This window comes from Parasteatoda tepidariorum, chromosome 2 (assembly GCF_982258835.1).
Source record: "Parasteatoda tepidariorum strain Cologne lab strain chromosome 2, Ptep-v5.0, whole genome shotgun sequence".
NCBI classification, from domain to species: Eukaryota; Metazoa; Arthropoda; class Arachnida; order Araneae; family Theridiidae; genus Parasteatoda; species Parasteatoda tepidariorum.
This window is the reverse complement of record NC_141756.1, coordinates 23,423,998-23,568,176: the sequence shown is the minus strand read 5'-3', so window position 1 is coordinate 23,568,176 and position 144,179 is coordinate 23,423,998. Positions and strand designations below refer to the sequence as shown.

At 32.5% G+C, this 144,179-nt stretch overlaps 5 protein-coding genes and 7 long non-coding RNA genes across 29 annotated transcripts in view; 5 read left to right on the top strand and 7 right to left on the bottom strand.

Annotated features, from left to right (window-relative positions):
* Nucleotides 1-9,562, bottom strand: part of LOC139424952 (zinc finger and BTB domain-containing protein 41-like) — a 56,951-nt gene extending 47,389 nt beyond the window's left edge. Inside the window, exons 1-3 of one of the 4 annotated variants that reach the window (XR_015431304.1) lie at nt 6,001-9,562; nt 4,377-4,477; nt 1-1,759 (exon numbers count right to left, since the gene is read on the bottom strand). The exon at nt 1-1,759 is cut by the window's left edge and continues 3,314 nt beyond it. The gene's annotated coding sequence lies outside the window, so the exon portion shown is untranslated. The other 3 variants (XR_015431305.1, XR_015431306.1, XM_087157007.1) reach the window with 3 other exon arrangements.
* A 9,590-nt stretch (nt 9,563-19,152) lies between these two features.
* Nucleotides 19,153-24,991, bottom strand: LOC139424970 (uncharacterized). 9 transcript variants are annotated; one of them, XM_087156998.1, is made up of 18 exons: nt 23,530-24,988; nt 23,350-23,449; nt 23,118-23,269; nt 22,938-23,037; nt 22,706-22,857; nt 22,526-22,625; nt 22,294-22,445; nt 22,114-22,213; nt 21,883-22,034; nt 21,703-21,802; nt 21,469-21,620; nt 21,289-21,388; nt 21,058-21,209; nt 20,878-20,977; nt 20,647-20,798; nt 20,467-20,566; nt 20,232-20,383; nt 19,153-20,151 (listed from the first exon to the last, which is right to left on the bottom strand). In XM_087156998.1, the coding sequence occupies exon 1, from the start codon at nt 24,817-24,819 to the stop codon at nt 23,635-23,637; it is 1,185 nt and encodes a 394-aa protein (XP_087013124.1). In that variant the 5' UTR covers nt 24,820-24,988; the 3' UTR covers nt 19,153-20,151; nt 20,232-20,383; nt 20,467-20,566; nt 20,647-20,798; nt 20,878-20,977; nt 21,058-21,209; nt 21,289-21,388; nt 21,469-21,620; nt 21,703-21,802; nt 21,883-22,034; nt 22,114-22,213; nt 22,294-22,445; nt 22,526-22,625; nt 22,706-22,857; nt 22,938-23,037; nt 23,118-23,269; nt 23,350-23,449; nt 23,530-23,634. The 9 variants fall into 9 exon arrangements, with proteins under 9 accessions (XP_087013124.1, XP_087013127.1, XP_087013129.1 ...); XM_087157001.1 differs by having other exon boundaries at nt 21,703-21,786; XM_087157003.1 differs by having other exon boundaries at nt 21,703-21,783.
* Nucleotides 24,992-46,482: 21,491 nt separating this feature from the next.
* LOC107438493 (uncharacterized) lies at nt 46,483-50,589 on the bottom strand. The gene is made up of 2 exons (XR_001583379.4): nt 49,842-50,589; nt 46,483-46,923 (listed from the first exon to the last, which is right to left on the bottom strand). It is a non-coding gene; the product is annotated as an uncharacterized LOC107438493 (long non-coding RNA).
* A 4,447-nt stretch (nt 50,590-55,036) lies between these two features.
* LOC147814850 (uncharacterized) lies at nt 55,037-60,217 on the bottom strand. The gene is made up of 2 exons (XR_015431302.1): nt 60,161-60,217; nt 55,037-55,416 (listed from the first exon to the last, which is right to left on the bottom strand). It is a non-coding gene; the product is annotated as an uncharacterized LOC147814850 (long non-coding RNA).
* A 4,656-nt stretch (nt 60,218-64,873) lies between these two features.
* LOC107438494 (uncharacterized) lies at nt 64,874-69,535 on the bottom strand. Its single transcript, XR_015430748.1, has 2 exons — nt 69,340-69,535; nt 64,874-65,251 (listed from the first exon to the last, which is right to left on the bottom strand). It is a non-coding gene; the product is annotated as an uncharacterized LOC107438494 (long non-coding RNA).
* Nucleotides 69,536-71,686: 2,151 nt separating this feature from the next.
* LOC107438495 (uncharacterized) lies at nt 71,687-75,122 on the top strand. The gene is made up of 2 exons (XR_011636099.2): nt 71,687-71,988; nt 74,532-75,122. It is a non-coding gene; the product is annotated as an uncharacterized LOC107438495 (long non-coding RNA).
* A 1,401-nt stretch (nt 75,123-76,523) lies between these two features.
* Nucleotides 76,524-77,015, bottom strand: LOC147814849 (uncharacterized). The gene has a single exon (XM_087156509.1). It carries the CDS (start codon nt 77,013-77,015, stop codon nt 76,524-76,526), a length of 492 nt encoding a protein of 163 aa, XP_087012635.1.
* A 6,219-nt stretch (nt 77,016-83,234) lies between these two features.
* On the top strand, nt 83,235-87,017 carry LOC107438496 (uncharacterized). The gene is made up of 2 exons (XR_001583381.4): nt 83,235-83,412; nt 85,842-87,017. It is a non-coding gene; the product is annotated as an uncharacterized LOC107438496 (long non-coding RNA).
* A 1,807-nt stretch (nt 87,018-88,824) lies between these two features.
* LOC107438498 (uncharacterized) lies at nt 88,825-100,194 on the top strand. Its single transcript, XR_001583383.3, has 3 exons — nt 88,825-88,996; nt 92,478-93,137; nt 99,625-100,194. It is a non-coding gene; the product is annotated as an uncharacterized LOC107438498 (long non-coding RNA).
* A 3,178-nt stretch (nt 100,195-103,372) lies between these two features.
* Nucleotides 103,373-109,446, top strand: LOC107438499 (uncharacterized). Its single transcript, XR_001583384.4, has 2 exons — nt 103,373-104,073; nt 108,820-109,446. It is a non-coding gene; the product is annotated as an uncharacterized LOC107438499 (long non-coding RNA).
* Nucleotides 109,447-113,086: 3,640 nt separating this feature from the next.
* LOC107438500 (uncharacterized) lies at nt 113,087-138,114 on the bottom strand. 4 transcript variants are annotated; one of them, XM_043054113.3, is made up of 9 exons: nt 137,984-138,114; nt 135,585-135,726; nt 131,704-131,859; nt 127,352-127,447; nt 124,044-124,139; nt 120,866-120,967; nt 118,183-118,284; nt 115,213-115,337; nt 113,087-113,674 (listed from the first exon to the last, which is right to left on the bottom strand). In XM_043054113.3, the coding sequence occupies exons 2-8, from the start codon at nt 135,652-135,654 to the stop codon at nt 115,243-115,245; spliced, it is 717 nt and encodes a 238-aa protein (XP_042910047.2). In that variant the 5' UTR covers nt 135,655-135,726; nt 137,984-138,114; the 3' UTR covers nt 113,087-113,674; nt 115,213-115,242. The 4 variants fall into 4 exon arrangements, with proteins under 4 accessions (XP_042910047.2, XP_042910048.2, XP_042910050.2 ...); XM_043054114.3 differs by having other exon boundaries at nt 137,678-137,986; XM_043054116.3 differs by lacking the exon at nt 118,183-118,284.
* Nucleotides 138,115-144,067: 5,953 nt separating this feature from the next.
* LOC107438501 (homeotic protein female sterile) overlaps nt 144,068-144,179 on the top strand; it is a 13,022-nt gene continuing 12,910 nt past the window's right edge. Inside the window, exon 1 of one of the 4 annotated variants that reach the window (XM_071177268.2) lies at nt 144,068-144,179. This exon is cut by the window's right edge and continues 70 nt beyond it. The gene's annotated coding sequence lies outside the window, so the exon portion shown is untranslated. The other 3 variants (XM_071177270.2, XM_087156996.1, XM_087156995.1) reach the window with 3 other exon arrangements.

Sequence of the window (144,179 nt, the reverse complement as noted above, 5' to 3'; positions counted from 1 at the left end):
AAAGTATTATTTATAATTAATTTTCAATGTTTAACAAAACATTGTCTATAAACTGTAAATATAAAATATTAACTTTGTCCAGTTTTGAAATGATATTTAATGATATAAGATGCTTTGTGAAAAGATTCCTAATGTTTTCTTGAGTACATTCATTCTAAAATTGACTTTTTCTAATTCTCTAGAAAATCACTTAACACACTTTTCTTTATGAGTTTTTCAATTGGCATTTTATATCATTCAATTTCAAACAAAAATAAATTATAAAGAAATCTTTATTTTCCCATAACAAAACTTACTACTAAAACATTAGTTAGAAGAATAGATTCATAGAAAACATTAGTTCGCTAAAATAGCTAAAACAATGTATCTAACTAAAAGTGGAACCGTAAAATAAAAGAGGGATACTTAATGAATTATTTCCTTTCATGATTGTTATTAAAAAAACCATGTTAATATTTTAAAAAATGAATGCATATTTTTTTTAAAAAAAACTTGTGGCAGCAAAATATATATATATTTTTTTTTGCAAGCGAATTGCATAAGATAAACTAGTATTTTACATTGAAAAAACTATAAGTTAATAATCACTGCAGAAAATTGTCATAAAAGGTAATCCCTTTTATTACCTGACTTATGGTTTCCATACAATAGTGCCAGGGAGTACATCTAATTTGCTATTTTTATTTTAAAGCAAAATTACATGTTCTTCAGATTTGTAAGACTGCCAACCAAAAATATATAGAGATGATGCCAATTTTTAAAAATTCAAAATTTTTCCATAAATAAAACTCATCATTTTTTAATAACTTAAATGAGCAGAAATTAAAAGCAGAAAAATGTTGCTGATTGTTAGAAGTATTTTGGAAAATGTAATTTTAGTTAAGAGCTTATATATTTATAACATTCAAAATGGACAGATATATTTCAGTCCTATGCTATTAAAAGTGAAAGTCTAAAAACCAATGGATACTTTGAAAAAAAAAATTTAAAATTCTAATTGTATGTAACATTGCTGTGTAAATACATATTTCTTTAAAATATTCTTTTAATTAAATAATTTAAAAGAGTTAAAATTAACATCCTAGCAAAAACCACATCCCTTTATGAATCAAAGTTATTAATTAATATAAAAATTTATTTATATTCATCACTAAAACGAATAATTTCCTGCTCTCATAGGATTACCTTATTTTTAATAAAAGGTTTATTATGAGTAGCTTGACGAAGTGCAATGAAAAGAATGGTAAGTATTTTTAATTATTATTATTTTACACACTTTGCATTTACTTTCTAGATTACCATTTAGACAGATATTTGAAAATATTTTTGACGATATCTTAGTTTTTTTTCCAGATGAATAATATAACTAGTTCATTCAACTCATTTTAAATTACAAGAGTGAATATAAAAAGATACATAATAAAACGAAAGAATTAATTTGATACTTCTATTTACAATAGTTCAAACTTAAATATACATATAGAAACTGTAACAAATGTAACATTACTTCAAGAATTTTAAATTCTCAATACCTATCTAATTTATCAACTAGATATCAATTCTGAATGTTGAGTAAATAAGTGATTCTTATAACACTGGCGGTATCTAAATTTTTGAGAACATATATCACATTTAAATGGCTTTTCACCAGTATGAATAAGATTGTGTCTTTTTAAGTTAGAAAATTTATTGGTTTTATAAGAGCAATGCACACAAGTATATCTTCTGAATTCATATTTAGTTCTGAAAAAAGGCCAACCTGCAAAAGAATATTTAAAACGTTTATAAAAAGTATACAACATCTATAATATCTGTTTTTCAGTTAGTTCAAAACACATTAAGAGGGCACTATACCAAGGAAGAAATTTCTCATGGTAAATTCTATTTAACCTTCATTGGTATTTTAAAGATTTAAAGAAAATTGAGTTCAGGCAAATCTAGAGTAAGCAATGAAGCTTCAAATGCTAAAAATATTTTTTCAAGATGAAAACAATCAATTACAGGGTTACTTCTCCAACTCTCTCTTGCCATAATTTGTGTATCGACATTTTGAATAAAAAAATTTTTTTTTCAGCACATGAAACTTCAAGGTTTACTCCAGATTTACATGAACTTTCTTTCCTTAGGTTACTTATGAAGTAGAAAAATAATTCATCATGAAGAGTATCTCCCACAGTATAGCATCCTCTTAAATACTCAGAGTAAACAAATGAAAATTTCATATAAGGTATAATGTATCAACAACTTCATCAATTTAATCATAAAAACATGGTTAAATTGAAAGAAGGCTGAAATTAAAATTCACTTCTAGACAATTATTTCACATTAAATACATGGCAAATGAATATGACGCGTTAATGTATTACACATACAATATAAGATAAAGCTTTTGAAATACTGTATATAAGTATTTACATATATGATGATACGACGTGAGTAAATGATAAAAATGCCATATGTTAGAATAAAAAATAAAAGACAATGTAGTAATACATTTTTTAGCATTGAATTAAAGTATGTGATATATATTTTTTCTTTTTTTGGAAGTAAAAAATGCTTTTTTTTTTATTTCAGTTAACTTTGTTACAATAGATTGAGTCTGACTGTTCTACATTTATGAAGAGAATAAAGTTATTAATGATGATAGAAGTTTATACAAAACAAATATTTTCATCTATAAGTTAAAAGTTAGGTTACATTAAGTGAGTAAATTCTATTAAAACATTATCAATAAGGAAATAACAAATATTTACACAGTACTATAATCAAAGAAGTTCAATATTGGAATTTATAAATATACTGATGGCTAAAAATGTTTTATAGCTAACTATACTCTGATAATGAATTTTTATTTTGAATTCAGAACCTCAGCTTCTACACATAAAGAAAATTACTTGGTTGAAAAAACGAAGGACTTGAGAAAGCTTTTCTTTAAAAAAAATTACATTTATAACTAAACAGTAATAATAGATAGCAAATGACTATAATCAATTCATATGATTTTAAAAAATCATAACACTTTTATAAAACGTTTTCTATCATTCTAAAACTAAAATGTATCTAAGATTTCACAGCTCACTTTTTAAGAGGGTTGTAGTACAAGTTAGTTTTTTCAAGTAATATTGGATTAACAGATCAGGTCAATAAATTAATAGAATATGCAGTATATATGCATGTGAAAACATTTAATACCTGTGAATCTTAACCATTCATATAGCTTTAAATATGATTGCAAAAAACATTGAAAAATTATATCACAATGTAAGTAGGTTTCCTCTATTTGTTTATATGACCTTATTTATTTGTTTATATCATATTTCGATTTAAAATTAACATCCCTATAAATTAATTTTCAAAATAAAATGAATAAAATAAAATCTAACTAAACTGAATGATGAGAAGATTCTGGTGTCATTTTAAACAAGGAAGAAAAAGGGCATTTTAAAACAGATTTCATCGGTAAATAGAATGAGCACTTATCTGCACAATAAATGAGTTATAACTCAGGACTAGATTTTGAGGACAATAACAATTTCCGACTTTTCTTTTGAGGACAATCACAATTTCAGTGGCTACCCCCCTTTTTTAAAAAAAAAAAATAATAATTTAATTTTGATGCAATTTTGAAATATTTTTTCAATTTTAGAATGTTTTTTTTTTTAAAATCTAGGACATTTTGGAAAACTTTTGCAGTACTAACTCAATTTTTTCAATTTTAGAATGTTTTTTTTTAAAATCTAGGACATTTTGGAAAACTTTTGCAGTACTAACTCATTCTTACAATTTTCATGCATTTTAACTGAGTTTAATGCATCACAGTCCCCAAGAAAAAGATAATCATTGAAAGGAGGTATTGATTAAGATTAAAATCCAGAAATAACTTCTGCTGTTGTTGTTGACGTATGCCTGTTTAGGCAGAGGGGGTGCGATTGTTCTTGTTTTAATATAATGACGTTTAAAATAACTTCTAAATAAATTAATAGAATATGTTCAAAAATATATTCTAAATGAGTGTTATAACAAACAACTGACAGTTAAAGTAAATGAGTGGAAAAAATAACAGCACTTCCATCAATTAATTTTAAGTTCTTAAACTAAAATGTATTAAAAATAAATTAAAGGATTCCATGACTTAATGACAAATGACTTTTCAACAAAGAAAACAACTTGAATTTTTCAGAACAAAATTCACAGGTAAATGGGTTACTAGAATGTATTCTTAAGTGTGCATGTAAATTATGCCTGTGATTGAACCGTTTTTGACAGAAAGAGCACTCAAATGATCTAGTTTGAGTATGAATTAGTTCATGACTTCTTAAATGAGCAACTTTGTCAGTTCTATAAGTACATAGTTGACACGTGTATTTCTTTAATACATTTTTTTCTACACTAGGAAGATAAAATTGAGTCAAGCCAGGCAAGAGAACTGAGGTGGAGGAGTCAAAGTCATTATTACAGGACGTTACAGACACATCTCCTGCAAATATAAAATGAAAACTCTAACTTAATCATAAACAAATATGCATTTTTTCATCAGTATAATTTGCTTTAAAAGGGCTTTCCCCCAAATCCCAATAATGTAGATCAGTTAATGGGAAAAATATTTGTTTTTACTTTAATAAAAACATGCTATTGCAGAGTAGAAACTAAGAAAATATATTTAATAGTCTTAAGAACTAGCTTAGCTCATCACTTAAGGTTAAGGAAGCATGTAAGACAGTGGGAAAGAAAAAAGATGGCTGAAGAAACAGTAGAAAGAAGAGAAAGAGCTTTGTTTTCTAAGAATTATTCAAGGAGAATGATGAAACACTGGTTTAGCTGGAAGATGTGCAGATGCTCTCTTCTTCAAAATGACTTGTTTTACTTCCAGTTATTGAAGAAAAAGAAGATTTGTGAATGAACAGTAGAAAGTCAAGAATAGGCTTTGCTTTCTTAGAATTATTCACAAGGTTGATAAAAATCTGGCTTAGCTTTAATTTTCACAAAAATAAAGATGGCTTGCATCATTCCCAGTAAGTGACAGTATAGCAATTAAACATAAAAACAGGATTGAAAAATAATTTAAATCTTAAAGCATTAAATTTAAAAAAAAGTTATGAAAGTATAATAGTGATAAAAATAAGATAATGAACTTGTACAGCAAGGTATCGAAAAGAGTGCAAAACTAGTCACTTGCTATCCCAAACTCCGACACAATAAAACTGATTACTAAGAAATGCCATTTTATATACAACTGTGGTTTGCATTACTGGGAGTTTTTAATTAAATAAAAGTTTTAAAAATAGATAAAATAGCAGATGATCTTCAATTAGTTGATCTTTACGTACAAATTTCGAATAAATACTTTAACATTACATACAAGTATTTACATGTATTTAAAATAAAGACACTAATTGATATCAATAACAAAATAAAATCTGCAGGGTATGGTATTTCTTAAAACATATTTTTAATATTTTAAAAGTGCATATAAAAGTAATTTTTATTTCATTGCAAATCAAGATTTAAAGGTATGTGTCACTACATTTAATAATTTATATTTGGTATAATACATAAATATTATGTACATAATTGCAAAATTAACTGTTAAGAATTTTTTTTTTTTTTAATTATTATCTGCAGAACCATAACATAAGGAAAAATATAGTTACTTGATAGTTTTTATCCATGTCATGCCAAAAAACCAAACCCTGCACAATAAATAAATATTTACAAAGAGTTAAATAACCTACGCTTAATTTTTTAAAATTATTGAATATTTTCATGTTAAAAAAACTGTAATAGGTAAATAATACAATAAAAATATAACATGTGTAATATGCATAAATGCAAGATAAAATACACAACAAATTCATCAGATTTAACACCTTTATGATAAAATTTCTACTTCCCATCTTTTAAGTCTGAAAAAAGAAAAGTTTATAATTATATTTTTCTTAAAAAAATAATTATGTAATATATGACTAGTTAGTATTACAAGAAACTTTGCAGAAAACTCACTAAGCATAAAAACTTCTTCGTAACAAAATCTCTCTCTTAATAGGTCAATATTTACTTCTAATTCCCAGCATAAACATCTAACAATTTACATCAACTGATTTTATTATTCAAATATATAATGTTAAAACATTCATTAAAAGACTTCAGTCACTAATTTAATTAAATCAGAAAAGAAAGTAATAAACATAAAAGAAAATATTTACACACAAAGAGTATTAATTTGTACAATAAATAAGTATCAACATAAGTTCAAAAATTGGTCATGGGGATTGTCCATGTCAGCATTTGTTTCCATCAACTATAATCATCAGGGTTCTTATAACTTGCAAAAAATAAGAAATAAATACATAGAGAATTGTCCATTGGTGGCAAAAAATTGGTCCCTTCAATGATGTTTCGAGTGCAACTGTTCGCTTTCTGCCAAAATTGGTTTAATTATTTGACGCAGATACCAATAAATAAATCTTATCAAGGACCATTTGTGACTTTTCTTTAATGCATCTTTCTTTAGCCAAAAAAATATATTAAGATACTGACAATATATTTCAGTATTAGTACCTGTTCAAGTCATCTACAATTCCCCAACAGATTTGCACAAAGTTAAAAAGAAAAATATATGCAGTGGTTTGCCCAGGGGTTGTTTCTTTTTTCTTCTGCTTTATTTTAGTTTCTCACAAACTGACAATAAGACAAAAAATAACAAATGGAAATTTAAGAAAAAATTCAGGTGCTAATTTTATAATTTGAAGAAAATTATTTAAGTTGAAGGATGAATTTATAGACATATAAAAATGCAGGAAGAATATTTTCATTTCAAATAAAAAGTATAAATGGGTCATTTTCTACGAATAGACTATTTTCAAGTAGTTAAAACACTAAAAAAAAAAACATATTTATTAATTATTAGAAATTTAGAATTTTTTGTCATAAGGTACTTGACAAGAAAAACAAAGCAGTCATATTTAATATTAAAAAAGAAAGAAAAAACTTAAATTATTATAAAATTTTTATTAAGGCGAAAGAATTGATAATAAGATGCAAAAATAATACTTTTAGTCATAAACATGTTTAAAATAAGAATTTTAGTTTACGTCAGCCTTTCATCGCTGTAAAAAATAACAGAGCGAAATAAGAATATCTTTTTTAAATAGTCTTTAAAAATATTTAAATCAATCCTGCACAAAAGTTTCATTTTCTCACAATGAGAGAATGATAAAAGTGTGGGGAAAACTATTTGCTTTTTAAGTTTATACCCAATAACAAAATAACAATAAATATTCTAAAACTATCCCATAAAAAGAAATAAACATATTTATCAATACATTTTAGGAAAATAAATTTATAAATTACAAAATACCATACTTTCACAATGAGAGAATAAGTGAGGAAATGAGAAAATAATCATTATTTGCTTTTGAAGTTCATAAGATTTCTGTATCGTGATCTGTGGCAGAATAATCGGCAAGTCTTGGTAATTTCCGGGCAGCGGCCCGCGAGCATCACAGAAAGGGAAGAACTTGAAAGGTATAACTCGTAACCAACCCCTGGCAAACATCTACAAGTTTTTTTTTAAAAAATTCGTAAGTTTAAAATCTATTTGGCACCTTGGCGATAGTAGTTGGCGCGACAGATCACAATACGGAAATATCCCCAAGTTTATTCCCATATGTAAAATATTTATCTTATTCGAGGACAAAACACTTATTTATACATTTTTAGAAATTAACTTTAAAAATTTAAGGAAGGGAATGAACTTTATCTAATTTGCTTTCTAACTTTACCACAGCTCATTCTAGGCAGAAAAAAGGGCAGGGTGCAAAAGTTTAAAAAGAAGGGCATTATTATTCTAAAAAGGCAATAATTTCTTTCCATGTTCTTTACACGTTCTATTAAAAAACATTGTCAATTTTTTTTTTACTTTACTAAAAGTAGCAAAGCAATCTTATTAATTACTAATTTTTATTAATAAATTAACATATATATATCGAGTTTATGAGCTAATTAGCTTAGTAATTTATTTAAAATGCATGCACATATTAATAAATAATAAATTTACGTTTTTTAGTGTTTGTAGTTATGATTTAATTAAAATGATTAATAATAATTATGATCTAATGATAGTGAAGTAACTGCAAACTTTCAAAGACAAGTGCAACAAAGGGGTGTAATGGCTATTTTTCCTTTCTCATATAAATCTACGTATTGACAGCAATGAAAAACTAAATAAAAAGAGTTGAAAATAACAAAAGTTTAAGAAATCCATTGTAGATTTTGGGGAAAAAATAAAGAACGGTTGAGTATAAAGGGCAAAAAGTGTATGGAATCTATTACATCAGGGCACTAATTTACTTCAGAGGCAACAGGGTGGATTCTTTTGACTAAAAGGGCAGCAGGGTGCTGCACCCTGTTCACCCTGCCTAAAATGAGCTCTGACTTTACAATTAATAATTATTTTTACACACTTAAGAACATCTGATCATCCATTCTATTGAAATTATGTTTTTCAGTTTTATCAGAACATGTTCGTAAAACATAGACACTGTTTCTACCCAAATGATGCAATCAGTCTGAATTGCTAAACAGGTGAAATGAATTACCAGTGTTTCGCTAAAAAAATACACATTTAAAGATTAAAAACTTAATTTCATTTCAAAGAAACAACGATAAAAGTGTTAAGGTTAAAAGAAAAAAGTTGAACAAGAAAAGCATAGGTATTTCACTGAGAAATGCTTTTTGTATTTGTATAGGTGTTAAAAGTTGCCAGTGAAGGAATGCGATGTCATAGGTTAAAAAATACAAAAATATTTATTTCAAAACTACTTCAAACTTATGAAATAAGTTAATAAAGACATATTCAAACTATAGATTAAACAAAAAACTCATTTTTCTAAATAAAAAACTGAACTATCCTTTATTTACATCATTTTAGCCCATTCTCAGAGAATCACCTAAATAGTTAAAATCTATAATTCACATAAATAAATTATTGAATAAGTTCAAACATTAAAACCCATATTTTATGCAGATAAACATCGAAGACATTTAGCAACCGATGCATACATTACATATAGTTTAAATGAATTATAAAAAGTAAGAAGAAATTTCAAAGTAAAAAATGTCACTAGAAAATATTTTTGTCGGAAAAAGAGAAATTGTTCTTGCATGCACTGAAAAGACTTTTTAATATGAATCTATAAAAGCGTTGTAGTTTTAAACACTTGCCGGAAAAAAAACAACAATGAATAAATATGAGTCTTTATCACTTTACAGACAACACAACCGAAACAAACACAACTAACAGACAGGCCGCAAGATTTACGATTACGATGATTAGAGCGTGTACGATTATTGAAAAAAAGAAGAACTATGAGCTAAACGTTTTATTACTCTTAGCAAGCTATAAGCATGTAACTTATTGTATTATGAGCTCAAAAAATATTCAACTACAACAAAAAACAGATGAAGTGGCATTGATTGTACACAAACAATCAATTGCGGATGCCTGGGTGGCGAGGTTGTCATAGACTTAACATAGGGAAGTTTAAAAATAAAGTGTTTTTAACTTATATTCTGAATTTATTTAGAATATTACATATATTTTTCAAAGGATAGTGTACTAAACTTTAAATTGTGATGCCGTTTTAATTGAAAATTTCCTTTTAATTGCTGCAATTTGAGGATTTATATTTGATCACTCTGTTTACATATTTCGTGTGATTTGTAATGTTATGACAAAACTTGATTAGAAATAAATGTATAAAATATCTGCATTAAAATGAATAATATTATTTAATATTTAGTGTTTTATTTATGTGTGTATGTTTTTATTTATTTTAAAGCTGATATATATTAAACACAGTTTTGAGTACATCATAGTCAATCTTATTAATTCATGTTACTTTTCTTAATAGTATTTTTATTCTGAATGGAACTTCTGACTTTTATTTTTTTTAGAAAACTTGTCTTCTGAACTTTGAATTGGCATAGATTTATGATTCATTTATTCCATTTTTATTTAGTAAATTGTAGGTTCCAGTAGAATCACCATATTTTTAATGTTGTTTACTTCTTACATGTTATTTATATTGTTGTTGCTACTCTAACATACTTACTATGCATGCATCAAAATGATGTACATATATTAAAATTAATATCATTACTAAAGATCTTGTATTTTGTTTATGTTTTTTAAGTCATTAAAGCAGAGTTAATACAAAAATATTTTTTGTGCATGAGTGTCTCACAAAAGAAAATTTTAAATTAAAAAAAATCTTGTTCTGATCCTATTTAAGAGTATTTGCATTAGTGTTTAGAGCTTTTCTTAGTTAAATAATGGCTAATTGTATGAGAATAAGTTTTTACTCACATTAAAATGTAAATCAAATACATAAATTATAGAAAGTATATGCAATGTTCTGTCACACATTTAATATTAAAAGTTATTGAATCACATGTATTTATTTAGCAAATTTTATTGCAAATATAATACTGAGGAGTGATCTTCCTCCTCGATATTTAATACTAAAAAATAATTTATTTATAAATTTTAATTAATTAATTAAATAATTTATTTATAAATTTTTTTTTGTGTGTGATCAATCATTTGCATTATTTGTTATTCTTTCTCCTTCTAATTAAGCAAAATAAACAATTTTGTTTAAACTTTTCTTGAAACGTGAAGGATATTTCTTAGTAAGTAAAACTAAACAGCATTTGAATTATTTAAGAAGAATATAACTAAAACTCTCTTATGTTTTTAATTCAAAACTGTTGAAACTCAGAAAAATACAATTGGAATTAACATACTTAATAGACATATGAATTAAACTAAATATATTTTGCTTTATGTAATGGCAAAATTAAAATGGAAGTCGATTGTTAGCCTGACAGCAATGAGCAATTCAAAGGTGTTTGAATAAGACATCACCGATAAATATTCACTATGATGACTATTAAGCTGTGTACATAGAAATTTCTTTTTTTAAATTTTCCATTCTTAGAAAGTCTTTAAGCGGCGATTGAATAAATTTGCAAAACATAGTAGTAAACTTGGCATTTAGTGATAATCGATGTACTCTTATTTATTTCATTTAATGCCCAGGTCAATTGCATTAGAAATCATCATTATTGATACAGGTTCAATTCTAACAAAATAATATATAAGTCATCTCTGATAGAGTTAGCTATATAGGAAAAAAATTCAGGTAAAGAAGAGTTAAATACTATATAGAATATATAATACAATAAGTTTTACATTATTTCACTGATATCAACAGGGTGCTCTACAAATGGGGAGCTGAAATTTGTAAGTAAAATAGACACTATATTCTTAGAAGAGCAAATAACAGGTATGCATTTAGCATGTGATTAGCACATGCACGAGGCATGCCTCTTACATGTAGTTATTAAACAGTCACTCGTATATGTAAAACATTTGAATATAATGTTGGTTAATGAACTCACCGCTAAGCCTCATGGTCCTGAGATAGAGTAGCGGATTCATAAATTATAGTTTTTAAAGAAATATTTATCACCCAATACAAACTATAAGAAAAACTGCAAGAAATATTAAATTTTCACATGCTTATGTCAAAGCTGAGATAAGTTTTTACCTGAAATTATATGCATTGAAATAAGATAAGTGGCAATGAATTAAAAAAAGAAAAAAAATAACTTAACACATTATCTAAAAACAAGAAGAAAAAAATAAAGCATTTACGCAGGATATTTATTATATATTTTTCTCAAACCTCTTCTTTTTGTACTTCATGGATATTGAACTAATTATTTAAATAATAATTTTCGAAGAAAAATTATTATTTCAACATAATTGGGTTATAAAATATTATATAGCTTAAATTCTGAATGCAGGAATAGAAATTATTTTACAATAAACCTTTAATTATTAAATAAATTTCTTTACATTTTTGTTTTCCCCCCCTTTATTTACAATTGATGCATTATACTGACTGGAAAGCATATAAATCCTAGACTAAATTCAATGTTGTTTAATAGACAGTTTAGGACAAACATGCATAATGACTAGTAATTTTTAAGAAAATTTAAAGAAAACAAATCAATACAAACATACGCACCTTCATACTATGCTATCACCGTGTTGTGGAGTACCTTAAAGTCAGACTTAATTTTGAAAGAAGTCTTCATGAGTGTCCTTAAGGATTGATGCGGCTTAGAAGGGGCAATAGGCGGAAAGATACTTGATATTAAATAAGAAACAAGTTTCCTCACTAAAGCCCCACTGAGCCATTCTGCATCCTTTGAAGATCCAATTGAATAATATTTTTCATTTCATCATGTCTTGCTTTAAATAATTCCATCTGCTTCTTCACAATTTCTTTTGAATTGTTTTCTCCATACGAAGTTACATCCTAAATTGAAAGGAAACAAGTGTGAGGGAGAATTATGAAACAGGCATTATACAAAACCAACTGAATAATGTTTGAAGTAAAAAATGAACAACTATTTCTGATATGAATCATAACAAACATTATCTTTAAGGGGAGAGCCTACTAACCTAAGAATAAGAATTTTCTTTTTATAAATATAATCGAAATCTAACTAAAACTTTTGAAAAATTTGATACATAGAATAAATTAATTCTACTCTTAATAGACAAAATAATTAAATAATAATGTGTATTTGAGAAAATATCAGCAAAATCCTTATTGGAAGCTCTGCCACCCAGAAGTTCATTAATAAAAACAAGTCAATTTTAATGTACATTAAAAAATTTTTGTTTATTATTTTGCTCTGTTTATGAAACAAGCATTATATTTTATCTTAAGTAAAAAATCAAAAACAATTTTTAATATGAATCATAACATATTATCGTTAGAGAGAGCACGCTCAACCACATAATAAAAGACTTCTTTCACAAATATTAACAAAACCTAATTAAAACATTTGAAAATATTTGATATATATGTTTAGAATAAATTAATTCTACTCTTAATAAGCAAAATAATTAAATAATAATGAGTATTTGTGAAAATAACATCTAAATCCTCATATTCGAAGCTCTGCCACCCAGAAGCTCAACCACACAATACAAGACTTCTTTCACAAATTTTATCAAAACCTGATTAAAACATTTTAAGAAGCTTAGAACATTTAAGGAAAATAACTAAGTCTACAGTTAAAAAACTAAATAATAATGTGTGTTATTAAAAATATCAAAAAAATCCGTTCACTCAAAGCTGCCACCTGGAAGTTTATTTACAAAAACAAAGCAATTTAAACACTGTAACAAATTTTTTTATCCGTAATTTGCCTTATTCGTTATACAGGCATTATGCTTAATTAATATCTAATGCAAAAAACCAGAACTGTTTCTCATATGAATCAAAACAAACATCTCTAAGGAGAGAGCACACTCTCACCCGCAGAACAAAAGACTTTTTTAAACAATTATCAAAACCTAACTAAATTATTTTAATAGATTTAAGACATTTCAAAAAATAAATAAATTCTACTGTTAATAAACAAAAGAATTAAATAATAATGTGTATTAGCAAAAATATCAGAAAAATCCATTCATTCAAAGCTCTGCCACCCAGAAGCAATTTAACAAAAACAAAGCAATTTAAACACACTGAAACATTCTCTTTATCATTATTTGAACCTATCTATAATACAGGCATTATACTTAATTAAAATCTGACGTAAAAAAACAACAACTATTTCTAATTTGATTCAAAAGAAACACTATTTTTAATGAGAAAGCACTCACCCACAGAACGTACGATTTTCTTTACACAATTATCAAAACCTTACTAAAATATATTATTATTATTGGGACATGCATAAAAATAAATTAATTCTACTTTTAGTAGATATAAGAATAAAATAATAACGTGTATTCCTAAAAATGTCAGCAAGATATTAAAGTTTCAATTCTGCCACCCAGAAGATAATAATCATAAAACAAAGCTATTTCATCATATTTTAAAAAAAAATTGACAATTATTCTGACTTATTTATGAAGCAGACATCACAGTTAATCTAATTTACTAAGATCTAAACAAAAAACATCAACAATAATATACAGTATGTATCATAATAAACAACATCTGCAAAATGAAACAGAACTTACTCACCACCCATAAAAATTTGAATTTTTTTCGTATAAAGACTGTCATAACTTAGCCAAAACTTACTACAAAGTTTATTAGAACTGTATTCTACACGAAAATCGACCGTTAATACTTCAATAATTTAAGGAAAATATAAAATTTGCTAATTTATTACAAAATGACATCAAAATCCCATAGACTCATATTAGAGTGCTCGCCACCCAATTGATCGTAAACAAAGATAGTGCCGTCACGCGCCCGTGCCCCGTAGAACAGAACTCTTTTCCTATGGCAACACTAGTGTCTCAATGTAGAGTCGATTGGAAAACGGCTCTCTATGGAAATCCTATGTTAAGAGCTTACGCATGCGCTCTGGCTTGTAAATTTTGGCGACAAAAGCTTGGCTTTTAAAATAGGGAGTGAGGGAAAGATATGGAAAACATGTGAAATTACAGATTCCTTTAATTTTTGGCTCCCTTTGTTGTTCTATGTTAGCCCTAACAGATTCTCTTCAATTTCGGCTCATCGTTGTCTTAACTAATTTCGCTTTCGTTCTTAGTATTAAATATATCTTAATAGTATTAAAATTTAAAAGTATTATAGAAGGAAATTACTAAATAATCAATAGTAATAAATTTTCTTATCTCTATATTTATTATGGATTTTTCGGATCCCACTGTCTTGCAAGTGTTTGTGTTTTTTAAATTTTTAAAATACACATCCACCAGCTATCAAGTACTAAATTGTTTTCCCCCTTATTTCTTATATATTTTTTTTAATTCATTATTTTCTATTTAGTTGCTATTTATTACACGCTAATTATTTATCTTGGAGTGATGTTTGCAATGTAATCTTGTCTGAAGAATGTTTAATCTAGATTTAAAAAATGATATCCAACAGCTGCGAACATTAAATTGTTTTCGACTTATGTTAGTAATTTTTTAAGTTCATCATTTTCTATTTAATTATTATATGTTATTTATTTATCATGTGGATCAGTGTTGCCAGATTGGGCTACTTTTAAAAGTCCCCGCTACTGAAAATTGAATTTTCGCTACTTGCTACTTTTTGGGCTACTTATTATTTTTCGAACGCTACAAATGCGCTACTTTTTTTCCTTACTGAAATATATATATATTTTTTAATTTTTTCCCTTCCCATTATAAAATGATTCTGAAAGTTTGCAGCTTCTTTACCATTTTTAAAAAGGACATTTTTGTTGTTGTTGTTGAAAACGTTCTCGCTTCAGTTTTGGATTCTTGATATATTTCACTGATGGAGTCTATAATCTTTCCATGTTTATGTTTCAAATCGTAGACTCGGGAAATTGCAAAGATATATATGGAAAAATGCACGGAGAGTATGATGGGGAAAATGTTTTTTAACTCCAACTATTATTAATCGTTTATCTTCTGGAGAAAAAAAATCACGTTACTCGCTTTGAAACTCAAAAAAATTAAATCCAAAGTCTTTTACCTGATGAATGAAAATAGTTGTTGTGAATGACAATGAGTTTCCAAAAAATATCGTACTGTTAAATGCTTTTTAGTGAATTCATTTCACTTTTGTAAATCACGATCTATTCACAGTTGCACGAAAAATAGGAAAATTTTTATATCTCTCTAGAGCAGGGATGGGCAAACTCCGGTCCGCGGATATAATTTTAATTTGCCGATCAGTGGCAATATACATAAACAACATACATCCATTTTCTTGTCAACTATTTAAAATTATTTCTGTTTTTCCTTTTTTAACAAAGTACTGATGACCTTTTTACTTTCTCTATTTTTGCTCTACAAAACATAAATTGATGGAAATAGTTAGCACAGACGGCTTCAATTGGTAAAATGTTGAAAGCAGAAGTTCTTCATAGAATAGTCTTAGATTGGCTCTAACTAGCGTTTGTCTTTCTTGAGGAATCTAATATAGGTAAATTGTACTTGACATTTGGCAGACTACACATTTCAAGATCCAACGAGCGGACAATCTAACAATCATCTGGAGCAGTTGTTTCTAAATATGCCAAAGTTTTACAAGTTACCAAAAGCTAGTTTCCAAAATTTAATATTTCATGCCCAGAAAATCAGCTCTATGTTTGCTTAATCTTATATATGTGAACAAGAGTTTTCAACTTTGAACCTTAGAAATAATCATTTCAGAAGTGGACTAACAGAAAAGCATTTAGCCTTGTTCCGTAAAATAGGCACATCTCGCTTCGAACCTTAATATAAGGAACTTTTAAAAACGAAATCGCAATTTCATTCATCTCACTAAATATTTAAATTAAAACTTGTATATCGCTTTTTTTTAAAATTTTGAAAGTTTTATTTGTCCCACCAAACATTTTTTTTCTCGATTTTTGGCCCTCGACCAAAAAAGTTTGCCCATCCCTGCTCTAGAGCTTAGATTTGCCCGCTGTAATTGATGAAATTATTTTTTTTTAAAGGAAGCTATAATATGTATTGCTATGGTTACAGTTATTATTTTTCACCTCATTTTGCCAAATATGCAATAAATAAATGAAACAAATAAAAATTAAGTTTTGGATAGTTATCATATTAAAATAAAATTCGTATTACCAAACGCAAATGATAATCAGAATTGGCATCAAGGAGAACGACATGAAGAAATATTTCATAGAAGGCCAAGGCCCACCCAATGATGACGATGAAATGCAAAAGATGGATTTTGTTTTTAAAACAAAAATATATACTATGAAATTTCAAATAATAATTAACTATAACAATGAAATTATGAATAAAAATGACTAAGTTAATTGAAACATAATGCACTTAGGGATCAGGAAAACTGAATAACGACAATTTTTTTAATTCGAAAATGTCAACATTTTAAACCTTTCGAAACATTTATAGTAATTGCAAAATAACTAGGAAAGATAATTACTTTAAATGATAAACACGGTAATGTATATGCTGCGTGTTATAAAAGGAGTTTAGAAAATTATTAAAGCTACTACAGTCAGGGATGAGAGTAGTCAGAGAGTAAAAAAGAGGAAATCCAAGAATATATATAGATATATATATATATATAAATCGCACTTTTTTTGTCAAATTTTTGTTTAAACTTGTAATACATGTGATTATAAATCCCGAATGAGGCTTTTAAATCACGTGAATATGAAACTCTACATCGAACTTAAAAAATGCGAAAATACAAATCATGATGCGTAATTTTTAGATCAAGATGCATAATTTTAAAATCGCGCGATATTACAACCGCAAAAACGAATCACGACATTGGATTTTAAGCTCGCGTAGCTACATAGGGTTTTAAAAGCTCGTAAATACAAATCGCGATATTGGTTTTTTAAATCTCGTAAATAAGAATCGCAATGTACAATATATAAATGGCCTGAATAAGAATCGCAACGTTCCACTTTTAAATCAGGTAAAAACGAAAATCGATGTTTGATAATAAAATCGCGATTTTAAAAATGCAAAACACGATATTAGATTTTTAAATCTCGTAAATACGAGTCATAATGTGCGATATTTAAAAAGCGTAAATAAGAATTGCAATGCACAACTTTTAAATCAGGTAAATACGAAAATCGATGATTGATATTAAAATCGCGTGAATAAAAATCGAGATATTTGCAGAGTCTGGACTTGGGATTTCTAAAAGGCTTGTTTGAATTGTTTTTTGTTTACACAATAAATAAAAATTTACAAGATTAATTGAATGAGCAAATAAATATTTTCACCACAAATCCACCTCTATTTTTTCCCGCTTTTTTTGTTTGCTTTCTCTCCAGAATACAAGAAGCAGCGGCGTCTAAATTACGAAAATACGAGCTATCCCGCCGACGGATAAAAAATACGGAAAATCTTATTTTCTGTGCGTGAAATCGGAGAAAATAGCTAATATAAGTAAACATGCGGAAGGATTAGCAGCTAGGACGTAGTTTGAATTTTCTGTTTTTCTTTGAAAATCGTAAATAAATATAATAATTTGACTTCAACGACTGAACTTTTTTTTTAAAAAAACGGGATATTTATAAATAAATAAAAAATAAAAAAAACGAAACTTTTAAAGAATCTGAGTTTTTGATAAAAAGGCTGAAATTCGAGAGACAAAAGCGAAAAAAATCTCATCCCTGTATAAAGATCAACCAGTTTTATCCCAAGGAAATGATTTTTAGAGAAACTTCAGAGGGAGGAATGAGGACTTCAATAATTTCGCTCCGCGGAAAATTTAATTCCTCATAAAATATTTTAACTTGAGCAAAAAAAAAATTTCAGCGGAAATTAGCGGGAAAAATGGAAAAATCTGAGAAAAAGCGGAAATCCGCGAAAGAATCTCATCCCTGTACAGTGAAACTATCGTAAACTGATCAGAAACTAATAATAATTACTTTTTGCTCTCACTGATAATAAAAGCCAAAAAAAGTGGGGGTGTAACATCAGACCTATTCTTAGTAATAATGTTAAAATTCAATATCACTGAAACTTTTTATGCCAAAGTAAAAGAATAGGCCTGAATAAGGTCCTCTTAGTTAGTTCCCATTTATGAAATGATTTTCTATACAAATGCATCATTTCATTAATGGGAGCTTTAAACCCCTCCACCACGATAAGGTGGGACCTTTTTGGAGGGGCCCCCCACCTGAAATACATGAATATTAATCTACAATAAATTACAGAAAAAAACATAACTTAATAAACAAATCAAACACAAGGTCCGGCTATTAATTTCCAGGACTGATGTAACTGTAGGAGAACGAAAAGCCGGAAGATGGCGCTAATGATTGCATATTGAAGAGTGTTTGTCAGACTATGAATTTCAATGAACAAGGTTCGAGTAAGAGATCACGAGTTCGAAAAACCTCTGAAAGAGGGAGTTCGAACATTTAAAAATAATTCAAAGACAGAATTTGCATAGTATTAATTTTGAGTGTGTAAGTACCCTCATTATGCAAGTGTTACTTCGTGTATATATATAACAAATCAAGATTGGATTTGGAGTTTTGTTTCGTTTGATTTTCATGACTGTATGTTATTGAATTCGTTACCTCATGTTATGGAGAGGATTGTTTTCCTTTATGATGTTTAAGTTAAGTTATGACTTTTCCTGCTTAATAAATTTTCTTGTTAGTTGAAAGTTGACTTTTTCATTATGCTTACTAAGCAATTTCCACAAAGCACTAAACTCTGCCAGCAGTGTTTTCTTGCGCATGTGCAGCGCAATCGGCACCATACTGAAGTAAGTGGTTCTCGTGGAAAGGCGCATTAAAACGTAGCTCTTAAATTCCTGTTGTCGAAGTGAAAATGGAGCAAGAATAAACATTAAATGTTGCTTCAAATTGGGCAAGACAGCTGCGGAAACCTACAAATTGTTAAAACAAGTTTACGGCGCGGAAGCATTATGTCGCTCAAGAACTTTTGAATGGTTTAAACGATTTCAGGACAGAGCGAAAGCGTGGAAGATGATCCACACACAAGTCGGTCGCAGTTGTTACGCACGCCGGAAGCAATTGAAAAAGTTCGCTTCCGAACATTGCACTACCTGGAAGGCGATTCTTAGCCCTGCATGGTGTCGTTGAGATGCAGCATCCACCATACTCTCAAGACCTAGCACCCGCAGACTGTTTTCTAAGCTGAAAAATTTGCTGAAGGGGACAAGATTTAAAGATGTCGAAGCCATCAAGAAGATTGTTACGCCACTATTAAAGAGCATTCCAAAAGAGGACTTTAAAACTTCTTTCCGAAATTTGTACAGCCGAGCACAGACGTGCATTACGGCTGGTGGGGATTACTTCAAATAATATTAAATGGCTATGTGTTTAATTTTATTTTCTTCTGAGTTATTCCATGAGTCCTGGAAATTAATAGCCGGACCTTGTATTAATGGATGTTAAAAATTTTTTTAAAAATTTGTTGCGAATTAGGTAACTTCTCACCCGAATTATGGTAAACACTACTTCCTGTGACGGGTCAAGGCTGTTCGTCTCCTGTCATATCCAGGTGAAGGCTAATTCATATGGCTCCTGAAGAAGGCGCTTACAGGCGACCTGAAGTACTGCTGGGTGAGGAGAAATCTGAAAGAAAACACAGACTGTAGAAAATGCTAAGGCTGTTCCCGCACACGATGAAGAGCAAGAGAAAGAAAGCTACTTACATTTGAACGAAAGTGCCGAGGTGATATCTCGGGTAACTGGGTAAGACTTCAAACGGGTGCTTCAGAACAAACTTTTTTCCACAATAGCAATTCTAACTTTGGAACATCCTCTCACCACCTGGAACAGTGCTGCTGCTGGTTTGGTGCTTAATCTGAAAAAAAAAAAAACATACAGTAATGAGTAAACAGCAAAAGCAACTCTCATCCTCGCCTTAAGCGACAGACCGCTACTCACTTTGGCAGGTCGAGGAAGGCGCTGGTCTCCTACAGGCGTTCCGAAAACCAGATTCCTACGAGGTCGTGCTGACCTGAAGTACTGCTGGGCGAGGAGAAATCTGGAAGAAAACACAGATTGTTGAAAATGCTAAGGCTGTTCCAGCACACGATGAAGAGCAAGAGAAAGAAAGCTACTTACATTTGAACGAAAGTGCCGAGGTGATATCTCGGGTAACTGGGTAAGACTTCAAATGGGTGCTTCAGAACAAACTTTTTTCCACAATAGCAATTCTAACTTTGGAACATCCTCTCGCCACCTGGAACAGTGCTGCTGCTGGTTTGGTGCTTAACCTGAAAAAAAAACATACAGTAATGAGTAAACAGCAAAAGCAACTCTCATCCTCGCCTTAAGCGACAGACCGCTACTCACTTTGGCAGGTCGAGGAAGGCGCTTGTCTCCTACAGGCGTTCCGAAAACCAGATTCCCACGAGGTCGTGCTGACCTGAAGTACTGCTGGGTGAGGAGAAATCTGAAAGAAAACACAGATTGTAGAAAATGCTAAGGCTGTTCCCGCACACGATGAAGAGCAAGAGAAAGAAAGCTACTTACATTTGAACGAAAGTGCCGAGGTGATATCTCGGGTAACTGGGTAAGACTTCAAATGGATGCTTCAGAACAAACTTTTTTCCACAATAGCAATTCTAACTTTGGAACATCCTCTCGCCACCTGGAACAGTGCTGCTGCTGGTTTGGTGCTTAACCTGGAAAAAAACCATACAGTAATGAGTAAACAGCAAAAGCAACTCTCATCCTCGCTTTAAGCGACAGACCGCTACTCACTTTGGCAGGTCGAGGAAGGCGCTTGTCTCCTACAGGCGTTCCGAAAACCAGATTCCTACGAGGTCGTGCTGACCTGAAGTACTGCTGGGTGAGGAGAAATCTGGAAGAAAACACAGATTGTAGAAAATGCTAAGGCTGTTCCCGTACACGATGAAGAGCAAGAGAAAGAAAGCTATTTACATTTGAACGAAAGTGCCGAGGTGATATCTCGGGTAACTGGGTAAGACTTCAAACGGGTGCTTCAGATCAAACTTTTTCCCACAATAGCAATTCTAACTTTGGAACATCCTCTCGCCACCTGGAACAGTGCTGCTGCTGGTTTGGTGCTTAATCTGAAAAAAAAAAAACATACAGTAAGGAGTAAACAGCAAAAGCAACTCTCATCCTCGCCTTAAGCGACAGACCGCTACTCACTTTTGCAGGTCGAGGAAGGCGCTTGTCTTCTACAGGCGTTCCGAAAACCAGATTCCTACGAGGTCGTGCTGACCTGAAGTACTGCTGGGTGAGGAGAAATCTGAAAGAAAACACAGATTGTAGAAAATGCTAAGGCTGTTCCCGCACACGATGAAGAGCAAGAGAAAGAAAGCTACTTACATTTGAACGAAAGTGCCGAGGTGATATCTCGGGTAACTGGGTAAGACTTCAAACGGGTGCTTCAGAACAAACTTTTTTCCACAATAGCAATTCTAACTTTGGAACATCCTCTCGCCACCTGGAACAGTGCTGCTGCTGGTTTGGTGCTTAACCTGAAAAAAAAACATACAGTAATGAGTAAACAGCAAAAGCAACTCTCATCCTCGCCTTAAGCGACAGACCGCTACTCACTTTGGCAGGTCGAGGAAGGCGCTTGTCTCCTACAGGCGTTCCGAAAACCAGATTCCCACGAGGTCGTGCTGACCTGAAGTACTGCTGGGTGAGGAGAAATCTGAAAGAAAACACAGATTGTAGAAAATGCTAAGGCTGTTCCCGCACACGATGAAGAGCAAGAGAAAGAAAGCTACTTACATTTGAACGAAAGTGCCGAGGTGATATCTCGGGTAACTGGGTAAGACTTCAAACGGGTGCTTCAGAACAAACTTTTTTCCACAATAGCAATTCTAACTTTGGAACATCCTCTCGCCACCTGGAACAGTGCTGCTGCTGGTTTGGTGCTTAACCTGAAAAAAAAAACATACAGTAATGAGTAAACAGCAAAAGCAACTCTCATCCTCGCCTTAAGCGACAGACCGCTACTCACTTTGGCAGGTCGAGGAAGGCGCTTGTCTCCTACAGGCGTTCCGAAAACCAGATTCCCACGAGGTCGTGCTGACCTGAAGTACTGCTGGGTGAGGAGAAATCTGAAAGAAAACACAGATTGTAGAAAATGCTAAGGCTGTTCCCGCACACGATGAAGAGCAAGAGAAAGAAAGCTACTTACATTTGAACGAAAGTGCCGAGGTGATATCTCGGGTAACTGGGTAAGACTTCAAATGGGTGCTTCAGAACAAACTTTTTTCCACAATAGCAATTCTAACTTTGGAACATCCTCTCGCCACCTGGAACAGTGCTGCTGCTGGTTTGGTGCTTAACCTGGAAAAAAAAACATACAGTAATGAGTAAACAGCAAAAGCAACTCTCATCCTCGCCTTAAGCGACAGACCGCTACTCACTTTGGCAGGTCGAGGAAGGCGCTTGTCTCCTACAGGCGTTCCGAAAACCAGATTCCCACGAGGTCGTGCTGACCTGAAGTACTGCTGGGTGAGGAGAAATCTGAAAGAAAACACAGATTGTAGAAAATGCTAAGGCTGTTCCCGCACACGATGAAGAGCAAGAGAAAGAAAGCTACTTACATTTGAACGAAAGTGCCGAGGTGATATCTCGGGTAACTGGGTAAGACTTCAAATGGGTGCTTCAGAACAAACTTTTTTCCACAATAGCAATTCTAACTTTGGAACATCCTCTCGCCACCTGGAACAGTGCTGCTGCTGGTTTGGTGCTTAACCTGGAAAAAAAAACATACAGTAATGAGTAAACAGCAAAAGCAAATCTCATCCTCGCTTTAAGCGACAGACCGCTACTCACTTCGGCAGGTCGAGGAAGGCGCTTGTCTCCTACAGGCGTTCCGAAAACCAGATTCCTACGAGGTCGTGCTGACCTGAAGTACTGCTGGGTGAGGAGAAATCTGGAAGAAAACACAGATTGTAGAAAATGCTAAGGCTGTTCCCGCACACGATGAAGAGCAAGAGAAAGAAAGCTACTTACATTTGAACGAAAGTGCCGAGGTGATATCTCGGGTAACTGGGTAAGACTTTAGGCTAAAACTTTGAACAGATGCTTCAGAACTTCATATCGCCATTCACTTCATTCTTATTCATCAGTTGGCGCAATCACTTTTTTTTTTTTTGAGGGATACAATTTACGCTGTGGACTTATTCTTTTCAACCCGGAAACCCTATTATCATCAGTAGATAATACTCTTCCCTCAGACCTTAATGCAGCTAGCCTTGCTTGAATTCGCTCACCTTGCTCAATCAATATGCTCAACTCGTCATGAGATGTGCTTGGATCAGCACACTTGGCAGCTAAATTAGAAAATATATTCTGAGCCTTGATTCTCAAATCATCAGAATTAGAATTTTTTTTCTCTTCTTCTTTTGGCTTGTAAATAAGCACTTGTCCTTCTTCCCTCAATTTATGCACGTGCATCTGTACAGATACATTTTCATTTACGTCTAAAATTACATCCTCATCCACTCTAAAGTCTCGACAAATATTGTGCAAGTCTTTGTTGTTGGTGAGGCTAAGGCGCTTGGTTGGAGAAAAAGCCTGACGAATATCATACAATAGCCTTGATTTTGGCACGCCACTGCTCATTTGAGAAGCCAAGAGCACTTTCTGTTCTTTTGAAATTGGCACACGACCCACTTCACAACTGTGTCCAATATGAGAGGCTTGATAGAAAACTGTTATTATTGTTCCAGTATCAGTTTTCTGTTTCTTTACAGTCATATGGGCTGGGCAAGTAACGCCTATTTTATTAGAGCCTAAAGATTTGACTCGTCGACTTCTCTCTTTTTTCTCATCATATGCCCCGCTTCGATGACAGTAATATGAATTTGTTATGGATTCATCAGTAAGAGTTCTGTCACCACATTTCTTGATGTAGCTACTAAGGGTGCTGCTTTCTATTTCATTCTTCCATTTAAAAAAATCTTCTTCTTTGCTGAAGACAAGAGTTTGCTTCTCTAATCTAAAATCCTGATGGCGAACTTCTATGTGTTCAATAAGACACTTGATGAATCGGAAACCTTCATCACACAAACCACATTTTAATGAGGATTTGAATGCCTTTTTATCACTACTGTGCAGTTCTTCCCTGTGATTTGATAACTCAGTATCAAATTTAAAATAGAGTTTGCAGTGTGCACAAAAGTGCACAAATTTTTTCAAATCCGAAAGTTCCACATCTTGATGTGAATTTCGCAAATGTCTGTAGAAATTCTTTTTTTGAGAAAAACTTGTTTCGCAGAAACAACATGGTATTTGATCCATATTCACAACTTAAAAAAATTAAATAACTAACAATTTTATAAATAATTAAATTAAATAATTTCAATAAGTTTGAAACGTGCAACAAGTTACACAGAACGAATCAAACTAATTCATTGCATTCACTTCACTGCAAGTAGCTTAACTTTATTAAAAAATAATTGAAAGGGTTCGAGAGTATTTGTTTAAAAATAGCTTAAAGGTTACAAGCTTATTTCCTTAAATCCACAAATCAAAAACTTCAACTTCAACTTGCATGGCTTGCCAAGATTCCAGGCGGGTTGACACGATCAAAGTACTTTGATCAAAGTATGCGCGCGCAATCAAAGTAAGCAAAAGTAAGTCATAAAAGTAAATAAAACAAAAATGGGAACCGCGAAATTTTAGGGAAAAGGGAAAATGCGAAGGGGAAAAAAAGTCACGCACTGTTGTTGAGAGTATGATATATCAAATGAATAATCTCGGCCTCTGTGTTTTTAAAATTCATTCGAATTTTAAAATTATTTAATGAGGTTTAAAAAATTAAATCATATTTTATTAGACATTGATATAAGTAGTTTAACCAACCCTGTGATTATATTAATGAAAAGAGGAAAATTATTGTTTTTGAAATTAAATCAATATATAAAAAGTTCCCTGTATTTGTAATTGTCTCTCACTTTGATGTGACGTAATTTACTTTGAAGGGTGTTCAACTTTAATTTCTACTTTGATTCAAACAGCGATAATTGTGCCAATTGTGGGTATCGGTAATTGATTGTTATCCATGACGTATTTGCTTAAGAGGATTCTAAAAATGATAAGGGTCAATTTAAAAGATGCGTTAAATACAATTTTTCCAGTTTCGTGGGGTGCATAGAGTTGATATAGTAGGTAGAGGAACCAAGTCCGCTTTATTCCTTCCGCAAAGACACGCCACAGATAGCAAGCAAAGAGTTACAATCACGTGATGGAAAGAGTGCAATACTTGGCGCAGTATCACAAATGTTGGCGCGCTAAGTTTTTAAACAGCTTTATTTTGATATTACCGATGCTCAAATAATCGGAGCATTTGAAAGAGTGAAAAAAAATATTTTCGTTAATCATATTTCTTTAATATTATTAAATGGGTTTTTAAAACATGAGGAGTTTTTTTTCTCTTAACAAATAATTTTTAATTAAAGTACTGCCTTTATTTAAAAAAATTCAGTAGTTCTCGTCTGTACCCTTAACACTGTTCCTTAAAATTTATTCATTATATAAAAATAAAAAACGATATTCTGCATCACTTATATTTATTACTATATTCAGAATTTTTTTTTTAAATGTTTTTATTGCAAAGACCTATTTTTAAAAAAAATTACTAATATATATTGTAATAACTATTGTTATTTTTTTAAAAAAAAATAATAACTTCGATACAAAAATCAGGATTTTTTTTAAATCTACCAGGGCTTAAAATGTGAATTTGAAAATGTTGCCCTTCTTTTTTAATGAAACACAAGTTCGTTTAAAAAATTAATTTAATCTTTACGTTTTAAAAGTTTTATCAGTGTTAGATAAAACAAATTGTAAAATTAAACAGATTGTCTGAAAAAAGTTCGATGCTTAGAAATAACGTTAATGTTGCAACACTTTTATCATTTTTATTTATGCTCACCAAGAGACTGCTCGAGAGGTAATATCAAATTTCGGGGAAAATAAAACCCGTTTTTAGTAGAACAGATTAGTTAGAAAACATATTTTTGATTAAATTTAATTACGTTTAGAATTTTATTTATATATTGAATACATTAAATTATTTATACAATAAAGATTATTTGCATTATTAATTTAGAATTTTGACTTCTTTTTTTCCTGACACTTAAAATAGATATTTTCAAAAATAAACTGCTGTTGCATTTTAACTTTATACTCAACAATTTGTCTAAATATGAAATAAAATATTTATTCTAATATAAAAGTTTTCAGCTCCGAATAGAGAAAAATATAAGATTAAAAGCATTAAACTAATCAAAGAAAATAATAAAAGAGTTTAATTAGAAATTTTACTTTGTATTTCATGTACAATCTAATTCCATAAATTACTAGGAAGTTTAAATTGTACACACAAAGAGACTAGTAGAAAAGCTTTCGAAATTTAAACAAAAAATACTTAAATAAAAGAGAAAGCAATTAGAATTTTTACTTTGTACTAAATGTAGATTGAAACTAATGACGAACTTATAATTAAAATATCTTACTTTTATTTGTGATAGAAATTGCAATTTATGCAACTTTTTATGAGGTAAATTTATGCAACTATTATAGGTCAATGTATATTTAATAATTTTTATGCAGAAAACCAGTATCTTAAAAAGTAGCAGTTAAAAATATTTTACTTTACAAATAAAAGAACCATAATCATTTTATGGACATTAAGAAAATTACAATGCCCATCCATAAAAAATGTAATTTTCTTAAAAATAGTAAGTGCATTTAAAACTATATCTTTTAGCCAGCTGCAAATTAAATATATACAATCTAGATAAAGGTAAAAACAGTTGAAATTTTACAAGAAAGGTTCACGATGCTAAATCTTTGCACCACAGCCAGCTGTTAGCCTTGGCCGTCTGAGCAGTTTATTCCATACCAATGCATAACATGCGCTAATTTACTGCACTAATTTACTCCTATACAACTTATCCACTTCTATGTTATGTTTTCTAAATTTGTTGCACTAAATCAAACTAATTCTACGCTTTAATATACTAGTAAAATAAAGTATTTCCAACAAAGCAACTATTTTTAAATAAAAAGAAGATAAACAAGTACTTAATGATTATATTAAATATACCTTAATTTATTTTCTAAATAGTACATAATTTGTATTCATTTTATGTATAGTAACAGAATTATATAATTTTATTAAAAATTAACACTAAAACTACTATACACTATTTTATATTTAAATGCTAAAAATATTTCATAGAATTTAATTATTCATCAAACATATAAGAATATACAAATAATTTGGTTTTTAAGCATTCCTATGTAATTTAAAAAACACAACTTCTTATGTACCATATTTTTTGTTTAAATATATATATTTAAAGGAAACATTTTAGAACAAGATAAATATTGGGTTTTAGTAATCAAGAGGTAAAAGATATACAAAATCTTCAGAATATACAGAAATGATATCGACATTTAAAGAGAACTAAAACAAAACCGAAAGTTTACTCAACTGTTCCTTGGCGCTAAAGTATCTCGCCAAGGAAGCCAACAAAGCTTTGCAGCTATTTCAGCTAAAAATAGAATATATATTGAAATATACTTAAACATTCTAAGTTTAAAGTTTAAGAAACAATAAAAACTTATGTTAAATGCAAAAAAAGTGAGCAAAAACGAGCGTAATTGATTATTAAAGCAAATAAAACATGATTATCAGAGCATGACTGAGTATCGGAAAAATTTTAAAATCAATTTTAAAATAGAAAAAGTGAAAAAAAATGTCGCCCTTTCTTGTAAAAAGTTATCGGACAGTCCCTAGAAAACTTCTCCGTGCAGCAAATTGCTCAGGACTTTTGTACCATTCTTATTTCTGAATTAAAAAGACAGACAGTTAATTGCATCAGACGATCGCAATGCTAAACGAATGGACGGGAATCGAAGCGGTCTCAGTGAACGGCAAGTTTGGGCTACAGTCACGTGACTTTATCTTGTCCACGGGTCGGGGGTTATTCTACTCTCTCTACCCAGTATTTCAACTCTATGGTGGGGTGAGGAAGCTCGATCCTAACTTTGCGTTCGCGGTTACAATCAAGTTAATCACAGAGAAAATTCAAAATAATTATTTCTCAAGCCCATTCTCACTGTATGAAAAATAGCAGGTGAATTTGGAGGGTCACATAAAGCGAAATTTTGAATATTGTGCTAGCGACCTCTGAGGAACCATTTTCATTACATTCTGTACAATACTTGTGCTAGTAGTCCCGCTGTGAACTGATCGTAAAGACACAGTTTCCAGTAGAATACCTCAATCAAGCATCACTGGCTGCGGTCATCAAACGAGTGGAGTGACCACTTTGAGCAACCTGCGTAGGGACCCAGGGCGAGCGGTATTGGTCCTCGTTAAACTGTTCTACCGTAAAGTGCTCGACTTCTCGAGCAGATCGTCGGGCTACTAAGGCAGGGGAGCCATCCCCTCTGGGGAGGATCAAAATTTCGATGGTATGTCTACGGATCATTCTCAGGAATGTTTCCCAGACCGTCGCCAGTAGCCCATTGTGCAGCTGTTGTGCGATGTAAATAAAGCACCCAAGTGATGGTAGCTTTCCATATTTCTTTCTTATTTAGTTTCTGATGCGGGCTTCACACTTTGAATGCAAAGGGCACAGGAGTCGAATTATCTTTTGTTGGTATTAGCATGTGTATTTTTCCATCTGTATGTCCTTTCTTTCACCAATAAATGGTCTACCTAGTATATTTCTATATAGACTATTATAGTTCTTTCGCTTTACTTTGAAATATGTCTTAAATAAAAAGACAAATACACATTTTTAAATCACTATGTATGCAAAAATTTGAATGTCAAAACCAGTTTGATTGCTTTTGAAGCACTAAAGGAGTTTCCATTAATCTTCTTATACCTTTACTGGATTAATTATTCAAATTAATTGGGTTAAAATAGTTTTAAATATTTAAAAAATCATTTTCATTTTAAAAAAAATTTGAAAAGTCGGAAAACAAAGATATATATTACATTTTTTCATTGTTTTTGTTTTCCGGCTTTTTAATTTATTCTTTTTAATAAAAATGTTTTTTTTTTACGTATTAAATTTTTTTTTGTTTCATAGCTTCTTTTTACATGAATTTTTCTCTCTGTATTTTTGATGCAATTTATTAATTCTATGTACTAGCAATTTTTGTGTAGCAAATAAAGCTATTATTTTTTCTAAATTTTCTTTATTATTCTCGTAATCTTTTTTGTTTTTTATTGTGTTATAGGGGAGAGGGGGGCACATGAGAACAAATTTTTTTATTTCTTCACTTTTCGAAAAATATCATCAATTTTTCGTAGTAAAAAAGTCCATATGTTTAAATAGTATTTTCTTTGTCTTGTGGAATTTTTTGAGATTTTTCAATAAAATATTTCTTTACTTTATAATATTTTAGAAAAATGACTTCAATTGTTCACATGTGCCCCTACTGGGGGCACATGTGAACAGGCCTGGGGCACATATGAACAAGATTAAAAACACAAAGCAATCATCATATTTCAAAGAAAAAAAATCTTTAATATAACAGATATAGATACGCATTATACTGAGGGGGTTGTAGCTTACTATGTGAATTTAAATTGCACAACAATACTGTCAATAAGAAAAAAATTTTTCAGCTGTACAATAATTTATCCGTAATTGGGTTTTTCGCAACTTCACGTTCCACGGGTGTTGTAATGGGCCTTTTTCTTTCTTCTTTAATACTCTTTCATGCTTTTTTTTCATTTTTTCTATCTTTTCATTTGTAGCTTTAACAATTCTATTTTCTCAGGTGTATCAGTTAATATGCGTGATCAACCATTTAATAAAAAAATATTTTTTTAAGGAAAAATTAATAAATTAATTATGGAAAATTAAATAATGATAATTTTAAATGCATACATATTTTTTAAACTTATAATATCATGAGGATAATAATCTTAATACTATGTAGGGGCACTTGTGAACTGTTCACATCTGCCCCAGATGTTTTGTTCACAAGTGCCCCCATCATCCTTCTTAAACCTAACTTGAAAAATAAAGAACTTTCAATTGAGTAAAAAAAAAGAATAATTGTCATAAACTTACCTGAATGTTCATATAATGATCTGCAATAGTTAATTTCAGTTTATTAGTTGATTTATATTATGCTTTCACTTGGAGAAGCGAGCGATTATAATATATGCAACACCAGCTGATACAAAGAAATTGTCAGAATAGACCAACAAAATGTCTCATTGTTCTGAAAGTTTTTCAGAGAGGTAGGACTAGTACTGCCATCAATTGAAAATTTTTCGAGATTTTTTATTTCAAATCATATTGGTAAAACATACCATGTTCACATGTGCCCCCCTCTCCCCTATATATATACCACTTGTTACCATCATTAAAGAATGTTAATTTACTCAAACAAATTTTTCAATTTGTATTCCTTATGCAAGCTATTATTTTGTAATAATTATTATCAAACTCCTTATAAAAAAGCTTATGCTATATCATGCTCTTTTAAAGCCAAATTTTTTAACAACTGATATTGTAAATAGATATAGGGGTAAAAAAAAAATTTTTTTTTAGAAAAATAAACTATACATAAATAAACCTTAACTTTTCATCATTCTTCTCTGACATCCCTCGTCATATATCAAAAGTAAAACCTGGTCCTACTGGTAATCCATTGGACTTGTTGATTTTAAATTATGAATTGAAATAGTTAAAACGAAAAGACTGTTTCAATAAATGTAAATAAATTTGGATTTCAGTGATATTTGATGAGAAACTTTAGCAAGTTGAGAAAAAGCTTCCAGAAAGTTCTAGAAACATTACTTGATATTCAATAACTTTAGGCATTTGCTATTTGATTCCTACATCGTTTATTATTGTTATTTATAGGGTAACTTTTACATCAAGAAAAGTATTGATTTCTATAAATTTTGCATGCTGAAGTCTTGTACATCTAATACAGAAAAATATACTATTTATAAAATTTATTATTACAACTCCACTGAAATCCAATTTTATTTTTTTGCAACATACAAGTAATAGTTCTTAGTTTAAAAAATTTTATTGGCAAAAACATCATTGGATTACAAATCATTTGAAATGGGAAAGAACAATATATTGAATGAAATAATTTTTATAGTAAATTAAACTTATTAGTTTAAGGAAATAATTTTAATGGAATACACTGAAACTATGAATGAAGAAATTTATAAGCTCTCACCCATAAACTATTTTGACTAATTTCTAGTACTTAAAAAGAAGAGAATAAGAACAAAAAGATTGAAGAAAACTGTCACAAAGATTTATAAATATTTTATGTAACATGCAAATACATTATGCAGTATCAACATTAAAATTTTACAATATAAAACAATTAGAAGAAGTTTAAATTTAAAGAAAGAGTCTTGAACTGTTTAATAATAAAAATATAATTTGAATTTTAATCTACAAAGAATATATAATAGCAAATTTCCTCAGATTTAATGTTTAGAAAATATATTTAAAAACTTTTGTATAACAGTTTTGAATAGGTCATAGTAAAATGTTATTAACCCAATAAAAGATCCAGTACAAGAATTTTTTTTTTTTTTTTTAAATTGCTACCACAATAACCCCCAAAAGTTTTCAGAACAAAAATAAGTAATACATAATTAAGATTATAAAAGTCCTGATAAGATTAAGATTAATTAAGGTAATTTAAGTAAATTAAAATAAAAAGTTATAAATGATTATGAAAGCTCCCTAAGGTCAAAACATTTTTCTCTGAACACTTTCACTACTGCTCTTTCTAATTCTGCTTATTGTTTTTAGAAAATGACAGCTTGTAATTATTTCCGGCTGTGATATAATACAGGTTATTTTAAATGCAGAAGAGGAGATGAAGAATAAATTCTGTCAACCTGTAAGAGATAAAAAATACATTATTCAAAAAAATAAATAAATAAATAAAAGGTTCATAAATCTTTTCTTTACAATTGATTTAATTTTTTTATACTGCTACATTACATTATTATCATTCGATTTTTTTGTGTCTTCTACGGAATTAGTGATTAACATTTGCTACGCCATCAACTTCTCCTAATACAATCAACTAATAATATAAAATTTTTTCCGAATACAATTTCGACTACTCCCCCTTAAAATTTTCACAAAATTCTAACAAAACTTCAAACATAAAAAAATTCTGAATTTTTTAATATATTTCAGTAAAATTGTTTAAAAGTAATAGTAGTAGTGTTTCAAAATGGTCTACACCACATAAAATTAAACTGTCTTTATTGAATATTCATTTAGAAAAAATAATAAATAAATTTAAACTATACTCACAATACACAAAGTTACTACTTTACTAAATTCGAAAAGAAATAACTTCCTACTACTCAAAAATAAACTGCCTATTAATGAGCACTTGAATTGTGTTGACTGTTACTTCCAATTTGTATATTTTTGAGGAGAATGAAGTATTTGTATATTTTGAACAATCAAGTAACAAAATTAGTATCAACTCTTCATTAATATTAAAACAATATTTATAAAATGCATAAATTAGAAGTTTCAATTTACTTTGACAAAACTTGAATTTGATGAGCACAATGAGACATAGGCTATATATGTGGTATTTCATGAGGATTGCTCTTAATATATCTTTTCAAATCCTTATCAAAAAATTAGTATTAGCGAATTAGTATTCAAGGAAGGAAAAAATAAACACAGAAAAATGACAAATCACTTTTCTGGAAGAAAAAAGAAATATACAACAAGACACATTTGACTGTATAAAAAACACATCTTCAAGTTTCAACACCCAATTAAACCTGTTTTGATGTTAATACCATCTACATTTTTTAAATGTAAATAGTCAGATTTCAATAGTGCATATGGTTTCCCCATACTTTTATACTAATTGTAACATGCACACTTTTTGTTTTCCTTTTAGATAAGGATTATAAAAATACATATCAAAAGCGGTGTTTAGAGAACACACTGTATATTATATATTAAGTATTGTATCTATGTTCGTAAACCTAGCACATTTTAATCAAATTATTTAAGATTTTGCATATTGTATGTTTCCAGAAAGAGAAAAAGAAATTTTTTTTTGCTCTTTCTTAGAGCAAATAATGTACTTTGAACAATAAAAAATAATTTACTATTCTACTACATAAGTTAATAGTAATAAAAGCAAGTCCATAGGATTTCAATTTAATAACTGTAGCATAGCATAAAGCATCACGAACAGTCCAAAATGAAGTTGACTAAAGAAATATTAAACATTTTTATTCAACAACAAAACTTTCTATAGTTCATCAAGATAACTCATGAAAATAACTTTTAATTATTATACATGGAAATAAGATATTCTCTGTCTGAAACAATTTTAGTGTCAAGTAAGTTAGAGTGTATGTGGTCAAATAAAACATAAGACATTTGGCAAAAAAGATAAAGTCAAACAAACAGACATTTTAAAACTCTCAAGCAAATTTGTATGAAGATCAAACCAATGTAAAAAGATCTTAATATTAAGCTAGAGATGCACAAAAATTTAAAATAACTGAATTTCAATATAGAATTAACAACTAATCTAATTCCTAAATGAGACATATGGATCTCCATGTTTTTTAAATTCCACACTTGTCATGACACAAAATTTTCTCTATAAGCAATTTTTTCTTTAATTAAATATAGACAGAAAGTAACCAAAAACAACAATTACTTATATAAAATTTTGACAGAAAATAATCAGTATTAATATCTACACAGTAATAAAAGTTAAGCAATCAATTATACTATAAAATGATAGAGCTGAAAAAATGTTCAACTAAATATTTTATAAACTTTAATAAAAATTATTAATGCACAAACAGATCGGGAATAAATGAACTATTAGGCATGGAATACATATTTTGTGTTTATTCTGATTATTCAGTTCAGAAATACTTCTAATAATCTATTACCTACACAAAGATATCATATATACATGAGTATAACGTATATTAGTATGTGATATAATTAGTAGTATTTAAAATAGAAAACGTAATATTCATTATAAAAGCACATATAGTAGATTATAAATGAAGAAATTCTCACTTACCCGATAATATAGAGAAGTTTTCAAATCCTATTAGTACGTCCAAATTTCTTGAAAGAAACATTCAAAATAAACATATTCCCTCTAAACAAAAACAACTTCTTCTAAATCGTTACATTTCCCCCAAAAAATTTCCCTACTGGTGGATGCGCGCGCTTACTTTGATCAAAGTACTTTGATCGTGTCAACCCACCTTCCAACTCCAAAATTTGACGCCAAACTTTCATCGCCAAAAACCTTACATGGCGCATGCGTGGGCTGATAACAATAGGAGCCGTTTTCCAGTCGACTCTACATTGAGAAACTACTTATGGCAACACTTCACATGCTTTCCCGTAGCGTGTGGAAAGTCATAGAGGAAGGAAGTACGTTAGTTTCTCTCCTGATTTTCACATAGATTAAAATCTTTTAACTTGAAAAACTATATGGAACTGAAAACTACATTATACATAGTTCTGAAGAAAAGTATCATAGAAATTTTAAAAAATATTTTTATTAAATAAAAAGAAAAAATATTAAAAAAAGGGAAATTATCGTAGTACATTCCTATACAACTGAAAAGAGGAGGAGAGGGAAGGGAAAAGGGCTAAAGGCATTAAACCGGTCTCTCCCCAGATGGCGTATTCGAGTGTTGCGATCGCGAATAAATTTGAAATCGATTTGAAGGAATTATAAATTTAGATGAAGAAATTATGCCATTTTTATTTCATAATATATTACTGGGAAAATGTACGCAGTGTTTTTCTAAAATTGGCGACTGAAATGGGCAACAATTGTTGCCTCTTAAGCAGGGCCCGACTTAGCCTAATTGGGACTTGGGGCAAAAACTTATTTGGGGCCCCCCGCAGCTTCACTACTTCAGTAACCGATTTTTATGGAGGTATTTAAATTTTCACCTCATTTGTACATATATAGCAAGAAAATTGACTAAAATCTTAAAAAAGCTATTAAATCCCCCCCCCCTCCAGTGGTCAGACGAAATATCGTTTCGTCCATTTTATTGATTTTCGGACAATTCTATGTCCATCATGCCGGGATGTTTCCCAGACTATCGCCAATATCTCATTGTGAAGCTCTAGTGCAACGTTAATGAACAATAACGGCCATGCCAAATGCTGTTTTCTAATTGTTAACTTTGTCATCTAGCTGCAAAAAAATTTATATGCTTGCTGATATTAGGGCAGAATTCAACTAAATTTTTGCAATTACGATGGCTCAATTAAGTCAATCAGAGATCTGTATTTTGATAAACACATCCCATTTTGCGATATGTAAGAATACAGTCTTTTGATTGGCCAAATTTGACCATCATAATTGCGAAATTTACCTAAATTCTGCACTAGAAAGCTACGGATTTACGAAACATAGATTGCATTCATACGATAGATTGACGAGGAAGCTAACATAAACCTGATGAATTTTACCCTTTACGGGTCGCATTCATTTCATCGACAATCACTTCATCGACAGGCCATTTCATCGACACCACTTCCTCGACAGGCCGTTTCATCGACTAGGTCATTTCGTCGACAGGCCATTTCCTCGACAGGGTTGTTTCGTCGACAGGCCATTTCGTCGACAGGGTCATTTCGTCGACAAGTCATTTCGTCGACAGGGTCATTTCATCGACAGGGTCATTTCGTCGACAAGTCATTTCGTCGACATGGTCATTTCGTCGACAGGGTCATTTCGTCGACAGGGTCATTTCATCGACAGGGTCATTTCGCCGACAGGGTCATTTCGTCGACAAGTCATTTCGTCGACATGGTCATTTCATCGACAAGTCATTTCGTCGACAGGGTCATTTCTTCGGCAATTGATTTCGTCGACAAGTGATTTCGTCGACAGGGTCTTTTCATTGATAGGGCCTTTTCTTCGGCAATTGATTTCGTCGACAAGTGATTTCGTCGACAAGGTCTTTTCATTGACAGGGTCATTTCGTCGACAGGGTCATTTCATCGACAGAGTCATTTCGTCGACAGGGTCATTTCTTCGACAGTGTCATTTCGTCGACAAGTCATTTCGTCGACATGGTCATTTCGTCGACAAGTGATTTCGTCGACAGGGTCTTTTCATTGACAGGGCCTTTTCGGCAATTGATTTCGTCGACAAGTGATTTCGTCGACAAGGTCTTTTCATTGACAGGGTCATTTCCTCGTCAGGGTCATTTCGTCGACAGGGTCATTTCGTCGACAAGTTATTTAGTCGACAGGGTCATTTCGTCGACAAGTCATTTCGTCGACAGGGTCTTTTCATTGACAGGATCATTTCGTCGACAGGGTCATTTCGTCCAAAAATCATTTCATCGACAAATCATTTCGTTGACAAGTCATTTCCTCGACAGGGTCATTTCGTCGACAAGTCATTTCGCCGACATGATCGTTTCCTCGACAGGGTCATTTCATCGACAAATCATTTCGTCGACAGGGTAGTTTTGTCGACTGGGTCATTTCGTCGACAGGGTCATTTCGTTGACAAGTCATTTAGTCGACAGGGTCATTTCGTCGACAAGTCATTTCGTCGACAGAGTCTTTTCATTGACAGGATCATTTCGTCGACAGGGTCATTTCGTTCAAAAATCATTTCATCGACAAATCATTTCGTCGACAGGGTCATTTCGTTGACAAGTCATTTCGTCGACAGGGTCATTTCGTCGACAAGTCATTTCGTCGACATGATCGTTTCCTCGACAGGGTCACTTCGTCGACAGGGTCATTTCGTCGATAGGGTCATTTCGTCGACAAGTCATTTCGTTGACAGGGTCATTTCGTCGACAAGTCATTTCGTCGACAGGGTCATTTCGTCGACAAGTCATTTCGTCGACATGATCGTTTCGTCGACAGGGTCATTTCGTCGACAAATCATTTCGTCGACAGGGTAGTTTTGTCGACTGGGTCATTTCGTCGACAAGTCATTTAGTCGACAGGGTCATTTCGTCGACAAGTCATTTCGTCGACAGGGTCTTTTCATTGACGGGATCGTTTCGTCGACAGGGTCATTTCGTCCAAAAATCATTTCATTGACAAATCATTTCGTCGACAGGGTCATTTCGTTGACAAGTCATTTCGTCGACAGGGTCATTTCGTCGACAAGTCATTTCGTCGACAGGGTCATTTCGTCGACAAGTCATTTCGTCGACAGGGTCATTTCGTCCAAAAATCATTTCATTGACAAATCATTTCGTCGACAGGGTCATTTCGTCGACAAGTCATTTCGTCGACAGGGTCATTTCGTCCAAAAATCATTTCATTGACAAATCATTTCGTCGACAGGGTCATTTCGTTGACAAGTCATTTCGTCGACAGGGTCATTTCGTCGACAAGTCATTTCGTCGACAGGGTCATTTCGTCTACAGGGTCATTTCGTCGACAATCACTTCATCGACAGGCCATTTCATCGATTAGGTCATTTCGTCGACATGCCGTTTCCTCGACAGGGTTGTTTCGTCGACATATTTTCTCTTTAAAAAAAAGATCGATATAGTAAAAAAGCAAACTAAGTTGTATGAGTGGCTATTACGAAGGTTGGCGAGCGAAGTGAGTAAGGGGCTGAACTTCCTAGTATTATAAAAATCTAGGGAAAAAATGCATGTGGGGAAAAATAAAATGAAAATCCAACTTGGAAAACATATTGGGAAATAATGTTGATGAAATCTGTTGTTCTAATCCTCTTCCTCATGTCTTTGTCAACTATGCTGCTGAAGAGGGAAGTTTCTGACAATATATAAAATTTAAATGAAATATTATTTGAAACAAAAATCTTGTTCTCGCATTTCCAGTTTATTTTATTTCTTATTTAATTAATTATTTATAACGTTTTGGCGTTTAATAGTTTAATATGTATTTTATCCTATATGTTCCCTAAACATTTATAAGTTCTTTTACCTTATAAAATAAACTTCGTTAATGTAAAAAAAAAAAAAAAAAAAAAAAAAAAAAAAAACTTACAATTACTCCACATTCTCGGTATGCGATGCAATCGAAATGATATAAAAAATGGTTCTAAATCAGAGGTGGGGAGGAAACCTGTCTAATTGGTTTTTATGATCTAAAACATTTGGGGAAAAACGCAATTTATTACGATATAACAAATAAATTGACTTTTGAGTTTATAATTGAGGAGAGTTATCCATATGCATCTGATTTTATTCTCATTTAATGTTTTATTAAAATAAGTTCAGCAAACTTGTTTTTTTACTCAAATATTAAAATGTTTTTCTTTTCGACTTGCCAGAGAATAAAAATTTATTTAAATTAATAAAATTTGCGGTGAGAGTATATATTTTAAAGGCGAGCAATAAGTCCTTTAGAAAGTGTAATCGGAAATGGAAATGTTTTTAAATATCATGTTTGATATATGTTCTGAAAAAGAAACGTGAATTTTTGTTACCAAAACGAAAAAAGTGGAATTTTGAATGTTGATAGAACATTTTGTGAAATTTTGCCCTTGTGGTTTTCGCTATGTGTGAAAATTTTCATAATTATTTTTTCTCATTTAGTCTACTGAACAAATTTGATATTTTAAATATATATGCATTTCTTATTTTCATTTTTTCTGCATTTTAGTTTTGAGCCTCCTGGCTTGTTCAGTTGTTGTTGTTGCTGTTAATTTACGTAGCACTAGAGCTGCACAATGGACTGTAGGCGACGGTCTGGGAAACATCCCGGAGGATGATCCGAAGACATGCCATCACAATTTTGATCCTCTGCGGAGGGGATGGCACCCCCGCTTCGGTAGCCCGACGACCTACGCGCGAAGTAGAGCACTTTACGGTAGCACAGTTTAACGAGGACCCATACCTCACACCCTCGGTCCCTACGCAGACTGATCCAAGTGGTCACCCACCCGCACACTGACCGCAGTCAGTGATGCTTGACTTCGGTGATCTGCTGGGAACCGTGTCTTAACGATCAGTCCACTGCGGGATTGGCTTGTTCAAGCAGAAAATAATCAAAATTTTGATTGGCGATAAGTCGTGCTAATAGTTGTCAGTAAGCGTTTGAAAATTGTGTTTTCATCCTGTGCGGAAAATCAGTTAAAAATTTATACTATTAAAAAATTGGTCAAATTTTAATTGCAAGATTTTCTTTTTCTTTTTCGTAAAGTAAGAGTTATTGATTCTTACGTTTAAATTCCAGGCTTGACTTTTTGTTAATTTTCTTCTAAACAAAATGTGTCTAATTTAAATCCTACAAATAAAAAATGAATTAATTCATCATTTACTTACTACTATTATTATTCCTATTAAATTATACTATTTTTATTTAATTATAATAATAGTATAATTCAAAAATAGTATAATTTGATAATATTAGATTATAATTGAATAATTAATACTATTATTAAATCCACTATTAATAGAAAAAACACATTTTGTGAAGAGCAAACACTAACACGCTTGCAACATTACGCCCGTGCTTCTAAACATTTTTGGTAAGGTGAGTAGCACTTTAAATATTGTGGGAATCTACAACCGCCTCGGTATATACCTAAACATCAAGTTCGTGTTCCTATTGTTCTTCGAAATCTTTAATAGTAGTAACGAAACTAAGACTCAGTTCGATTGTTCGAATAAGCATATTCCTGTCCTAATGTTAACGATGCTGAACAAAAAGTTTAAAATTGCAATTAAAGTGAACATTAAGAAATTACTTTTCCATCATAAAAAACCTAAAAAAAATTTTTCTGTTGTTGTTGTTCATTTACGTCGCACTAGAGCTGCACAATGGGCTATTGGCGATGGTCTGGGAAACATCCCTCAGGATGATCCGAAGACATGCCATCACAATTTTAATCCTCTGCAGAGGGGATGGCACCCTCGCTTCAGTAGCCCGACGACCTGCAAGCGAAGTCGAGCATTTTACGGGGACCGATATCACACACCCTCGGTCCCTATGCAGACTAATCCAAGTGGTCACCCACCCGCACACTGACCGCAGCCAGTGATGCTTGACTTCGGTGATCTGCTGGGAACCGTGTCTTAACGATCAGTCCACTGCGGGACGAATTTTTTTTCTACTTATGCAAATATAATAATTAGGTCCATGATTATTTTCATTTCTGTGAGAATTCGACTGAAGTCTATGTTTTTGTTAAAATTTATGTAAAAATGTTCAAAATTTTTACAGCAATAAATTTAGCTTTCCCCTGCTTGAAATAGTGTCTAAATTTTCATTGTAATATATTTTTATTACTTTTAATTCTAAAAATATATTTTATTAATTTGATTTGATATTAAAAACAATTTGATTGTTAACGTCACACTATATTAACTAGTGACCACGGTCCGGATATCATGCTTGGTAATGTTCTGAAGACAATCCTTACCTATCTTGAAAATAAGTGTCGAGCTATTACGATTTAGATATAGAAATGTAGATTTCGATACATCAACCGTTTAAACGCTTCTCAACTACCTATTAATTAATTTAAAAAGCGAACTTCTTTTAGTGCAATTGGAACAATAAACAGCCATAAAGAATTTTACTTTAGTATAAGATTAAATAAGTGCATTTTTCTTATTAATAATAGAAATATTTAGATTAAATCTCTAAAATAGTTTCAGAATTACGCATGACACTATCAACGAAATGACCCTGTCGACGAAGTAACTTGTCGAAGAAATGACCCTGTCGAAGAAATGACTTGTCGACGAAATGACTTGTCGACGAAATGACTTGTCGACGAAATGACCCTGTCGACGAAATGACCCTGTCGAGGAAATGATCCTGTCAATGAAAAGACCCTGTCGACGAAATCAATTGCCGAAGATATGACCCTGTCGACGAAATCACTTGTCGACGAAATGACCCTGTCGACGAAATGACCCTGTCGACGAAATGACCCTGTCGATGAAATGACCCTGTCGACGAAATGACTTGTCGACGAAATGACCCTGTCGATGAAATGACCCTGTCGACGAAATGACCCTGTCGACGAAATGACCCTGTCGACGAAATGACTTGTCGACGAAATGACCCTGTCGACAAAATGACCCTGTCGACGAAATGACCCTGTCGACGAAATGACTTGTCGACGAAATGACCCTGTCGACGAAATGGCCTGTCGACGAAACAACCCTGTCGAGGAAACGGCCTGTCGACGAAATGACCTAGTCGATGAAATGGCCTGTCGATGAAGTGGTGTCGATGAAATGGCCTGTCGATGAAGTGATTGTCGATGAAATGAACCAGACCCGAATTTTACACCGTATATACTGATATTTTGTAAAAGTTCATTAAAGAAGGAAACATAAAATGAACTTTCTACTCGATTAGGGGGCCCCTCTGACGTGGGGGCCGGGGCAACTGCCCCGTATGCCCCTGTCTTAGTCAGGCTCTGCTCTTAAGTGGCTCATAATAGAAACCTCTACCTATGACAACAGTTCGCATGCTCTCAATATTAGCGTGAGGATAATCATAAGAGAAGAAAATGCATTAGTTTCTGTATCAATTTTCAAGCAAATAAAAAAAAAATTAAGTTAGGATACTATATTGAATTAAAAACTGTGTCAAACATAGTTCTAAAAAAAGCGTTATGGAAATTTTAGAAAATATTTTTGATAATAAAATGCGAAAAATATTATGGCAGGGAGAAATTTTGTAGAACATTCCTATACAACTGAGCAGAGGGAAGAGGGAGAGTGAAAACACAGAGCGTATTCTTCCCACAGAGCGTATTCGAATGTTGCGAACGTGAATAAACATTTTTAATGATAAAATTCAGTATTTTAAAATAAAAGCAAAAAAAAAAATATGCATATAAAAGAACAACAATTAAACAATATTTTTAAAACAATCATATACAAAAATTCACTTGTTTAGAACTGATTTTTGAGCCCAGAGCAGGCCAGGGCAGTTTCAAATAGTTTTATCTAACGGAAACGGAATCTGTCTGATGCTTGTTTTTTTTTCAATTATTTACTATCAATGTTTTTAAATCTGAGTTGAGATCTTCGCTGTTTTCTAATGCCGCCTGTCTTTTTGAAGGTTAATAGCTTCTTTTTGGTCCTAATCTTTTGATCGAAATAAGTGATCTAGATACATTATTTGATTTTATTTCATGATTTATTGTTTGACTTTATGTCTATTACTATGTCAGATTATTTATACCTATTATGAAATTTTTAAATAATTCGCATTCACCTTATTTTCTTGAACAGCACCAAAAAGTTTGCGTTGTCTAAATTTAATTTACTTTATATCAATCTAAAAATTAAAAAAAAAGATAATAATAAATAAATGAAGTTTACTGGTAGAGTTATTAGAGATTACAAGTTAAAGATTTATTGGTAGACTTAAGTGTAAAAAATGTTCTACGTTTGATTTTTGTCAAAGTTTTGGAGATCACGAATAGATTTCCACCTTTCTCAAAAATACCCAAAGTAGAGGTTGTTACGTTATAGAACCTCCTTCCTGGTATCGGAGATGGTCTGACCAAGAGGTAAACATTTTTACTGAAAACGAAGCAGTTCAGAGACCAGGCCCCATTCTAGTTGCGTATGTTCGCCAGTTTCCAGTACCATATTTCTGAGTTTTCATAAAATAAAAGTCGTGCTACATGGTTTTGATAGAGACTGCTAACTTATGCATTTTATTAAAATCTTAAGAAGTTCTATTATTGTAAACTTTTCCTGGACTAATTTTTTTTTTAAAAAATTAAAACACACTAATTTTTACCTTGCATTATAATCTTAAACTCGATCAACAGGAGTTCTAGAAAAGAATGATTTTTGATTTTATCTTAAAAGACTTTCTAGGCTAAATAAGATATCTTAATTTTGGGTTTATATTACAAGTCTACTAAGGTTTTTAGTAGAAGTAATAATATGCGTTTGATCAATTGTACTGTGGGCAAAAAAAAGGAAAGAGAACACGAAACACCCTGAATAACTTTTGATCTAGTGATCGAATCTTCACGTACTAGGACTCAATCTTAATGGTTTATTATGTTAACTTCGGAATGCTAATAGTTACTACAGACTATATCTTAAAAACACGAAGTCGAGCAATGAAACATGCTTTCTATGAATAAACCTTGGCGAGTATCCTTTGGCCAAGGAATAAACATACCTTTTTTTGTCGAATTTGGATTTCTGATCCTCAAAATGTGAGGGATAGCCAGAATTTGGGAAATATGGTCTCAGAAGTTGAGTCAGTAGAGTGGTTGAAAATTTCGATTCCACAATGTTAATTTTATTGTTTCACAATATCATATATTCGTTTGTTTCACAGTATATCGTATATTTTACAATATATCTCGGGAACTTTTGAAGCGAATTAAAAATTTAGTCTGCATTTATAAAATTTGTTCATCAAAGATAAAGCTATGCTAAAAATAATTTTAATAGTTATTTTTATTATTTTAGATAATAGTAAAAAAAAAAGGAATTGTAAGGTAAGTTTTTATATAATCTTAAACGAAATAATTTTATGAAGCAAAATACAAATTTTAACGAAATAGGATGAATAGTTTCAGAGAAATCGAATTTTAAGCTTGTGTTTCTCAAAAATTATTCCACCATTTTTGTTCGAATTTTGTGTTTTGTTACAAATATAAAAATTTTCTTTTAAATCATGTAAAACATTCTATAGCTTAAAATTCAAATCCTTTTGTGACTATTATTTAAAAAAAAATAATAAATAATTTAAAATTATTTTTTTTTATAAGAAATTATCTTTGGATAACTGAACTTTATGATTGTGTGTAAAAGCTTTTCAATTCGCTAAAAAGTTCTCGAGACATGACGAAATACGCAAAAGGTAAAATTAACATTGAGGGGTCCAAACTTTCGACCTCGTTCCTGACAAAACTATTAGAGCCATATCTCTCAGCTTGTAGTTACCCTCTGTATTTTAGAGTCAGAAACCTAAATCTGTCGGAAAAAGGTACGTTTACTCAGAGAAACTACGTTTTTATGTTGAACTTTTAGGTTGCTTTTCGTAGGCTGAGTTGTCACATGAAATGCTTTTTTGCGAATAATATGCTATTTTCATAACTGATTAGAGTTTCATACAGTTACTTATGACTGTTTGGATAAGTTTTGCCCATCTAAACCAGAGCTGAAAATGACGCAGTGCTTATTCTTAAAGTGACGCAAAAACGGCATTGTGGAGAAAGCCGCAGTTTTGTAACAATAAAAGCGTTAGTTGTCTAATTTTATATTTAACAACTTACTCCAATGCTGCATTATCTGGGCTCACTAAATTTTGCAAAATAAGAGAATAAGGTAATGAATATAATTTTCATCTGAGTGGAAAAATGCCGAAAAATTGGAGACTTACAAAAAAGTTTAATAACTTTTAAAAAATTTATGTTATCTGTCCAAAGCCCAGATAATTCTTCACGGCGATATGCCGATATGATTCATATATTTTAAAATAATCACTTTGCTTACACTGTGGCCTTTTCTTTCTTTATATTTTTCCTTGGTGATAGAGCTTCGAAGAACCTTGTTTAAGCCATTAGGATTGAATATCCCAGTACGTGAAGATCCGGTGGCCAGATCAAGTTACTCAGAGTGTTCAGTTTATTTATTTATTATTTATTTCGTGCCCTATCATAATTTTCACAATGCAACCTATATTACTGACTGTTGGCAAGCAACAGAGATTAGGATCTGCTAGTATCTAATAAATAAAGGACTTTATCGGTAAAACCAAAGTGAAAGTTTGATACAAAAGTTTACGCTGAGTCTTTCACTCGAAGTTTTTTTTCTGGAAAGTGCATAAAAGTTAAAAATTTATTATGTTTTTATACTAAACTCAGTATTACTCTTCATTAACTCATCCAAAAATTGGAATTCTAGAAAATCTTTTTACTTTTAAAATTTCGAAACACTCATTCAATGAAAAGGAACAAAAATATTGCATTAAAACGTTGAGTGTGGTCTACCCCTTAATTTTTTTATAAAGTTGTTTCCTGGGAATTTATATGACCTATATATTGTAATTCTACGGTGAAAAAGTGACAACTAAGCAAACATCAAGGTTTTTAGTTGCAATGAAATTTTGTGACAAATATTTGAAGTTTTTTCCTTAAATTCATATATCTGATAAAGCTAATAATAATTCGTAATGTGTTTTTGCTTTGCTTATAGGGAATTCATTAAGTTTATTTTTGTGAAGAAAACATGTATTGAAAAAAAATTAGTTAAAAATATTTCAAAGTATTAGACACATGAAATACACCTGGACTCAAATTACTTTTCAGATATTTTCTCCACCTGATCCACGTTGCTAATTTTAAGCCATTTTATTGAAATTTTCCCCTTACTAATATGTTTATAGACTACTTTAGATACTACATCAAGATTATATTTTGAACTTTTGAATCTTAATTCTGTTGCTTGCACTACTCTTGGGAACAATTTTGTAAATTTCTATAGTAAATTTTTTAGTGAAAATACAAACTCCAAACAATAGTAACTTTACTTAAACAAAATTCCATTGAAATTGTTGAAATTAGTGGAAATATCCAAGATGAATTAATACTATCTTACTATAGCGTAGCAACCGGAAAGATAATTTTAGACCACCGCTATTTCAAAAGGTTTCACTACTAATACATTTGTTTATGCTACAGGCTTCTCTAATTTCGAAAATTTTTGCATTTTATGTAATAATAAAAACCACTTTATTTTCAGAAAATATTGAACACCCTAATCCAACCTAATTTAGGTCCCGCAGTTTACTGATCATGAAGACACTGTTTCCAGCAGATAACCGAAGTCGAGCATCACTGATGGCTGAGGCCAGTTTGCTAATTACAAAAAAATATCAAGGAAACACACATTGAAAATTGTACCTAAAACCCAAAATGACGAAGGTGGTGGCCTCTTAATACTAAAAACAAATCTAAAGAATTAAAATGTTTATTACACAAATCCGATGATAAAATTGTAAAACGAAATACAATTTAAAACATGATTTAAAAGTCCACAATGTCTTTCGGCTTTATGAAGGAATACTCCGTTCCAACTCTATTTCATTCCATTTTCTTCATTGACTGATATGTAAGTGATATCATTCGCCAAGACTTCTGGACCAATACTTTCGTCGCTTTCTCCGTTTTTCAACGCATGGTAAGTCAAACTGGAACCCAAGACTACAGATGTACACGCTAAGAGATTATAAGCCACCTTTTCAGTAGGATTTGTTACATGGTATCCAACAGATCCCAGGAGAATGCCGACCCCACACAAGCAAGTGCCAGTTACACATTTAAAATACCCTTTCCATCCTACGTTGTCCATAGCTTGCCTAAGTGAGGTATTACTTTGTCACAAATCGTCAGAATCTAAAATGAAAAACTAAAGTTTGTTAAAAGTATTTTTATGTAGTTAAGTATACAATGTGACTCTTAAGATGTGTATGAGAATATGAGATTTCTCCTATTTCGCTGCACAAAACACGTGCTTTAAAACAAGCATGGTTATAGGTACCTTATCTATTCCTTGCAGGTGTGGTGAAAATATTCTTTTTATTCATGTAAAGAAGTGTTAAGATGCTTGCCCTTAAATAAAATGAAAATTTTCTGTTCTTATATAGCTCAACTTAAGTTTTGAAAAATATTGCATTATGATTTTAGTCAGAAATTTCGTTACTTATATTATAAATTTTTTATAGGATGCGAAGTGTTTGCCTTTGCTAAATAAATTCTGATAATTAAATAATTGGTTTATCAATCCTCATTTATTTCTTCTTGAAAGATTTGATACTTATAATAGGTTAAGGAAACAAAATAAGATTATAGAGACTGTTTTGCATAAAAATAAATCTAAAGATCCAGAGAAAGTGAATAAATTATGAGGATGCTTCCAAAGCCTCACAAAATTTCAATATAACGGTAAGTCGATATTATAAATGTCCATTCAGAATAGACAAATAATTTTCCAACGCCTTCGATTGATTCTAATTATAAATGTGAAAATCTAGAAAAAATTGTTTTTTACTTAATGGTGGGGATATTTATCATGGAATTGCCTAAAGCGGCAGCTATAAGATAAAGAACACATTGATAAAATTTGAATCCAGACTAGGCCCGAAACACTGGAAACACGATTATTTGTCGATGGATAGAAAAAGCTGCGTTTTGTCAAAGCTAAATGCAATAAGCTTCGTTAAAGGAAAATTTTAAATCTTTTTCAAATTCTTGTAAAAAATAAAAAATAAATAAACACACTAAAATTCTAATATTTTAAGCCTGCAAAATATAAAAATACAAGGAAAATATACAGAATTTTTTAAAAAGAATAGTGACTGAAAACATCCAAAAGGAGTTTCCTAGAACTATCTTTATTACACAAACAGGTTTTGATATTCCGCGTTCTACCTTTTTCAGCAATGATTCGACGCAGTTAGCCTTTTTCTTTCTTTCAAACTTATTTCATACCCCCCCCCCCAGTATAAATTTTATTCGCCTTCATTTTGAAAACAAGTGCTAAAATTATACATTAAGGGTGGTAAACATGAAACAATCTAAATATACATAAATGCACACCCTATTTACATGATTTTAAAATTTACCTGATTAACAATGTTAGTGAATTAATAATCAGCCATATCTCAAAAAAAATTAATATATTAACATTTAATATTTATTTAATGAGAGTCAGGAATATACATTGCTAGAAAATTTCTTAAATAAAAAATGCAATTTATAATTTATTTTTATGAAATTGAGATGCAACAGCATCTAGAATACATTTTGGGCACATCCTGTTAATAATTATAATTGATGTCTTCCAATCTTCAGGAGATATATCAAAAGCGTATACATTGAATGATTAATGTGGTCATCAGAGGCGTGGTGGCTCAGCAGATAGAGAGCTCGCCTCCAAACGTGGTAACCCAGTATCAAGTCAAGTAGTCAATACGAATGTCGCACCCTGCTCGCATCGACCACAGTAATGACGTAAAATGTTCTCAGTGATAGACGAATTATGGATTAGCAGTCAGCCTCACTGTGGTAGATTTTCGCGATTTTCCACTCCATGTAACGCTAATGCGGGTTAGTTCCATCAAAAAGTCCCCCACTTAGCAAATTTCTTCCAATACTTTCTTTCAAGTTCAGTGCTTTCTGAATGGGATTCAAACTACGGAAATTCAAACTGGGATTTAAACTACGGAAGGGATTCAGGGCTATGGAATTCAGCATTCAAACCAAAATTGGATCGGCTGTTCAACAATGGATTTAAAATCTGCACATCAAAAATTAAACAAATTATTTAACCATCATGCTGAGTCATAAGATCCATTTAAAAGTTTTCGGAAAAAAAAACTTATTTCTATTTTACGCTAATGCTTCGTTTAATACGCAAAATTTAACTCTTAGCAACTATCGCAAAATGGCTCGACTATATTTGAAATAAATCTTACGAGAATACTATACATCGTATTAAAAACTCTTTACGTTAATTTCTCTTTCATCTGCATAAATAATTCAAACTTTAGAGTATACTAAAAGAGAATTCAGGTAAATTTAAATTATGAAGATTCAAATATTGATTTTTTTTCACAAAAGATCAAAGTATCACACACAAATTCTGGAAGAATTATTCAAGATTATAAAGTCTGGAAGTAACGCACCCACGCGCACTCACACATACATTTATATATTAAAAAAAGTTTTTTTTTAGCGTTTGTAGTTTGTGAGAGGCAAAAATATTCCTCGTTTTCCCCGTCGATCGAACAAAAGAAACGAATAAATGTAAATTTGAAAATAAAAAGTTCTTATGTAAATACCAGTCTGAAGTTTTTATACAATCTGGAGATTTTACATTCAAATTAATTTTTTTACAATAACAAGGCCGATTTTTATGTTTTTAGCTCGAAACAGATTCAATTTAATAATTTTAAGAATTATAAGGAACATGAGTTATTTTGAAACTTATTTTAATACGCATGTTAGGCACTAAAGCTTATCAAATTGCTTAAATCTAAAAGTAAAGTTTTTAAATAAAGGACTTTAAATTACTTAAATCGTAATAATCAAAAATTACATAGATTTGAATGTAAAAAAAAAATCACATTTAATAGCAACGGGAAAATATTTCTCTTCACTTAAATAAGCAAAAATGTCAAATTTGAAATCTCAAGCAAAAATACTTCAATACAAATTAGTTGTACTAAGAAATGCAAATAATTTTAATTAAAAATATATTTTAAAATTTCGAATGCTGAAATCTATCGGAAAAATGCATAATTATACATTACCAAATCAATGTTTTCGACTGTTTAGTAGATTGCTCGGAAAAAAGAAATCACGGCGAAGTGATGAAAGCAATAGTTGAGTTGAGTTGGATGAAGTAGAATAGTTGAGTTAAGTTCAGTTAGATGAAGAAGAGGATTCTTGAGTTGGAAGAAGAAGAGGTTCGTTCGCTCGTTCATTGTAGTGGAACTGGGCGTCTGAGGCCTTACGGCCCTTTTCTCATTCATCCTGAAATTAGACTAAGAAACATACATGACAAAAATAAGGTTTGGGGAGCAAAATGGAGTTCTTGAGAAAAAAATAAATGGCACTGTTCCTCTATTAGGTTGTCCCGCAGTGGACTGATCGTTAAGACACGGTTCCCAGCAGATCACCGAAGTCAAGCATCACTGGCTACGGTCAGTGTGTGGGTGGGTGACCACTTGGATCAGTCTGTGTAGGGATCGAGGGTGTGCGGTATTGGTCCTCGTTAAACTGTGCTACCGTAAAGTGCTCGACTTCGCGTGCAGGTCGTCGGGCTACCGAAGCAGGGGTGCCATCCCCTCCGCAGAGGATCAAAATTGTGATGGCATGTCTTCGGATCATCCTCCGGGATGTTTCCCAGACCGTCGCCAATAGCCCATTGTGCAGCTCTAGTGCGACGTAAATTAACAACAACAACAACTTTTTGGTAATAAAAAAATTGCGAGTGATAAAAAAGTACATGAAAAAAGGCAAAATTAAAGTTCAATGGGAAAATAAACACTAATGAATATTTACAGTATTTACAGTTTGGGAATACATACAAAAGGGGGGGGGGTGCGAGTTAAATGAACTTGAGGATGTGTGTATATGTGTAAGTAAGTTCCCAGCAGATCACCGAAGTCAAGCATCACTGGCTACGGTCAGTGTGCGGGTGGGTGACCACTTGGATCAGTCTGCGTAGGGACCGAGGGTGTGCAGTATTGGTCCTCGTTAGACTGTGCTACCGTAAAGTGCTCGACTTCGCGTGCAGGTCGTCGGGCTACCGAAGCAGGGGTGCCATCCCCTCCGCAGAGGATCAAAATTGCGATGGCATGTCTTCGGATCATCCTCCGGGATGTTTCCCAGACCGTCGCCAATAGCCCATTGTGCAGCTCTAGTGCGACGTAAATTAACAACAACAACAACTTTTAGGTAATAATAAAATTGCGAGTGATAAAAAAGTACATGAAAAAAGGCAAAATTAAAGTTCAATGGGAAAATAAACACTAATGAATATTTACAGTATTTACAGTTTGGGAATATATACAAAAGGGGGGGGGCGAATTAAAGGAACTTGAGGATGTGTGTATATGTGTAAGTAAGTGTGGCTCTGTTAAAGTAGAGACTTGGCGGTCCTGGTAATTACCACTCGTGTTAGGTTGCTCTTTACACTTAAGTTACAGGGATTAGCTTACCCCTGATCAGATCCTAAGGGGTTAGGAAGAAGAAGAGGATATGTGCTCTTCGCTTTTCTCTTCTGTGCTGTAGAGAGAGTTTGGTTGAGGGTGATGAGTTGAGTTGACGGAGAAGTGAAGATACAAGATGATCATGGTGAAGAAGCTTTAAACTAATTCAATGCAAAATTTGTAGCTTTAAACTAATTCAAAGTAGAATTTTGAGGGGCCTCCCTGGCCGAGCGGTATCGCCGGTGCAAACGCTCTGTTAAGCGTGGAGGTAGCGGGTTCGAATCCCGCCGTAACCCTGGATGTATTCTTTTTGATGTCTTTCTCTGAATTGTTCTATCTGTATTTTCTACTTGACAATGACTTATAAGCCTATATTGAGCACACAAGTCAGCAAATGTATGTAATTTCAATAAAAAATAGAATTTTGCAGTTCCAATACACTTTTGAAGAGGTTGAATTGATGATAATGAAGAAGTGACGATAACAAATGATCGCGAAGGACTGAGTTTGCAGTTTTCTGAGACTTCAAAACCAAAATTAGGCGGTTCCAACACTTTAGGAGATACTCACATTCGTTAGAGGAAAACTCTTAACGGAAACACTTTCTTCCCCTGGCGATCAAGGAGGCTAACACCAATGAAATTAAAAAATTGTATTTACGAACATGTGAGATTTATAGGTTAGGGACAAGATAACTCACAGTCATTCCCGGAATCAGGGGCGTGATGATTGGCTTCTTGCGTTGCTTGGTAATATTTCACCTAATCTTGCAGTCCCGAAGTGAACTGATCGTAAAGACACAGGTTTTCAGTCGAACACCGCAGTCAAATATCACTGGCTGCAGTCAGTAGGCGGGTGTGTGACCACTTTGACCAGTCTGAGTAGGGACCGAGGGTGCGTGGTATCGATCCTGGACAAACTGTTCTACCGTAAAATGCTCGACTTCGGACGCAGGTCGTCGTACTACCAAAGCAGGGGATTTCTGCAGATTATCAAAATTGCGATGGCATGTCTTCGGATTATCCTCAGGGATGTTTCCCAGACCGTAGCCAATAGCCCATTGTGCAGCTCTAGTGCGAGCTGTCAACCTACCTTATCTTGCAAAAGGATGTTCCTTACTTCAAGTATGGTGTGAATTTGGCAAGCGTAATTCGTAAGCGTAAGCGTGAATTAAGCAATTCGTAAAGACACAGGTTTTCAGTCGAACACCGCAGTCAAATATCACTGGCTGCAGTCAGTAAGCGGGTGTGTGACCACTTTGACCAGTCTGAGTAGGGACCGAGGGTGCGCGGTATCGATCCTCGACAAACTGTTCTACCGTAAACCGCTCAACTTCGAGCGCATAGCGTCGGACTACCAAAGCAGGGGATTTCTGCAGATTATCAAAATTGCGATGGCATGTCTTCGGATTATCCTCAGGGATGTTTCCCAGACCATAGCCAATAGCCCATTGTGCAGCTCTAGTGCGAGCTGTCAACCTACCTTATCTTGCAAAAGGATGTTCCTTACTTCAGGTATAGTGTGAATTTGGCAAGCCCTATTTATGATTTTCGATGTTAAAATGCTGCTTTCAGTCACCTGTTTTCAGTCTTCGAGTATTTGGGGACGTTAAGCAGCATAGTATATGACGGTCAAGAGACTCTCCACCTTAGTACTCTCGCCGTTCTGCCAAAAGCTTTATAGCGTGAAGGTAGCGGGTTCGATTCCTATAGTAACCCTGCTTCTGGATGCATCTTTGTGATGTCCTTCGTACTATGTACTTGTATTATGCTAACTCTTCTTCAACTTTATAAGAGCTTATTAAACATGCTTTGCAATTAGCATAAAAGTCTGCATATATCTTTTGAAATATAACTGATTAAATATTGCGTGGCTTTTGGGGGGCTTCTTGGCCGAGTGGTATTACCGTTCCGCCAAATTTTTTGTGGTGGGAAAAAGGTAGGTTCGAATAGCATCCTAACCATGCATATATCTTTGTGATGTCTTTCTTTAACATGCAATATCTCTTCTTCCACTTGACATAGTTTAAAAAGTCGCTCTATGTATTGAGAATACAAGCCCACATATATATACCATATCTTAACCAATCGACTCAATTTTCAAATTATAAAAATTATAATGCTTTTACTACAACTACTCAGGCAAGAGATTACAGCTGTTAATGTACTTCCCGACTGAGACAGAAAAGGTCTTAGGTCGATGTCTTGAACTCACTATAAAGTCTCAGCTTTTGTGCACCTTAGTGAAAAAAGCTAAACTAGTATACACATTAATTCATTGGTCGTGAGTTTGAGTCTGAGTTAGATGAAAGTTCGGTTTCTATTTCCGATTTTCTGTAGTTATTAAATTCGTTCTACAGTGATTTCTGATATTTCGGATTGTAAAAAGAAGGTGGCAAGTTTGTACCCTTCGCACTTTCGTTACGCGCATCGGATTTAGCATGCATCCAAGCGACGCCCTGTGTGTACGAGAGCTGTAGTTACCCGGCGTCTGTGTTATACCGTCTGAAAACTGGTCCAATCTGCTTCAAGTGGCTAATATTCCACTGACCTAAATTGGATTAATATCACCAAAAGTATATTTGGAATGCGCTTAATATGTTTTCTAAGCCAGAAGGACATTTTCCTTTGATTTTTATATGGGTGGGAAAAATCCTTAGCAGAAAGTGCGTAGTCTACAAAAAACGAAGAATTTAAGTATGAGTGTAAAAACTAATGCGGTTTTCTATGTCGACCCTTTTTTTAAAATTGATCATACTGAACTAATTTAGATACTTTTCAATTTTCTCAAATAGCATTATTTATAAATTTTTTTATCTTATAACTGGCGTTGAACATCCTATCCAATTCGAGTTTACGACTATCAAAGTTAGAGCTCATAGCTTTGCAATTTTGAACCCAATCTAGAGGACAAGGAAACTTTGAGATCAAGTATTGAGACGAACTTGCCTTAGTGGGGAACTTTTTTATGCAACTAACCAGCATTTGTCGTTACATGGTGAGGAAAACCTCATACGGTTAACCCTATGGCAAGGGGACTAACTCTTGATCCAGCTACCACTGAAGCTATTTCACGTCAGTACTTTGTTCAGTGCGAGCCGGGCGCAGAATTCATATTAATCAGCCATAGCTTTGATTCGAAGCTGGGTCAACTCATTGGAAGGAGGGGTGGGGGATATATCTTCTGAGTCATCACATACTTGAAAAACGTAAAAGCTTATAAGTGAATAGTATAACAGCTTAAATAGAAAAATAAAAGGACTCGAGTAAATTCTGAGTACAAACTCCGGACTTTTGTCAAGATCTGAAATTTTAGACTCCAACCACAAAATTATAAAATTCCTTTGATCAAAAATATTTTCTAATCAAAAATTTCTGCATTCATTCAAAAGTTTTCCTGAAACATAATTTATTTCTTTTTCAGTTTAAAAATTTAACGAATATTAAGGATAGAAAAATTTGTGAAACTTGAAGCATAATTTTTTTTTTATGCTCCTCAACTGTTCATATTTGAAAGATGATAAACAAATTGGACAAATAGTTTTTGCACTGTATTTCAAGGGAATGGAAATGATATGTAATGTTATAGTAATTTATAAGCTTTATTTTTTGCCATGGCTGATTCAACTGATCTTTTAAATTTAGATTTTGAGATTGCTTAATATGGTTAGTGTTATTAAGAAGAGAGTTATGGTACGAGTTTACTGTAGTTAAACTAAATTTTTTTACGAATTTTTTTTTGTGGTCAATGCATTTTCTATGCAATTTAAATCTTAGAAAGAAAAAAACACGTAGCTTATAATTTCATTTATTAAAACGAACGCTGGAATTAGAAAATACCAAACTAAAATCATAAATATTGTTTATGAACAAGAATCGGTTGAGTCATAATCCATTGTTTGCATCAACTTCAGGGTCTTTAGTATCTCAAGTTTTATCTCTCTGTCTTGCATACGCTTATGACATTTTGCAAAGTGATCTTCAAACACCAAGAAAACGACAGCAAGGACGCAAAAGAAACTTGCCAAGTAAGACCATACTGCTATCTCAGGATCAGACGTCCAAAGGATTTGACCGTAGTAGAAAGTAAGTGCAGCCAACCCAAAATGGAAGGCACAAAGAGCACATCGTTCGTCACGTGGCTTATCCTGTGTTCGTTTGTAATCCATAACCTGAAAAGAAAAAAACCATCACTAATTTCAAGAATAAAGAGTATGGTATTTTCACTTATGTCGCACTAGAGTTGCACAATGGGCTATTGGCGATGGTCTGGGAAACATTTCAGAGGATGATCCGGAGACAACATACATACGTCACAACCGACTGTACAGGGAGGTACCCACACCATCCATCCATAGATCGTAATTTTTATCTGAACCAGAGCATGCTCAATCTCCGATCCAGTACCTCCAAAGGTATTGATTTGTTATGGAACTTTAAGCACTGGGTGACCTCGACAGATTTAGTGTACACCAGACACCGTTTTGTGCATTGGAGTTTTTTGCCGGTAGGGATTGAATTCACGAGCTCTCGGACATGGGCTCAACGTCCTGCTAGCCTGGCTATCCGGCAAGGGAATAAATGATTGATGGCATACATTTCAAAAGTTGTTATACCCAGTCAAATTCAAACGGTGACAGTCCCTCAGTGGATTGATTGTAATTTACTGTTCCCTGTAGACCTCTTTGATCAGCATGCAAAGGAGGCCGATGTTGCGAAGTATAGGTCCTCGTTAAACTGTTCTGCTGTAAAGTGCACACTTCACGCAGATCGTTGGGCTACTAAAACAGGGGAGCCAACAGTGGTTTAAAATTGATGACAGGTCTTTGGATCAACCCCAGAAATACTAGATCCTAGAGCATCAACTCTATTGCGAACGAAATTTTTCCAGACAAATTCTGTTTCACATCCACTGTTTTGAAATTTAATGCTTAGAGAAAAATAAGTCCCGTTAAACCTATAATAATCCACTAACTTCCATATGCGGAAAAAAGGTTTTCAAAATGTAAACAAATTACTAACCCGCTGTGCAATTCTGAGTTTTTGCCACAGTTTGTTTGCATTCTGATACTTTTAAATATTTTTCTGCATTTGAAACTTCAAGGTATACTTTAAGTTTACCAGAACTCAATATTTTCATACTTTAAATCTTTATTTATGAAGGTATAGGCGTATTTGCCTTGAAGGGATTATCTTGTCTTAAGTGTGCTTTTTTACAGTTCTTTCACAGAAGGAAAAAAAGCCCCCGTTTAAGTGCCCTGTACTTGACATTAAGCAGCAATTTTATAAAATTGTAGGTTAAATATATCGTATTACCCTAAAGAATTGTCAGGGGTTTAAGAATCATGAAAAATCACAAATAAAAGAATCATCAATTTGGAGAGATACTTTCCCCCTAAAAGAAAATCCTTAATAATCAACGAATAATTATAGATTTTTGAAATGTTTTAAAAGCCCATAACATTGCACATGTAGTAACTGCTATGTTTAAAAAAATGCATTTCCACAACATTAGATTTTTTTCACATTGGTCTTATTTTTAGAATTAGCATTGTTGCCTTAGCTAAAGATAGGAAAAACTTGACCTAACAAACATGAATAACTCTTAGAAATCTCAAAACATTAAAAAAAAGAGCTTATTATTCGTTAAAAAGCATTGTTTCAAGTAACTGCGGAGTTTTCAAAAAATAGAATTAAAGGTAGTATAATCCAAGAATATAATGACCTTATAAGGAAGCATACCATTCGATTTTTTGGTCAAAACTATGTACTAATCACTTAACCACAGTCAAATACCTAGTTTCCTTTTTTTTTGGATTACTTTTAACGGCTAGGCGAAGAATACCATCTAATTTTGATCCTGAAAAGTTGTAAACGGTCAATGAAGTGGTATCCCAGCTTCAAAATTCTACACCACAAGCAACGTGCATCTTGCAGAGTATACACGCCGCCTGCGTTGTCGTCTGCCAAGATCGAACTCACAACCTCCCGATTTCTACAGGCACTGAAAAACTGATTTAGATCTTTTTTAAGGAAAACACATTTCAATAGTTCATTGAGTGACAGGGAATAGTGGAGATTTGGTCTCCATAATTCCATGACGAACGGCATGATTGCAGCAATGTGGTTGACATTGCGCGCAGTCGGCTTTACTTCTTGATAAATTGGTGCCCATCGATCTGAAATTGGAATTATGTTTTTATTATGAAGAGAATTAAGCAGAGTATATTAAGCCCTTAACATACGCATTTTCCAAGGGAAAGAAAATTATTTTTATGAATAAATAATAATTATAGCATGCAATCCTATATAAATGATAAATATAAATTAAAACAATTCCCTTTCTTAGCCTTCATAGTTATTTTCAATTCTTGATCATATTAGAGTGCGAAAATTACAGCTGCATAAAATACGACCCAGCTCGAAATATGTAGAGTGTGCACAGTTTGGCCTGTTAAGCATGCTCTGAAAAACTCGAGAGCAAACGTTAAGGCTGTTCTTTAATAACTTTTTTTTTTATAAGGAACTCTTTTTAGCTAATAACATGCTGTGTTTAGAATTTTTATTGGCCTGTAACAGTTATTCACAGCTGTTAAGTTAGTCACAGGCGTTAGGTTCGAACTTCAGCTAATTAAGAAAAATTTCTAATATGAAAATGTCAGTAAAAAATACGTTTTGTCTTCAGGTGCTTCATTTTTATAATTTTTGCAAAAAAATTTTATGAAATTGCTAAGACCCCCATATTGTTGTACAGTGTAAAGAATTTCATCAGTGTAGAAAAATTTCGCCAAATTCACGATTTTTAAGAAGTTCAAAAATTTGTAAGCAGTTGAGCTATTTGTAAATTTTAAAACTTAAATCAGATTTGTCCTGCAAGCAAGTAGATATGCTGTGTAACTATTTAAATTCTTAGCCTTTGTTTCGCTTCATTCGAGTAATCCAATAATCATTTGTACGATTCAATATATTCAAAACAAAAACTCCGATTAAATAAATATTAATATAAAGCAAGATTATTTATGAAGATTGCAAACTAATAAAATCACGATAATTAGATTATATGCTTGATGTTATTTTTAAAATGTAATAATCGGCAGAAGATTTATTTTTCATCGTTGTATCAAAAGAAATAACATTATCGGTATACTGCTCGACGAAACTGCGCAATTGTAAATAAAATAATCACCATTTTGAGTTATGAATAAATTACAAAACACGTAAATAACATGTTGACACACTGTCAAGTGGTTATTTAAAAGAATTGCAAACGTGGTCAAATAACATAAGGTTCTCAAAAACACATACAGCTCTGAATCAAATTATTAAGTGTGCAGGATATTTACTTAATGACAGCCCTTAAAATTTTTAGAATTCTTGTCAAAAATGAAGTCTAATAAGCATGCACATTAGGAGGACGGAAAAAAAATACCGGAAAAAGTACCATTAATTATATAAATGTAACGACTGATTCTATTAGGAACGTTGAATCCGAATTTAATGCAATTACTCTTTGGTTCAGTGGAGGTAATTCGCTATAACTATTCGAAAGCAATTAGATAATTTTCAAAAATATATAAAAATATGAAGTTTACAGAAAAGAACCATTCGATTTTACAAATTGATTTGGACTCTTCATACGTTTTAAAATTGCACTAAATTTCACTTATTGTACTGTAATCACTAATTATATTGTAAATTTACATTTCTTTTATTAAAATGAAAAGCTTTCCTCTTTTTTAATATTTTTAACTCAAACGATTGAATATTGACTACTGATTTATAAAAATATATATATTATAAAATTGTATTTTCAGTTCAAAATAGAGTATAAAAAGTTTGATTTAGTGAACTTCAAATTACTTTTGTATCTTAATTTTTTAATAGCCTAATTTTTATCAAATAATTATTTAATTGCATTAAATTCTGATTCAACGGCCCCAATTAAAGCGGACTAAATAGTTAATGAGGTGCTTTTTTCAGTATGCATTTTTTTTTCAGTGCTCTTTTTTCCGATGCTTTGGTTTTAGTAATACACACAGTAGCCTTCACGGGTCAATATGTAACCGAAAAAAGGTACAAAAATACGGTGATGAAATAAAAAGAACATGAATATCAGTCCACTTGCCTAGTGAAACTTAGAGTTTTGAGTAATTGTTTTAAACGCGCAGTCGAACTTGTCTCGCGCAGTCAAGCTCATTGAAAATTTTTTCACCACGCCTTCTTCAGATTTTGGTAGCTCTTAAATATTAAATTGCGGCCTTCAACGTGGTTAACATTTTTGACAAAAAGTTTAAAAATATGCATTAAGGGCTCTCACTACGGAACACCTTGTGGAATTGTAGTGTTGTATTACATGATTATATCTAGAGATGGATGAAATTCGTGAACTGATATACATACAAAAATATTTTTTTGGAAAGAGCTAATAAAAAAGCTTTTAAAGCATTTTAGAATTATTTTGTTTTCATAATAATTACTAAAAAAACATTTAAGGTATCTCTCAATCATACCACATTTGCTATCTTACAGATCAACTCATAATAGACAAATGATGAAAAACAAATATTTCTAAAAGAATAAACTATTTGTTAAAAAAAACGAGATTTTTACTAATAGTTTATTCTATTTGTTAAAGAAAAGATTTGTAAAAAAGGGAAAAACACTGGAAAATGTAAAATCCATGTTACATATTCGAATATTAATTTAACTATTTTAATAATATTAACTTCAATTTTTTTAAAAGAAATATTCGTCTTAAAAACAAAATTTCAATCTAATTCATCTTTCATAAATTGATTTACTAGAAACATATAAGCATAAACGTTATCGAGATAACAAATAATTCAATTTTCAATAGTAAATTGACACTCACTCCAATAATTTATAAGAAAAGCAGAAAGAAAAAAAAAACCATACCAATGCAGCTAAAACTTTTCACAATCAGAGAAAGTGCCAACTGATTAACATCAGGCTAGTAACGTGTTAAATTTATGGAAAATATTGTTGCCGGTTTCTTAAACCAATTTGCATTATGGAATACTGGCAAGCAAATAATAATATCAAACAAAGTGCACCAAATCTTTTTAATTACTGAGTTTAACCTGTTTCTTTGAAACTGATATAACTTTTCAAAAATTTTACGAACGAGGGCGAACTTATTTATTAAAAACTAGGTATGGGGAAAGCCATTGCAGTTATTCTTGTTTCAACTAAGGTTTGTTTAACGGTACAACATGCATTTACAGGCATGTGTGCTCAATTAAGGCTTATAAACCTTTGTCAAGTGGAAGAACATATAGTATAATATAGAGAAGGATAGTACAAAGATACATTCAGGGTAGCAGCAGGATTCGAACTAGCTACCTCCCCTCTTCGCACAATTCAACTAAGGGTATGCAATTTATTCAATAGTTGCCACTTGGTGTTTTCACTGACTTATGACACTTACATGCGGCCCTCTTGAGTGAGACTCAAAGAGACGTAATAAGCTGGCAAAATTTTAGAAGGAAGACACGAAACTTCGCTGAATGAAAGTAAATACTTTGTTTAAGTCGCACTAGAGCTGTATAATGGGCTGTTGGCCTGGATTTGATGGATGGGTTTGCCTGGGAAACATCCCTAGAGGTCATCCGAAGCCATGCCATCGCACTTTTCGATCCTCTGCTGAGAGGATCTCATTCGTTCCCTTTCTTCACGGATATTGCATGCATTTGGTGAGTCTTAGCAGATTCGAGGATTGATCCCAGGGTCCAAAGACCGGAATCAAAATCTCTAACCACTAAGATACTACGGCCCTCATTGAATGAAAGCTACAGTCTTTTTATATGAAACAAACGGAAGCCTGGTGGTTTCAGATTAGATTTCAATCATGACGCTGAATATCGGATTTTCATGTTTTAGAGGCTTCCTCCTCCAATATGAGGTCCCGCAGTGGATTGATCGTTTAGACACTGTTCCCAGAAGATCACCGAAATCAAGCATCACTGGCTGCGGTCAGTGTACGGGTGGGATACTACTGGGATTAGTCTGCGTAGGGACCAAGAGTGTGCGGTTTTGGTCCTCGTTTAACTGTTCTACCGTAAAGTTCTCGACTTCGCGTGCAGGTCGTCAGGCTACCGAAGCGGGGGTGCCATCCCGCTGCAAATGATCAAAAATTGTGATGGCATGTCTTCGGATCATCCTCAGGGAAGTTTCCCAGACGGTCGCCAATAGCCCATTGTGCAGCTCTAGTGCGACGGGAATGAACTGCAACTACGACCTCCAATATGAGCTATATTTTCTTTAATTTAATAATAACTTAAAAGCCATAGAGAGAGAGTAGTAGTAATAGTTTATTTACATCGTACTAAGCTGCACAATGAGTTATTGACTTCGGTCTGAGTAACATCCGTGAAGATGATCGGAAGATATGAAGTTGTAGTTGTAGTTCATTTACGTCGCACTAGAGCTGCACAATGGGCTATTGCAGCTCTATGGAGGGGAGAGCTCCCCCCCTTATAGCCAAAGGGTCTACGTGCGAAGTCGAGTCACTTTGAACAGAGGACTGACACTGCTCAACCTTGGTTACTTCGCAGACTGATTAAAGTATTCACCCACCCTCACACTGACCGCAGCCATTGATGCTTGATTCCGCTCACACTGACCGCTTGATTAACAATCAAGCATCTCGTGTCTTAATGGACAACGCGATACACAATTGTTAAGACACGATATGAAGGGAATCATGCCTTAACAATTAGTCCACTGCAGGATCAGTAAAAACCGAGATAGAATGAATTACATAAGTTAAAGTTCACATAGATCAGTTTTAGTGCTTTTGGTGCTCTGAAGCATGAAGGTAGTGCGTTTGAACCCACCAAAATTTCCTACGTATCTTCATGCTCTCTTCCTCTTTTTCGGCTAAATGTTTTTACACTCTAAAAACAACCCAACAACTTTAAAGTCACTTTATTTAATTTTATCTCCAATGTTGAACTGTTATCACGTGAATAAACATACCGAAAAATTCATGTGCAATTAAAAAAAAGAAAGACTTCGAACAACTTTTTATATGAAATTCAGAATTTCATGTACTAGGACTTAGTCTTAATGGAGGTTTGAGAGGTAAACTTAAATATGCTAATCCCTTAATTATTTAAGTTATGAAATCAGACACAAAACATTACTGAATAAACATTCCTTTTTTTCTATTGATTTGAATTTTGGACCCTCAAAATATAGGGGGTAGCCGGAATCTGAAAAATATCGTCCCAATAGATTGGTCAAGATAGCGGTCCAAACTATTATGACCATTTACAGCTAATTTAACTTTCACCATTTCTCGGGAATTTTTCATGTGAATCGAAAACTTTTTGCACACAATTATAGAATTCGCTTAGCCGAAGGTATGCAAGAAATAACTTTTAATAATTATTTGTTATTTTTATTATTTTACTTAATTGCAGTCGAAAGAGATTTGAATCGTAATACATACAAATTTTTACGCAGTTCAAAGAATGCAATATTAAAAAGTAAAACGCATAATTTGAACGAAAGCGGTCGAATAGTGAGTGCTTGAAGAATCGAATTTTAAATAAGTTGTATTTTTAAAAGTCGATTTCCCTTGAGCATTTTCCCTCGTGAAATCACTTTCTTAATAATTATGTAAAAATTTGCGAACCTTACAATTCAAAACCTTTTCAATCATTGTTGAATAAAGGATAAAATATAATTATTATTTCTGCATGCATTATATTTGGACAAACAAATTTTATAATTCTGTTCAAAAATATTTTGATTCGCTTAAAAGTTCCCGGAATATTGTATAACATGCAAAAATAAAAATTAACAAAAAGAGGTCAAAGATTCGGACCGCTTTCTTGATCGAACTATCGGGATCATATTTACCAGATTACTGCTACACCGTATATTATCAGAGTCAGATATCCGAATCTGTCGGAAAAAAGGTATGCTTTTGTGTCTGATTTCGTAACTTCAAAATATCGTATGAACTAAATGATCAGCATATTTGAGATCACCCCTCAAGTCATTAAGATCGGGTCCTAGTGCTGGAATATCCGTTCATTAGTTCAAAAATTATTCAGGGGGATTCATCTTTCACACTGTACATTAAGGGTGTGCAAATTAGTATTGAAGTGAGAAAAAACAGATAAAGCTATCGTAATCAGACAAGCCACAATGGAAGAAAGAGCGGGTGTGTAGAGCATACGAACCAGGTTGATTGAAGGTTGAAACTTTGTGTTTCTAATAATCATCGAACAACCTTTTTTTCTTCCTCAATCAAACAGGTTTTGTTATTTGATACGACAATTTTTCTAAAAATGTCAATTGTCTGATTCTGATAGCGCTGTTATGTTTCCTTCGATTTTTTTATTAACTTGCAACACTCGATTTGTGCCCTTCATTTCTGATTTTAAAAGTATACATTAAGGATGGTCTTTACGGAACACCCTGTGCGTAGCTAGAGAGTTAAAACGCCAACCTTCATCTATCATACTCTATCTCAAAATTGAATCAAGTTATCATGTCTTATATACTAGTGAATGGATGTTTAATAATCGTGGTGGTAGTTACGCCACAATACTCCCAGGCCAGAATTTTATCAGGGATAGAATTAGATGTACGGATACCCCTAGTTGCTGTATTTGCGAAAGCCCAGGATAGCTAGATTAAGGGCACTGGATTTTGAGCTTTAGCCATGAAAGCTGTATTAAGTTCATGGTTATGCATAAGGAATCTCCTGCTTTGCTATTAGCAGTCGAGTGTGTGCAGAAATCCGTTGTGTGTAAATGAGACTGAGAAGCAACAGCGCGAGGAGTTCGATGACGCAGCCACAAATAGCAAGACAATTATTCAATGTGAACCATACATCGAAGTAGTCGTCATATCACCTTCGCAGGTCATCCATGTGGGAAAAGATCATTAATCAATGCCAACCTTCATCTATCAAGAGGTAATTCAAGATTGAATCAAGTCAGCATGTCTTATATACTAGTGAACTGATGTTAAATAATCGTAGTGGTAGTTACCACATACTAACATGACTGGCGGTGAAAATTTTTTAATGAGTTTTTGAAACTTAATGTGCAGTCTAGACTAAGTCCTTTTTGTAACCAGCTGTAAGTGACCGAATCATTAGAAAAATTCAAATTACTGTTAAATCGATTGTAAAATTAAATTTTAATTTTTTGCCTTTTTATTATTTTTTTATTATTGTTAATATTATTTTATTCTGCTTCATGTTTTTCATTACAGCTTCCAACTGCTTTATTCATGAATTATAACGCTAAGACTTAACTAGATATCTAACGTAAGTATTTTGCTTCTTATTTGCGGCAATACAAGTAAGAGTTTGGATGCTTTCTCAAGAATATTTCGGCAATTAGCACTTTTAGAATCTTTTTAAGACGTATACTCAGCCCTATCTCTGCAGAGAATTGAGATTGATTCATTGTAACTTCGTTAAGCTGAGTTATACGACCCACGGGATGCTAAATCTCTCTGTTACCTATGAGACCATCGATTACAACCATGTTAAGATCGATTAAAGTCAGTTGAAATGATACAACTATTAACATAAAAACTGAAGCCATTCTTCTCGGCAATATCCATAATTTGAAACAAAAAATGTAAACAAAGATATTAAATTTATTTCATAGGAAGCTAAATTAAAGATAAATGCATTAAAGGAATGATTTAAAACTGCAGCGTGATGAAATTTAGTTTCTGGATCTAAAACAACAGCAATGAAACAAAGTTTTTCATACATATATCATAAGTGCTCAACTGCTCAACTTTCATCATCAATATTTCTACAGCTCCTCCAAGTCAAAAATGATTCTATCATTATGTAGCCACCACCAAATATATAGGAATAGATCTCGACGCTGGATAGGGTAAATGGTGTAGGAGGTTGGCGAAAGCAGTTTCGTATGGCAGAAATTAAGCCTAAAGAAAAGACTACAGCAGCCACCGTTCCACTTCTGATAGCTTTTTTGCGTTCCATGACTGCAAAGATAGAAAATCATTAAAAAAATAGGATTATATAAAAGTTAGTAATATTTCAGATCTACACTTAATTTTTTTTTATTTATTTGACAAAAAATGCATTTTTCAAAAAAAAAAAATCACTTTTGTTATTAAATTGTTAACTTTTAATACTCATTCCTGAATGTCGTATCATTCATGCGTTTAAAATTCTTAACTAGATAGTTCAATTATAAACAATCTACAGAATAAACAAGTAGTCGCGCTCTTAACAAGGTTTTTCGAAACTCTTTCGCCTAGGAAAGTGAAACAAAACGTAGTTCAAGTGCCTTACACTTGAAACAAAGATAAAATTTCAAATCTTATTGCCATCTTGACGTGAAGGTCATTTGGGTATTAGAATGGCTAAACATACATTTTTAAAAGCTACTAATTTTTTTAAAAATCGCCAATTTGGCAACATTTTTCCACCTGGATGAAAATTATGAAAATCATTGCCTTATTCATATTTTTTGCAGTACTGGAGTAAATTTTTAAGTATTAAGAGGAAATTAGACCACAAACGTTTTACATTTTCACAAAACAGTGGTTTTTTTTTCCATTCTGATGTTTTGCGCCATTTTCAGAATAAGCATTGAGAGTGCTAGCTAAAGATAGGTTCAACTTGACTCAACAGTCATGAGTGACTGCTGCAAATTCACATAAGGTACGAAAATGGTATATTATTCACAGAAAGAACGTCATTTCCTGCGACTTCGTATGTTTAACACGTTTGCGGCCGAACTTGCGACAGAGCGTGATGGTCATTAGAACAGCATTCTTAACACGCTTTCGTGCCAGTGCACTGTGGGCCAGAAAACCATGATCTTTGGCCGAAAGTCAAAAATTAAATTTTCGACTGAAATATTTGTAGGCAGTTTTAATATAGCTCAAACTAAGTATTTATAATCATTCCAAACATTATAGCATACTGTTTGGACCGACGAGAGTACAATGTAATGAAAAATATGTTTAAAAAATTTTTTTCGCTTTACGTAACTTTTAAATTTTTACTTCAGAAATATATATAGGAATTTCACCTTACTGCTACATTATTATCAGAGTAATTAGTCTGAAATTATAGTACAATTTTTCAATTTGTTGGATTAGTTAATGCTCTTGACAAACTTATAGTTAATATCTTATCATTTGACATTTTACAATGTTTGAATGACTTTCGAAACTTAGTTCCAAAAAGTTCTACGAGGTAATTAGCTAAACTTTTTTTTGTTGTCTTCTTTGATGTTTTTTCTTCCGAAAAAACCTGCCCCATTTTGCCCGTATTGCAAAGGTGAACTAAATATACCGAAATACAAAAATTAGGCTTTTTTTTCATGTTTTCGCATTAGTTTGTAATATTACTTCGGAAATATAATCTGGTTTTCATTTTTAATATAAAATTACGAAAATTATTATATTTTCATATTCCATATTTAATTATTTAAACGTACTATATTATTTTTCTTATTTTTGCTCGCCATATTTCAGCAGCCATTTTTTTGGGGGGGTATTTTTAGTGTTTTTCAAAATTTCAACTATGAATTCAATTTACCTGCACATAAAAACCTCCAAATTTTGAAACAAATTTTATCGAAATACTAATTTTGGCCACGAATGCTTGGATGCTGGCCCACTGTGCAGTGAGTGATAGTTATTAAAAAAACATCGCTTGGTCGCTGCATGTCTCTCTCCAGTGCGTGATAGTTACAAGAACAGCAACCCTATTGTATAAATTTGAAATAAAAAAGAATCCAAAAAGAATATACGATATCTTTCTAATCACTAGTGAGGAAGGAGAAATGAAAAGCATCAAAATATGATTGATTGAAGAAGGAAGCAGACACAGGTAGACATAGTAACATTAAAACACCAAATATTACCTGGCGATCGCACTGATTTTAGTATTTATTAGATTCGACAGAATTTGATAGCATTTTTGTTTTTCTTAGCTTAATTATTAATATGAATTTGACACTCATACTTATGTAGATTTTTTTTGACATGAGTCAAAGGCAAAAATAGATTGTTTAAGCGAATTTATTAACCGATATATTGATTAACCGATTGCAATTTACAGAAGCAATTTCTCGCTTTCGGACTCATTTCTCTGTTTGATGTGCATAATATCTGAAATTTTATACTGCTGTTTCATTTTATAATGTTACAATATTTTTAATTAAATTTTCAATAAATGAATGAAAATGTTGTTGTTGTAGTTACTTTGCGTCGCACTAGAGCTGCACAATGGGCTATTGGTGACGGTCTGGGTAACATCCCTGAGGATGATCCGAAGACAAGCCATCACAATTTTGATCCTCTGAAGAGGGGATGACACCCCTGATTCGGTAGCCCTACGATCTGCACGCGAAGTCGAGCACTTTACGGTAGAACAGTTTAACGAGGACCAATACCGCACACCCTCGGTCCCTACGCAGACTGATCCGAATGAAAATGTACAAAAGTTTAAAAATAAAATTAATTCTTATCTCCAGTAAGCTACTTTCTTTTGAAATAACTTTCTCATCATTTCGTTATTTAAACCACCAAATAAACATGTTATTGATTAATTTTGATGGTAAACAACCTTGACTATCAACAATGCTACGTTTTTTGTTAGTTTAAGAAATATCGGTCTGAATTATATAAATTCCTTACATTATTTTTCAGTCTAATAATCAACTTTCCAGGCTACTGAAATATTATCCATACTTTGACTCTGCTGCAGATTGTGGAATATTAATGGTGTTTTAGCCAAGAAAATAAAAGATTCAAAGAAAAAAACCTTTCAGATTTTTTGACGGTTAATATTTTATAAGTTTTTGATAAAAGGAAATTTTATCTGTCATCGATAGGATAACACTCTCTACAAGATTCCTTTTTTAACATGTTCCACGATTTATTTTTTAAAAATTTAGTTATGAAATATAAAAATTGTTGATTGTTTACAACTTATTATAAATATCTTTTACGAGGAGTTCTGAAAAATTTTGACAATTTTGAAAAAAAAAAAAACAAACTAGCATAAGTTTTTTCTTCTTTCCAAAACCGAATTTAATTTTACATGAAAGAGCATTTTAAACTTATTTTTCAACATTGTTACCACTATTGTTCCAACATAGTGTTTTTAACATTTATCATAGTGGGAAACCAAACTCATACCGACTTCAAAGAGAGATGCTACCAGTGAGAATAGTCATTGCCGTCACCGCTGTTAAGGCAATATACTCAAACACCACAGCCGTAGTTCAAGAACTAGTGATAATCGAACAGTGCGAGGTCAGGTCTGTATGATGGGTCATCGAACGGCTCCCAACCCAAACTATGGAATAGATTTTGAAGGACACCAACAAAATAGGATGTGCGTTGTCCTATGCTTTAACTGAGTAATCCGAGATACGGTAGCTTAGGGGACAGAGCATTCGCCTCCCATTAAGGTTTCCTTAGTTCGAATCCCAACTGTGGCTGGTTAATACGACCACAGTGATTGATGACGTAAAATATCTTCAGTGGTAGACGGATCATAGGTTAGAAACCCTTTACAGTTGGACTAGCCGGAGTTTCGTGGTTTTCCCTTCTATGTAACACAAAACCGGGTTAGTTTCATCAAAAAGTAAAGCCCGCCAAGAGCGCTAATTGATCCCAAATGCTTGATCCAGGTATGCTCTTGTCTTCTGGGTCGAGTTCAAAATTACAAGGATACGGGTTTAACTTTGAGAGTCGTAAACTCAAAAAATTGGGTTGATGGTTCAGCGCCGGCTTTAAAATAAAATAACTGCTCATTCCACATCTTTTATTTTTTATCTGACGCAAAGCTTCACAGCATCGTATTGCATTGATTAACCGTTTTCAGTAGTTTTCAGACGGTGGCTTCCGCAGTCGTCTTAAACATTTCGAATGCTTGTAATAACACATGCAAATTCTACACAATTTGTTCATAATGGTGCAAGTACACGAACAATCAACCAGAGTTTATATTGATACATATTTCACAGTTATGTTGTTTAATGATTAAATAAAAATGCTTGATAAAAATTTAAAATCAAATAAATGTCATTTAATGCTGAACTCACCTATAAAAAGTTCTATAGATTAGAAATCCATCTAAATTAGCAAACAATAATCCATGCCTCATAGACAAAAATGATCGAGTTTATGGCGATGTTTTTACTTCACTTAATTCGTTTCTGGCTGCTTATTTTCACCTGGCCCACTTAACAGAACTTGCTCCTGCGTAACCGTGTTGTTGTTCATTTGCGTCGCACTAGAGCTGCACAATGGGCTATTGGCGACGGTCTGGGAAACATCCCTTAGGATGATCCGAAGACATGCCATCACAATTTTGATCCTCTGCAGAGGGGATGGCACCCCCGCTTCGGTAGCCCAACGACCTGCACGCGAAGTCGAGCACTTTACGGTAGCACAGTTTAACGAGGACCAATACCGCACACCCTCGGTCCCTACGCAGAATGATCCAAGGGGTCACCCACCCGCACACTGACCGCAGCCAGTGATGCTTGACTTCGGTGATCTGCTGGGAACCGTGTCTTAGTGATCAGTCCACTGCTGGACAACCGGGGAGTGATGTTTTTCCGAAATTGTTCTGAAGCATGCAGATAACGATTTCGAATCTCACCGTAATCCATCTTTGCGCTGTCTTTCTCTAATTTGTGTTCACTGTTCCTCAATTTGATAAGTGTTTGAAAGACATTTTCTGCAGTGTGCATATGTGAATAAAAAAATTAATAAACAGAAAAAATTGTGACCAAGGGGTATCAATCCTCCGCTAAAAGACCCGAAACGTAAGTAGGTAGGACTGCACGCGAAGCTGAACACTTTACGTTAGAACAGTTTAACGAGGACCGATGCCGCGTGCCTTCGGTTTCTGCGCAGGCTGATCAAAGTGGTCACTCACCCGCTTACTGACCACAGCCCCCTAAATGCATTAGCAATAATAGTATAAAAAGGGATCTTAAAATTGATGACATCAACGTCTATATAAAAAATTTAAACCAAAATTTCTACGATGAAGCAAAAACCTGTACCACCAGCAATTTTAACTCACTCCTAGATATTGAATTAATTGACGACAACACTAAATTTAGCCCAATCACTGCCTTTTTCCTTAGGGATATGACGTAGTACTAAAACACGAAATACACTCTCGATTTTTGGTGCTAAGCACCACCTCTTCCCCCCATCTCCATTCCACCTCACTACTCCTCATCATCGAATTACTACTACAGATGAATCGGTTAATGCCGCTTCGCGGCAGCGCACCGAGATTTATATGATTTCTACCATTCTGACCACAGCCAGTGATACTTGATTTCGTTGTTCTACTGGGAACCGTGTTCCTAGTAGAACGAGTTCCGTCCACTGCGGAACCCTAAAACGTAGAGATAGCGGTTTTGTTTTCAGCTATAAATCTGACTATATCTTTGAACTGTTCTTCTTTAATTTGTGCTATCTGTTCTGAATACTTAATTTTTGCCTGTTTTATTTGCTGTAAACTTGTGTCAATTTTATAAGCCACTTTTTCGATGCTGCAAACCGTCCCAGGTACTTAGAATCAAGATCAGAATTTTTGTACATTGAGCGTATGTTTGAGAATTAATAAAAATATTTTTCAACTTGATAGATAGCTCGGTTTAACTTTGAGCTCCGATGAAGTTGACCTTATTTCAATTTAGAACTCGTAAGTTCTTCGTTTTGTAGGCTTCAGATGCTTTAGTGATTTTGAGGCATAAACCTGTGAGCTTTTTCTATCTCATCTATCCGTCTGGACAAGAGAGGAAAATCCAGATCAGTAACAGAGAAGTCTGCAGGTTCTTGCTCTCAAGTCATTGACAAGCAAGCGATTTAGAGCTTAATTGAAGTAGAACTAACCTACAATTTTGGTTCTATTTGCTGTATTTATGTGTGAGAGCTTGTATTTTACTTGTTATTAATGCTTCGGTAAATTCAAAACAGGAAACTTACGAAGGCTTCCTTATGTGACACAATATGTCATTGTTACGTAACATCTAGCAGAAATAAATTTCGTGTAGCATAATCAATTTATAAAATGTTTTGGGAAATGAAGTAAGCAAAAAATGGAGCCGAAACTTTTCTCCTTATCAATTGAATTCGTTCCTTATAATTAGTTAATTATCTTACGGACGGTCCAGCAGTGGACTGATCGTTAAGACACGGTTCCCAGCAGATCACCGAAGTCAAGCATCACTGGCTGCGGTCAGTGTGTGGGTGGGTGACCACTTGGATCAGTCTGCGTAGGGACCGAAGATGTGCGGTATTGGTCCTCGTTAAACTATTCAACCTTAAAGTGCTCAACTTCACGTGCGGGGTCGTCGGGCTACCGAAGTGGGGGTGCCATCCCCTCCGCAGAGGATCAAAATTGCGATGGTATGTCTTCGGATCATCCTCAGGGATGTTTCCCAGACCGTCGCCAATAGCCCATCATGCAGCTCTAGTGTGACGTAAGTGAACTACAACAACAACAATCTTACGGACGACAGCGAGTATTAACTTCTTGGTGTACAGCGTTGTCATTAATTATATTATAACGCTCATCATTTGATGAAGATTTTTCAGTTGTAATTTATACTTTTGCTCGAAAGTAGCATTAAGTTTCCAGTTGAAAGATCAAGTTTGGATGAGATCCTCCTACTTTACTGCAATTTCGATCGGTGGAGTTTATATCTAAAAATGTTTTCAATCTTGTAAGTATGTTCAGAAACTTATAAGAACTAGGTATCGTATGTTGTTAATTCTACTGTAACTTAGTAAAGAAATATTTACAATTAATATAGTTTCATATTATATGAAATTGTTTTTAAATAAGTTTGACTTAAAAGTTTTCTATACATTACACTACCAAATTAATATGCTTTTAAATAAAATGAATCTTGATAATTGGTTTACTGAAATATGATTACTATTCTGTACATAAAATAAATTAGTAAGAAGATAAAATATTAGTAAGAACTTTTATGCTTTGTTATTTATGGTTAAATTATTGACATACACATATGATTCAGTTACAGTAATATTATATTCATTATTTCTGTAACCGGATAGCTATGCATTTTTGGAAAGAAGAACTTAGTGGAAGAGCATGCTAAATCACATTTTAATATAAAATTGTAATTTTAATATGTATTTAATCAGTAAGAAATTATTAATAGAACATCAGTTTTCCTTGAAACCTACTTAAAAACTTAATGTTCTTTTCAAATGTGGGGCATAATGCTTTGAGATTTTCGAAATTTGAATATTAAATATAATTTACGCTGTTCTTCCACTTTTTCGAGAATACTAAATAATTATTTTTATCTTTTAAAAATATACTCGATTGCTAACCAATCATTCAAGTCTAGAATGTTTCACCCCAATGCTGCTAATTTCAAAATGGATGGAAGAAGGAACTTCGTCTCTAGCACTCAAATATAAACATATGATACTGTTATTCCACTAAGATTTTCGAATAAAACACTTGGTGGAAGAACACGCAAAATTATTTTTAATTTTAGAGATAATAATTTTTAAATAACTACAATCACCAGAGAATATTTTATAAAGTGTTTTTTATTAAAAAATTGGTTTTTTTCTTAATTCAGTGTTTTTAATTATGTGTACTTGAATATTTTGAAATATCATTTAACTTGTTCATCTATTGAGTTAGTTTTCTGAAGCGTTGAGTGAAAGAACATGATAAATTACATTTTAGTTTAAATTCCAAATAATCAACTTTAGCATGTATAGAATTTCCAGGATATATAATTTATATAACACCTTTCTTCATTGAAAATCTCGTTTGAATCCTAAGATAAATTAATCTTAAACTTTTAATGTTTTTAACTTTGTAAATTCAAATCTTTTAGTATGACATCTACCATGTTCTTTTCTTAAAATCTTAACAAGAATGTTTTAAATGATAATATGCGAAAAGAAAGAGAAATTTTGAGCATAAAATGCAGTTTTGATTAGGTGTTAAGATAGAACGTAATGGAAAAATTGTTTCCTAAACTGGCAGTTTTGACATATTTTATGAAGTTAATGTTATTAAAGTTACTGAAATGTCAACTTTTTAAGTTTATAAAATTCTGAAAATGTACTTTTTAATGATTTCCCAAAAAGTTAATCTTAAAAAATAAATTTCACAATTTGTCTTCTGAAGAAAATAAACAACAAAAAACCCTGCTTTGATGAAAAATGTTGCCTAATTTCGCCATTCTTAATTGCTGTAAAAGTCATTGTAATGGAAATGTTTTTTAATTTATTGTTCAGAAAAATGTAAAATTGCTCTCTATACTATTGACAAGTACCCTTAAATATTTTTCGTTAAGGAACTTTGACAGCCTTTCGTATTTTATAAACTGATTTAATTTTGTAAAAAATAATGCAGTCATAGAAAGGTTTAAATAAAATTTTTAAAATGCTTGAAAATTTAAAAATATATACAAGTAACTTTTATAATTAATAGGGTTCTTCGTACAAATGAGTGAATGTATGAGGTTTTTCTTGTAAATAAATGAATGCATAAAGTTCTTACTACTGAATGAAGGCATTTTTTTACATACAAATCTTGAGTTCTTTTTACAAATGAATGAATGAGGTCCTCCTTGCAAATGAATGTATGTGGTCCCCCTTGCGAATCAATGTATGAGGTCCTCCTTACAAATGAATGAAAACAATTCTTACAAATCATTATGTGATATATGATCCCAGGATGTTCATCTCAACTTTGACCCCAAGAGTTTCTTAGCTATTGTTCTTTTCTATTTTCCCTTTTTTCTTCTAGACTCAGTTTATTACACCATGTAAGCTGATGTTATAAATGGCTGACAAAATGTTGATGAAATTAAATTTTAGAATCAACCAACTATACTTATGGTAGTATTTCAAATTGCATCTTGGTTTGTATATGGATTAGATACAAAAATTGCCCTGAAATCTTGAACCAGACGCAAGTACGGCAACAGCTTTAAGCGATTATAAAAGAATTGACTCGTACCTATCCTGTAAATACTCCCTAGAAGTTCATATCTAATAATCATTGAATTTTATATAAAAACACGCTTCATTATCTTTTTAATTTCGCGTAACCCCATTTGTCGAACTTTCCTTGGTGCTAATCTTATAACACTCAAACTCTGTCGCACTTAGGTAAATAGGTTACTGCTTCCAACCATTTTAGTTTGATTGTTGTGCCATATTGCTAATTTTAATGTTTACTTATTGAGCTTCTTACTCTATTTCATAGGTCTGATCTGATACTGCCTATTTGTTGCAAATTCAATAACTTTGCTCCTCTTGCGTTTATGCTGGCTTTCTTCCTAGCTCTATCTGTCGGTCAAGTCAGATCCTGTGGAGAAGAACGCTTTAGAATCATCCTCTTGATTCAATCACTTGTACCACTACTTAGTCTAATCAACGCAGCCATGGCTGATCAGAGTCTTGTATCAAAGGCTTACATCATTTTCTTCATCATTAGTCAGGCACCTTCTGCTTATAAGAACTGGGCATTTGCGAACAGATTTCTCTTCCACTTTGTGCACCTTTCCTGTTTTTTTCTAGTGCAAGATCATTTGGTGGACAGCAAGTGGTTTTCAGATCAAGACTCGTTGATGATCAAAAGTGTTTTTAACCGGACACTTTCTAGTTAAACAGGAAGCTTTTCTTGTTAAACTGTGAAATTTAGTGAAATTCATAATATATGTAAATCGTGTTATTAACCTTTTTTAATAGATTTAATTGAATTTTTATCATTATATTAAGAAATGTTACTTCCTTAAATTGAGTATTGCAAAGATTTTTGGCTATAAAGTGGTTTTATTAAAAGCTGTTCTTGGGATGATTCGTACCATTTCTTATGTATGTGGTTTAAAGCAAACTAGAGTGCTGTACCTCCTGCGCGCTGCTGCTTATTAACCTACAAATTGCGTTGCGCTTTTATCAGGACTACGACTAGTCAAAAATATTGGTTTGAAAAGAAATTTCCGCAAGATCCATAATAGATTGATTATTGACGAAAAGTTTTTTGTTTAATAGGATATGTAATTATGAAAATTAATGCAAGACAGCCCACCGTTAGTAAATGTCTACACGAGGTTAAAAAAAAGCTAAGTATGTGATAAATAAATTAGTAAAAAAAACATTAATTTTTGATAAGTGTTCTTTCTAAAATTTACGATGATTCTAGATGCATATAATTATGCATTTGCTATCTTTATCGAAACAGATTTATATATGATAGTAATTTCATATGATCATAACTTCATACCTCATTCGATCTTCATATTCACATATGCATGAATATAAAATATTATATATTTAGAAATATATTGAAAAAGAAATTTAGTAAATTGGACAAATTCTTTTAGCCAAATTTGTCACACTATGAATAAGATGCTACAAGATTTCGATTCTAAACGTTTTACTTCCCTAAGAAATGAGATTTGGCACCACAATCAAGGTAACTGCGATATACCAGGAACCGAAAAAGGGATCATATTTGCCCTTTAATTACGTGTCGTGAAAAATGAAGAGGCTGCAAAATGTCTTTAGTAATTTGTTTCTGTCTAATAGTTTGTGTAATGAAAAACTGCATAATTTAGGCGTGATATCCATCAGAAATAACAAATTAAAATGCTAAAAGAATAAAATGAGTTTCACACTAAAAGTTTTCCGTCAAATCTCGTTTTTCTTCACGTTTTTTTATTTCGTAATTTATAATTTTCTCAAAAACTTCAATGGGATACTTACAAGTAACCTAGTGTCGTTTTCTCTATCTTGATTAGTTGTTGAAACCTGACATTTGTTTACGTTAGCAACTGTTCTTTCCATTCAATTTCGAACAAGCAAGGTTGCCAAATCTCTATTTTTTAAGTAACCCCATATTCCATATTCTTTTACAAAGATTCTTTCTCAAAAATTTCAATTCGGTTAATATATATTTCTTAACACAAGGACAGACATGTGTAAATTCGTGTAGTAAGTATGGATCAGAAGGTGAATTAACTTATCAATAATCACGAATTCACATAACAAACAAACTTAACAAGTTTTATTATTAAATATAACAGATGTGTAAAAAAATGGCAAGAAAAAGAACGATAATGTTTTTCTTATTAAAAAGCAAGCGCGTGGCTAGATAATGATTGCACGCGACAACTGGTAAATGGTTTCAGCGCAGTGTAAGTATTTAACGATAGGTGGCGGTCGCCACACCATCTCCCCTTCTGGAAAAAAATAATTAAAGTTCAAATTCCTCAGTTAGCCTTTTTGGGAAGTGTACTACTCGTCCAAAACGAGTCTTTTTTATGGCAGCAGGAATTCGATCATTTTCAGTTGGTCGTAAAACAGGAGCATTATGTACCAATTTGGAAGGAATATCTGGCGGTTCTGCTAAATCAGAACTATCTGAGAGTAAATGAGCTGGTTTTACTCTATCAATTGACACTACACAGTTTTTACCTTTTATTCTGATAGTGAAAGTTTTGTCGTTACGACTGTAAACTTCATAGGGTCCAGTGTAGGATGTATGAAGAGTTGGTTTTACTGCATCAACTCGTAAGAAAACATGTATGCAAGCAACCAAGTCTTTGAAAACAAAAACGTGTCTTTTGTCGTGAGAAGAGGTCGGAACTGGCTTAAGATCTTGCAGGTGACGATTCAATTTTTGCAAAAACATATTATCGACCTTCTCTATTTCCGAAGAGGTAAAAAATTGTCCCGGAAGACGCATTCTCTCCATAAACCAACTCAGCTGGAGAACATCCCAAATCCTCTCTATACACAGAGCGCAATCCAAGTAACACAGCAGGTAAAGCAAAAGTCCAGTGGATTGAGGTATGACACATAATGGACTGCTTAAGAACCCTATGCCACCTTTCTATCATTCCGTTCGCTTGAGGATGATATGACGTTGTATACGAAAGACGTATACCAAAGTTTTTTGCTTAAGTACGAAATAGTTCACTTCTGAACTGAGATCCTCTATCAGTTGTTATACCTTCAGGAATCCCATATCTAGCAAACCAATGAGTGTAAAGAGCTTGAGCAACTGTCTCGGCTTGTATATTTGTCAACGGTATTGCCTCAGTCCATCTCGTGTACCTATCGATACATGTGAGACAATATGAAAACCCTTGTGAAGAAGGCATAGGTCCAACTAAATCAATGTTTATATGGCTAAATCTTTTGCTTGGAACAATAAATTCTTGCAGCGGCGAGTGAACATGGCGAGAAATCTTTGCTTTTTGACATGCTATGCATGATTTGGCTAGTTTTGCGATTTCTCTTTTCATGTTTGGCCAAATAAAACGATCAGTAATTAGCTTCACAGTAGTTTTAACACCAGTATGAGCAAGGTTATGCAGGGCATCAAATACTTGGGTACGAAATTTTTCAGGAATAAATGGACGAATGAATTTAGTGGACGTATCACAGAATATGAAATTTTCACTGTTGGGTATTGGAAGTTGTTGAAGTTTAAGGCTAGAATTTGTATCAGATAAAATTTGTTGCAATTCGGGATCATTTTTTTGAGAATGAGCGATTTCATCGAAGTTCAATGATTGAGGGAACTTAATGCTATTGATTCTTGAAAAGGCATCTGCAACAGGATTTTGTGATCCGTCAATATGTCGAATGTCACTTGTAAATTGAGCAATGAAATTTAGATGGTTAATTTGTCGAGGTGAGAGTTTGTCATATTTTTGATTCAAGGCATGAGTTAAAGCTTTATGATCAGTGAAAACAATGAAGTTTACTCCTTCTAATATGTATCGGAAATATTTAATAGCTGCAAAAATGGCTAAAAGTTCTCGATCATATGTGCTGTACTTTTGCTCTGTCACGCTAAGTTTACGAGAGAAAAAACCAAGAGGCTCCCAACTATTGTCACTGGTTATTTGCTGAATAGATGCTCCAATGGCTTTATCAGAAGCATCACACATTAGTGCAAGTGTTGCTTTAGAATCAGGATGGGCAAGAAAAGTTACATTTTTTAGCTCTTCTTTGCACTGAGTAAAAGCATTGTCTGACTCTTCTGACCATACTAAAGGAGTCTTGTCATTTTTCTTTGTGACACCCAATATTCCATTTAAAACAAATTGTTTTTCAGCAGCTCGAGGAAGAAATCGTCTGTAAAAGTTAATAATGCCAAGGAATCTACGAAGTTCATTAACAGTTGAAGGTTTGGGAAAATTCTCAATTATTTGAATTTTTTCAGGAAGTGGAGTTATACCTTTTTGGTCAATGAAGTGACCCAAAAATTTAACTTTATCAGTAGCAAACACGCATTTGGATAAATTTACCTTTAAATTATGTGCCTTCAACCTACGGAGTACTTCATCTAGATGTAACAAATGCTCTTCAATAGAGGATGAGGCGATGAGTATGTCATCAATGTATACAAAACAGAAGTTTAAACCCTGAAGGATGTGATCAAGGAGTCTCTGCATGGTCTGGGCGGCATTTCTTAACCCAAAGGTCATGTAGTTAAATTCAAATAAACCGAAGGGAGTTATGATAGCGGTTTTCTTTATATCGTCTTTATGCATTGGCACTTGATGGAATGCTTTTTTTAAATCCAAAGTGGAAAAGACAGTTTTTCCATACAAATTCGAGGAAAAGTCATGTAAGTGACGTATGGGATAATTATCCGGTACTGTCTTTGCATTTAATGCCCGAAAATCCCCACAAGGTCTCCAAGATCCATCTGATTTTTTAACTAAATGTAGAGGACTACTCCAACAACTATTAGAAGGGCTGCAAATCCCTTTCTGGACCAAAACAGAAAATTCAGCTTTAGCTGCTTCTAGCTTGTCAGCAGATAATCGTCTAGCCTTAGCTGCCACAGGAGGTCCTTTAGTCTCAATAACATGAGTGGTATCGTGAGTTTGAGTTTGGTTTGGCGTATATTCAATATCATCAAATACGGTATTGTATTTTTTGATGACGCTATCAAGTTCAAAAGAAGATTTTAAAGTAGTTATACTAGGTAAACTGTCTGTACTTATTTTACCTCTAGTGGAAACTGATGTTAATCTGTCAATCAAACATTTTCGCTTTAAATCGACAAGTATATCGTAATTTGACAAAAAATCTGCACCCAAAATAGGTCTGGAAACATCAACTACCGTAAAAGTCCATTTGAAAAGACGACGTAAACCTAAGTCAACAGTTAAAGAACGTTTTCCATACACAGGAATTTTGGATCCATTAGCAGCTACTAAATTTAAAATTGACTCTTGTTTTTTGCGTTCTGCAACAGATGGTGGTAGGACGGATATATCTGCACCTGTATCTACAAGAAATTTAAGACCTAATGTCTTCTCACAGATGATTAAGCGGCATTTATTTTCTTCGCCATAAACGCCTGCCACCAGCGACGCCTGGCATCCTAGTTTTCCGGCTTAAAACTACAAGGAGGAATGCATTTGTTTGCCCTGTCTCTAAACCGAAAATGATACCAACACATCCGTGTTTTGCAGTTAGAGCGATCACGACGTTTGTATTCATCTCTGTTTTGGCTACGACTACGAAATCTCAATACTTTATCTAGTTTTTTACTCAGTTCATTAATTTGAGTTTGCATGGTAATTATAGTGTCAGATAAACGAACAATTTTGTTTTCAGACTGCAGTGTCGATTTTACCGTAGCAGAGTGAATTTCATTTGAATGTGACACATCGGCAATTTTATCGGCCATCATTGCTAGTTTATTTAATTCGTCAGACGAAGTACTAAGTATAGCTTGCATCTGTGTTGGCAGTCTTTGCAGCCATAACGATCTCAAAAATTTGTCATCCACACTATCGCCAGCTAAATCATGCATTTGGCGAAGCAATGCAGATGGGCGTTTATCGCCTAAATCGATATCTTGAAGGAGTTTTTTAAGTCGTCTCTCTTCCGAATCACTAAATACTTCAATTAGTCTATTTTTTAATGTTTTATACATATCATTAACTGGAGGTGAAGTAATTATATCACTTACTTGCGCCAAGATTTCAGTTTCGATTGATGCAACGACAATATGGTACTTTGTACTGTCTTGTGTTATTCCACTAGTAATGAATTGCGATTCGACTTGCGAAAACCAGATGATAGGATTATCTTTCCAAAATTGTGGACATTTTACGGCAACTCGAGCCAATTCAGTAGTGCCAGTTTCACTTTCATTCGTGTTCGGCATAATTCACAGTTCGTTGTCACCAATATAAATTCTCTGTCCGGGTCACCAGTGTAAATTCGTGTAGTAAGTAGTAAGTATGGATCAGAAGGTGAATTAACTTATCAATAATCACGAATTCACATAACAAACAAACTTAACAAGTTTTATTATTAAATATAACAGATGTGTAAAAAAATGGCAAGAAAAAGAACGATAATGTTTTTCTTATTAAAAAGCAAGCGCGTGGCTAGATAATGATTGCACGCGACAACTGGTAAATGGTTTCAGCGCAGTGTAAGTATTTAACGATAGGTGGCGGTCGCCACACATGAAGCTATGCAGAACATAAACAGATTAATTTTGCATCGAAAATGTCGGGTATACAAAGCAAAAATATATCATGGTTACAATAAAATACATAAACAAATAATAAATCTGAGTTAGGTAAAAGACATAGACGAAAAAGAGTTATATTTCAATAAAGTCAATGTGCGATATGGCGCTGAATTTAATTAACTTCACGTTAATTAACATTCTAACTTGTGTGGAGAAACTAAGCGCAGCTCTAACGCGCCATTTCGCTTAAAACCTATCAGTTGCCGCTGACGTCATAGGTCACATGTGTGGGTATCTGTTGTCGTAGATAAGTACCCAATTGTGAGGTATAGTTCGTTCACCAGAAGTTGAGACTTGGCTCCACCTCCTGGGACGCAGAGTTCATTTCAGCGCGGGAGTTAGAAGAGAAACATCTCCGTTGTTGAAATTGAGACAACCCTTAATTTGCGCCAAACACAAAAAGTGAATTATTTTTCAGTCATTACTTTGCTTTATCATCTGCTATTATACCTTTTGTCACACTTGCTAATTAAATGTAGTTTAAATTTAAAAACTGTTGTTCTCCCAGCGAAATGGCTCATAAAGGACAAACTATTCACTCAAAAGAAAGAAATATCATAAGAAATGGTGCAAAATATAATCAAATTTATGAAATATTTATTGTTAAAAAAATGCACATAAAGTTTGCCAAATAAATATTTTTGCCAAACGATCGCCAAATAGCAACATTGTTCAAGTTTGCTCACAACCTTCTCCCAAAAATAGCGAAATAGTATCGTCGCATACCACGTGATGAAGGCGGAGCCAAGTGCCAACTCCTGGTGAACGAGCTATAGTATGCAGATATCAAAAACCACCGCATCAAGCATCGGGGTATCAGAGATTGAGATGCATCGTCTTTACGTTAAACAACTATGTAATAGCGGGTTCGATTCCGGCCGAAACCCATATTACAACGGTTTTGTTCTTTATTAATTTCGTTCATAAATTAAAAAATTTCTTTGTATGCACATCTAATAATTATAAAATTTAAGAACAAGCAGCATAATTGTTTGAAGGATATTACGGATTTGGTTAAAATGGTGTCATTTGCAAAAAAACGAACATGATGCATCAGACAAACGGTTTCAGACGGGTATTGCGAGAAAATATCAGAAGTTATGGTGGAAATTAAACTCACTACCTTCAGACCTATTAGCTGTTTTAGCAAGGTCACGAAGGTATGTGTATAACAAATAATTAGCCATTTGTAGGCCATTTGCTTTCTAGTACCTGTTTCCTAATGACTTTGGGGCATAAATCTGTGACCACTTTTATCATTAGCCCTGTAATAGTACGGCATAACCACTGAATGTCAAGGGGCCTCCTTGGCCAAGCGGTATCAACCGCCAAACGCTCTGCAGTAAAGGGGTAGTGTGTTCGAATCCCGTAAAACCCTGGACGGATCTTCGTCCTGCCATTTTCTAAATTGTCCTATCTGTCTTTCTACTTGACAAAGGCTTATGAACCGCATTTATAAAATGGATCACAAAAGCCTGCACGTCTGCGTTCTAATAAGTAAAGAAATAAAGGGTTCTTTGGTTCCTCTATTTGCGTAACAATTGAGCTACCCAATGAACTATTGGCGACGATCTAGGAAGTATCCTTGAAGATGATCCAAACACAACATACATACTTCACATCCCTTTTTTTTTTACAAAGAGGACACATTCACACACCATCCATCCGTCTGCAGATCGTGATTTTGGTGTGAACCAAAGCATGATCAATCTCCTATCCAGTATATCCAAAGGTATTGATTTGTTATGGGAACTTGGAGGACCTTGCGACCCCACAGATTTATCGCGCACAAGTCGCCATATTGTCTTCGGTCGGTGGGGATTGAACTCACGATCTCTCGGACATTTGACCCACTCCCAACCTGCCAGGCTATATCCTCCCAAGAAAAAAAATTAGGGGCTTCACTGGCAGAGCATTATCACCCACCAAACACTGTGCGAAGCTTAGAAGTAGTGGGTTTGAATCCCGCGGTCATCCTGGATGCTGTCCTTCTGTGTATTGTGTTATCCGTCCTACTTGATCAGGTTTATTAGCCTTATATGAAAAAACAAGCCAATGCATGTTGTTGCTGTTGCTGTTGTTGTTAATTTACGTCGCACTAGAGCTGCACAATGGGCTATTGGCGACGGTCTGGGAAACATCCCGGAGGATGATACGAAGACATGCCATCGCAATTTTGATCCTCCGCAGAGGGTATGGCACCCCCGCTTCGGTAGTCCGACGACCTGCGCGCGAAGTCGAGCACTTTACGGTAGCACAGTTTAACGAGGACCAATACCGCATACCCTCGGTCCCTACGCAGACTGATCCAAGTGGTCACCCACCCGCACACTGACCGTAGCCAGTGATGCTTGACTTCGGTGATCTGCTGGGAACCGTGTCTTAATGATCAGTCTACTGCGAGACCCAATGCATGTTGTACCAATAAATAAAAAATAAATTCGTCTCAATATTGATGTGGCGCATTTTTGATGCGAACTGACAGAAACGGTCTGTTTTTGCCTGAAGTTTTTGTTTTTAAATTTGAGATCTACAAAGACTAAAATTGCAGTATCTAATGTAATAAAATGTAAGTAATTTTCCGTCTCTGATATAAATAAATCAATTCTTAAAAAAATCCTTTTAATACTTTCCTTACCACCTTTTTAACAAAAAATATTCTTTTTTGAAATATAATTGAAAAAGTTTTTTAATAAAAGTATTATGCTCTTGGTTAGTTAAAGTTTTTTATGTACTCAAGTGTTTACTAAGTAATTAACTGAAAGATTTTGCTAGCGGAAATATATTTTATATTGAATAAATAAATCAATAAGCAAATATATCGATCTATGAAAAATGTGAAGCTTTTTCTTTATGCATATAATATTTCCCAAAATTTGCTGTTTTATTCTGTTCGAATCAGAAAGATAAGGTTTTGTTATGGAAATTTCATGAAAAATTGTAATTGAATATTTTAAAAGAAGAACATATTATGAGACATATTAGTAAATTTAAAAAACCCTGTCAGAAATTATATTGATCTATCATGTGATTATTCACAAAATGATCGAGAAAAACAAATTAAGCCCGTACACTTAATTAAAACAAAATGTTAAATATTTCAAAATTACACTTAATATGATGTTTGTTCATTCAGCAATATTAATTCACTTGGCTTCATTTAATTTTATAAGAACTGTTGAAAAGCTGACCCAATGTTAAGGTTTGTGAATACCAGTGTTCAACTCCGTAGCCTTCTAATTTTGAACCCAATCCAGAGGACAAGGAAAGTCCTGGATCAAGTATTGCTAAAAATTTGCCTTTGTGAAGGATATTTTGATTGAACTAACCCGCATCTGCGTTACATGGAGAGGAAACCTCGAAAACCTCCCACGGTTAGCCTGACAGCAAGAAAACTCTAACCTATGATACGTCTACCACGGAGGACATTTTTACGTCAGCACTGAGATCTGTGCGAGCCGGGGGCTTAATTTGTATCAACCAGTCATTGCTGAGATTCGAACCCGGTTTACCTCATTGGAAGGTGAGTGCTCTATTCCCTGAGCCACCGCGACTCTAATTCACTTAATTGGCACATTTGAAGCTTATTCAGTTCTTTAGTTTTCTCACAGTCCTATTGTTGTCGATTTTCCTAAAGCAAACTTTAACGTAAATCGCCTTAAAGCGGTGCTCAGTGATCGCAATCTTCATAAATCGCTTTATACAGGCTGTTCCATAATGACAGCTTTTATAAATCACTTTATATAAAGTGTTCCATCATGTCAGATCTTGAAATATATGTTTAGAAACCATGATAAATGAAGTAAAAAAAAACCCTTTAGGGTTACATCTTAATATTTAAGCAATTGCTGTAAAAATCATATAAATCATTATTGAAGAAGGCGGGATTATGAACCTTCAAAGCCAGTTTGGTTGCCGCATGAAACTTGAAGTTGTTCCTAACAGTCAATTTTCCATTCCTCTTAGTGTTTCCTGCGGAAACTAATTTCAATATTTTTATTTCCGCCTTCCACAATCGAGATTTGTCAGATTTTATTTTATATTTATTATTTTTTACCAGCTTACGCATTGATTTCGAAACTTTATGTGTATACTTTTCTTTTAGCAAAGATTATAAATCATATAAAAGGTGGTGCATTGCGGAATTCATTAGGACCAATTTCTTTCAGTAATTATTATTACACTTGGTCTGCTACTTATTATAGTTACTTAAACGCAAAAGGGGTCACAGTACCTAAAAAATGACCAAAACATCGAAAAAATTTTTATTGCTTTTAATAAAACTTCAAATTATTTCAAGTGCACTGGCAAAAAATCATCTCTATCAACATTTTTAAAAAAGTTATGAATGATTTTAGATTTCCCTAATGCAGAAACTTGCTCAGCAGACAAACTTTAAAGTGCTTTTTCTCATAGGTGATTATTTTGAGTTTTAATCTTAATTCCCTAAGGAATTTTTTAAGATAAAGTAAACTTTTTTTTATCTTAAACATAATACACTTAGTTAAACTGTGCATGGAATAAGCATTTTATGAGATATTACAATTTTTACAGCATGTTATACATATCTAACAGGAATTTTTAACCTTTTTCTGCTACGTTTTTACAAAATAATCTATAAAAATTATTTTAATTGTTATTTCAAAAAATGAATGCGCAAAATTGTTAAGATGAATATTGTAATCACTAAGAAAAAAAGCATTTTTTTAAAATAAGTTAAAATAAAAAAGATCTGGGGATTTAAAAATTTGAATTTGAATTTTTTTTTAAATTTTAAAAAAATTAATCAGTTTAATTAGTTTTTGAAGATGAATTACTGATTATAAGTTAAATGATCATGTAAAGCACCCACAAAATGAATGATTATACCTTTATTTAAAGAAATTTCTGCAAAGGTACTGTGACCCCTTAACGCAAAATGCTAAAACAACTGACAATTTTATGACGTTTTATTTTCATCAGCTGTATTTCAAATTTTCAAGAATTTTTTTTTTCCAGGTGGAATCAAATTTGGTACTCTTTGCTGCTGCTGCTCAAGGCTGCTCCGGCAGGATTTTTTGTTGCTTTAACGGCTACTGAAGCTATCAGAGAGTTGAAACTTTACATAGGAGACACTATTGAAATCAATACCATGATCACGGCTACTTTATTCATTACATACATAATATACATTATGACGAGTGCCTTCAGCTTGGTGTTGAGGATTTACTTCATTTTGTTTACAACCGCTATATCTATCTCTATTTATAAAAACTGGAATTTTAGAACAAGGTTTTTCTTCCATTGGATGCACTTGTTTAGCTTTTGGGCAATAAGAAACATTCTACTGCATTATCTGTTGATTCCAAAATCAGATTTGCAGTTAATATTTATTCTATCTCCATGGATATTTACATCCTTCACCGCAGATGTCTAAATTGGAATACAATGAATTGATCTGATCGATATCTCAGTGGATCAACATGTAGGGCTTTTTCATCTTAAAATTGGACTCTCTGTGTCATCTAATTACCGTAAAATCCTAGTATACGATGCATGCTTAATTTGATTTTGAAAAATGTCGCCAACAAATGGAATGATACATTGACCATTGTCGCGAAAATGTTGGTATACCGGGATGTAGCACAACCTTAAGACGACATCGGTGTAGGGTATACGTTGAAAATGTACACCGGATAGTGGTACTAAACGAGAAAAAAACTATATCTAACCAACTATGTCGAACCAAATCTACAACTACTGATTCCAAACATTATGGCCTTTTTAAATGTCACCAAATCCACCGCGTAACGTATACTAGGATTAAGCTAAATTACCTCTCTGATACTTTAGGAGCAGATGACAAGACATTTAAGTTTTGCAAAAATCTAAAAATTTTATTTCATGAATGATTTTTAGTCAAATTTTTATCATATGATGTTGGATTATCAACTGTGCTTTTAAGTAAACTATATAAACTATATATATATACTAAATGTTATTGCATTATGCATGAAAACCATTTTGTTGTGTGCTTTGCATGTGTATTTCTGTTAATAAATTTAAACAGTACACTTTTTACCTAACTTATTTTCAGAATGTCATTGCTTATTGTACGATGTAATTTTAGTTGTAACACGCTTCACTTAAAGTACGGAACCATGATTTTTGAAATAAATATTTTATAATATAGGATATTGTTTTGAAGATTTTTTCTTACTTATATCATATGGTAAGTGCCACATCGCAGTGGCCAGTTTGAAAAAATCAGACGATCTGTTAATATTATCTATGTTATTTATGTTGTTAATTTGTCGTTCGATTTGATAGCATCGCAGTAGGCGAATTAAGAGTGATTTTACACCAAAGAAATTAAAAATAAAGCCGACATCTTATAATTCCAATAACTTATAAATCCTCAATATTTCTTTAACAAGCTGAGTGAGTCAAAAATGAAGAAAATAAAAGTTAGGTTGAGGTGTTGTACGAGAATCTTAGCATCTATCTAGTCATTTATCAATCCGAATGGGTCTCGCAGTGGATTGATCGTTCTTACACGGTTCACAGTAAAACACCGAAGTTAAGCATCACTGGTAGCGGTCAGTGTGCGGCTGGGTGACCACTTTCATCAACCTGCAAAGCGACTGCGGGTGTGCAGTATCGGTCCTTGTTAAACTGTTATATCGTGAAATGCTCAATTCACGCTCAGAACGTTTGGTTGTTGGAGCGGGAGAGCAGAGGATCAAAATTCTGATGGCATGTTTTCGGATCATCCTCATGGATGTTTCTCAAACTCTTGCCAATAGCCTACTGTGCAGCTCTTGTACGACGTAAACAAGCTGCAAGAACAACCATCCAAGTGGCTGATCACCACTTAGCTATAGAGACCTTGCAAGTAGTCTCGCCATTCCGTTGTAGCATTTCCGAAGTTGCGGGTTCGAATTCTACCGTAATCCTGAACGTATCTTCGAGATCGTCATGTACTATCAGTTCTTCAAGTCACGAAGGGTTTATAAGCTTCACGCTATAATGAACATACAAGCCTGAAAATGTATGTGCAAAAGCTAAATAAATAAATCGGTATGGACCTTCCCTGGTTGAGCAGTATCACCATCTCACCAAACACTCCGTTGCGTAAAGGTAGCGGGCTCGAATTTCGCTTTAACCCTGAATGCATCGTTGTGATGTGCTGTCTGTTCTTTATCTTAACAAGTGCTTATAAATCGAACTTGTCCAAAATTTATATGACAAAAGAATGTCCCGCAGTAGACTAATCGTTAAGGTTTCCAACAGATCACCGAAGTCAAGCATCACTGGCTGCGGTCAGTGTGCGGGTGGGTGACTACTTGGGTCAGTCTGCGTAGGGACCGAGGGTGTGCGGTATTGGTCCTAGTTAAATTGTTCTACCGTAAAGTGCTCGACTTCGCGTGCAGGTCGTCGGGCTACCGAAGCGGGGGTGCCACCCCCTCTGCAGAGGATCAAAATTGTGATGGCATGTCTTCGGATCATCCTTAGGGATGCTTCCCAGACCGTCGCCAATAGCCCATTGTGCATCTCTAGTGTGACGTAAATGAACTACAACAACAACAATGACAAAAGAATAAATGAAAATAAATTAAGGGACCTCCATGACAGAGCGATATCACCCACCAAACGCTGCCTACGCACAGCGTGAAGGTTGCGGGTTCGAAACTCGCTGCTAACCTAGATGTATCTTCGTGCTGTCTTTCTCTGTATTGTTCTATAAGCCTTAATTGAGCGCATAAGCTTGCAAATGTATTAGTACAACATACAATTGCAGACTTGTGTGCTCAATTAAGGCTTATAAATCGTTGTCAAGTTGAAGGACAGATAGCACAATACAGAGAAGAACATCACAAAGAATGCATCCAGGGTTACGGCGGGATTCGAACCCGCAACCTCTACGCTTAACAGAGCGTTTGGCGAGCGATATCTCTGGGCCAGGGAGGCCCCTTGCAAATGTATGTTGTACCAATAAACACTAAAATAAATCAATCAGGGGTGCAGTTTAGCAGAAATCTGTAGTAAGCGACGCATTTTTAAATCTAATTTAACTTTCTAAAACGTTTACTTCGTACAGTTTCTTTTAATAAACGTGTTAAAACTTCTTCGCCTTTTGCATTTTAAATCCGAGAAGTTTATCAAGCAAACATGTAAGTATTTTCTTTAAGTATATAAAATTTTAACTTAAAATTGACATATAATTTGAATAAGCGAAACTTTTTTCTCATAAACAACGTGTTATTTATACTAAAAATAATTAAAGTAAATTTTAACTAATTGGAAATAAAAAAGTTATCGTAATATTTTCAATAGTATTTTCGTGAATATTTTCATGTATGTTCTCACAAATGAGCGTACTTTATACTATTATATTTTTTTCGTAGGAAAGTTTTCATATTGCAGTTTAGAATTAATTGCAGCAAAAAATTTTAGAAATTACCTAAAAAGTAGGAAAACTTAAAACAACAATATTCGAATAAATGTTTTTAATACATATTAATGTTTTAATTTTAAATTATTTGCAAGATTTACAAATTTTCAAAATCCTTTTATGAAGTGTCTCACTTCAAAATTTTTTTAAAAATGATTAAATATTTTCAAGAATCCCAGCATTTGTAGTTTACATTGTAACATTAAAATTGGCACTTGTAATTTTCTGAAATAAAAATGGTATTGCGCAAGGTGTTTTTCTTCAAAAAGAAATGTTGTTTTCCTTACTTTTATTGATAACGTAGTTAATAGAAATGTATGTAATGCTTTTTTGTCTTTTAAAATTATTTCATAATTTTGAACATGATATTAAATTGCTCATGAATAAATTTTATCAATGTAAAGTGCTGAATAGTTTACTTATTGACCTCCTCTGTAAAAAAAATGGCTAACTTCGTTGATTTTGATAAGCAGAATAATAATTTAAAATTTCTAACAGCATATGTAACATTGATGTATTTTTATTACTTAAAATTTTCACAGCTTGTAGGTACAGTGCCCAAAATATAAAACTAAACTCCTCAATTACTTCTTATGTAATGATTGTATTTTCATATATTGGATGATATTCTATTGTTTGGAAGAACTAGATGCTGAAACATTTGTTCAGACTGTATTTAAAGTTATAAAATCTGGTACAACAACGTATTTTCTCTGAATAAACATCGCTTTTTTTCGGACGTATTTTGATTTTTGTCTCAATAAATAAGGATTACTGAAAACTGGAAACTACGCACCTTATACTTTATTCAGGAGATCAATCGAAAGCTTGGACTCTTAAATTTTAATTTTACTTTCTTCAGAATTTCGTTATTTCTGAGAAAGTTTTTTAAAATAATTGAAAATTTTTTAAACGAGATTCGTTTATACAAAGATACTAACTTTTTTGATTATTTAAATAAAGGTCAAATATTTTTAACTTATAAGATGGATATATATCGTAATATCATTTTTAACTATGTAAATATAAATGAATAATGTCATTATTTGGGCGAATTTGGTCAAGTAGTTTTTGAGAAACAAAAAATTTATAATAAGCCTATTCAGAGTGAAAATGTGAAATTATCATTTAAGGGGTAAATCTTTATCATTACTGTATTTTTCAGATAGTGGGTATTTTACCATATTTAAAGGATCGTGGATCCAATTCCCTGAAACAAAGGTGCGAAATAGAACAAAAATTTATTAAAATTGCAAACCTTTTTCTATTTCTTATATACATCATCTGTATACTTAAAAACTTAATAATTTGTATTATATCGATTTATCATGTATATACATTAAATTTTGTCAGCTTGCTTTTTTTTCGAATATTTCTTAGCACATTGCTTGAATAATAAACGAATAAAGCCTTAAAAGGATATTTATCGTTCAAAATTCTACATAAATAATTTGCCTTTGTGGAGGACATTTCGATGGAGCAAACCCGCATGGAGGGAAAAATCCTCCCACAATCAATCAGTCTGCAAGGAAACTCTAACCCATAATCCGTCTACCACTAAGGATATTTAAAGTCAGCGCTGTGATCGATGTGAGCCGGGCCTGTAATTCGTATCGACTAGCCATCTTATTGGAAGGCGAGCTCTCTGTCTCCTGAGCCACCACGGTCCAATATGCAGAAATTAAAATCATTGAGCTGGCTAGTTTAATATTGCTTTCAGAAAACTCCATAAAGTTTATGTATGAAACGTCAGCATTCTGGCGATTACCCTAGACAATTTAAAAAAAATATCTGGTATTCTTCTATCTAATATGAAATCTCAGAATTTTATATTTCACCTAAGCATTATTTTTAATTCCTCTAGGTTATTTGTAAAATGACAAATATCCTTCTAGGGGCCCTGGTGTCTCAGAGGATAGAGCATTCGCCTTCCAATGAGGTGAACCGAGTTCGAATTCCGGCAATGGCAGGTTGATTCCGAACCTGTCTCACACAGACCACAATGCTGACGTAAAATATCCTCAGTAGTAGACGGATTATGAGTTAGTCCTCTTGCCGTTAGACTAATCGTGGATGGTTTTCGTGGTTTTCCTCCCCACAATGCAAATTCAGATTATTCCATCAAAAAGTCCTCCACGAAAGCAAATTTTCTCCCAATACTTGATCCAGGAGTTCCCTTGTCTTCTGAATTGGGTTCAAAATTGCAAGGATACGGAGTTGAATATTGGTAGTCATAAACTGAAAATTCGATCGACTGTTCATGGAGGGTTAAAAAATATGAAAAAATTCGTGATGAGATGTTTTAAAATTGTTTATTTTATAAAGAGAAAAAAATATTTTGAAAAATGAATGAGGACTGTCACTAAAGAAGTCTATTATATAATGCTTAAGAGCCAAACGCATGAAACATTGGCATTCAAGGCATTTTACAGAATGGTGCATTTTATACTTAGTTGGTTAGTCATTTAGCATTCCATAGAATGTCTTATGGTCTGAGGAGATATGATGTACATTTCGTAAACGTCATGTAATTCAATTAAGTTCAATTTTTATTCTATTCAATTTTTAACTGTTTTATTCACTTACGCATTATGTTTCTTACAAGTTTTTCATTTTTTTTTATAACCGTCGTTGAACAGCCGACCCAATTTTATGGGTTTACGACTACTAATTCTCAACTCCGTAGCCTTGTAATTTTGATCCCAATCCAGATAACAAGGGAACTATTGAATCAAGTATTGGGAGAAATTTTGCCTTCGTGGAGGAATTTTTATAGAACTAACCAGCATTTGCGTTACACAGAGAGGAAGACCGCGAGAACCCCCCATGGTTTGTCTGACTGTAAGGGGATCTCATCCGTGATACATCTACCACTGACGATATTTCACGTCTGTCCTGTGTTTGGTGCAAGCCTTATGCGGAATTTGTATCGACCAGCCATTGCTAGGATTCGAACCCGGTTCACCTCATTGGAAGGCAAACGCTCTATCCCCTGAGCCATCACTGCTCTGCGTTTATTAACATATTTGAAGTCATCCCCAGAAGCCATTGAGATTGATTTACAGACAGTGGAAATCCGATCATTAGATCAAATTCTTTTTCTCCGCACTGCACGGGAATGTAGAAATTTAGTTTGTGCATGTATATAGAAATATCGAATGTTTCAGTTTTCTTATTTTTGTGCTCTGCGTATTTTTCAGGAGGGATGCAATTGAACCTATTTTTAAACCATGTCAGCAGTATGCTAACTCCATACTCATAGTTGTTTGCATTGCAACCGTAGCTGTCGAAAAGTTTCGAGTTCGTCGAGCAGATCTCTTCGAGAAGAGTAAAGCAGTGAAGGCACTTGTGTGGACGGCAGCTACAATCAACATTGCCATGATCTCTTTCAGTGCCGTTTCTAGGGTATATGCTACACTCTATGCGACTACACTAGTCTACACTCTTTTTATGCCTTGGAATGTTCTTTCGAGATTTCACTATACTTTGATCCATTCCCTGGTTTCTTGGATACTGATTGATTTTCTGATACATTTCCAGTTCGTTCCAGAATCTGACTTTGCGTTGCTCTTGACAAAGAATTCCTGGTTATTGATGGCAGCACCGTTGGAATACGGAATACTGTAAAAAAGATGAAGGTTTAATTATATATTTATTTCCAGATGAATTGTAATTTGCTGTGTTTTGGTTTAGAATTGTTTTAATAATATTTTAGTTCTTGCTCTGTAACTTTAGTGGTCTTAATCAATAAATTTTGATTCCTATCTCATCATGCCTTGCAATAATTGCAGAATAACGTTTTACCAATTGTCTAAGAGTATACTATTTTACCACACAGTGGATATGGATTAGAGATAAAGGTAAAAAAATATCTAAATATTTATATTCGTTCTTTGTAATTATTGAATAAGTGTTATCAAGTTAATTTAGCATAGAACAATTTTGAATGAATCGGTTGAATCGTTGAGGTTTGTTAAAAATTTTCGTCGGTGGCTTACAGAGAGGTGTGGATGCATATGAACAGTAAAATAATAATTTAATCTTTATGAAACAAGAAAAAATATTAAATAAAAATATCTCTATTACATTAAAAACATATAAAAGTTGTGACCGTTTTATTATGATCACTGATTACCAATTGGTCAAATGCTTTTTCTTTCTGGATTGACTCCATTAAACGTCACAACATTTTAAATCATGGGTTGAAAAAACTGCCTCAATTGAGGTTTGTCGTCGGATTGGTTTTCAAATCCTGCCTATGAACGAGTTTCAAGCCGTCACAAAATACTTTTCCTTCAGCATTCATATTTATTTTGAAGACACATTTTGACAATGGAAAAAATAATCAATAATAAAAAATCAATATTTTTTTGCCACAATTTTAATTCCCACATTTAAGTTGTGCGAATTTATTTTGAAAAGCTTTATCTTAATTAAACTATCGTTAATTTTCTCAATTGTAAAAAAAATATTTTAATGGCCTTAAGTTTCACTAGTTAATTTTTTTTTAAAATTCATTTATCATAAAACATTTAAGTCAAGTATTTATCTACTGAAAAATTTAATTTTCTTGTAAAAATATTAGTAAAGTAATAACTAGGGTGGTAAAACTACCAAGAAAGGTGATTTGACGATATGTGACAAATGGAGAGGATTCACTTTGTTAAATGTATATAGCAAACTATTCTTTAGAATAATGCAGTACAGAATAAAAATTACAATTGGCCAGAGCTAGCAGGTTTCAGATCCTTTGTCCACCATATTGAAACATTAAGGATTATAGTTAGGGCTGCAGGTTTGTCGCGGCGCGAATTTCCGCGAAATTGTCATCTTTTTTCCTAAAATCCGCGAATTTCTCAATAAGTCTTGACTTGCGCGAAAATTGCTTAAAATTTGATTTTTTTTTCATTTTTTACTTATTATTTTTATTAAACATAATTTTTTATTTTCCTGAACCTTAAATTGAACATGTAAAATTGATTAGATATTTAGGGGAGTGAATCAATAGCAAAATGACATGAAAATAGTTCAGAGATAAGAGATAATCACAATCTTGTCAACTAAGGTGGTCTTTCTACACTTAGGGAGGGTAATTACCTTCCTGAAGTCAGTAAGAGTACAAAAGAAATTGGAATCACAAAAGAAGAAAAGTTATTATAAATCAAATCTTTGACAGAAAAATTGTTATATATGCTATTGCACTGAGCAATAAAATTTCTACTGCCCTTCTACATATCCAGTTAATTTTGCCTAGGCGGCTTCTTCTGATTTCTTAAATATGGATCAGTTTCTTAGATGAAGGGGGCGACTAGTAGTTAGTAGGGACTTGTGACTAGTAGTTTGAATGTAGAATGTTTGAGTTTTCACAGCAATTACTTCTTACAAAGCAACGCTCAAGGAATTGCGCGTTGGTGAAGGAAAATTGATCGAGTTTTGGAAATTAAAGACCGAATGCTCCAAAATTGGCAAAAGTGGCGTTGATGCAGAAAGATCGTTTTCTAAGTATAAAAATGTATTAAGTGATGAAGGACGAAGGATAAATGAGAATAATCTGACAATGTACAATACCTTGTACGAAAATTCTGTTCATTTAAATAAAAATATTAATATTGCTTGAAATTCAAAGAAATACTTTTGTTGTGTATTTTTAAGCTTTTTTCTTATTATTTGCGCAATTTCTGTTTTTTGCATCATTTATGTAATAAATTTTTTTATGTTTAGAATTTGTGTAATTTTCAAAATTTCCCGCGATTTTTCCGCAAATTTGGGGTCTTTTTTCCAGCGACAAACTTGCAGCCCTAATAATAGTCGAACAATCTATTGAATGACAATTTTCAATATACTTAAATTTTATATATTTTAATAAGGTTTTCGGCGGTTTACACTTATAAACACACTGGAAGTTGTTGAAGTACTATTGAATTGCTTTGTAAATATTATCAGAAATATATATAAAAATTACAATATATGAGTTATCCATGCCGACTATCAGAGTCCTTCAAGGTGAATTCCAGTGTTAGACAGGGTACTTTCTCCAACATTTTTTTAAATGCTATTGACTGGATTATAAAGAAAGTATCAGAAAATTAAAGGGGTATAAGATGGAACTATTGCTGAGTATTTTTCTGATCATTATTTTGCAGACTTATGTTTACTGACCAACACCCTTTAAGACATGCAAACAAACACAAACATTTTAAACTGCAAAGAAAATGGGGCTCAACCGAAATAAAACTAAAATTTTAGAAATTAATCTTAAACAATTAAGTGACAGATTCTTAGAAAATAATGAGAAGGTAAGCAATTTTACGTATCTTGGAAGAATAATTAACAACAAAAGTGGAACTGATGAAGACATGCTGAATAGATTAAACACTAAAATTAACATGAAAAAATGTCAAGTATTTATTAACTGTTTAAGAATAATTTTGCGTGTCAAGAGGTTCCCTTAAATTTGTAATGCAGAAATCCTTAGAAAAACAAAACAGAAAACGATTGATCTGGAAATTAAAAAACGTAAATGGAAATGGAATGGTCGTGTTCTACGTAAAGCTGAAAAATTTAAAGTAAAACAAGTTTCTGTTTGGCAGTAGAAAAAGAGGAAGACCTAAAAATAATTGGCGCAGGACCATGGTAAACGAATTTAAAACAATGGGGAAAACATAGAAAAATATCTGGCCTCAAATAGTTGTTGCAAAGTAATGTTAGAAACCCTATGCCCCAATTCGGAATAAAAAGGAATATGTATGTGTATGTAACAACGGAATTAAAATTTATTATATTAGTTGATTGGATGCCGCGCTTCTTCCCCCCTCAGCACGCCACTGATTCTCTGGCTAATACAAGTTTTCGTGGCTTACATTTATTTTGATTTAAAAAAAAAAAGAAATAATATTTGGCAACATTAGTAAAATATTTAAGTAGAGAAATTTGTACTTATAAATGTGGGGAATTTGAAAGGCAGTTGACTTACGTGAGCGTAGTGCAAATTTCATTCATGGTTTTTATTGTAGTAAATAGATATCGTTTTTTTTTAAATGAAATATGACGGTAGTTTTTTATAAATTTCCTCCCAATTTATACATAAATTAGTAAAAAAAAATTGAATAAAGCAGTATATTTAATGAGTGCCAAGGTTTTATGAAACTTCAAATTTTAATTATTTTTAAAGTAAAGTGGTATACACTTTCTCGATATTCCTTACAATGATGTTATCCTAAGTGTAAGGCGTTTGTCAAGTATTTCCTACGCAAACACTTTTTACTAATTTAAATCGAGTGTTTTATTAATTTTGGCCCCGGGCAAAAAAATTATCCAAATACTGAAGAAGATAATTGACTTTTATAATATATTGAAGGAATTTAAATCTTTGTGAAAGAATATAGAATACTAGGAGGCTCCGCCCCCTGCTCGCTAACGCTCGCCAACCCCCGAGAATTGCTACGCAATCCTATGTGGTTCACGCTTGCTCGCCAATGAACACAATGTTCTAGCACAAAGACATAGTATATTATCATCAAAGACATAGTATTTTATCATCAAAGACACAGTATTGTACTTATGTAGAAGAATTCTATCAATGTTCTTATTGGCTTTTAAAAAAGTAGATTAGCTATTTAGATTGTACATGGTGAAAAAATCTAAACGATAGCTAAATGAGAAACATATTAGCGAAATAAATTATCAAATATTGCAGTTACTCACCTAAATTCAACTAAATGTGTATAATAAATTAGTTAATGCTAGAAATTCTGAAAGTTTTAGAAAAAAAATTTATTATTTAAAAATATAAACTTTAAACCCTAACTTTTCCTTGTGAGATAATAGCCCTAAAAAAGTCTTTCATTTTCAAGAACACAAAAATTTGTTTTATCGCCAAATGAAATATTTTTTGGTGATCAGCATTATTGAAATCAATTTCTATATTAATTAACATTTGTGATAAAGTACTTAACATTTTAGAACAAAATAAGGATGTTTTACATACAATAAATTAAAATACATGGCTATTAGCATTACCCGAGAACTACCACGTGGAGGTCACCATGCTGCATTTCTAATCGGGAAGTTTTGATTTTGGCAGTTCCCCTTGACTACTGCCAATACTTATTATTGCACTTGATCTCTGCAATCTATGTCTTCCATAACATTCCTCAACACTTTCTTGGGCTCTTCCAACACGTTTCATTACGTTTAAAAGCCCTAGAAGCTTCACTAATATTCTGCATTTTAAAGCGTGAAAATTCAATGCATAAATAAACGCGAAATATAAAAAATTCAATACAAACACTTAGACGTTTTTTAGACGTTTAGGTAGCTCCCAGTAGAAAAATATCAATTCAACAGTGGCCTTTTAAAGCATTCTCACTTCAATTAATTAATTAATTCCTAATTGAGTTTAAATTAAATATCATGTTTTTAGGGCATGAATCTGAATTGAACAACCTGATAATGCTCACTCTGGTTATTGCTTCCGTTTTTAAAATCGCTATATGTTGAGCCAGTTTAAATTAAATATTATCATGTTTTTAGGGCATGAATCTGAATTGAACAACCTGATAATGCTCACTCTGGTTATTGTTTCCGTTTTTAAAAGTGCTATATGTTGAGCCACCTCATGTGACATTTTTAGCAGCAATCATTGGTCGATTTTCTAACGTTGCCATTCGGGAAGTTGTAATGAGGCTTTTTTTTGGTGCCGTGTAAGAGAAATATGTTACTTAAGAGAAATATGTTAATATATACAGATGTTACTTAAGAAAATTGATGCTTGACGGGCTTGGCTTAATCGAAATGGAATAGAAAGAACAGTCGATAAAGTAAACAAATGGCGTGTTTCAACAATCAATCAGGCTAGAGTACGTAACGTAACAAACAGGTATCCCATTATAATGAAAAGAAAAATTTAAAAAAATCAAAAACAAAAATCTCTCTCTCGTATTCTTCATCACTAAAAGAGAAACAGAGTTATAAGCTAAGTTAATGGTTTTGCATAAAACTTGTGAACCGTTTGTTGAAAACCATCTAACTTTTTTAGAACTCTTCTGCTGATTTCTTTGAAATTCTTTATATTCATAAATTAGGGTAGTAATGCAAAGGCGATAATGTAAGTGATTTTTTTGTCATTAGCTTACAAAATAGAGCATTATCTTGTATGGTTAATATGATAAAGTATTTCAATAAAATACTTTAGTAAACGCTATGAGTTTTGAAAACTGTCGCCAACATCAAAATTAGCCGTTATTAGTGACAACTTAGAGTTAACATTTCTTATTTATTAATTTTGCTTTGAACAGGAAATTTAATGAAGAGGTACTAAAACACACAAAGAAGAAATATTTGAATATGCAAACCAATGCATATAATTTTGTAAACACCAAATCACATAGATTGCCGTTTATTAGGTAGCACACATTGCAGACGTTGGGTTTAAACTACAATATTACCTTACATATTTCTGTTAACTGGTGTTTTGAAATTAAGAGTAATTAATTACGTTTTAATATTTGTTTTGAAATTAAGAGTAAATAATTATTAAATGTAAATGAACTCAAGTGTTTGGTTACCAGTAATAAAAAATAAATATTAAACTATATTTTATGATGAAATACTAGCTCTCTTTATTCTACATTTACAACAGTTTTGGCAGTACATTTAAGAAAGAATATAAACTAAAGATAACTGATTATATTTAGCCAATTAAGTTGAAATGCTGTTTATTTATTTTCTCAAAATCTAATGAGTAAATAAGAATGAAAAAGTACCAGTGTTATTAGGAACTATTCGTTTTCTTTCTTTTCAGAATAGTTGTAAAAAAAATTGCTTAACTATTATTGACTCCAGTGGTTGAAGTGGTATTAGACACAACTGGTATTGTGAGACTAAAAGAAGTAAAGCATCCTTATTTCCCTTAAAAAGGGGAAGCAATTTCCATTTCGAAAAAAGAAAATAAAGCAACCTCCATTTCCCTTAAAAAAGGGAATCTAAAGGCATTTCCCTAAAAGCAGGGAAGTAATTCCTATTCCTCCTAAAATTATAAGTGGTATAAAATTTTAAGTAGTTAGGGAAGTATCCCCCTAAAGTTAGATTAAATTACCCCTATTTCCCCTAAGAGAAGTGAAGCTGCCCCTATTTCACCTAAAAAAAGGAATAACTCCCATTTACCTAAAGAAAAGTGAAGCAAGGGGGAATCTACGAAAAGTAGAGGAGTTCTTAGGCTGCATTTATAAGGACATAACAAAGCTCTTTGTTAAAAACAATTTAGCTATTAATTCTTTGGATGAAAACTTCTAATTTTACTGGGCTTAATAATCACTGCTTAAGCTCAATCAAAATTCTTTCTTACAGGTGTCCTCGAGTTTTGTGTTACGTAGGTATACTACTCATCTCCTTCCTGGAATCCATACTGAATGTTTTCTTGGCAACTCATTTCCTCAACTATCTTCGACACCGCAATGGCCCTATCACACAAAGCAGTCTAACCAAAGCAGCAATAATACTATCATTAGTGATCTACATTCTAATGATTGACTTCAGTCACGTGGCGAGGGTGTTCATTACCGTGTTCATGGTTACTGTTCTGCCAACGCTTTTCAACGATTGGACTTTTGAAAAGAGATTTTACTGTTATCTAATGCACAGAATCATATTTTTGCTTTCAATTGACCATTTATTGCGATACGACGTGATTCCTGAGTCAGATATATTGTTATTCTGTTTGATATGCCCGGTTCACGCTCCTCTATACATTCGAAAACATTTTACGAAGTTCCTTGCTTTTGTAATTAAATGGTATACATGACGACGAAAGACGAGTTTTCTGTGATTTCAGTCTTTGCACATCGTGTTACATCGAGTTATCATTATGTACTGTATCTATGTTCTTGCATTCGTATTAAAAAGGATTTTTAAGTAAGACTTTCAAGTGTATTATCTAGTGCAATACCTCATAATTTTCGAGCTATTCTGCTTGATAACTTGTGCTCATACAACTCAAACAATAGGTACTTTGTACCTTAGAAAAATAATTCCTTAAATAATTTACTTACGCATTTAAATGAAATATGAGTGAATAAAACTAAATGAAATATGACTCAGGAATGTGATCTTTTTGTTCTGACAAAAGTTGAACGCGTTTTATTTGTGATAAATTTAATTTCGGCTATGAATGTTTTGAAAAAGAAGCATATGCCCTGAAATTTTTATTCGCTAAATGATTTTATAATAAGAATTGTGTACCTGAAGTGGACTATCTATTACAATACCATGTAGTTCTTGATATAATATTACTTAGCTCGTAAGAAACTTTAAACTAAATTTATTTCAGGAACAGCTATTGCGGAATAAAAAATGTCTATTTTTTCAAATTGTTATCCAGACGACATAATTTACTAAATTGAAGATTCAAATGCGATCATTTCTTGAACAAAAACTAAAAGATCAAAATATCACTAATATAGTTGAGAAATTAACTTAACTGCTCTGGAAAAATAAGTGATTTGTTAATCTATTCACTTGACCTAAAAGTAATTTGCATTTTCTTAAATTTAATTAATTAATAGGTAAAGGATTATCCCAGCATTGAAGTAAATATTGGTCACATATGGGGTCAATGTTTGTTGCAATTTTACTATTATAATGATGAGCGTTAAAATTCTAAGTAATAGGGAGATTTCGCAAATTTAAGTATCATTCTCCAGCACGTTGGATTTTAAGTAATTGTGTAGGCGAACCTACAGTTCGCATGCTTTAGAGAAAACCTACAAGAACAAAAGAAAGTAATTCTGGTAGGACAAAAGAAAGGTTTTCTGGCATCATATGGTATTCTTTGCTTTCTTTGAGGTCACTTTTGGGTTACCACAATTTTTGTTTATTGTTTTGTGATTGTTTCTTGGTTGTTTTTTTTCTTCTTCATATTAATTATATTTCAAATTTTAACCTGCGTTATTCTTTTACCATTAGCTGCTTGCTTTTTATCGTTGCTATAACTATCTTTGTTTCTCATCTTTACAAAGAATGTCTGAAAAAATTAAAAATGCATATTTTTATTGGTCTGAAGGAAGATGGAATGTAATATTGATTGGTCTGTGCATGGTGGTTTGATTTTTGTCCTGTTTGTATGAAAGATATGCATTTGTATTAATGAAACGGATGGTTATGAATGGATTTGTCGTGAGAAAGGTAAAAAGGCTCTTCGTTGTAAACAGTCTTTGGTTTGAAGAGATTAAAATGATTATGCTTTAGGCTTTAATATTTTCGTATTTGCGAGTGTATGAAGCTGGTACAAATATTGTTATGAATGAGGTTAATGTGAGATTAAGAAAAACTGTGATTGATTGGCGTACATTTTGTAGAGAAGCGTGTATTGTTGTATGCATGAAAAAAAAAACGAAATGTTTGGAGGTCTTGGTATGGTTGTGGAAATCGATGAAAGCAAGTTCGGTAAGAGAAAATATAATCCTGTTAGACGAGTGAATGGTAAATGGGCGTTTGATAGTACAGAAAGAGGGAGTGGTAAATACTTTTTCCAGGTAGTAGAAGATCGTACGGAAGAATATTTGCTTAAAGTTATCACCCTAAAAATATTGCCTTGGACAACTCTCATTCCTTGAATTTTGTTGATCCCGAAACTGGTATCCATACCAATAGAATTGAGGACATATGAAGTCATATAAAGAGAGAGTTTCACAAACAAAGCGTTCGCAGTCATCTGAAGAAAACTTCAATTCTTATTTTGCTAAATTTATGTCGAGACGTCAGAATCGGGATCAGACGGAAGCTGATTCGTTCTAAGACTATATAAAACGCATAAGAAATTTAAGAGGAAATTTTAAGTAGTTCACAAATGAGAGCTATTTTCGTTGTTTTGAAAAGCTTTGTGCTTATTGTGTTATAAAACAAAATTACATTTTTTTCTTAATTTTATGTAGATGTTAAATTAACACATTAAATGTTTTACGTCTCCATTCTTAATATAAATGTTTTAATCTGCTTCAGTTGTTTTAAGAAGATTTGTAAAAAGCACAATGGGTTATTAGCAACTGTCTGGGAAACATTCTGAGAAGGATCTGGAAACAACATACATATTTTTCATCCGACCTGAACCAGACCACGATCAATCTCCGATCCAGTACCTCCAGAAGCATTGATTTGTTATGGGAACTTGGAGAACTTTGAAACCCCGAAAGATTTAGCCTGCATCAGCCACCATTTTGCACACGGGAAGTCTTCGGCAGGTGGGGATTGAACTCTCGGAAATGAGCCCTAACAGCTAAGTTATCCCTGTCCTTTAATAAATAAATAAATTGGTAGGTATTTTATTTACGTAACACTAAAGCTGCACAATGGGCTATTGGTGACTGCTTGGAAAACATCTCCGAGGGTGATCCAAAGACATGCCATCACAATTTTGATCCTCTGCAGAGAGGATGGCTCCTCCGCGGTGGTAGCCTGAAGAGCTGCATGCTAAGTCAAGCACTTTACGGTAGAACAGTCTAACGAGGACCGATATCGCGCACCATCAGTCCCTATGTAGGCTGATCAAAGTGGTCACCCACCCGCCTAATGACCGCAGACAGTGATGCTTGACTTCAGTGTTATACTGGGGACCGTGTCTTTACGATCAGTCCACTGCGGGATTAAATAAATTGTAGAAATTATTTATAATTCATGAGACTCTGATTTTGGACTGAAATTGAGATAGTCGTAGGTTTGCGTGTCAAAAACTTAGTAGTAGTAGTAGTAGTTCATTTGCGTCGCACTAGAGCCACACAATGGGCTATTGGCAACGGTCTGGGAAACATCCCGGAGGATGATCCGAAGACATACCATCCCAATTTTGATCCTCTGCAGAGGGGATGGCACCCCAGCTTCGGTAGCCAGATGACCTGCACGCGAAGTCGAGCACTTTAAGGGTAGAACAGTTTAACGAAGACCAATACCGCCCACCCTCGGTCCCGACACAGACTGATCCAAGTGGTCACCCACCCGCACACTGACCGCAGCCAGTGATGCTTGACTTTGGTGATCTGCTGGAACCGTGTCTTAACGAACCGTGTCTTGCGGGACCCAAAAACTTAGAAGAAGAGGTATTGTCCTGAAGTGTGGAATTTAGCGTGTTCGATTCCCACCATACTTCTTTCACTGTCTTTAAATTAGGTCCTTCTGTATTCATTTATTTATTTATTCGCGTTCACATACAAGCATATGCATTCAATGCAGAGAGCGGCTTTCAAACCCGCGTTATGCTCAAGAATGACAAATAGAACGAATTAGAGAACACAAATAGAAGAAGGGCAAATAAAGCAAAGACAATGAAGAGACATCCAGGGTTACGACGGGACTCAGACCTGCTACCTTCTCGCTTCAAATCTTTTGGCAGAAGGGTGTTTATTCCTTGGTTGACCTCAAAGCACCTTTGAATTTCTGCTGTTATTTGAGTTTTTTTTTCATTCTGACAAGAGTTTATTGGGGACATTTGATAGAATTTATGTATGATTGAATAAAAAAATATTTGAAATAAATAACTATGATTCATGAAACAAAAAGTTAGTTTGCAGCAGTTGTATTTAATCTGCTTTTTTTCCTAGTAAGTTTACTTTGTTAAGCTCTTAACGTACGATAGCATATTTTAATATTTTTTTTATTTTGGTGCGGAGCAACATTTGCTCAACTAATTTTAGCTTTGTGTACATTGTAAACACTGATATTTGATTTTTAAGAAACACAATCATTTTGAACTCTGAATCCTTCGTAAACTTAGTGGGGAGTCAGAGTAGCAGTAAACAGTCAGAAAATGTAAGTATTCCTGAAATATCTCATAATTTTACTGACATTTTCGATAAAATTATTAATAATCAAGGAAAGTTGGTAGATTTAAGAATGTTTTAGAGGTTATACCCTCTGAACTTCAGAGTATTATGTATGTATTTATATTTAATTTTTTGTTCGCTGATATCTTTGTAAGATTTTTCTCTAGTTCAAGGTTCAGAAATTTTAGACGATAATATTCTCAATGTTGTCAATACAAAGATTTGAATTTTCAATTCATTAATATATTCCTCATGTACCGAATATTATTGTTTAAGATCATAACAAATATGCAATGATTGAGAAATATTCATTGATTTTTAATAATTTTCATCTTGGCTAGAAAAATCTAATTAAATTAGTAACTTTTCTTTTTAAAAAAGCTTCAAAAATTTTTCCAAGCATTCAAAATATTCTATTTTAAATCCTACTTTTTTTGCTGTTGAAAACAAAATTTTTGGTATGAGTTCAAAGTATTCAAACTGGCATTTTCTTGCCGAAAGGGCTTCAAAAAACACGCAATAAATTATGAAATATGCGAAGATAAAAATTGCGAAGTGCTATTAACATTTTTAGTTACTTTTTTGTCATTTTTTTAATACAATATTAAACAATTTAAGATAATACTCTAAGGAATTGTGATTTTCGTTTATCATTAAAACTCATGAAGTATAAAGGAAGCAGATGTAAAGTTAAAAGATGTAAAGCAGATTTTTTTTTTTATGTTACTATTATTCGAAAACTTTCAACTTTCCACGGTACTTTTTCATTTCGTCGGCTCAAGTAAATTCAGCTATTTTATCTGTTTATTTATTTTTGTTTTTTGAAAAATCTGTTTATTTATTTTGTGGCCTAAAAAGAATACAATAATGGAAAATAAGCATCAAAATAATAATTAAAAGAGTTTAATTCGCAAGTTTTCGGTGAATTTGCATTAGCAACTTTGTCGCCGGCAAAATGGAAATTTTTAAAAAATCAAGTGAAAAGCACCCTTTTTACTTGATTTTTTAAAAAAAATATTCATCAAAAGTTTCAGAAATACATTTTAATATAAACTTTGTTTAATCTTAACTTAATACCTGGAAAATTAACTGAGACGATGTCAACATTATTCTTGTAAATGTCTCAATTTTTGTTTTTTACTTTTTCGGGCAAATCCATAGAAACTTGGTTCTCTTTTTAAATTTTTTTTTAAAAATTATCTTATTTAAAAAAAACTTTCGTCTTAGAATTAAATTTTTTTTTAAATTTTTGTTATTTTTTTTTTTTTTTTGCAAATTTGAAACTGAGAGTAGACGTCGATTTGAGGTTAGATGCACGAATACTGCGGATAGCTAGAGAAAAAAGCTTCAACAAAACTGCTTATTTGTTATTAACAATGGGACTGTATTCACTAATATAAGTAAAAGTGCAATTCTTTTACATAGTGACTGGCGCAGTATAGCCACTTCAGGCTCTTGTGCCATTAAACTTTAACAAACCAACCAACCATATTTGTTATTAAGAGGATGCTATATCGCAGGAGAAACTTTTTTTCTCAAATTCTCTTTCACCTCCGTAACAAATGTAATACTTGAAGTATAGAAAAACTGAGTTCAGTCAAACATAGAGAAGGCTAGGAAATTTCAATCGCTGAAAAAAAAACCCAAATGCAAGCAAATTATTTGAAGAGAACTGTCCCATACTAAAATACTAAATTATCCTCTCATAATTTGCTTTAATTTTGATATTTTGAAATTTTTTTTTCGGTATTTAAAACTTCATGGCTTACTCTGAAATCGCCTTTTCTATACTTTAAATTTAAAATTACTTATGGAAGTGAAAGGAATTTTGCGATTAAAGGTTCCTCCCATGATTTGGCGTTCTCTTAACATACTAGATGTAAACTAAAAATAGATTTTTAGTTTTGGAATAGAAAGTCAGTTTATTAAAGTATTTATTTACATGAGAGAAAAGATGATATAGTAACAATCAATACTTTCCTGGAATTTGGAAGTTTTAACTCAGCTTAGGTCGGATCGGAGTCTAGCTCTCGAGAATGTCCGGAGTGCATTATTTTTGCTTTTTAGTACATAACTTATTTATCTTTATTTCAATTACCGAGTTTTATTCGCCATCCTAAAAAGACAAACACTATAAGAAGTCTTGCTTGTTAAAAGTACTAACTTTTTTCTTATTTTCTATTGAATGTATAAGTTGTAAGCTAGATTTTAATTTATTTGTTAATTTAGTATATGCAAGCTGTAAGTTAGTTTGAACGATTGTTATGGTAAAATTACGGAACAAATTTTTGTGTTAAAATAGTGTTATGTTCCTTGTTTTTTTGTAAAAATGGAGTCAGAATAATCTTATTTTAGTTAAACAGTAGTTTTTAGTAGAGAACGACAGAATAATGCACTTTATGGTGGACTTTCATAACATTTGTGGTGACCCGGACGGGATTTTAAGAAGAATTAATAAATAAAAACTAGTACTTTTAACACTGTTGCCGTTCTCTAGCATCATAGCAGAACGTGACTATTTATTTTTTTCCAGTCTTTTCTCTTTAATGCATTACTTCATTGCATTCGGTGTGATGGGTCTTAATTAATTTTACATGACAAATTAGGAAAAACATTTAATCTTAGTTTCAGATAGCAAATTAGGGCTTCGACGCATTGTGCATCCAAAAGGACGACAACTACCGCCAATTGTAAACGAACTTTTCGACGTCGTAAAGGGGAAAGGAAAAGAAAAAAAAATTAATAAATACAAGCGAGTCTTTTACCAGAAGTAGGAACAAACTCTGCAAATACTGCCCCCTAACATTGAGAAATAATAAAGTCAATAGGAACATGTTTTAAAAGAGCAGTTATAAAAAGAAATTAACACGTTATATCAGATAACTTTATAAATACTAATTATATGACGTAACACCGATCCACATGATCGCTTAACTTGTAAAGAATTAAACAATTTGCAGGAATAGAATTGTCTACAATTTGATTGATAACAAACGCTGATGCTAAATCAATGAGAAAAATCATTTAAACAAATCTCGCGAACGGACCTAATGAAATGTTTAAATGACTTTTAGAATAGACGTCTAAGATTGCTCCTTGTAGTCGATGCTCGAATTTCAGAGCTTTAGCACAAACTGTTCTAGAGTTACAAATTCGACATAGAGTTCCGACTTAATGGACTGAGTAAACAAGAAATACTGAATGAGCATGAAAGAAAAGTTGGGAAAAGAAAAGAAAGTAAAAATTTGAAAATTAGTTTTTTCCCCGAATTTTATTAAAAAGTAACAATTGACGAGGTAATATACATGTAGCAGAGTCCGTGCTAAGCATCCACCTAATCGCATAATGCGATAAAATCATATTTTTCTAATAAAATTGTGTTTCGGCAAAAGTATTGGGGAATTATTTTTTCCACTGGAGAGAAAAATATGTATAAAAAGTTGTTGAGATTTGCACGTGACGAAGACTTTTGATATTTAGCTAATTTACTGACTAATTTGAAATCCTTAGCGCAGGTGCAGCAGCGAAGTAACGCTGTCAAGGTTGGCTCTGTCATTCTATTATTAAAAGATAAGAAAAAAAAGATTGACTATCTAATATTCAACTTAAAATATGCAGAATTTCATATTACAACATGACAACGTTGTAATAAGAAATTCTGACTGTTGTTTTACAAAAATCCAATTTTTAATAGCAATGAGCTAGAAATTAATATTTTCCTCTATATACCTCACATGTATTTACAATTATTCACATTAATTTTATATTAATGTAACGAAATAGATTTTTACTCTTTGTGCGGAATCTCTACAAAATTTTATTTGTCAAAACTTAACAAGGGGGCATATTTTGAAAAAAATAATTAGCAAAATTAATCACTCAATAGTAATTTCAACTCAAATAGTCAAGATATTTCAAGAACTCAAATAGTAATTTCAAACTTAACCTGCAGCCATACAAAGCTTGCACCAACTACAGTAGTGTAGTAGTATCTGTAGGGTAAAAAAAAAGGAAATGAATTGCATAAGCCTTTTTTTATTAAAATTTTACGCTTTATTTATATAGTATTCAAGAACATTAGTTATTAAAGTTTGGTCAGTATGCAAAATAATTTTTAACAAATGCTTATTTGAGCAGCATAATGAACATTTTTAAAGTGATTTTCTTTTTCTGAATGATACTTATTGAAGAAAAAATTTCCTCTATTTACAATTGAACTTTTTAATGCAACTTTCACTATGAGTGACTACATCTTTCAATCTATGCTGAAATTTTTGACACTTTAGATTTCCCTCAACTGCGGTACTGAGAAAAAAATATTGTACCTATAATTCGGCATAATAAGTCTATTTTGAAATGCTAAAAGTGTTAAACCGTAAGTTTTTTTCCTTCCCTTTCAAATCTTGAGCTTGGTGCAATTTATCAACTATTGACTCACGTCCTCTGCACCATAAGCATAGGCTGTTTGTTTCAGCCCTGTTTGTTTGCGGCCACAAGAGCAGGTGATACGTGGCACATACTAAAAATAACAGCAAGTTGTAAATAGTGGTTTGCTCTTGGCTCTAAAATGTCCCCTGTAGCGAAACGTAAAGCTGTAGATAGAAAATATAAATTTTTTATTGTCATAAATATGAAATTAAATATTCAATTTATTCGAAGTTTACTTTTAACTATGCTACAAGCATAATTCTAGTGATTTTCAAATGATGATATCAAAGTTTTTTCTTTTCAGGTTGGATGACGAGATTCTGCTTTCCTTATTGCTGTTTGTCGCTACTGCAATTATATCATTGATGTGGACTTCAGTAACATCGTTGACATCCATCGCAATACAAACCATGGTAGGGGATTACCATAAACAAGACGCTGTTTTCATCATTCCTTTCTTGGTACTAGTAGTCGTCAGCGTTTTAGCATTTGACTGTAATCGAGCGTACAAACGTACCGTACAGGCATTCTCTCTCATCCTTGCCTTCTCTATTTTTGCGGACTGGAGTTTTAAAACTAGGTATTACTTCAATGTGGTGCATCTGTACTTCTTTGCGCAAATACTGCGATACCTGGCAGAACATGAATTAGTCACAGCATCAGACTTTGGATTAGATTCTTGTTTTAATCTAGATTAACATGGTTTTATCGTATTTAAAATTGGTATTCATTAAAAGTGAAGCATGGTTGTTTTGAAATCAAAAAGTCATTGCGAGATGCTGAAATACTTGAAATCTGTGCCTTTTTTATATTTAAACATGTTTTGATTTTAAATTTTCTTTTCTACAAAAATTGCTTTGTTTTTAGCCACACTTTGTATTTTCTGATTCAAGATTTGATTTCCAAGTAATAAAATCCGATTTAAATTTTTGCTTTGTACTTTTAGATTTATTTAATTTCCAAAACTACTTATTTCAACAACTAGTTTTTAAGCACTTGTTCGTTTTGCACAGTATTTAGCATTCCAATTCTCAAACTTACATGCAGTAGGAAACATGACGCGAGGAAAATGCTTCGATCCATCCGTAACGCTTCTCCGCTTTCTTGCGTACACTGCAGAAAGATTAGGTGTACAGTTGCCATTATTTTAAGTTTTGAGGAAAACCAATTATGTTAAGTACAGAACTGTAGCTATGGTTTTAAATTTTATAAAATTTCACAAAATAAAACAATTGTTTGAAAGAATTTGCTTAATTTTATTACTACAAATGTGTTCGTTTTTAAAGCGAAGTGACTTTGCACTGAAGACATAAATTTATTCTACACTACTCGCCATTACAATTGCTACACCAGGAAGGCGACTTGAAATTTGCAGGACGGATAAAGCATGTTGTGGTATGCAAATGATCAGCTTATCAGCGCATTCATGCAATGTAGGTGGCTGTAGCGACACCTACAATGTATACAAGAGGGACAAGTGCAACAAGTGCCTTCAAAGAGAAATGTCTACCAGCACGTGTCTGAGTTGGATCGAGGTCGAATTGTGGTCTACTGGGATTGACGTTTATCATACCGAAGTATTGCTACTCGCGTTGGTCGAGAACCTATAACTGTTAGAATATAGAATCAATGGTTTCATGATGTTCACATGGAATGCCGCGCAGGAAATCAGCTGCCCCCATCACTAACAGCCGAGAGGACAGACTTTTTATCCACATGGCCTTAAGGGATCGTACAGCTACGTCACGAATCCTGAATCAAGAAATAATGTCATGTGCAAGACAACAAGTGTCTGGACGAACAGTTCAGCGACGTTTGCAGCAGCATGGGCTGCTAGTACAGAGAACATGGCTTCGGCAACCCTTGAAGCTGCGTCACAGGCGGAGCGCCTCCAATAGTGCGATCAACTACGAACCTGGACGCTGGAATGGCATGACATCGTCTTTATAGACGAATTCAGGTTCCGTATTCCGCATAATGATGGCAGCATCATTGTTTGGCGACATCGTGGAGAAAGCCTATTGGCAGCTTGCATTCGACATCGTCATACTGGCCCATCACCTGGAGTAATGGCATGTGGTGCCAGTGGATACATGTCTCGATCATCCCTTGTTCACATTACCCGCACTTTGAACAGCAGCCGTTACATTTCTGATGCGTAAGGGTCAGTTGCTCTGCCTTATCTTCAAGCTCTCTATAAACCTACGCTTCAGCAGAATAATGCACGACCGCATGTTGCCCGCACTATCATGAACTTCCTTGGCACAGAACATGCTTCCTGTTACCCTGACCAGCACGTTCTCTTGATCTCTCACTAATTGAAAACGTCTGGTCAATGGTTGCCGAATGACTGGCACGCCACCACTCGCCAGTCACTACGGTCGATGAATTGTGGCACAATGGAATGCTGTACCCTTCCATGCTATCCAATCTCTGTTCGACTCGATGCCCTGGAGAATAACTTCTGTTATTGTTGCCAGGGGAGGGTACTCTGAGTATTAATTCCTCGGGATCTATACATCCAAATATCCTGAAAATTTAATCACTTATTCTTCCAACTATAATGTATTGTTATGTGCCCAATAAATATTCTTTTATTTGCATTTCTTCCTGGTGTAGCAATTTTAATGGTCAGTAGTGTAATTCACATGAAAAGATGTGTTGTCAGTAAAATAAACAAACAAAAAAAATATAAATAAAACTATAACAGGGAAAAAATAAAAAAAAAATGTGACTACAGGCAGTACAATAACTTTTAGCTTAACTGAGCACCAAAAATTGTGGTAACTATACTCTAAGCTTTTCAGCGTGCATTAGAAATAATTACTGATCTTTGTCTTCTGCTTCTTCCGCTTCACTACAGCTTTTGTAAGTTCATCAGAAACATTTTCTTCATTGGATCCACCTTTCTTAAATTTTTGTTCAGTTAGAAGATACACTAATGGAATATAAACAGTCAACATCTGATGTGTGTACTTCTTCATCGGAAGAATCATCTTCGAAGGATTTACGTTTCATTGATGAAACTGTTTTGCTGTGTTATTTCTTCATACTGTTATGCTAAAGAGGAAATATGAAATGTTTGGAATTGGGTACTTGCACTTCAAGAAGATCACAGATACTCACATGCGTGACTTACGTCGTCAGCGCCAGCTGATCGTTTATAAGAAAAATGGTGCAATTTTATGGCTCCGTGCCAGTCTTAGTGTTAAGTAAAAAATATATAGTTAATAGATTGAAATCTTACTAAAAAAATAGAGAATGTGTCACTTAAGGTCGATAGGGCATATATCAATAATGCTAAAAGTGACCTTATTCGATGTACCTTTTCTAAGAAATTACTTATGATATAGCTTTGAAATTTTTGGGGGATATTTGAGATTATATCAGTAGTATGCTCTTATAATATTTTAGCATTAGCAAGAATACTTTTTAAGTTATGAAAGATTTTTGCTCAAAAATAAGTTTTTATTTCATACATGTACATATTTTAAAAAAAACTTCTGCTAAAGACATGTGTTAATAGTTACCAGAATGCAAACATGCATGTGGAATAAAAGACTAAATCAATATCTTATTTAGGTGCTGAGAAAAGGTACATCGAAAAAGGTCAAATTTAGCAGTATTGGTATATGCCCTACCGACTTCATTTAAAAGAATTGATATTTGGCTTAATGGAAGAAGAAGTTTCCAGTAAAAATGCCACGTTATAACAACCAGTCAGGATTGAGATACCTAAACTAAGTTGCCTGCCGATATAATTTTATTAGTTACCATTTTAATTTATTGCAGATTTAATTTATTAGAGGAACATTCAATGAATAAAAATGTTTCTCCGAACATTTGTATTTGTCATATACACGCATATTTTATTCTTAAACCTTGTTTATCACAAACTCTGTTGAGCGAAAAAAAGATTTTCTCCAAACAGGTAGTGAACTCTATAGTTATTAAAACCGAAATGCATGAAAGGAATATAGATTGTATCATGTGTCTGGAGTATTTATCCACATTCCGTTTCGATAAAAAATAAATTTCTTTGTGGCTAGTGATAGTAACCCCTGCACGTTGAAGGATTATAAGAAATGTAGCTGGATCCTATTCAAAAAAAGAATTAAATTGTTGGAAATAGACATTTTACTACTATGCGCTCAACATTAAAATTAGCAGTGGCCGATATAACAAGCATAGTTTAATATCTTTGACTTACTAATTTCGCGTAAATAAAACAATTTAAGCACAAATACAATTGATTATGTGTCATATGGCAGTTTCAATACTGTAAAAATGAATGTCAGTGTCAAACCCAAATTCATCATTTGAAGCAAAGCAAAATTTAGTTTACTCACTTTTCAGTGAACTTAAAACAATTATTCTCTGGAATTAGTATTTTACGTTACTGTTTCCAACATTATATACTTTTGAATTATTTAGTTAAATATCTTTAAAATACTTCCAAAAAATAAGAAGAGTTACTATTTTAAGAAACAATTTTTTTATGCTCTGTATGGCCCTAAGTCACAAGTCACTGACACAGTAAGGAATACGAAAACAAATCACTCTAGAGAATATAATAAACTAGTTATTTTATTCACAAATTGCATTAAATAAATGTTACAAAATACTTAATAAATTCATCTTAATGCAAAAGGCAATCTTTAAATTATCAAGCGCAAATTATAAGACAATCATTAAAAATTATTTTAAATGCAAATGTATCAATAATAGAGCTCGAGTATACATTCAATCATTGCAAAAACAGGCAGCTTACACATGCACAGCCAAACTGGCTAATAAAATTCGGAGAGATCAAAATATCATGGATTTATAATAAAAGCTGTTTCAATTAAAAGTACATTTAAAAAAGTGTAGTCGAAAAATTATTCTTACATCTTGCACTGAAATCCAAGTTATACATAATAAATTTTATGTTTTTAATAAAACAAGTACATTTGTGTTTACAAAACAATTTTAAACTTTAGAGGCTATGCTATTAATTTTGTATACCAAATAACTATTCATTATTAAAAATAAAATATCAATTAAAAGACAAAGACGGAAAAAGAGATCATACATAATGAGACTCCTTCGAATCACTTGTTTGGATTCTCCTTGTAGATCTTCAATTAACCAACTAAAGAACAAATTCATCTCTAATCCTGTAAGAATAAATTAATGGTGTTACAGGGATTGTTGAATACTAAAATAACGAAATTGTTTTAGAATTATTGTTCCTAATGTTTAAATAATAAATGGACTTCATAATTATTTGGATAATCAGAAACAAATATTTAGCATTGCACTAGAAATTATAACAAGAATTCCAAGAAATGAAAGATAATTTGTAAATTCAACTGTCAAGAACTAAGAAGAAAAACTAAAAAACATCATTTTAACTTTAATCTCAGACCAAGTGTTCAATAAGTTGGACAACATTTGGTACAATTTTTATATTTCAGTAATATTTTAAGGTTATTTTTTGCTTGTATGTTCTTACAACAAGATTGTCTAGGTAAAAATATAATTCGAGTTGCTCATAGTTTTTAATTAGAAAACTAGATTCAAATGCTTATTAGTAAGTTATATGTATGACTTATTAATGACCAATTATTTTAGTCTGGTGAATTTTAACTTCATGGCCAAAAAGTAAATCAATACATTAAAACGAATTTATGCAAAGCAAAAAATAAAATCTGTTTTATATGAAAAAATATACAAATTTATTTTTTTCCCCATCTAATAATAAAAAATAAAACTTAATCAAGTTTAAGTACTTGAATTTTCTCAACAAAAATGTTTCAATGAATTTATGTTTACTTTCTGCTCAACTGTATACAAAAGGTTTTCCATAAAACTTAAAAAGTTCTTTTTTATGTAGTAGCAACTCAACATAACTAAAAAATGAGAGTACAAGCGATTTTTTTAAAAAAGAAATTAACTGAACGCTTATTCTAAATGAAACAGATGATTTAATTTTTCAATTTTTTTCAATTTTTTTTATTTGACCAACAAAAGTGGAGGTGAATTCAGAGTAAAAAAACGAAATGCTTTGTGCCATAAAATTTTGCTATCGTTTGGGTAAAACAGTTCCATAAAACATTTCAGTAGATGAAAAAGCAAACAAAGACAAATGTTTTAGAGATTACATGATTTTTAGATGAAATTGTGATTTTAAAGTTCGCAACACACTATTTTTTCTATATTTACTGTTGGACGAAAAGCTCGGTGGCAAAAAATTTAAAATTGATTCTGACATCATTTCAGCAACGCATTCTGAGAAGCAGCTTTCAAACAAAGCTTTTCAGCTTGTTTAGTTTCACGAGTTTAAAATAACCCCTATTTGCAGCAACAACGGAACGCAGCCTCAAATCCAAACTAACAGTCGCATAAATATTCCAATTTAAATTTTCGAGTAGAGATAATTTTTTTTTCTCATCTTAGTGATCAATGCGGTTAAATTTTGAAGCTAAGTAGAAAACATCTGTCATGAATGTAGAGTTTCATCTCCTGTTTTCTACTTTTAACGGATTTTTCTTCAGTCTGAATTCTTAAATCTCCTGTCATTTTTGGATCATTTCAGGACAAGATAAAATTTCAAAACTATTTTACATATTTTTCAAAGCTTAGATTATAGCTGCTGTTACAGATGTTTCCAACATGCAAAAGAAATATCGAATAGTGTTTAAGAAAGGATTACCATTAAATTCATGCTGCGAAAGGACTAATCCTACTTGCTAAGGCCGGCTTCAAATTTTTTAGAGGTTCCTCTTAGGCGAGCTTTAATGCTCACTTCTCCAGTTTCTTCAGCAGATCCTGTTGCACCTGAAATAAATGCGAAACATTTTTTACAATGCATTAATTAATCAATAAAAAACACTATTGCATTTCACTATAATATACACCGAAGAGCCATTACATTATGATCACCCTGCTAATAATAACTAGGACCACCTTTAGCCCTCAAAACTGCTAGATCCCGCCGTGGCATTGATTCCACAAGGTGCTGATGGGTAGTCTGAGGTATCTGGTACCAAGCGCTCACCAACTGGTCCTGTAATTCCCTCACATTGCGATGGGGTAGCGTGGCAACACAAATTTGGTTTTCCAAGTAGAACTAGAAATTCTCTATTTGACTAAGGTCAGGTGAATTTGGGGGCCAAGACATGACTTGAAAGTCACTGGAATGTTCCTGGAACCAATCCATGACGATTCGACCCTTATGACATGGTGCATTATTTTGTTGGCAAGCACCATCCCCCGCAGAAAAAATTGTTGCCATGAATGGATGAACCTAGTCTGTGACTATGTTCAAGAAGCTTACAGACGTCAGGGATTGTTCCATGAGGATTATGGGTCCTAATGTGCCCCATGAAAGCTTTGTTCCTGGGCGAGAAACCATGGAAAACTGGGCGAGCTTGTTGTTATAGATGGAGGGTGGTCATAATGTACGGCTCTTCGGTGTATGTCACAATTGAAATCCTACTAAAGAACTTGAAGATTTCTAAGTGTAATTGGTTTAGTAAATTCTTGGTTTAGTAAATTCCAAGACGAAATGGAATATTCTGATTTTTATATCATTCTTAGAAATGCAAAATTGCAATGAATTTATTACTTTTAGCTTTGAAATAAAATTTCTGTTGAAAAAATGCACGCTTGGGAAGAAAAAACTATCTAGACGTGAAATTCGGAATTTAAGACAGTTTTTCCTTCGCTTCCATGCAAACTTGGCCTCGAACAGCGGAAAAATATTTTCACGTCGTAGACTTTGTAATGATTCTTGGTTTAATAAATTCAATTTATAAAGTTTTTACTAACCACTTCTTCAAAATAACTGAAAGAACCGTGGTAGCTCAGAGGATAGAGAGTTCGTCTTCCAATGAGGTGAACCGGGTTCAAATCCCAGCTGGTCGATACAAATCCCGCACCTGGCTAGCAACGACCACAGGGCAGACGTAAAAATATCTTCAGTGGTAGACGGATCATGGGTCATAGTCCCCTTGACGTCGGGAAGTTTCCTCTCTATGTAACGCAAATGCGGGATAGCTCCATCAAAAAATCCTCCAAGGCAAAATTTCACCCAATACCTGATCCAGCAGTTGTCTTCCGGATTGGATTTAAAATTACCAGGCTACGGAGTTCAGCATTAGTAGTCATAAGCCCAAAATTGGGTAGGCTGTGCTCATGGACGGCTATAAAATATGAAATGCTTGTACGATTCGCCACTTTGTTATTCTTAAACCATGTTGAGTCTTTCAAAAAGCTATCTGCACTTTTTGCTTTGTAGTTTTCTACCATATTTTAAAATAAATTGTTGAGTCCCGAGCAGTTTGCATTTCTGGACAGGATCTCCGAAAGATGTGAAAATTATCAACTATCTGTACGCATTATATCAAGATCTAAAATTGCACGTGTGAGCTATTTTCAAAATATGTCTTCACTGATATCAAACTCGCTTCAAAAAGCTTTTCCATTGAAGCTGAAACGGAAGACAAATTCAAAATCTTAAAACAGAAGTACTATCATTATTGCAGATTTGATATTTCGGGAGCAAAAATATCCTAATTTGACTTCTCAGCTCTTGTAGTGTAATTCACAGCTGTAATCACAAAATAAAAATGGGATTAAAATTGTTTTAAATTGAGATTCAGAAATACGTTTATGATTGATAAAATAAAAACAGACTTTTTCAAAAGATGTTAACTAAACTTGACCCAAACCCTTGAGGGTGGACACAACTGAAACAGGGGGAATCGAATAAAGTATCATTAGAAAGTTTTAAGACATCAAACTCGTCCATTTTTTTCCCTACCTGATATGTATGTCTTAATACATCTCCATTTAAATCAATATTCAATTAATTTCCTATTGCAATATTACAGCGCCATCTGAAAACAAAAAAGCGTAAATCTGTTGTTGCCTTGGTGCTTTTTTACCGAAAAATCATAGTCTGCAATTAGGTTCTTACAACTAATCACAGGATAGGGTTGTGCTTCAGTTATTCGAATTTTTTGAGACCCCTACTATGATGAACATGATGTTCGTAAAATTCTAATGTTACTAAGGTAGTTCTTAGAAAGGATTTTTGATTACAATCTGGAAAACTCCGGAAAACGTTCGAATACACGGTAATTGCCTTATCATTCATCTGTCATGAATTTGAGAATCAGTTATTAGGCATTTTACTTAAATTTAATGAAATTAAATGTCTATATAACAACAAATCTAACAAAACATATAGATAAATCTAATAAAATATTCCTAAAAGGAAAAAGCAAATGCGGTGAAAATTAATAAAAATAATTAAACTATGAATTTCATGCTGCAGTTTACCTAAGACTACAGGATTATTTTAAAAAGACAAACTCCATAAAATTAAGCTTAAAATAATGAGCCAGTTTCCCGATACGGAGCTACGAATTGTTCAGGCGATGAAGTTCGAAAACAAGATTAAAAATTTGATCGACTTTATTTTAAGAGAGTGCAGATATTCTTTCCGTCTCTTTTTATTACAATTAAGCGATTTTGCGTAAAATTCAAATGTTATATATGGGATGTTTTGAATAAAATATATTATGTCATTTAAGTTTGGGCAGAGTTGCAGTTCAAAGAACAATAGAACGGAATTTCGATAAGAAAAATCTAAAATGTATTGTTGAATGATACTTACCTTTACCTCTAGGTGATTTCCTTGTATTTGAGATGGATTTGGAACTGCTCTCTTCTTTCTCATGTTCAGCCGGGTTGTTTTCTTTTATTTCACTTTCCATAACTGTAAAAAAATTAAATAATTACTGAAAAGAAAAATCAATAAACTTTTGAAATACAGGGCATTTCTTGCTAATGGATTTTTAGATAAAACCCAATTAAAATTTTAATATTTTCGATCTTAACGTAGGTTTTAAAAATAACACGATTTCAATAGCAACAGAAGTTTTCTTTTTTGTGGGAGGGGAGGAGGAATCATTAAATTTTCTTCTAAAGTGTTTAGACACAATAGGAAATGAGATTCGTTTCATTGCTTCATCTTGAAAACTTTGGTGTCCTTACCAACTGTTTGAATTTTAATGTTCTAATAAATATTTTTAATAGTTTGTAAAATTGATTATATTCATTGAACTCACATAAAACTTTTTACATTTTAATTTCTTTTTTTAAAAAGTTTAGATTTTCGAAATCAATCGAATTAGAAATTTTAACTAGAGAGAAAAAGATAAAATCCCGAAATTTCAGGATTATCAAGATGATTTCCTTAAAATTCTTGTAAAAACCTTCATTCAGGTAAAACAGAAAGGGATTAACTATAGTTTGATGATGTGAGAGTTATTATCCTTTAGTTAATTCAAACATTACGTATTCAAGACAAAATCAGTAATATCTAACAAAGAAAAGAGGAAAAAAAATCATTTAAGGCATTTAATGATTGTGGAACACGTAAGTATTCTAATAGTATACTCCCACAAGGCAATTCACATACTACACGAGGAGGGTTGCGACTTTCGTATTTTTGTTGAAAAGGGGATTTAGGAAGTGTGAACACTGCTTATGATAGACACTAAATTCTCTTTATCAAAAAAGAAAAAAAGTCCCTTGTTAATGTGAAAAAAATAACTTTGAGAAAGGATTACAACTTCTTATGTAAGTATAAAAAAGCAATCTTATGTAAGCATGGGAGGGGGAGGGGTAATTGATTTTGCTGACAGTCAAAATCAATAAAATTGCTCACTGTGAATTTTTTGCTCTAAGTTGTCTCCTGGATTGGATTCAAAATTACCAGGCTACGGAGTTAAGCATTAGTAGTCATAAACCCAAAATTGGGTAGGCTGTGCTCATGGACGGCTATAAAATATGAAATGCTTGAACGATTCGCCACTTAGTTATTCTTAAACCATGTCGAGTCCTTCAAAAAGTTATCTGCACTTTTTGCTTTGTAGTTTTCTACCGTATTTTGAAATACATTGTCGAGTCCCGAGAAGTTGGCATTTCTGGACAGGGTGTCAGAAAGATGTGGAAATTATCAACTGTTTGTACGCTTTGGGTCAAGACCTAAAATTGCGCGCGTGAACTATTTTTAAAATATGTCTTCACTGATATCAAACTCCTATCACGAAGATTTTCCATTGAAGCTGGAACGGAAGACAAATTCAAAATCTTAAAACAGAAGTGCTATCATTATTACAGGTTTGATAATTCCGGAGCAAGAATATCCTAATTTGACTTATCAGCTCTTATAGTGTGATTCACAGCTGTAATCACAAAATAAAAACTGTTTTAAGTTGAGATTGAGAAATACGTGTAAGATTGAAAAAATAAAAACAGACTTTTTGAAAAGATATTAATGATACCTAACTGGACGCAAATTCTTGAGGGTTGACACGACTGCCACAGATGGGGTGGGATCGAATAAAGCATCATTAGAAAGTTTTAAGACATCAAACTTGTCAATTTTTCTCCCTATTTTATGTGTATATCTTGATACATACAATCATTGCAATACCTGTGCAATATTACAACGCCATCTAAGAACCAAAAAGCATAAATCTGTTTTTCTACCTTGGGTGCTATTTTACTAAAAAATCAGTCTGCAATTAGGTTCTTACTAATCACAGGGTAGGGTTGTGTAACTAATCACAGGGTAGGGTTGTGTAATCACGTGGTTGTGCTTCAGTTTTTCGAATTTTTAGAGACTCTTACTATGATGAACGTGATGTTTGTAAAATTCTAATGTTACTAAGGTGGTTTTTTAGGAAGTTACAGAATTTTTGGTTACAACCTGGAAAACTCCGGAGAACGTTCGAAAACACAGTAATTGCCTTATCATTCATCTGTCATGAATTTGAGAATCAGTTATTAGTCATTTTACTTAAATCTAATGAAATAAAATGTCTATATAACAACAAATCTAGCAAAACATATAATGGATAAATCTAATAAAATATTCCCAAAAAGAAAAAGCAAATGCGGAGAAAATTAATAAAAATAATTAAACTATGAATTTCATACTGCAGTCTACCTTAGACTACAAGATTATTTTAAAAAGACAAACTCCATAGATATGAGCTTAAAATAATGAGCCAGTTTCCCGATACGGAGCTACGAAGTGTTCTGACGATAAAGTTCGAAAACAAGATGAAAAATTTAATCGACTTTATTTTAAGAGAGTGCAGATATTCTTTCCGTCTCTTTTTATTACAATTAAACGATTTTGCGTAGAATTCAAATGTTATAGTATATGGGATGTTTTGAATAAAATATATTATGCCATTTAGGTTTGGGCAGAGTTACAGTTCAAAGAACAATAGAAAGGAATTTCGATAAGAAAAATCTAAAATGTATTGTTGAATGATACTTACCTTTACCTCTAGGTGATTTCCTTGTATTTGAGGTGGATTTGGAACTGCTCTCTTCTTTCTCATGTTCAGCCGGGTTGCTTTCTTTTATTTCACTTTCTATAACTGTAAAAAAATTAAATAATTGCTGAAAAGAAAATCAATAAACTTTTGAAATACAAGGCCTTTTTTGTTAATGGATTTTTAGATAAAACGTAATTAAAATTTTTATATTTTCGATCTTAACGTAGGTTTTAAAAATAACACGATTTCAATAGCCTTTTATCAACAGAAGTTTTCTTTTTTCTTCTAAAGTGTTTAGACACAATAGGAAATGAGATTCGTTTCATTGCTTCATCTTGAAAACTTTGGTGTCCTTACCAACTGTTTGAATTTTAATGTTCTAATAAATATTTTTAATAGTTTGTAAAATTGATTATATTCATTGAACTCACATAAAACTTTTTACATTTTAATTTCTTTTTTTAAAAAGTTTAGATTTTCGAAATCAATCGAATTAGAAATTTTAACTAGAGAGAAAAAGATAAAATCCCGAAATTTCAGGATTATCAAGATGATTTCCTTAAAATTCTTGTAAAAACCTTCATTCAGGTAAAACAGAAAGGGATTAACTATAGTTTGATGATGTGAGAGTTATTATCCTTTAGTTAATTCAAACATTACGTATTCAAGACAAAATCAGTAATATCTAACAAAGAAAAGAGGAAAAAAAATCATTTAAGGCATTTAATGATTGTGGAACACGTAAGTATTCTAATAGTATACTCCCACAAGGCAATTCACATACTACACGAGGAGGGTTGCGACTTTCGTATTTTTGTTGAAAAGGGGATTTAGGAAGTGTGAACACTGCTTATGATAGACACTAAATTCTCTTTATCAAAAAAGAAAAAAAATTCTTATGTAAACATGGGGAGGGTAATTGATTTTGCTGACAGTCTAAATCAATAAAAATGCACATTGTGAATTTTTTGCTCTAAGTTGTCTTCTGGATTGGATTCAAAATTACCAGGCTACGGAGTTAAGCATTAGTAGTCATAAACTCAAAATTGGGTAGGCTGTGCTCATGGACGGCTATAAAATATGAAATGCTTGTACGATTCGCCACTTTGTTATTCTTAAACCATGTTGAGTCTTTCCAAAAGGTATCTGCATTTTTTGCTTTGTAGTTTTCTACCGTATTTTAAAATACATTGTCGAGTCCCGTTGGCATTTCTGGACAGGGTGTCAGAAAGATGGGAAAATTATCAACTATCTGTACGCATTGGGTCAAGACCTAAAATTGCACGTGTGAACTATTTTTAAAATATGTCTTCACTGATATTAAACTCCCTTCAAAAAGCTTTTCCATTGAAGCTGAAACGGAAGACAAATTCAAAATCTTAAAACAGAAGTACTATCATTATTGCAGATTTGATATTTCTGGAGCAAAAATATCCTAATTTGACTTGCCAGCTCTTGCAGTGTGATTCACAGCTGTAATCACAAAATAAAAATTGTCTTGAAATTGTTTTAAGTTGAGATCGAGAAATACGTTTAAGATTGAAAAAATAAAAACAGACTTCTTGAAAAGAGTAATGATACCAAACTCGACCCAAACCCTTGAGGGTGGACACAACTGAAACAGGGGGGGGGGATCGAATAAAGTATCAATAGAAAGTTTTAAGACATCAAACTCTTCAATTTTTTCCCCTACCTGATATGTATGTCGTAATACATCTCCATTTAAATCAATATTCAATTAATTTCCTATTGCAATATTACAGCGCCATCTGAAAACCAAAAACCGTAAATCTGCTGTTCTACCTTGGGTGCTTTTTTACCGAAAAATCATAGTCTGCAACTAGGTTCTTACAACTAATCACAGGGTAGGGTTGTGCTTCAGCTATTCGAATTTTTTGAGACCCCTGCTATGATGAACATGACGTTTGTAGAATTCTAATGCTACTAAGGTAGTTCTTAGAAAGTTAGAGAATTTTTGGTTGCAATCTGGAAAACTCTGGAAAACTAGTTACTCGAATACACGGTAATTACCTTATCATTCATCTGTCATGAATTTGAAAATCAGTTAATAGGCATTTTACTATAATCTAATGAAATAAAATGTCTATATAACAATACATCTAACAAAACATTAATACATAAATCTAATAAAATATTCCTAAAAAAAAAAGCAAATGCGGTGAAAATTAATAAAAATAATTAAACTATGAATTTCATGCTTAACATATTTGTAAACATATTTGTAAAATTATTATTAAATCATTAAGCATTAATAATCATTAATTATTAAAATCATTAATTAATAATTTAAATTATTTAAATGTATAATTAATTATACACTTAAATCATTAATTATGCATTTAATTATACATTTAAATAATTTAAGTCATTAATTATACATTTAATTATACATTTAAATAATTTAAGTCATTAATTATACATTTAATTATACATTTAAATCATTAATTATACATTTAAATCATTAATTATACATTTAAATCATTAATAATTAAAAAAATTTAAAATTGTTATTAATCCGATTAACAACAGCTAAACAGTAAACTTCTCAAAAGTTGAAATTTTTGGAACAAGCTTCAAAAGCTCCGGTGCCCGGAACAGATATCTCTCTAACGGCAGAAAATACAATTTCAACTTATTAGTATGTTACACTTAGAAAAAAACAAATGTCTAACTGTGACGAAATATTTCTTTTGAAAAACTTAAATTTATTTTTAATTAAAAAAATTAGCATTTATTAGCATTTTTTCCAAATAAAAAGATATTTTATCCAGTATTTTTTCACATTTTGATCATGAAATAAAATCTACTCGACCGAAATTAGAAGATAGTTATGGCAAAGCATTTCAAGAGAACAGATTTCTTAGCTTCTTTTAATTTTTAACTGCAATCAAAAACTCTAACGAGGGCAAGTCCTGATTCTTACACAAACAATTGCTGCGTAAATGTTGACAAATTTAAAATTATCATTAACTAATAAAATTGTCCAACGTATTGGATGCTGGGTCTAATAAGCGTTGCTTGCCAACCTTGTTTTAAATTATTAATTCGAAATATATTATGTCATTTAAGTTTGGGCAGAGTTAAGTTTGGGCTCAAACAATAATAGAATGGATTTTCGATAAGAAAAATCTAAAATATATTGTTGAATGATACTTACTTTTAATTCTAGGTGATTTTCTTGTACTTGAGGTGGATTTGGAATTGCTTTCTTCTTTCTCATGTTCAGCCGGGTTGTTTTCTTTTATTTCACTTTCTATAAATGTAAATAAATTAATTACTGAAACGAAAATCAATAAACTTTTGAAATGTAAGGCTTTGTTAATATATTTGCAGATAAAACGCAGTTAGGATTTTAATATTTCAGATTTTGACATAAGTTTTAAAAGTAACAGGATTTCAGTAGCTCTTAATGAACCGAAGTTTTCTTTTTTGTGTGGGGGGTGAGGAGTCATTAAATTTTCATCTAAAGTTTTTAGACACAATAAGAAATGAGATTCATTGCTTTAGCTTGAAAACTTTGTTGTCCTTACTAGCTGTTTGAATTTTAATACTCTAATAAATATTTTTTAATACTTTGTGAAATTGATTATATTCATTGTACTCAAAACTTTTTACATTTTAATTTTTTTTAAGAGTTTGTATTTCTGCAATCAATCGAATTAGAAATTTTAACTAGATAGAAGATAAAATCCCAAAATTTCAGGATTATCAAGATGGACCTTAAAATACCTGCAAAAACCTTCATTCAGGTAAAACAGAAGTGGATTAACTATAGTTTAATGATGTAAAAGCTATTATTCGTTACTGCAGCTAATTCAAACGACATTTTTCAACACAAAATCAGAAATGTCTAACGAAAAGTAACAAAACGGGAAAAAATCATTTCAGGCATTTAGTGATTGTGAAACCCGTAAGTATTCTAATAGTATACTCCCTCAGGGCAATTCACATACTACACGAGGAGGGTTGCGTCTTTCGTATTTTTGTTGACAAAGGGATTTAGGAAGTGTAAACACTGCTTATGACAGACACTAAATTCTCTTTATCAAAAAAGAAAGCAATCCCTTGTTAATGGAAAAAAATAACTTTGAGAAAGGCTTGCAACTTCTTATGTAAGCATAAAAAAGCAATCTCATGTAAACATGGGGAGGGTAATTGATTTTGCTGACAGTCAGGTAGAAGTTCAAAATCAATAAAAATTCTCAGTGTGAATTTTTTTTAAAAATCTTGTTTTCTTTGAAACTAGGGGACAGTTACAGGTCACGTAATAGTGAGATATCAATTGAAATCAATCCTCATTCAACTACCCTATAAGAAGGAATTATCCTAGTTGCCTTTTTATACTCTTTGTAAATTGAATAAATGCCTGAAAATTACGTGATTTCTCTGTTCTCTAGACCTACCCCCCACCATTGCCAAGGGATTGGCAAATCTAGTTTTTTCCTTACGGTAATATATTTCAGTAAAAAGTTGGAATTTATGAGGGTGAACCCTTGAGGGTGACACAACTGCCACAGGTGGGGGAAGGGGATCGAATAAAGTATCAATAGAAAGTTTTAAGACATCAAACTCGTCAATTTTTTTCCCTACCTGATATGTATGTCTTGATACTTCTCCAATTAAAGCAATCTTCAATTAATTACTTATTGCAATATTACAGCGCCATCTGAGAACCAAAAAATATAAATCTGTTCTGCCTTGGGTGTTTTTTTACCGAAAAATCATAGTCTGCAATTAGGTTCTTACAACTAATCGCAGGGTAGGGCTGTGTAATCACGTAGTTGTGCTTCCGTTTTTCGAATTTTTGGAGACCCCTCCAATGATGAACATGACGTTTGTAAAATTCTAATATTAATAAGGTAGTTTTTAGGAAGTTACGGATTTTTTTGCTGACGATCTGGAAAACTCTGGAAAACTCCGGAAAACGTTCGAATACACGGTAATTGCCTTATCATTCATCTATTATGAATTTGAGAATGAGTTATTAGGCATTTTACTGAAATCTAATGAAATAAAATGTCTCTATAACAATAAATCTAACAAAACATATAATACATAAATCTAATAAAATATTCCTAAAAGAAAGCAAATGCGGAGAAAATTAGTAAAAATAATTAAACTATGAATTTTATGCTGCAGTCTACCTAAGACTACAAGATTTTAAAAAGACAAACTCCATAGAATTGAGCTTAAAATAATGAGTCAATTTTCCGATACGGAGCTTCTGGAGCATGCTCAAAATTGTTCTGACGATAAGGTTCGAAAACAAGATGAAAAATTAAATCGACTTTATTTTAAGAGAGTGGAGATATTCTTTCATTTTCTTTTTATCACAATTAAGCAATTTTGTGTAGAAATCAAATGTTTTGGAATTTTGGAATTTTTGCGTTTTAATACGAAACATTTTCAAACATTCCCCCCCCACAATATTTATCACTTTTTCATCATAATAAAACTAATATAAAACATATTTAGAAATTGAGAATTTGATTACCGGATTTAAAATAGAACGATCAATTCATATTAAATAGGAGTGTGTCCAAAGTTTGTAAAAGTCCTGAACTGTTTGTAATATAAGATTTGAACTTTTTTCATTGTAGTTTAATTCTCTGAAAGAAATATTTAAAATTTTCGTGAAATTATTATTAAATCATTAATTATTAATAATCAGTAATTATTAAAATCATTATTCATTAATTATTTAAATCATTAAAATAAATATTTATGCATTTAAATTATTAATTCTTGAAATCATTAATTATGCATTTAAATCATTAATTATACATTTAAATCATTAATTAAAATATCTGTGAAATTATTATTAATCTAATTAACAACGGCTAAACGATAAACTTCTCAAAAGTTGAAATTTTTGGAACAGGCTTCAAAAGCTCCGGTGCCCGGAACAGATATCTCTCTAATGGCAGAAAATACGATTTTAACTTAGAAAAAAACAAATGTCTAACTGTGACGAAATATTTCTTTTGAAAAATTTAATTAAATTAATTTTTATTACAAAAAATTAGCATTTTATTTATTAGCATTTTTTCCAAATAAAAAGATATTTTATCCAGTATTTTTTCACATTTTGATCATGAAATAAAATCTACTCGACCGAAATTAGAAGATAGTCATGACAAAGCATTTCAAGAGATCACATTTCTTACCTTTGTTTTAATTTTTCACTGCATTCAAAAACTCCAATGAACGAGGGCAAGTCCTGATTCTTACACAAACAATCGCTGCGTAAATGTTGACAAATTTAAAATTATCATTAACTGATAAAATTGTCCAACGTATTGGATGCTGGGTCTAATAAGCGTTGCTTGCCAACCATGTTTTAAATTATTAATTCGAAATATATTATGTCATTTAGGTTTGGGTAGAGTTACAGCTCAAAGAATAATAGAACGGAATTTCGATAAATAAAAAAAATCTAAAATATATTGTAGAATGATACTTTACCTTTTCTTCTAGGCGATTTCCTTGTATTTGAGGTGGATTCGGAACTGATTTCTTCTTCCTCTTGTTCTGCCGGGTTGTTTTCGTTAATTTCACTTTCTATAATTGTAAATAAATTAAAAAATTACTGAAGAGAAAATCAATAAACTTTTGAATTAAAGGCTTTGTTTGATAATAGATTTTGAGATAAAAGCGTGATTAAGATTTTAAGATTTTAGATTTTGAATTAATTTTTAAAAATAACACGATTTCAGTAGCTCTTTATCAACCGAAGTTTTCTTTTTTGTGTGAGGAGTCATTAAGTTTTCCTCTAAAGTGTTTAGACACAATAACAAATGAGATTCAATGCTTTAGCTTGAAAACTTTGTTGTCCTTACTAGCTGTTTGAATTTTAATGCTCTAATAAATATTTTTAATAGTTTGTGAAATGGATTATATTCATTGAACTCAATTAAAACTTTTTACATTTGAATTTCTTTTTTAAAAAGTTTATATTTAAGCAATCAATCGAATTAGAAACTAATTTATGTAAGCATAAAAAAGCAATCTTATGTGCATGCAATCTCACGCATGCATGCTAAACATGGGAGGGTAATTGGTTTTGCTCACAATTAGGTGGAAGTTCAAAATCAATAAAAATTCACACTAATGCGATTTTTTTTTAAATCTTGTTTTCTTTGAAATTAAAGGACAGTTAATAGTGAGGTATCATGTAATAGTGAGAAGTCAACTAAAATCAATCCTTATTCAAATATCCTATAAGAAGGAATTATCCTAGTTGCCTTTTTATACTCTTTGTAAATTGAATAAATGCCTGAAAATTACGCGATTTCTCTGCTCTCTAGACCTATCTCCCACCATTGCCATGGTTTTGGCAAATCTTGTTTTTTCCTTACGGCAATATATTTCAGTAAAAAGTTGGAATTTATGGTATTTATGGAGGGGAGGCAAGATTCTTCGAAGCCATTGTAACGGAGAGTCGAAAAACTTGAGAGAAATCGCGTAACCTTGATACTCCTATCCTTGGCATAAACTTGCAATTAAAACTTTCAGGAAAATTTTTATTAAAATACTTAGAACAAAACTATTACGTTTTTCAATTAACCTATTTTTCCAATACACCTATGTAAATTTTATTTGATTCGCAATTTGAAATGATTTTCGCTAATTCGAAAAGGAGAAATATTCCTTATTTTCTGGCGTTTTAATGTAAACGCCATATCAATAACTCAGCCATCTAATCTATAAGTTACAATTCTGATTTATCATTAGTGAAATTTTAAAACTAATTTATTGCAAATTTTGATATGTTTTTAAGTTTAACTTTATTAGTAAACATTGTTTTCCCAAACGAGCGAAAAGTTTCGACTTAAAGCGCTGAACAACGTTAGTTGAAACCAGAGTTGTGAAGTCGGAAGCTCAAACTCTGTCCGAGTCAAAATTATTGATGGTCCCACAAAAAAATTTCGATGGTTTATGTTGGTTTCAATGCGATTCATGATAATCCGATCATTTGATGGTCACCATCATCCAACATTTTCTATTACGTGTTCATGGCTTTTTATATTCCAACTAACTTCTATCATTCTAGGATGGAAAATGATATTTTGATTAACCATCAAGATAAGTTTAACTCTCATGAGCCCTGATCTGAAAAGACACATGATCCATAAAGGTTCATGTTGGCTCCAACTACAAATTTCCACGATGGAAATTCTTGTTGATTCTCAGCAATATACCATCAAAACAGTTCAGTTTTTTTTATGTAACACTATCATAAATCAGTCCGAATTCTTACATTGGGAAGATGGTGGTTCATGATCGTTCCAACATTTGATTTCGAAGATACTTTGATGGAAATTCGTGATGATTCAACATGAACAAACCATCAAAACAAGTTGCTATTGAACCATCATAAATCAGTTCGGATAACCACATTGAGATGATGGTTATTATGTTGGTTACCATCAAGATTATGCTGGTCCAATGGAAAACCATAAAAAATTTTGACTTGGGTGGTCTTTTCAGAGATCAAAAACTTCACTGTCCGTCGAATCACTGAGGATAACGGAGAAGAAAATTAAAAGCTTGAAGTTTAATCACTTTAAAAATCGAAAACGAGGCATTAGATGCTGTATTATATTCGCCTTCAAGAATAATTTGGCCATCAAACTAGTTTAGTTTCAAGACTTTTCCGCTAGACATTAGACAAGACTCTGGCGTCACGACTTCTCTGCTAGACATCGCCTTCCAATGAAGTGATCCTGGGTTCGAACCCGGTGATGGCTGGTCGATACGAATTCTGCATCCGGCTTGCACCGACCACAGTGCTGACGTGAAATTCTTCAGTGGTAGACGGATCATGGGTTAGAGTCTGTTTGACATCAGGCTAACCGTGGGGGATGCTTTCATTAGTGGTTCCCAACTTATTTTGACCAATTTCAGTCTCCGCAAAACCACAGAATGTAGGCATACAATATTTATTCAGATTATTATTGTTTAATAACAAGTTTTTAAAAATTTAAAAAAAAAAGCATAGAAAACTTTGATATGCCAATAACTTTATTGTTTAATTTTTTCTTCTATGTTAACAAACTTTTATGTTATGCTTATGTTAGAAAAATGATTAAATTTAGCAAATGAATGTGTTTTTAGTCGCTTTTTGCTTAATGGGATGCTGGGGATTGTTTTCTGCTTGCTAATTCTTCGTCACAGGACAGAGCTAAAAAGAAAATAGAGTAGGGCTGGTTCATTCCTTACTCAAAGCTGAAGCTACGATTCCACACCTCATGACGTCACGCTTCACACAGATCACGAAAATCGCAGCTTAAGGATATGAAAACTTTGCTGCTTATACTTTCCGTAAGAAATGAGCTCGACACTTTTCTGATACTAGCTGTCAAACTTTACAGTGCTAACAAATTATTTCTGCTAAAAAATATAGTATTCATACTTTTTGTTGGTATTTCTAATAGTATCAAAAAATAACATTTTAAAATTAGGAAAATTTCAACTTCTGTCATTATTTCATTATCGTTTTCTAATTTCAGATTTTAACTTTTGCTGTTAAATAAAAAAAAGAATATAAAGGCACTTTTACAGTTACATGCTGTTCAATTACAATAGTTTTTTTAATTGGGATGTCCAATTTTAATATATTTTCGTATATTGTCATTAAATAAGACCCTTAACTGCTAATTACTAAAAAACTAATCTTTGAGTATAGGATAATAACACATAAATATTTTGAATAATAACATTAAAAAATACATTCACTATGGAATTGGAAGAATTTTTTAGCAATAATAACTTTTATTTTTGAAGTTCAGGATTTAATTTTCTTTGACCTTGCACATTTTTTCTTTTCTGTTTAAAATTACGAGGCGGTATCGATTTCAATGGCTAATTAAAGTTTTTAAACGTCTAAACGAAAAACAATAATTTTTTTTATTCACAGAAATTCTTCTAAGACATTTTTTAATTCATTTGATCTCACTCTGATATTTTCTGAAGTAAAACATGGAAAATTACGTTTTCTCAATTTTGTGTTTTATAATAATTCTTGCCGATGACATTTGACTTAAATTTTTGCAATCAGATAAGAAAATTGCCTCAAAATTATGAAAAGTAATGAATGTATTGAAATAAGTTTCGAAAAAGAATGCCATGAGAAACAATTTATTTTTAAGCGGAAGTTCGTACTGCGGCGCCGTGACGTCACTGACTGAAATCAGAAGCTCGGAGCTAGACAAGTCTCTTCTAAGGAGTAACCTTGCCCTTCTATTCATTCTTTAGCTTTTGTCACAGGGTAGCGCGCTTGCAAGGACAAACCATTGGTCACTTGAACTTCCAATCTCTATTTCTTTGAGTTTTTTTTCCATTTGCAACTAAATTGAGAAGTTTATCACAAATGTGAAAACGCTTTGAGAGTACTTATGGATAAGATTTGCACAGGCGACATTTCTGTGACTAATCTACATTCATATATGCCTTTTGCTTGGTGGTAATTTTTCTGCCCAAGAAACTAGTCTTGCAAAATATGAAAAACTTTTTCAAAGAAAAAAGAATCCTTTTTGAATTAATTTCTGTTCGAGAAAGCATACCCTAAATTCCGTTCGCGAAGATGCAATGGGGGTTGAAATCAAGTATAATCTGATTATTATCGCGCCCCCTTCAAAGTGTGAAATGCCCCCTCCCTCTTGTTGAGAATCATAGGTTAACATTTTACCATTACTTATTTAAATGAGTCGATACGAGACACTCTATACTTTTTCTAACTCCCTAATAAAATAATAGTTGTAAACATTTAAGATAAATTAGGAATGGAAATCCTAAACATTGTAAAATATACTTACGTGTGTTTACACTACGTGATGCAACATAGCCTTCCAATTCTCTTAATGTTTCTGGTCTCAATAAAGTAAAATGAATAGACGTCCCCTCCGGACAATCTTCTAGAGTATCTGGATCTCTTGCCTTAATAATTCTATAAATGTGTTTGTGGTCGTCATCTGAAAAATAAAAACGTTACTTTCATAACAAACAGAAACCAAAATTTATTCAAAATACAAACCAAATACTTTACAATTTTTAGAATTTTACTTGGATTTAGGAATGTATTACGGTTTAAGAAAGAGAATTTTTGTTTTAAGTTAAAGCTGATACATTAAAACACAAAAAAAAGAAATCAATAAATATTCAAAGATTTAAAAAATATAGACGGAGGGCAAGTTGGCGACTTTAGGGTTACCAGTATCTTTTAAGCGAGAAAAAACTATCACATAAGATGCTGCCAAAGTTGAAAGTGATTGGATACTTAGAGACTATGTTACATTACATGTTAGACCAAATTTTTGCATTAGTATTAAGTCAAGCAAAATACTCAGAGGTTAGGCAAATAAAATCATCTCGCAAATCTCCCTATCTGCTCGGAAAGTCAGGAAGTATAAATTACAATAATTAAATGTTAAAATTGTGGTATTTGAAGAGCACCGTTTGTAATGAAAAAAATTGTGAAAAATCTCAAAAAACTTTATTAAAAATAAAATTTATAAAAAAAAAATATAAAAAAAAATCGCAATCATTTTAGGCTTAAAATTCTTTCTTGTACTTCGTGTAAAAGAACGCTTTCAGTTGCTAAGATAAATGTCCAACTATTCAGAGAATTTCTAACAATAAGCAATGTAAAAAAAAATTCTTATCTAATAACGTAGATAAGTTTGAATTGACTTACCCTGCGCAACGAGTTCTCTTTTTTTTGCTTTTTTTTTATAATTTATTGGGGGGGAAAAAGGAAATTACACTTTCTCGTAAGTGGAAATTTGTGGCCTAATTTGGATTTAAGAAGAGTTTAATAGAAAAGGAACTTGAATCATCTATACAAAGCTAAACATAAATTTCATAGCAATTCTTGTAAGATTATGGAACGGTGTAACTAATTAAGTCTGGCATTCATTGGAAATATATTAATAATTCGATATAACTCGTACGAGAAGTTCGCTATTACGACAAGCTTGCAAACCGCAGTCAAAGCGATATAATTACAGCGATTAGAGATATAATAATTGCATATTTATAACCAGTTAAAAACTACCAGCGTCCTGCAATTGTGGGGAAAATATTCTAAGATAAATAATTTTTTCTGCTAACGAGGTGAGGATGATTTGCTTATTTATGCTGACAAGCTGTAGGACGGGTGTGAGCATTGCTCACGTAAGGTATTAAAAACCCCTTATTTTTCAAAATTCTCTTTTAAACCAAAAGAAAAAACGTAGCTAAATATTAAACATGGAGTAACGTAAAACGTAGAATAAAAGTTGAATTCGGGGAAAGAAAAAAATTGGGAAATATTATCGAAGAATTATATACACTACTGGCATTTACAATTGCTGCATCAAGAAGGCGACACAACACGAACGTAAAATTTGCAGGACAGTTAAAACATGTTATGGTATGCAAATGAGTAGCTTATGAGCTCATTTATGCAAAGCAGGCGGTGGTAGCGACACCTACAATGTGTAGAAAAGAAGAGATTTGACAGTAAGTTTATCATATAGAAATTGAATTTGAACTTTGTTATTGGGTAAAAATTTGTTATACCTCATGGCCACATGCCCTTATGGGATCGTACAGCTACGTCACGAATCCTGAGTCAACAAATGGGGTCATTAGCAAGACTACAAATGTTTGCACGAACAGTTCTACGACGTTTGCAGCAGCATGGATTGTCAGCACATTGACCATAGCTTTGACTACCCTTGACGGTGCATCACAGGCAGGAGTGCCTCCAATGGTGTGATCAACAACGAACCTAGACGTAGGAATGGCATGACGTCGTCTTTTCAGACAAATCCAGGTTCTGTATTCCGCATCATCATGACAGCATCCTTGTTTGGCGACATCGTGGAGAACGCCCATTGGCAACTTGCATTCGATATCGTCATACTGGCCCATCACCTGGGGTAATGGTATGGAATGCCATTGAATACACTTCTCAATCACCTCTTGTTCACATTGCTGGCACTTTGAACAACAGCTGTTACATTTCTGATGCGCCAGGTCCAGTTGCTCAACCTCGAGACCTCCATAACGCTACGTTTCATCAGGATAATACACTACAGCATATTGCCCACACTGTCCTAACCTTCTTTGACACTGAACATGTTCGCCTGTTGCCCTGACCAGTGCGTTCTCCTGATCTCTTACCAATTGAAAACGTCTGGTCAATGGTTGCCAAACGACTGGCACGCCACCCCTTGTCAGTCGCTACTGTTTATGAATTGTGGAATAATGTTGATGCTGCATGGAATGCTGCACTCGTCCATGCCAACCAATCTCTGTTCGACTCGATGCCTAGGAGAATAACTGCTGTTATTGCTGCCAGGGCAGCCTCTGCTCTGACTGCCGATTCCGCAGGATCTATGCGTCAAAATATCCTGAAAATTTACTAACTTGTTCTTCCAACTATAATGTATGTTCCTAATAAATATCATTGTTATTTGCATTCCTTCCTGGTATAGCAATTTTAATGGCCAGTAGTGTAGAAATAATTACATATTATCAATTATATATATAGGTCATAAAAAAAATACAAATTCTTAAAGAATATTAGACTCAAATTTTCTGAAATGATTTTAAAACTTAAATATTATACCTGCCTAGTTGCATCTTCTTATTTGAGTTTAATCCTAAAACTAGTTAACTATAGTAAAGTCAAAGTAAAGCAAAACACAGAGGTGTTGCAACTTTATTACATACGACTGGATGAGGATATATAAAGTACTTATTTTTATTGATAAGGGGGGAGTTCGAAATTGCCAAAAAAATATGCTTACGTAATATTTGAACTGTCAATAATATAAAAAATGAAAGATATATCTGCAATCAATAAGTAAAATTCGAGCATGATTTCCTCGTATTTTCTTCTTTCAATCTTATACCTTTATGTTAATAAAGCAAAGAGATGCGGATAACCACCTGTCAAGTTATATTACTCTTTACAAATAAATAAATAAATAAATAAATAAGTAAAAATTAGTTTTTTATTTTAAAGACTTCTGCCACACGCTTCAAATGCCTGTGCTTTTGTTTTGGCAATTTGTCATCCATTATTTTCCTTTTTAACAGCTTTCGATTGAAATCAACATTCAGTGCTATCAATGACAGTAAAAACAATTCTACACTATCACACTCCAGTCTTTGTTATTGCAATTTTAACATTAAATGCATGTATTTGCTTATTACGACAAGTTCGATAAAGCTAATTTCAAATGCTATTAGACTTAGCCGTTTTAATGGACTTTTACAGCAATAAGTTCACTATGAAAAAACAGCATTTCTCTGAGGATAAACTATGAAAATTTATGCATGCAAGACAATACTTTTAGACAATACTAAAAAATTCAGGGAATCAGAAGCAAAATTATTATTTTTGTCTCTTACCCCTCCAACTTTCTAGCTAGTCTTAATAGCTGGGCAATCCACTTCTGGGAATAAATAATAATTTTCTTCATAACAAGATTTATTTTACTTGATTAAATATAGGATGTAATTTTAACGAAATACATTAATCACAAGAGCTCCCCACCTTTTATTTGCTTCAATAGGTTCGTAATCATTCTTTTCGTTTCAGATTTACACAATGTTTAAAATTTGAAACCAATCACGGAATTAATGGTTCTATGCTAGTTATATAGCAAATTACAAAAATTCTCATTCGAATGAATGTAAAAATTACCTGGCAAATTTTCTATAGCTTTAGATAAAGCCCATTTTTCCTTAAGTGTCCATCTTTTTTCAGTAGCCATTACTCCAACTTTCGGGTTTTAGGATGCTCTTTGGAGATTTAAATGGAGTGCAGAGATTGGCAGTTGCAGCTTCTGAAAAAAAAAAAGAATTCAATGTCCTTGGAAATATTATGATTTATCTTCAGCTTATTTCCAGATAAAGAAGAAAAAACACATACTCGAATAAAATATTAAAAAATCTGCAATCATATTTGGTATAAAGAATAATTTGAAGGAAAAAAAATCCCCATAAAGCAAAGTTCCTGCAACAAGGGAAATTTTAGTCTGTAAAAAGTAAATGCCGGAAATCGCAGTTATTTTACACTTAAGAAATTGCTAACATCAAAAGTAATAACGAGGAAAGCAAAGCTTCAGGTTTATAAAATTATAATCAGACCAACCGTTATCTATGGATCTGAGACATGGACTCCAACCCAGAAATAAGAAATAATGCTGGATTTCCTGGGAAAGAAAAATTCTTAGAACTATTTTAGGACCTGGCAAAGAGGGTGAATTGTGGAGAAGGCAATACAATTTTGAAATTGCATGACTATTTAAAGAAAAAGATATAATAAATTACGTAAAAGCAAAGAGAATTCAATGGCTAGGACACCTTGAGAGAATAGAGGAAAATAGAGGAAAAATGAAGATATTCAGGGGGCAGTGCCAGGGCCAAAGAAAAAGAGGAAGGCCGGTCAAGAGATGATTTGACGAGGTGGAAAAAGACCTTAAGACTAAAAGTCCGAAGCTGGAAACAAAGAGCTAGAGACGGACGACTTTGGAGGAAAATTGCTAGTGAGGTTATGGTCCAACATGGACTGTAATGCCAGGGAGTTAGTTTAAAAAGTAAAATAAGGCAAAATGTTCGCCATAACTTCCAAATTCTTATACAGCGGAGAGCTATTTGCTACATTTAATGCTTTATACCAAAAGTTTCTTGTGTACTTTCTATAAAATACTCTTAACAGACCAGCGGGACAAAACTGTTCGGTGATTAAAAGCTAACCATACATAATATCTGTCCCACCACAACCTATTAAGATTTCATACTTTAAAACGTGAATAAATCTCATAAAAAATAATCTGAGGAAGAACTCCAGAAAGACTCCAGAAAGGAACCTAACTCGAAAATGAGAAGAAACTGATTGTATTTAATTTATAATACATTTTCGGGATCTGTGAAATACCGGTAATTACAATGACTGATGGTCAACGGATATGTAAATCATACACAATTTAATAGTTTTTTTCCCTATGCCCCCATGGAGAATGACCTAGGTCATACAGGTATCTGAAGGGCAGATTTGTTGACCACTCTTTCAGGGGCACCTATTAGGTGGGCCAATGTTGCTACATACAGTAAGGATAAATAGTACCGAGAATGAAAGAACATCCATGCCTTGCCCGGGATTCGAACCCAGAGCCTTTCTGATGCAAGGCCAGTTCCATGACCCCTACACAGACCGGTCGGCCAATTTAATAGTTAACACTAAAAAATACTTTAAGTTTGTGTAACACTAGGAAACTTTTATGTAAATCATCTTGATGTCCTTAAACGGAGATGTCATTTGATTTGTTGGCGATCCGATCCTACTTCTTGAATATAAGTAAATTGCTCAATAAAAAATGTATTTTCTTCGTTGAAACAAATTAGTCCTATCAAAATCATTTAGGCAAATCTGTTACATACAATGTAATCCCTTGCTTTTAAATAGATTTGTGCTTTGCAATGCATAACAATCCTCTTAACTGAAACAAATCGGTGTTTCACATTACAATATAATCCTTCTAATTGAAAAAAAAATTCTAGTGATTTACAAGACAATGGAATCTTACTGACTGAAACATATTATACCGATTTACAATACAATCTTCCTAATCTAAACAAATTATAGTAATTATCAAATTTCATTAATTAAAGCAAATTACTGTTTTTACAGTTCACTCCTTTTGAAATAAACAAATTAGAGTTTCACATTCTTATTTCTTTTCGTTTCGTCCTTATTAAGACAAATATATAGTTTAATTAACAAACACAACGTACCTTACATAAGTTAATAGAAAAACTGGTTAGAACTCGTACTAAAAGCATAAAATTTAATTTTAGTATAAAAACCTAATCATATTTTATTGACAATGAAAAATAAAATTTCAATTAGTTTTACGACTTCTGTAATAGACCAAAAGTAAATATTCTTATTTAGTCAATACAGCAAGGATTAAATGCTGTTAAAAAATTTAAGAACTTGGATTGAAATTAATTTTTAACAAATTCAACACAAAATAATTTTTCTACAATTGCAGAAAACATGTTAACAGTAAATCTAAAACAATAATTCGAAATACTTACATTGGTTTCTGTTACCTAATGCTCAGAGTGATTTTGAACTGCACAAATTTAGACTACACAGTGATGATGACATTTCACTTATGAAATTTCATTGAATTGACGTTAGGGGGCATCCTAATCCAAACGGTTTCACAGTTACGCGAAATGCTTTATAGCGTGGAGGAAGTGGGTTCGAGTCCCCTGGTAACCCTGAAAGTTCCCTTGTGATGTCCTTCTCTAGCTGATCGCCCTGTAGATCATCGGAGTCAAGCATCACTAGGAGCGGTCAGTGAGCGGGTGAGTGACTACTTTCATCTACCTGTAAAAGGATCGAGGATGGAGGGTATCGGCCATCATTAAACTCTACCATAAACAAATACCATAAACAAACTTCACTCACAGGTCGTCGGGTAACTAAAGCAAAGGAGCCAACCACAGAGCCTGGAAAGGGACCGAGGGTGCGTAGAATTGGTTCTCAGGTCGTCGGGTTACTGAAGCGATGAAGACATTCACAAGGTTTGGTTTATTGGTACAACATACAATTGCAGGCTTGTGTGCTCATTAAGGCTCATAAACCTTTGTCAAGTAGAAGAACAGATAGTAAAAGACTGAGAAAGACATCACAAAGAATACATCCAGGGTTACTGCGGGATTCGAACCGGCCACCTCCACGCTTAAAGGGTTATCAAAAAAGGGAATTTCGACAGATAGAGAATTGTCTGAATCTTACCACTTCTCACATTTTAATTTTCATTGTTTACAAATCACTGACAATTGAAATATTTTAATGATAAAATACAGTTATTCAGTTGCTTGTATTTTTTTTAAATAATACTATTCATGCAGGAAGCACAGAAAATTAATTATTTTTACAAGTACTATACAAAGGGTAAGATTCAAAAAACCAGTTGCCTGTTTCGTACTAACAGCTCTTTGAATTGTAGCGACCTAGAAAATTTGAGCAGAAATGACAAAACAGGTAAATAGACAAAGAGTGATCCAAAACAAGTGCTAAATACGATATGGTTAAATGCAGTACTACATTTTCTGAATTATTACGAATTTAGTAAAGGACATTATAAGTAAAACAAACTGTCATAAAACATGACAATTTGTTACTAGAACGCTCAAGTATGACTTTTACTTGGAAATAAAGGCATATTTTATTAAAAATTATCATTACTTATAAAAGAAATTATAAGGTTCAATGTTTAAAAGGTATATGGTTTAGTTATGTTTCAGGTGCAACATGCAGAACTTTTTATTTTTTAAGCTTTTGACGGCAGATTTTTAAGGAGTTCAATTTCCACACCGCAAACATTGCATCATATCTTCAATTGAATGAGCCTTACGCACCAAGTAAACCATTCTTCAGGATTAAGGCTCTTTAGGATTTACTTCAATGATAGCATCATCCTGAAAAGAAGTAGACCTTTGGTCCAATATACACACCTAACGTGCTTCGATTCCTTGCATCGAGGTGCTGTTTTCTTTAATTTAACTATAGAGTTTTAAATTTCTTGAACTAAAATTTTAGATTTTTGATCTAACTTCACTAATTTTATAAACTCCACCTCTTTAGCTCTTTCTTTGGCGAGTTTAAGTTCAATCGATAGTTTCAGTTTATTTTTATAAGGGTTGTGTGTTTAAATTACAGTTTTATGTAATTAAGAGTCCCACAGTGGACTGATCGTAGAGACACGGTTCCCAGTAGAACGCCGAAGTCAAGCCCCACTGTCTGTGGTCAGTAAGCGAGTGGGTGACCACTTTGATCCACAATTTGCGTCGGGACCAAGGGTGCGCGGAATTGGTCCTCATTAAACTGTTCTACCGTAAAGTGCTCGACTTCACTCACTGGCCGTAGTCCGCGGGCTACCAAAGCGGAGGATCCATTACCTCTGCAGAGGATCAAAATCGTGATGGCTTGTCTTCGGATCATCCTCAGGGATGTTTTCCAGACTGTTGCCGATATCCCATTGTGCAGCTTTAGTGTGACGTAAATAAAATACATACCTACCTGTAATTTAGAAGTAACCTTTTTTCCTTTCAGGTTTTGGAATCTAGGAAATTGATTCGATAGAACATTTAGTGCAAATGATGTTGTTGTTGTTGTAGTTAATTTACGTCGCACTAGAGCTGCACAATGGGCTATTGGCGACGGTCTGGGAAACACCCCTGAGGATGATCCGAAGACATGCCATCACAATTTTGATCCTCTGCAGAGGGGATGGCACCCCCGCTTCGGTAGCCCGACGACCTGCACGCGAAGTCGAGTACTTAGTGCAAATGAAGGCGTTGAAGCAAATTGGGAGGCCTCCCTGGCCGAGCGGCATCACCCACCAAACGCTCTGTTAAGCGTGGAGGTGGCGGGTTCGAATCCCGCCGTAACCGTGGATGTGTTCTTTGTGATATCCTTCTCTGTATTGTGCTATCTGTCCTTCTACTTGACAAAGGTTTATAAGCCTTAATTGAGCACACAAGCCTACAAATGTATGTTTGTACCAGTGCTGAAGCAAATTGGACGGTTAATTCAAAAGCAAACACGTGCATACTTGCATTACAAGGAGGATCACCACTTGGCTCCAGTTGTTTCGTCTTCGCGATTGAATTTAAATCTTTGAACAGAATTTTCAGCTGTTGCTGCCGTAATGTAAGTCAAGATTCGAATCTTGCTATTATGAGATTATCAATCTAGGATAACTTCGCAGCCTCTTTTCAACTAAAAGAGCTTGTAAAATGACCATTTCATAGGTTGAAGTAGATGCGTTGTATGTCCTGGTAACTGTAACAAAATTTATCCAGCATTCCCGGCTAACTCCAAAGCGTCTTAATTTTTTAAATCAGTCAAATGATCATCTAAAGGAAGTATTGTATTATACGGAAACAGGTAGACAAATTTGCATTTCATGAAATCATCATTAAAATACCTTCTTTTCACAAAATCTTCAAGTGCTCCCCCCATCAAATATTTTAGACAAATAAAGAAAATGTATCATTTGTTTTAATTATTTAAAGTTAAAAACATGAAAAAATAAAATAATTAATCTTTTTGCGGGATATTTAGCACATTTAGGAAATTCTTTTACATTAAGAAATTTAGAGAAATATTGTTGCTGCGTAAATTAATTTCATCCTCCTCAAAAATTTGGTCTGTTGCGACATCTATAATTTGAATATTGTGTTAATGAATAATTTCATGTTATTTTTCATATTCTTGACTGTAAAACATTGATAATTATAGTACTTGTGAGCGATTTAATGTTTAAGTTTTTGCCACCTTTTCGTGGGTTCCAATCACTGTGCGATAAGATAATAGTTTAGTAGTTATAAGGGTTTTAAGTTCTAAAGGTACAATTTTGTACTTGTAACTATTTATTTCCTTGACACCGTTAACTAAAAAAGGAGGTATTGTATTTTTAACCCTGAGTCAAACGAAATCAAACTCCAGTTGATGGAACCAATAGTTTAAAAGTTACTCGCGGAGGGTATAATATGCGTTACTTTTTTAACTAGTAGGGGAAGGATGGACAAAAAGCTGTATATAGTTTAAAATATTTTTAAGAAATTTAAAAAAAATAATTAAAAAAGCTCCAAATGTTTTCCCGAAATTCATATGACTTATAGCATTTTCTTTTTATCGAGAATACTTAAAAAATCTTAATAAATCAATAAAAAGAAGTAAAAAAGTAATTTTAGTATTAGAGTTCTGATTTTTTAGCTTTAGCCAAATTATTCCGCACTCCTTTCGTTCATCACAAATGCATAAGGTGCTCTTTAACGTAATAGCATACATTAAGTGTAGTTTATAAATCATTATGTTAAAATTCTTGACAAATAAAGTAAAAAAAAATGCATTTTAAGATGCGTAAATTATTGTTTAATCAAAGGACAAAGAAAAAAGTTATAAAAATTTGACGAAAAAATAAAAAAAAATCAATGAAAACATTAAAAACCCGTTATTTTTCTGGGTGAAAGACAGAGGAGGAGTAAAACGATTCGATTAATCAAAACACCTTTAAAAGAGTTTGTCTCTAATATTACAAAAAAGTTCAAGCAATTTTATTTAAATCTTGAAAATTTTTTTAAATAGACCTACAGAATTATTATTTACTTACTTTAGAAATAAAAAACATAAGCTTTATTTTTTAAGGTTTAAGTTGTTGTTCATTTACGTCACACTATAGAGCTACACAATGGGCTACTGGCGACGGTCTGGGAAACATCCCGGAGGTAGATACGAATCCAAGTCATCACAATTTTGATCCTCTGCAGAGGGTATGCCACCCCCGCTTCGGTAGCCCGACGACCTGCACGCGAATTCGAGCACTTTACGGTAGAACAGTTTAACGAGGACCAATACCACACACCCTCGGTCCCTACGCACACTGATCCAAGTAGTCACCCACCCGCACACTGACAGCAGCCAATGATGCTTGACTTAAGGTGTAAAGGAATAGAAATACTTTTTTTAAGTTAAATATAAACATGTAAATTTAACTGTAAATGTAAAAACTGTAAATGTAAATATAAAATGCATCAAATGTAAATATAACTTAATAATTAAACAGTGTGATTTTTATTGCATAATTTAAGAATATGAACAATGTATGATAATTGTGAAAATACAAATGGCTAGAGTAAAATGAGAGATGACTAGAGATAATAAAATTAACTCTTTCTGCAAGAAGGGAGGAAAAAATAGGAATGCATTTATAATTTAAAATAAACACTTAAAAATGTTTTATTTTAAATTTTAAACAATATAACATAAATAAAAATTTTTAAAAAAAAGTAAAAATTCAGAAAACTCGTTGTATAAAGAAAAAAAAATATCAATAAAAGTTCAGCTACTCAAGGATTTCTTAATTAAAATATTCATTCAGAAAAAACTGGATACAAAATATACTTTGGAGTAAGAGGGGGGAAAAGGGATGCAGCCGAATTCGATGATATAATTTTATTTGGTATTTCTGTATGACTAAGTAAATAATGCGTGGTAAGACATTAGAAAACTATTGTTCACAACAATACCGAAAATTAAGTAAAATGTATCGCCGAATAATACTACCATCCAAATCTACCCTTTGCTTATTCCAAAAATAAAATACGACGCAAGATAATAACAGAAAATGCAAAAACTAAAATAATATAATATCAAATCCAATGCAAAATAGTATTACAAAGAACATAATAGATAATAGTTGTTTGTAAAGAAAAACGCTACATAGAAAACATCGACCTTTCGTATGTTTCTAATGTTCGAAAATTATGCAAAATAACGTTAGATTTTTCTGGTTTGCCGATGTTTCCTATAATAAGGTGTTACTTGGGTTTAAGTTTCATCCGGTTATCAATGAATTTGATCACACCTTCCTCACTGGTGATTTTTTGGAATTTTACGTTTTTTTATTCATTGAAATTGTGACCATTACTAAGTATATATTTTGTCTCCATTTTTTATGTATATTTAGATAAGCTTAATATTTAGAGTGATTATTACAAAGCACCATGCATGTGTTGTTAAATTTAGCATTTTTTGTTATTTTTTTTAGCTTTAATTATATTAACTTTTTTGTAATTTAATAAAATAACCTATTTTTTACCACCACTATTCCTGAAAATAACTAATAAAAAATATTCGTATGCATTAATATGGCGTTTATTGGTTTGAAAATCTACTTTAAAAAATATGATTGAACCCTCTACCATTTTTCAATAATAACTTTTAATTTAAAACCAAGAATGGGTATAAATAATTTTCATATGTGAAAATGATCACGATTTATAACACTCTCACAATGTATTTTTAGATAACTACTAAGCTATTTAATAATTTTTTTAATTATTTTTATTTCATTAAATTTAAGGAGAAAAAAAAACGAATTTTAAGTTTCAATTACTTATAAATCATAATTAAAGAACTTACGTTTTATTTTATTTTGAATATTTACTCAATTTCAAATACAAAATTTTAGAAAAACTACATTTTATTTCAAATTCAACGCATAATTATTTTTTCGTGTGAGCAAATATTTAAAATTATAAAAATCTAACTTTACAAAATACACTAAACTGTTCGTAATATCCCCACTAGAGGGCAATAGTATCGTTTGTTTACAATGCGATATGAGCATGCGTGCCAAATGCATGTTATACTTATTACAAAAAATATGCTACAGAGTGACCAAAAAAACAAGCATTTGAAATCAAAATCGAT

What these genes read in the sequence shown, in the direction of transcription:
- LOC139424970 (XM_087156999.1), bottom strand. Translation starts at nt 24,819, where the DNA reads ATGGATCAAATACCATGTTGTTTCTGCGAAACAAGTTTTTCTCAAAAA.
- LOC147814849 (XM_087156509.1), bottom strand. Translation starts at nt 77,015, where the DNA reads ATGCGTCTTCCGGGACAATTTTTTACCTCTTCGGAAATAGAGAAGGTC.
- LOC107438500 (XM_043054113.3), bottom strand. Translation starts at nt 135,654, where the DNA reads ATGGCTACTGAAAAAAGATGGACACTTAAGGAAAAATGGGCTTTATCT. An exon ending in GAAATCACCTAGAGGTAAAG is followed by an intron (nt 118,285 to 120,865) that starts GTAAGTATCATT and finishes ATTTTTTTACAG; the next exon opens with TTATGGAAAGTGAAATAAAA. An exon ending in GAAATCACCTAGAGGTAAAG is followed by an intron (nt 115,338 to 118,182) that starts GTAAGTATCATT and finishes CATTTATTTCAG; the next exon opens with GTGCAACAGGATCTGCTGAA.